Source organism: Lagenorhynchus albirostris, chromosome 9 (genome assembly GCF_949774975.1).
Source record: "Lagenorhynchus albirostris chromosome 9, mLagAlb1.1, whole genome shotgun sequence".
Lineage (NCBI taxonomy): Eukaryota > Metazoa > Chordata > Mammalia > Artiodactyla > Delphinidae > Lagenorhynchus > Lagenorhynchus albirostris.
The window spans coordinates 51,825,299-51,969,477 of record NC_083103.1 but is presented as its reverse complement, the minus strand read 5'-3'; the positions used below and the strand labels follow the sequence as shown (position 1 = coordinate 51,969,477).

Genomic DNA, 144,179 nt, shown 5'->3' with positions numbered 1-144,179 from the left:
GTTTTGCCAGCTGAGAGGCACTGAGCCCCTTCTCTTAATTCCAATTTGCAAAATATCCCTTTGTCCTGGCTTGAGTGACATATCCAACTCCGTGCCAAGGGTGGGGGACACTGTGATTTCTAGCCCTCCCTGGAACCACATGACTACAGTGGGGCAATCAGTGTTCAAACAGAAGGGAGGTTACTGTTCCAAGAAGAAAGGGTGGGTGCCAGGCAGACAAAACAATACTGTAAATGTGGTCCATCACCGTTTTCTAAAGACAATTCCCACACTGAGACCTGAAGTGCCACCATTTGCAATTAATTAGCTTTGGTTTGGGTTCTGCTCCCCTAGGCTCATTTTATCATATACCTTCTCTGAGTTCCCTGTAACAGAAGGAGAGCAGAAGGGTGACACGAGCAGGGAGTAGGATGGGCAACAAAGTAAAATCACAGTCCACTTTCCTCTGCAAACCTTCAGTAAATAATCAGAGGGGCCAACCACAAACCTAGAAAGGTTAGCTCTCTTTCTAGAACTGGTAGCTTCCTTTCTAGAACTGGTAGCTACCGACTTAACCTGCTCAACATTCAATCCTAAAATCCTCTGGGCTTTGGCCTGGTTGTGGCTCAAGTGACAATGTTACCGAAACAAAATACTACTCAGCTAGTCTGACCACTTTCACTTTCTTTTTTGTAACAGACCAGAGACAAGGCCACTCTCTTGAGATGGTCACAGATGAAGAAATCAGTCTCCGAGACGGAATACTTCTTATCCAACATCATATTAAAAGGGAGTTAATGGCCATACCAACAGCAGACTCCATGTCATCTGACACTTGTTTTCCCATTGTGGCACCCTTTGTTTTTCTGCACACTTATGACCTAAAAGATGAGCTACCCCTTCATCTCACCTTCTTCCCATTCTTTTGTATCTCTGGGTCACCTATTGAGATACCTTCTCTAGGTCAGTTTTACTATATTACTGTTTAGTCACCTCCAGGTCCCAGTCAACTAGCTGTTGTCTTATTCTCTGCTGTCAGGAATGAGAGATTCCCCCACCAATTATGCAATATTCTCTTCATTACTCTTCAACATGAACCCACTATTTAAGCAAACTAGTCTTGACTTGCGGCAGAATTTCAGGCATCAACTTGCTAGCTCCAACTTATCTCTCCATTTAGATCACTTCATTTTGGGAAGTGAAATATATTTTATTTGGTCTGTTTCCCCTGGCTGGGTCAGGAATACCTCCTATAAGCACAATTAGTACCCCATACTTCCTCCAACAAAATATTTATCACCCTGGACAGTAATTGCCTGCTTACTTTATCTCTATTCTCTACTATAACTTCTGTGAGCACAGAGACTATTCATTTTTGTTTCCCTGTACCATTGTTTCCCCCAGGACCCAGCAAAAAGCCCAGCACATGGCAAATGCTGCATAAATATCTATTGAATGAATGACCAGAACTCTGACTCCATGGTTCCTAATTATTTGCATAGTAGTGATCAAATAACAAAAGGATGTGAATACTTTATAGCTGAACACATTATGTGAAGGACTTATTATGTCAACTCATTAAATCGGCTATTACTATAAAAAAAAAAACCTCTGCTTCTGATACGGAGATACCAAAAAAAAAAAAAATTCAGCATTCCATCCACAAAAGTTTCCAAGACTCTTAAATGTTTAGAAGGGCCCTGCTACTGCCATCAGCAAACATCATCACCAGAGTCAAGCACTGCCTTTATGACATTATCCTCACCTCAAGGGCAGGCTGGACTCCCTGCCTCTGGTATCTTCCTCAATCTATTGTACTTGGTGTCCCTGCATTGAGTGCCCACTGCGAGTCAGTTCCTGTTCTAAGTTTTCACATGATTTATCTCATTTAATACTTACAACAACAGCTCTAGGAAGAAGGTTCTATTTTTATTTCCTTTTAACGATGGGAATACCAAGACACAGGGAGGTTATAAGACTTGGGCGAAGTCACAGAGCTATCAGCTGATGGAGCTAGGATTCAAACCCAGCTCTTGCTCTTAATCACTATGCTATAAGACCCTTCTTTCTACTACTTCATGGACAACAACTTTCCACCTTACTTAGAATGGCCTCCTCCTGTTATCCAAACACATCTTGGACTTTTCCAACTCTGTGCATCTAGAATATAATTCTCTTAATAATTCGAAGGAGCCTGATAATCTTCCTGAATAATCCTATGTTATCACTGACAAAGAGTAGTATGTGTCATGGAAAGAATACCAGCTTTGCAACAAGGAAGACCTAAAGTCAAAACTTGGCTGTTTTTGTTACCTATGGCTGTGGAACAAACCACTCCATAACTTAGCAGTTAGAACAACAGCAATTTATTATTTCTCACAATTATGTGAATCAGCTGGGCCATTCCTCTGCTGGTTTCACTTGAGCTCACTCATGGGGTGGCAATTACTGGGATGGTCTGCAGGCTGGAAGGTTCATCGTGGCCTCACTTACATGTCTGGCTTTGCTGGGGTGCCTTCCATGTGGCTATTCATCCTCCAGAAGGCTAAACCAGGTTCCTTACATGGTGGTGCTGGTGAGAAGAGCTGAAAAGAATTTGTGGCCATATGTAATCTACCTCAATTCCTAGCTGGTTGACCTTGGGAAATTTATTTCTCCTGAGATCAGTTTCCTTATCTGGGAAATTGTGAAAGTAATCCCAATTGTCTTGGGTTCTTGTAAATATTAAATAAGATAATATATAAGTACCTAACAAACTCCCTACCATATAACGACCATTTATGCCATGTTATTTTCACTTGCTGTAAGTCTTACAGTTACTCGACACTTTTAGGGTCTGGAGTGAATCCTTCCTCCCACTCCCCATCGTCTCTCTGCAATCTGCTTAAATCCTATACTTCAATCAAAATGCAGTTCTAGGGCTTCCCTGGTGGCGCAGTTTGAGAGTCCGCCTGCCGATGCAGCAGACGTGGGTTCGTGCCCCAGTCCGGGAGGATCCCACATGCCGCGGAGCGGCTGGGCCCGTGAGCCATGGCCCCTGAGCCTGCGCGTCCGGAGCCTGTGCTCTGCAACGGGAGAGGCCACAACAGTGAGAGGCCCGCGTACCGCAAAAAAAAAAAAAAAAAAAAAAAATGCAGTTCTAGTCTCATCTTCTTTACAAAAATTTCCAAAATCACTAGCCTTCAATAATTGGCTATATTAGGGAATTCCAAAGTTCTATGTATAAATTAACTGTTTTCAGCCTTTTCCCCATCCCTACAGAAAAACTTAATAGATTAAGTTACATGTGAAATGATTTATTGTTATGAACAATTTGTAACTTCTGGCTAGTTGGATATAATTCAACCCCTTTCTCCCCAGTTTAAGAAAGTATACTGAAATGTAAATAAAAATGTCTTTATTTTCCTAATTTATTTTATAAAGGTAAATCATTTGCAAAATTTGCTTCATTATCAGCAATAAATTATTTGTGATGTTTCACTGGTCTCAATCACTCATTTGGCAGGACTTCCCTGGTGGTCCAGTGGTAAAGAATCCGCTTCCCATTGCAGGGGATGTGGGTTGGATCCCTGGTCAGGGAACTAAGATCCCACGTGCCACGGGGCAACTAAGCCTGCGCGCCACAGCTACTGAGCTCACGCACCTCAACGAGAGAGCCCACGTGCCACAACTGGAGAGAGAAAACCCACATGCCACAACTAGAGAGAAGCCCACGTGCCCCAACGAAGAGCCCGTGCCACAACGAAAGATCCTGCATGCCTGAAAGAAGATCACGCACGCCACACCTGAGACCCGACGCAGCCGAAAATAAAATTTTTAAAAATTTTTTTAAAAATCACTCATTTGGCACTAAGCACACACCCCTCTTTTAAAAATCCTTTAAAGGATATGTCCTATGTTCCTAACTAGGTTAAAAACACTAATAAAAGCAAAAACCTTGATATATATACATATGCATATAAAAATATGTGCATATATATATTTACCTTGTAGTTCTATCAAAGTGCACTAAACATACTAGAAGGGCAATACATATCTCCCAAAACCTCCCTGTTGAGGATTGTGTTGACAATGAGCATGAAGCAGCTTGGAACAGTGGGAAAGAAAATTGGATTTAGAAGCACAGGCTCCAAGCTTATGTGCTGGCTCTGGGATTCTGGACCAAGAAGTACTTATTTATCCCTTAAATCTATGGTACAATGGGAGAAAATATTGGATGAAGACAGCAGGAGCCCTTGGGTACTCAAAGCTCATTATCTTAGGCCAATGGGTCTCAAAGATTGGGGTGGGGTGGTCACTTTTTATCACAATACACAGACTTGATCCTTCCCTTCTCTTGCTCATTGATGTACTCTAGGATGGGAAGGCAACAGAGAGAGATGTATTTGAGAAATGTTCTCCTACTGAGAACCACTACAGTATTAGACTCTGAGATTATTCAGTGTAGTTACTTCTAACAGCTTTGTGCAGTTGCAGGGAGAAAGCATCTTTCTCCATATCTCATGATTATTCTGATTACTGAGAGCTATTTTTATTCAATAGAACCCAGTAACTGTTTTCTCAAAGTAGAGTTATCAACTCCAGGGGACTGAAGAGATTCATAAGTGTCCCAAGCTCTCTACAGTCTACTTACAAAACCCACCTGGCCAAATTCTAACCATATAGTCATTACCGTCAATGCTTTCCTCCTTATTACAGTCAAATCCTAAAAGTCCTTACATTGACAGGAGTTTGCATAATGCCTAGAAGATAGCACAGTAAACGTTTTCTGCTTCTCCAGTTGTGTAGGGGACTGCTCTCTCTGTGATAACTCACGCTAACAATTTGTTATGGTTCTATTTATATCTAGCACAGTAGGAGATACCAGAAGGTGCTTAATAAATGTTTTTGGATTGACTAGAATGACTTGTACATCTTGGTTCTTTTCCAGAACAGGGGAGAAAACCTTCTAATTTAATCCAACTCTGGCTCTTAGTAGCTCAGAGAAAAGTCTCTAATGAAAAGGGAAGAAGATAAAACCTTAGTGAGGTTGTTAACAATTTAGCATTACTGAGTCAGGTGGGAACTTTTAATTTGCTCACTAAAGAGAGCAACATGATCTCCAGGGTATGGAAGAACAAAGCTACTGCTAATAAAAAGCCCTCACGTTTGTTTAGCCCTTTATAGGTTACAGAGTGCTTTCATATCTCTCATCTCACTTGAGCCCCCAGCAACCTTGTCAGGCAGATGTAATTTATCTTAAGTTTTTAGAAGCAGAAACTAAGGCTTCGATGGCTTATACAACATGCCCCAAGTCACACAACTAGGAAATGGCAGAGCTAAGACTAATACCAAGGTATTCCTTGTGGAATTAATTAGGGCTTTTTCAAGATAAGAAAGAAACTTAACATACAATAGTTTAAGCAGGAAACAAACTTCTGGCTTAGGTAGCTGGCAAGGTATAAAAGATATTGTGGTTATCTCCTCAATATCTGTTCTCTTTTCTCTTGGAATCTCCCCTATTTGTTGTTCATTCTCTTCTCTCCCCTTCCATCCCTACTGTGAAGCCCATGTATTTTGGGGAAAACTGACCCACCCCTGTTTCAAGAAGAAGGGCTTAGGCTCAAGCTTAAACTAATCAGCATAATCCCACCTCCTGGCCACAGTTATTGGTTCAAGGACAGGCATGTGACAATATATGGACCAATGAGAGGCAAGGAGAGGTTTGCTAAGAGTTTCAGGGAAAGAATTTCCTGAATTTAATAAGAAAGTATCTGGAAAGAAATGTCTCCCACCAGATGTGAGGGGAATGGATACAACTTCCTTTTTACAACTATGTAGCAAACCAGCCTTAGAACAAAGATGACAAAGTGGATGGCAAACACGGTCTTTGGTAACATTACTAAAGTACTAGATCAACTATTTCTGAAGCCCAACACACCTCTAGACTTTGCAGTTTCATAAGCCATGAGCTATCTTGGTATACTTCATGGCAAGTAATAGAAAACAACTCAAATTAGCATAGACATTAAAAGGCTTCCTGTTACTTGCCTGTTTGCCATGGAGTCTACTAAGGTAACTGAAGGAATGGAAGGAAGAGCTGTAGAAACAAGGACTTCAGGGACTGGAATTCAGATCTCTGCGGCATCAGGACTTTCCCTCTGCATCTTGTACTTTAATTGTCTCATTCTTTTCTGCTGAAGACATGCCTGTTCCACTATGTGGCAAGTAAATGATCACCTGCCACCTCAGGGTATCAGAGAGAATGCTGACAGGAAAGAGAGGCCTTTCAGACTGAGTAATCTGAGGAGTACAAAGAGATTACGTACAAAGATATGGGTAGAAATACCACAAAGGATAATGTAATGCCCCAGGGCTAGAAACAGCCTGGTGGAGATCTCTTACCTCTCCAAAGCCTGAAGGGATGAGGGGAGGTAGCAGTTACTGGAATCAGAGACCAAAAAGCTGTGTGAAGAGGGTCATCTGACAGCAGTTGTGCCAAAGGATAAGTCAGATTGCGTCCCAACCTAAATCTCCTCCTTCCTCTAGTTATCTGCTGGTGTTCTCCATTGGCCGAACAGACTGGAAACAGACAAGAGGGAAGCCTGTGGATGAACTCCATACAGGTCAACCCCCTGAGGCAGAGTGGGCTGTAGAAGGGTGGAGGATAGATTTAGAGGGGCATATGGAAGACATCCAGTACACTAACGACAGCAGCCTCTGCAGAATGAGAGCATTTCTTTTTCACGTCATCTGAACGTCAACATATAAGTAATCCCTTACTCCCAAGAAATACTCTATAAAGAGTATACTGGGGAGAGGTTTATTATAAAACATAAGTATCACCGTGAGTGGGCAGAGTATTTAGATCCTACTTGGTTTTCCACTGACCTGTTTAATTTATGACATTAAATACAAGGCTAGGGCTATCATAAAGCAACTCAGATCAATGTAACAGTGTTATGATGGCAATCACATTACTTAGTAGTAGTACTACTAGATTAGAGCATTATTTTTATTACTGTTAAAACCATGTATTACTATTACTAAATTATAGCTTAATGGTTAGAAGTAGGACCTTTGCTCATAACAGCAAAACTGAAAACTGTAAGGTCGGATCTTAACAAACGGCACCACGAAACAGTGGAAAGCTTCAAGTGAGCTTTATTAGGGAGCGCTCCCGGGAGAGGTTCACTGGTCCGAGAGAAAGGGGGCCAGAGAAGTCGCGCCCCGGCGAGGGTTGGGCAACATTTTATAGGGGAAGAAGGGAAAGGGGTGTGGTGAATCTGGGAGGGCTCAGGGTATTCCTTATTTGGTGGTCTTTTCGGGTATCCTGGGGGACCGTTAGTCCCGCCCCTCGAAAGGCAGAAAGGCTGGGCTAGTTTCAAAGTCCCCAGGTCGGTTCCTGGAACTGGGTGGTCTGAAATGTCTCCAGGGCAGTTTCTGGAACTGGGTGGTCTGGAATGTCGCCAGGGCAGTTTCTGGAACTGGGTGGTCCGGAGAATTTCGTTCTGATGCAACCTGTGAATCTGATTGTGTTCCCCTGCCTCGGGCCAGTTGGCCTTACAAAAAGAACCTAAATTTTCTTGTTATGTTCTCACAGTGGAGTATTAATCAGGAATGAAAATAAAGTGACAACAAAACTTTAGTAACACAGAAAATCCTAGAAGATAACATAGATTATTAAAATCTTTTTATAAGAATAAAAAATAAGTAAAACAAACAATGTATGTGATGAAACACTCCTTCCCCTAAAGTAATGATAGAAACAAAATTCAAGAGGGTGGGTGTCTAAGGGGGAAGAAAGGGGATGGGATAGGAATGGAGAACACAGGAAGATGTAAGTTATTTGTTGTTAGCTTAGGTGGTAGATTCACGGATTTATTTTATTATTTTATTATTATTTTATTAGTACAGATAAATAAATGAAAATAAATAAATGAATAATAGGGCTCTGCACTGGACCAGTGATGACATACTGGGGATCATGTTTAATCCAATACTCTCTTCACCAAGAATAATGTTCATAACAGCTTTATTTGTAATAAAGAAAACCTGAAAATAAACCAAACTTCCAACCCAAATAACACCAAGTAAAGTGGTGAGTGACGGGGACTTCCCTGGTGGTGCAGTGTTTGGGAGTCTGCCTGCCAATGCAGGGGACACAGGTTCGAGCCCTGGTCCGGGAGGATCCCACATGCCATGGAGCAACTAAGCCCGTGCGCCACAACTACTGAGCCTGTGCTCTAGGGCCCGCGAGCCACAACTACTGAGACCGTGTGCCACAACTACTGAAGCCCAAGTGCCTAGAGCCCATGGTCCTCAAAAAGAGAAGAAGCCACCATGATGAGAAGCCCACTTGCCACAATGAAGAGTAGCCCCCACTCACTGCAACTAGAGAAAGCCTGTGCGCAGCAACAAAGACCAAACGCAGCCAAAAAAAAAAAAAAGAACAAAAAGTGGTGAATGGTTAAATAAAATCTGGTACATCCACACACTGGAATACTACTCAGCAAAAAAAGGGGCAAAAACTAGTGGTAAACACAATAACCTGGATGGATATCAAGGGCATTGTGCTTAGTGATAAAAGTTAATTTCAAAAGGCTACTTACTGCATGACTCCATTTAATAACATTCTCGAAATGACAAAATTATAGACATGGAGAACAAAGTGGTTGCCAGAAGCATGACAAGGTGGGGATAGGAATATTAATGGGTAGCATTAGGGAGTTTCTTTGTAGTCATGAACAGTTCTGTATCTTGAATGTGATGATGGTTACACAAATATACATATGGGATAAAATTGCACAGAACTACACACACACACAAATGGCATATTATAAAGATAAAGTATTCCAAGCATGTTGGTACAGACACATGAATGGAAAAAAAGATCAATGGAATGGAAAAGAGAGATCAGTTATGGATCCAAAATATAGAAATATATGTTTTCTATAGATATTTCAAATCAGTAACAAAAAAGATGGATTATTTAATAAAAATTGTCCTAAACAGATCAAAGATATATATAAGTAGGAAAAAAAAAGCAAAATAATTGAATTGCAAGGAGGAAGTATGAGATAATTTTTCTTTTCTTTTTTTTTTTAATTAATAAATTTATTTATTTTTGGCTATGTTGGGTCTTCATTGTGGTGTGCGGGCTTCTCATTGCAGTAGCTTCTCTGGTTGCGGAGCACCAGCTTTAGGCACGTGGGCTTCAGTAGTTGTGGCACACGGGCTCAGTAGTTGTGGCTTGTGGGCTCTAGAGCACAAGCTCAGTAGTTGTGGCTCATGGGCTTAGTTGCTCCGTGGCATGTGGGATCTTCCTGGACCAGGGCTCGAACCTGTGTCCCCTGCATTGGCAGGCGGATTCTTAACCTCTGCACCACCAGGGAAGTCCCAGTATGAGATAATTTTTCTTAAATAATCAAGGAGAAACTCCAAAAATATGAAGTAAAATACTTACATAGATGACTACATAAAAATTAAAAATAACACACAGTAAATAATACAATAAACAAAGTCAAAAGATAAATGACAAGCTGGAAAAAATGTTTGTAAGACATATGACAAACAGAAAATTGATTTTCTTGATATATAAAAAGAGCTCTTGCAATAAGAGACAACCAATATAAAAACGGGAAAAGACAAACAGAAGTTAACGACAATAAGCTAAAAAATGTCTGCAGTATATACATAATATGATGTGTAATCTCATTCATAATTTTAAAGATATAAAATAAAAGACTTTTAAAAAGTTTGATAATAAATTGTATTGGCCAAGGTTTAAGGAGAGAAAAGTGAACTGACATCTTGAAGGCCAGAAACCCTAAACCTTACAGGTAATTATCATTTCATTCATATGTTTATTCATTCAACAACTCACAATACTTAGCATCTACATGTGCCAGACATTTCTTGTACTGAATATGCAGCAGTGAATAAAATAGATAAAACCCGCTGCCCTGATGAAGCTCACATTCATTTTGGGAAGGAATGAACAGGCATGCTGGGAGCAAGTTTTGTGGAAAGAGAGGAGGCAAGATGGGAGAGACATGGGTAAACTTTACCTATTTTTACATCTCTATATATGACTCTCTTCTCTCTCAATTGTCTGGCAATATCCCACGTATCAACTTCAGGGTTCATCTCTAATGAATCTTACTGCCTTCCTGACTACTTCCCACCCACCCCACATTGTAAAAAAATATTTTTTTAAATTATAAAACAGTATATAATATACTGTTATTTTTTACATTTCCTGCAATGTGTACAATTGTGCCATGGACATATCAGATGTTGGGTAAATGAATAAATGAATTTTTGTCAGAGCCAGCATGTGGAATAGGTAAGCAGTAGAGCTGTTATGAGAGAAAGCAGATGGCTTGCAGAGAGGGGGCAGGAGAACAGATGACCAGGTTGCTGCTCCTAGATGCAAAATACACCTCATATTAACTGTGTAATAAATGTGAATCATCAGTACTGTGTCAGCAAATATGACATCATTTTTAGTAGGTCATAGTGTAGATAAAAGAAGTAATTAAATACAGTAAAGGCAGTCTAACATGCACATGCATTTATTTTTCTTTTTTCACTATATTTCTTTTTTCTTTTTTTTTTTAATTGAAGTATAGTTGATTTACAATGTTGTGTTAGTTTCAGGTGTACGGCAAAGGGATTCAGTTATGCGTATATCTATCTACCTATTCTTTTTCAGATTCTTTTCCATTATATGTTATTACAAGATATTGAATATAGTTCCCTGTGCTATACAGTAGGCCCTTGTGTTTTATCTATTTTATATACAGTAGTTTGTATCTGTTAATCCCAAACTCCTAATTTATCCCTCTGCCCCTTCCCCTTTGGTAACCATAAATTTGTCTTCTATGTCTGTGAGTCTATTTCTGTTTTGTAAATCAGTTCATTTGTATCATTTTTTATTTCTTATTTTTTCCTTTTTTAAGTTGAAGTATAGTTTGTATCATTTTTTCAGATTCCACATATAAGTGTTATCATATGATATGTGTCTTTTTCTATCTGACTTAGTTCACTTAGTGTGATAATCTCTAGGTCCACCCATGTTGCTGCAAATGGCATTATTTCATTCTTTTTTATGGCTGAGTAATATTCCATTTCATATATATATATATATATATATATATATATATATATATATATATACATCTTCTTTATCCATTCATCTGTCAATGAACATTTAGGTTGCTTCCATGTCTTGGCTATTGTAAATAGTCTGCTATGAACACTGAGGTGCATGTATCTTTTCAAATCAGAGTTTTCATCTTTTCCAGATATATGCCCAAGAGTGGGATTGCTGGACCATACAGTTTTTTAAGGAACATCCATACTGTTCTCCATAGTGGCTTTACCAATTTACATTCCCATCAACAGTGTAGGAGGGTTCCCTTTTCTCCACACCCTCTCCAGCATTTATTTGTATACTTCTTTATAATGACCATTCTGACCAGTGTGAGGTGATACCTCACTGAAGTTTCAATATGCATTTCTCCAATAATTAGTGATGCTAACATCTTTTCAGCACATGCATTTTTGTTTGTCTATTTGCAAACAAAAGTACTAATAGGTAAGGCTATAAACACAATGAAAATATATTTAATTAATAGCTAAATTAAACTAGTATTGGGTCAAAGAGTTACTTTTTAGGCTCTTCACCACCCTAACTTTAATTAACTAAAAGTTTTTTGAAGTAGAGCCTATTCAGTCTTTAGCATGTCATAAAACACAACATCCTTGTCTTAGCATGTCATAAAAGCCTTTTTTGTGTGTATACTTATAATTCAACATGCAGTAAAGAGAGATTGCAGAACATTCAGGAGTAAAAACTGAGAACAAGTGGAAAAAAAACATAATAAAAAGCCAGGATTGTAATGCTCAAATGACATGGTACTGGGAGCCTTAATGAATGCACTTTTCAAAGGTTAGACACCACCAAACTCCCTCTTCATCAACAGGAGGTCAGGGAAATAGAGGAAGTAACATAAAAGGCAGACTTTAGAATAAAGACGTGATATAATTCAAGTCAGTGATTCATTATGGAAGAATTCCTGAGGGTCAAATGACTCATCATCGGTTTTAAGCAGTAAAATATTCCAATTCTTATTTTGGGCAACAAGTGCTTGCTCTACCCCTACTTGGAATCAGTACTGTAACAAAAAGTAGTAAGTAAAAAAATATTTTTAAAATATAAAAAGTTTTAAAATAAAACATGAGGGAGGGATTCTGCATCTGTGATGGGTAGAAACCAGAATCAATTCTGAAACTGTCCCCATCGCCGCTGAAGCCCAAGAGGTGGCTGTGCCCACGGCCGAAATGGACAGAATGCACTGCCAAGAATGGCATCCTGTGTGAGGACCAGCCTTTACCAATGTGTACCAAATTAGGCCAGATCCAACTTGGGAACAACAGCCCTCTTCTAAGTTAGTCTCATCTTGTCTGTTGCCGGTACCTATTCCCAGGGTCGCAGAAGGGGACAATGTTCCCCAACACACCTTGGCTGCTCCATGAGTTGGGGACTTGCTAGTTTCCACACTTTGGAGAGGATCTGTCAAGGCCTGCTGTTGCTGCTCTGTCATCAAGTCCCTTCCCCTGAGGGCACCTCAGCAAGATAGCATCAAGCTGGTTGTATTCTTCTACTCAAGATATCTTGATAACAGGGAGTGGAGTTGGGGGAAAGGATTTTTACTTAGCTATTAAATGGATATATTTTCTTTGTGTTAGTTGCCTGGCTGATGGACTGGGTGGATCAGGCATTCATACTCTCGGGTGGATTAAGGCACAAAATCTGTGGCAGGAGACAGCAGGGGACACTGTGGCTACACAAAACTTTTCTGCCCCACTGGCCTCTAGGTTTTCCATGTCTTACTCAAGTACTCTGCATTGTAATATTACTCAGCGTCATGCCTGTCTGCCCTATAATATAAAATGCTCAGCAGAGTCACATCCACATAGCCCCCAGCTCTTATTGTTCCCTGATCTAAATCCACGTTTCTACACCTATCCCAACTCTTCCTCCCACTCAGTCCAACAGTCAAAACAATCTTTCTTCCCCCTGAGCTCTCCAGTTGTCATGGTAACCAAAAGACAAGTGCAAAGAAAGAATCATGTAGCAAGGCTAGATGCAAAATTTGAGCTATTCTGAGGTGACTTGCTAAGACCACTTCATTTCTTTTCATCTTGAATGCATGTAATAAAGAAACTACAGTCTGTGTGGTTAGTTTTAACTGTTTAACTTGATTAGTTAAAGAAAGGAGGTGGGGGGGACTGGTTCAACTTGTTTTAAAGAGGCATGTTGCCAACCTTTAAGGCAACTTGCTTTAATTGCTTCAGGTTTTTAAGGACCTCATGAAAAAAAACTTCAAATGGGACTCACCAATGAAATTAATGAAATTCCAGTCCAGACAAATAATATTCCATCTCTTGATGATAAAGACTGATTTAAGTAAAAGCAGGTAGTCCACAGCACTCCATTCTTGCTTACTTTGCTTTGATTAAGATCAAACATAGAAACAATTTCTCCAAGTATTCCATAACTACATATCATAGGGAGAAAGGACTGCTCTTGGGACAGAACTTATGCCAAATATTTGAAAAAGTATTTCATGAGGTCAATTATTATTTCCTCTAATGTAAAAGTCCATACACTAAAAAATAAGAATTGAGCACATGCTAATCTCTGCATTAACTTGTCTCTCTCTCTTGAGGTCCCTGTGGAAGATGTATGATGTTTTGATGCCCTCCCCGGGAAATTTTTTTTTTTTTTTTTTTTTTTTTTTTTTTTTTTTGCGGTACACGGGCCTCTCACTGTTGTGGCCTCTCCCGTTGCGGAGCACGGGCTCCAGACGCGCAGGCTCAGCGGCCATGGCTCACGGGCCTAGCCGCTCCGCGGCATGTGGGATCCTCCCGGACCGGGGCACGAACCCGCGTCCCCTGCATCGGCAGGACGACTCTCAACCACTGCGCCACCAGGGAAGCCCTCCCTGGGAAATTTTGATGCTACTGTGCATTCAAGAGCTTAGGATAGTGTGGCCTCTGTCTCTTGCTCTCTCTTTTGGTGTCTCTGTTTCTGTCTCTCTCTCCTTGTTGTTACTTTTCCTGTCTTTAGCAGATATTGTTGGAGCCACTTCTTCCTTTTCTCATGCTGGCAGACCTCCACTTTTGAGTAGATTCCACCTTTCTGCCCAAGACTCTTCAGCTCCTGCACACTCCAGGAGGGAATGATGGCTGATCTAAAACACTCATGTGGTCTCATTCTCCTTGCCAGGGATTGATTAGGCATGTATCTAATTTGGGCAATTAGATATGAGTAGAAAGCTGCCAAGGACCTCTGGAAAAGGTTTCTCAGGCTAATAAAAAGAGATACACAGTCCTTAACTGCTCTCAGACATTATTGGATCCAGATGTGATGACTGGAAATGAAGCAGTCCCTTACAACTATGAGGACAGGAGTGACATACTGAGGATGGCACAGTTCTGAGCCACTGAATGAATAAACCCTGCTGTGGTCCCAATGTAGAACTTCTAGTTATGGGGAACAGTACATTCCCCTAAGGTCATAACCAGTTGAGTTAAGGTTTCTTATTACTTGCAGCTGAAACATTCTAACAAAATTTCTCACAAGTTTCTCATGGATAGCTAAGAAATGAACACACACTATCAAATTCTATCCAATTTGTAATAACCATTAGTATTAGAAATAATTGGGAGGGAGACATAAGAGGGAGTAGATATGGGGATATATGTACATGTATAGCTGATTCACTTTGTTATAAAGCAGAAACTAACACACCATTGTAAAGCAATTATACTCCAATAAAGATGTTAAAAAAATAATTAACACCAGAATAAAACTGACAATGGCTAAAATTACATACAGTAAAATTTGTTGTTTTCAGAGAATCAAATCTTCAAAGGATTTATCTATTCCCATTTTTAATTGTGGAAAAATTCAGATAATTCAAAAGAATAGAAACTAGTATAATGAAGTCCCATGTACCTATCACTTAGCTTCAACAACTGTCAACTCAAGGTCAATTCTGTTTCATCTATACTCCCACCTACTCTCTCCATTTCTAGAATATTTTGAAGCAAATCTGGAGACCTCATATTATTTCATCAGGAAATACCTCTAGGATTAGCAAGTATCTCCAAGATATAAGGACTTGTAAATATATAACTAAAATAGCATTATCATACCTAAAATGAATAACTCATTATTAACATTAAATACCTGTCAATATTCAAATCTCCCAAGCTGCTTCATAATTTTGATGGTCAATTTGTTCAAATCAGATCAAACAAGGTGTGCAGATTAAATGTGATTCACATGTTTCTTAAGTCTGTTTTAATCTACAGTTTTCCCTCTCTCTATTTTTCCTTATAATTTATTTGTTTCTCAAAAAATACATTTAAAATAGCTACTCCAGAAAAATTAGATTTTGTGGAAATAATGGCCACAAAAGAAAATTCAAAAAGGCAGAGGTTATGGAAACATTTGATATGGATGAAAACTGATCAATGAATCAAATCTTTGCTGTAAAATGTAAAGGAAGAAGAATTTATTTAAAAACGATTTTAGGAAAAATAAAAATGAGAGGAAAACTGGGAAGAAATAGTATAAAATATAAAATTTATCATGGCATTAAACCAGTGTGGTATAATTTACCCCATAAAATAGTTTCTTAATGAAAATTCATCAATATTGACTTAATTCTGATGAGATTCTTTACTCTCAAAATGTCCTCATGGTTGAAATAGTGGTGTTAAAATAGTATTAAAATAATGGAATCAGAATACTTAATACTTGTCTATGAGATATCCAAGTGGAAATATTTGATGCGGTTGGGAGGCCAGAAGAGAGACAAAGGCTGCTGTCATTGATTTGAGAAACATGATAAATTAATTCATGACTGAAGCCACAGGAACACACAAAAAAATCATCCAGGAAAAATGTGAAAATTAAGAAAAGGGCTTCAAAAAGAACCCCAAAGAATATGCATTTAAATAATGGGCTATTAAAAGCCAGCAATGAAGATAGCAAAGAATGCCATAAATTATGGTGTTTCGAATGCTGTGGCAGCCTAGAGAATGCACCTCCATACTTCAAACTATAGGGAAGGTAACTGACCGGGGCTCCCATTACTGGACTCTGAAATCTGCTGCTGTGTTTGCCACAGAACCATGCTAAGCATTGATCTAGATGTTGTATAAATGATGCTGATATGCTCATTAACTTTCCAGGAAACATGTTATAGTTTCTAAAGAGGTTAAGATGTACCCAGATCTTGAGCCATACCTTCTTTCCTCTATTTGTCACTTGTGGCAGCACTGCTAAATACCTACTGAATCTCATTTTTCTTTTTCCTTACCATTAGAAATTTGATTCCTAGGAGTGGCTGTATAACATACTTCTAGCCAATGAGATGTAAGGGAAAGTCTACTGAAAGGAGCTCATGGGAAAGCAATTGCTTTTCCTGTATTAAAAAAAGATGGGTGGGCAAACTTCTCTAACAAATATCTTTAGTCCTTCACTTTTCACTCTTCTTCTTATCTAGAATTCAGATACAATGATAAGGTGGTTTAGTGATCTTTTAAAAATAGTCTTTTTTTTTTAAGAGCAATTTTAGGTTCACAGTAAAATTCAGTGGAAGGTACGGAGATTCCCCAAATACCCCTGCCTCCACACATGCATAGCCGGCCTCTCTTACTATCAACATCCCCCACCAGAGTAGTAATTTGTTACAATTGATGAACTTAATTGCCCAAAGTCCATAGTTTACATTACCTTTCACTCTTGGTGTTGTACGTTCTATGAGTTTGGACAAACGTATAATGACATGTATCCATGGTTACAGTATTTTATGCAAGAGTTTCACTGCACTATAAACCCTTGTGCTCTCATCCTTCTCTCCCCACTAACTCCTAGCAAACCACAGTCTCTTTACTGTCTCCATAGTTTTGCCTTTTCCAGAATGTCATACAGTTGGAATCATACTGGCTTTTCAGACTGGCTTCTTTTCAGACTGGCTTCTCTTACTTAGTAATATGCACTTAAGTTTCCTCCATGTCTTTTCATGGCTTGATAGCTCATTTTTTAGCAGTGAATAATAGAGTTGACCCTTGGACAACACAGATTTGAATTGTGAGGGTACATTTATACATGGATTTTTTTCCAGAAAATACACACAGTACTATATGATACATGGTTAAATCTGGGATGTGGAACCACAGATACACAGGGCCAACTATGGGGCTCAAGCATCTGTGGATTTTAGTAACTGGGGCAAGTCCTGGAACCAATCCCCTGTGGATATCATGGGACAACTGTACTACATGGTCTGGATGTACCACAGTGTTTTTATCCATTCACCTACTGAAGGACATCTTGGTTGCTTCCAAGGTCTGGCAATTATGAATAAAGCTGCTACAAATATCCATGTGCAGGTTTTTGTGTGGGCATTAGTTTTCACCTCCTTTGGGTAAATACCAAGGAGCATGATTGCTGGATTTGATAGTAAGCATATGTTTAGTTTCATAAGAAACTGCCAAACTAGGGCCTTCCCTGGTGGCGCAGTGGTTACGAATCTGCCTGCCAATGCAAGGGACATGGGTTCGAGCCCTGGCTCCGGGAAGATCCCACGTGCCACAGAGCAACTAAGCCCTTGCGCCACAACTACTGAGCCTGAGCTCTAGAGCCCGCAAGCCACAACTACTGAGCCCACGTGCCACAACTACTGAAGCCTGCACGCCTAGAGCCTGTGCTCCACAACAGAAGCCACTGCAATGAGAAGCCCGCGCACCGCAACGAAGAGTAGCCCACGCTCACCGCAACTACAGAAAGCCCGTACACAGCAACGAAGACCCAACACAGCCAAAAATTAATTAATTAAAAAATAGAAACTGCCAAACTATCTTCCAAAGCAGCTGTACTATTTTGCATTCCTACCAGCAATGAATGAGAGTTCCTGTTGCTCCACATCCTTGTCAGAATTTGGTATTGTCAGTGTTCTGAATTTTGGCCACTCTACTATGTATGTAGTGGTATCTCATTGTATTTTAATTTGCATTTTCATGATGACATATTATGTGGAGCACCTTTTCATATGCTTGTGTATCTTCTTTGGTGAGGTGTCTTTTAAGGTCTTTGGTCCATTTTTTAAAACAGGTCGTTCATTTTCTTATTGTTGAGTTTTAAGAATGTGTTGTATATTTTGGATAACAGTCCTTTATCAGTATGTCTTTTGCAATATTTTCTCCCAGTCTGTGTGTCGTCTTTTTATTCTCTTAACAGTGTCTTTCACAGAGTAGAAATTTTTAATTTTAATGAAGTCCAGCTTACCAATTCTTTCCTTCATGGATTGTGCCTTTGGTGTTGTATCTAAAAAGTTATCACCAAACTAAGGTCATTTGTGGTGGTAAGGTGTCGGGGCAGAGGAAGTGCCTGTAGTCCTTAGATTAGGTATCAGTCTTTTAATGTGCCTGTGCCTCTGGAGTCTGAACTTGACAAGTACTTCTTAGTCCTCCCCCAACCCTTAGGTGGGACAGGATGGCTAGAGTAGGCTGGAGTTGGGTATTTCCCTTTCCCCAGGTCAGTTAGGCTCTGATAAAAGCCCAGCAGATTAGACTCTGGTTAAATAGTTTCTCCTGAGGGCAGACCTTGTTAAGAAGAGATGCTCTGGCATATTCAAAATGGTTACTTTCCCCCTTGCCCTGCCAGAAGCACAAGGGTTTTTCTCCAGTATTCACTGTGAGAACCTGGTCAAGCGCCTGGAGGTGAAACTGACAAAAGTGTAGGACCCTGCCCCCAACATATAACTGGGTCCCCCTTGAAGTTTTTGACTCACAAACTTGTCCACAGTAAGCCTCTCTCCAGCAATTCATCAATTACAGTTTAGGTTTTCCGACCCTTGCACTGGCTCCTGAGGTTTCTGCTTGTGGGTTTCTGCTCCAGTAAGTTTGTGATTCTTTTCATAGGCCTGTGTCTTCGGGCAGCAGTTTGCACTGTGACTTCACTTCTCTGATGGATCCAAGAAGAGTTGTTGACCTTTTTTCAATTTGTTCAGCTTTTTACTTGTTATTAGGATACAGTGGTGATTTCCAAGCTCCTTACATGCCAGACCAGAAACTGGAAGTCAATAGTCATCTTTTGACCATGAAAATGTGGGCCACATGTTATGCATGACAGAGAAGGAGATAAAAGGAGGCTGGTCATTAACGATGTCTTTGACTTACTGCACTTGGATTTCCTTCCTAGGTGCTTCTTGTTATTTGGAAAATAAAAGTACACCTCTCTTTGGTTAAGCCACTGTAGTGTGGTTTTCATTACAGGTAGCTGAATACAATCATAACTGATACATTTTTTGGCCATTTCACTCCTCACTGATATTCCTAACTAAAGAGTGGGCAGAAAAATTAAATATCATATATGATATATAACTTGTTCCAACTTGTAACTCATATAGAATTTTTTAAAACAATGAACTCCACAGAAAATAATATCTTTTAGTCTTCCCTTTACCAAACAATTGGGTTTTTTTCCCCTCTGTTGCTCTGAGTCCAGAATGTGTCATTTTCTTCTAATCCTAGAAATTTCTAGGATATTTCAGGCTGAGGACATCACATCATCATAAAATCATAGCTTCTCTTCCAGAGTCCAGAGCTGACTACAATTAATTCAATTTCCCTTTGTCTACAATATACCATACTGTCTGCATATCACAATATAAGGTAGATCTTGGATTTCATCAGGAAATGAAACAAAGTTAAGTATAGAAAATTGACTACTGGCTACCAGTTCTTTCACTGAATAAACAGAACACCAAAAAAATATATTTATAGGAAAACAAGTTACCATACATTTTATAATCATCTACATGCACTTTATAGCATCCACAGCACACTTTTTATAAAATAGAAAACAACATATTATTTCAAAATGAGCTATTGGGTATGCAGAAAATGAAATGAACACAAACTGGGGAAATAAAGGTTTAGAACTGAAATAAATATAAGATACTTCATAATTTTTGAAGCTTAGAATGACACATTAAGTGGCTCTAGGTAAAGAATACTACAACATCACTAAAAGTGGAAGGTTATTTTTGACCTTTCAAAATGTTAACATGCTTCTTTCAAGAGGAAAAAAAAATTTCTTTCCTGTTGGTCTTTGGATATGCCGCAATGTGAAGCTGGCAAATACTTGCTTATAAAAGAGGAAGTCATTCATGTCACAGGAGTACAGGGACTTAGACTTGTTCGCCACACTCTCTCTCCAATGCCTGGAAGAGTGCATGGCACAATAGAGGTGCACGATATAACACTGCTGAATAAATAAATCAAAATTAGGATATTTCAGAAAGAACTGAGAAAGGTGAATGACAGATGGTAAAGAACTTGTTTAAAAAAAGGAAGAGAAAATGAATCAATTTGAAGGCTTTTTTGTTGTTGTTCTGTTTAGGTTCTCCTTTCCCCTTCTTCCAGTAACAGAACCCTGCCCTTCCTTCAAGGAACTGTTCCTCCTTCATTATCCATTTTATGTGATTCTTCGGGAGTGATCAATCATATTACCCTATGGCCATAGGGGTGGTGGGCGCAGAACACAATCTGGGCCAATTTTTTCCAGAAACTTATATCTACTGAAGCAGAGAAATAAATCCTCTCTTTCCTTTTGCGGTTGCTAGCTGGGATGACATTTGCCAGAAGCTGTGTGTAGCCATACTGTCTTCTTCTGAAGCGTTAAGTAGGAGAGCCTGGGGTACGGGTCAGGGGGCAGAGGGTAAAGCTGAAAAATGGAGACAGAGTCTTCGTGTCAGGATCCAGGGGTGCTTGAAACTAGCTCCACTTCTGCCTTTCTCAGGTACATAAGCTGATAAGTTCCATTTTTTTTCATTGTGGTAAAATATAAATAACATAAAATTTACTATTTTAACCATATTTAGGTATACAGTTCAGTGGCATTATGTACTTTCACACTGTTGTGCAAAAATTGTTTTCTACTTAAACTATATTAAGGTTGTTTTTGTCCTCTGTAATCAAAAGACATGGTTTTTCCCCCTCTTTTTATTATTCTATTTTAAGAGTTCTCTATATAGTCTCGATATCAGTTCTTTATCAGATACATATTTTGAGAACATTTTCTCCCAGTCTGTAGCTTACCTAATTATTTTCTTAAGGCTGTCTTTGGATAAGCAGATGTTTTCATTTTGATGACAACTAATTTATCAATTTTATCTTCTTATGATTAATGCTTTCTCTATCCTAAGAAACCTTTTCCCATTCCCAAGTTGCAAAGATATTCTACTTTGTTTTCTTCTAGAAGCTTTATAGCTTTAGCTTTTTGTTTAGGTCTATAATCTATCTAAAATTAATTTGGTGTGAGATAGGGGTCGAGGTTGACTTTTTTTTTTTCCAGATGGATATTTAGTTGTTTCAACATAATATTTTGAAGAAACTTTTTTTGCTCATTTGCTTATTTTAGTGCTTTTGTTGAAAATCAAGTGACTCAGAGTCTGTTTCTGGTCTCTTGAGTCAGTTACATTGATGTATTTGTCTCTCAGAATGCTGGTACCACACACTCTTTTGGTTGCTATAGCTTTATAGTAAGTCTTGAAAGCAGAAAGTGTAAGTTCTCCAAATTATTCCTTCTCCAAAAGAGTTTAAACTAACTCTTCAACTTATTAGATATTATTTTTCTATTGTTAGATAATAATTTCCACCTAATAAACATTATTAGATATTATTATTAGGTATATAGCTGCAGACCCTGGAATTCAAAAAGAATATGTCTTCTTTGTTGTGCTTGTTACTTACTTCAGAGATATTTATTCCATGTCAGTATGATAAAAGAGGCTTGATATTTGTCATTTTGAGCTTTCAACATCCAAATATTCTTCTTACTTTGTTAATTTTGCCTAAAATGTCATATCCCCTTTCCCTAACTCCTATTTATTCTTCAGTTCCAAGCTATGCTATAAAATGAAACCATTTACACTTGCTTAAAAAATAAAATATTTAGGAATATATTTAAGACTTATAAGACCTCTACACTGAAAACTATATAACATTGCTGAGAGGAATTAAAGAAACCCTTAAAAATAAAGAGATACACCATTTTCATGGATTGGAAAACTCAATATTGTTAAAATGTCAGTTATCCCCAAACTGATGTAGAGATTTAACACAATTCCAATCAGAGTCTCAGTAGGCTTTTTTTTTTTTCTTGGTAGAAATTCACAAGCTTATTCTAAAATTTACATGGAAATGCAAGGGAAAATTCAATGAACATTGAAAAATAAGGACAAAGTTGGAGAATTTAGGCTACCTGATTTCAAGACTTACTATGCATAGCTATTCCTTCCCCTAGGATACCTTCCATGGCCCTTCCAGTCTGGGTTAAGTGCCTCTCTTCTGCACTCCCTCAGTATTCTGAACTACAGTCATCAAAGCACTTACCACAGTGCATTTCAATGATGTGTTAGTCTGTGCTCCCCACCTTAGATTTCATAAGGGCATGGACGAAGATCTATCTGGTTTACCACTGAATCTGCACCACCGAGAAGGGTGCCCGCACACTACAGACATGCAAGTATTTGCTGCATTAAGTTGAACTTCAATAATTTTTGTAAAAAAAGTTAATATTTTAAAAGAAAATTCATAAAAGTCATCTTTTGCCTGAGAACTATTTACACAGGTGGCCAGGACTTGTTTACCTGACTTGGTTTTAAAAGATATTAATATCACCATGACAAAATTAAATAGATTAAGATCATGCAATTCAATTCATAAAAAATTCAATCAACCCTTTGGAAATCAAATGTCCTAAACATTTATAGTATATTGCCCAGTAATTGTACTCCCAAGAAGTTAGATGTATGGAATAATGCAGAAGGCAAAAACAGCTTTATGCACAAAAATGTTCATTGTTATTGTTATTTATTAAAGAAAAATGGAGATAAGCTAAGAGTCATACAAAATGAGATTCATTTAAAAAATAACATGGTATGGGCTTCCCTGGTGGCTCAGTGGTTGAGAGTCCGCCTGCCGATGCAGGGGACACGGGTTCGTGCCCCGGTCCGGGAAGATCCCACATGCCGCGGAGCAGCTGGGCCCGTGAGCCATGGCCGCTGAGTCTACGCGTCTGGAGCCTGTGCTCCGCAACGGGAGAGGCCACAACAGTGAGAGGCCCACATACCGCAAAAAAAATAAAGAAATAAATAAAGAAATAAAAAATAACATGGTAGATCAACTTGATGTAATATTTTACAGCCAAAAGATGATTATCAAAATAATATAATATTTCTTAAAATGGCAGACTAGGGTTTTTTTTTAAATTAATCTTCCTGCTATAACTAAATAACAAAGCTCAGTTAATAGTTTTTCACCTTCTTTTAAATCACGGAAGAAACGTGACAAGCCAACAAGAAATTACTAGGCCAAAAGTGAAGGGAAAAGGTCATCCCAGAGAGGTAACTGGAAATGTGGTTTTTTCCCTGAAAGCATTTGTCAATCCTTAAAATTTTGTACCTTAAATTAAAAACTCTTTCGGGCAAGAAAGGCAGAAAGTAAAGCCCAGGGTCTGCAAAAGATTGAGTCTCATAGAAGAAACTTCTCACAATATGTTGGAACTTTACACCCAGAGTGAGGATAAACTAGGAGAGAAATATCTTATACAGAATTACACTTTATGTAGGGTCATAAGAGCGCCAGAGAATTATAAGCCTTAAAGTAGCTGAACTCCAAGGAACTTAGCAGAAGCAAGTGCAAATCCTTTCTAGATAAAAGTACTTTCCTTGCAAGTCTAAATTTATTCTCACAAATAATTGATCAAATATAATGTCCAACACAAACACAAGGCTCACAAAGAAACTAGAGTCTATGAGCAAGAACTAGCAAAAACAATAGACAAGAGAAACAGATCCACAAAGATTTCAGATATTGAAAAACTATGCTGATTATAGATAAGGAAAAAACAAGTTTGAAGATCTCTATAGAGAATAGAAACCATAAAAAGTGCTATAATAAAGTTGCAAAAGAATCTAAAAGAATTCTAGAAATAAAAAATACAGTAACTGAAATTAAAACCCCGAAGGTGTTGGTGAACACATCCAGGTACTAGGATGGTGATGGTGGCACACCCTGGGAGGGAATGGAAGCTCCACGCCACCCCCTCTCCCCATACTTTGGCTGTTCTTGAGCTGGAGGAAGAGAAGGCCATGTGAAGACAGGTGCAGAGGTTGGAGTAATTCAGCCATAAGCTAAGGAACACTTAGCGCCACCAGAAGCTGAAAGTGGCAAGGAAGCATTCTCCCCTAGAGCCTTCAGAGACAGCATCGCCTTACTGACACTTCAGTTTGGACTTCTGGCTTTCAAACTCTAATAAATTTCTGTTGTTTCAAGTCAAACACACACACACACACACACACACACACACACACACACACACACACACACACACACACACACACACACACACACACACACACACACACACACACACACACACACACACACACACACACACACACACACACACACACACCCCCCAAAAGGTCAAATCCCTGCTCTGAAAAGATCGCTCTTGGCCTTGGCTACACATTTGAAACACCTGGGAGAGCTTAAAACAAAAAACAAGCAAGCAAAAAACCACTAATTGGGCTTCCCTGGTGGCGCAGTGGTTGAGGGTCCGCCTGCCGATGCGGGGGGACGCGGGTTCGTGCCCCGGTCCGGGCGGATCCCGCATGCCGCAGAGCGGCTGGGCCTGTGAGCCATGGCCGCTGGGCCTGCACGTCTGGAGCCTGTGCTGCGCAATGGGAGGGGCCGCAGCAGTGAGAGGCCCGCGTACCGAAAAAAAAAACAAAAACAAAACAAAACAAAAAAACCCCACTAATTACCATGCTCCAACCCAGATCAGTTGAATTAGAATCTTAGGGAGTAAGACACAGGAGTCGGTTCCTTAAAATGCTATACATCCAGGGTTTGGATCCATTACTCTGGATCAGGAATGGACAAACGGTGGCTCAGAGGCCAAATCTGGTCTGCCACATGTTTTTGTAAATAAAGTTTTATTGGAATACATGCATATACACAAAACCCAAGGCCCATCCAGTTTAGAAGATTGCATTCTGATGAAAAGAAAATTAGGAAATTAGAAAAAGAAAAATAATAAAGATTAGAGTGGAAATTAATGAAATAATGAATAGAAGAGCAATAGAGAAAATCAACGAAACTAGAAGTTAGTTCTTTGAAAACAGCAACAAAATTGACAAACCTTTAGTTAGACGGACCGGGGCGGCGGGGGGGGGGGGTTGTGGGGGGGTGGCGGGGAAACAGACTTTAAGTAGTAGAATCAGAAATAAAAGAAGGGACATTAGCACTGACTTTACAGAAAATAAATAAACAGGATTATAAAGGAGTACTATAAACAATTTTATGCCTACAAATTAGATAACCTTGGTAAAATGGACAAATTCCTACAATGACACAAACTACTGAAATAGACTCAAGAAGAAATAGAGAAATGAATAGACCTATAACAAGTGGAGAGATTGAGTCAATAATTAAAGTACCCACAAACTCCAGACCCAGATGGCTTCACCACTGAATTCTACTAAAAGTTTAAAGAATTAATGCCAATTCTTCACAAACTCTTCCAAAAATTAGAAGAGGACAGAACACTTCTCATTTCATTTTACTACGCCAGTATTACTCTGATACCAAAACCAGAAAAACACATCACGAGAAAACTATAGACCAATATCTATTATGAATATGGTCAAATTAATCCTCAACAAATACTAGCAAACCAAATGCAGCAACATATAAAAACAATGATATACCGTGACCAAGCAAGATGCAAGTTTGGTCCAACTTCCCAAAATCAATTAATGTAATACTTCATATCAATATAATAAAAAACCAAAACTTACATGAACATCTCAATAGATACAGAAGAGTGACAAAATCCAACGCTCTTTCATGATAAAAACACTCAACAAACTAGAAACAGAAGGGAACTTCGCCAATATAATAAAGAATATCCACACAATAAAACTCCAGAGTTAACATTATACTTACTGATGAGAGGCTGAATGTTTTCCCCCTAAGGTCAGGAATGAGACAAGGATGTCTGCTCTTGCCACTTCTATTCAGCCTTGTACTGGAGGTTCTAGGCAGGGCAAATAGGCAAGAAAAAGAAATAAAAGTCATTCAGATTGGAAAGGAAGAAGTAAAATTATCTATTCACAGATGACATGCTAGTGTATATGGAAAATCCTAGGAAATTCACTAAAAAATGATTAGAACTAATAAAAAGTTCAGCAAGTTTTCAAGATACAATAAGTATACAAAAACCAATTGTATTTCTATACATTTGCATGAACTACTGAAAAATGAAATTAAGAAAACAATTCCATTTACAATTGCATCCAAAAGAATAAAGTATTTAAGAATAAATTTAATGAAAAAAGTGCAAAAATTATACTCTGAAAGCCACAAAACACTGTTGAAAGATATTAGAGAAGATCTATAATTGGAAAAATACCACATGTTCATGGATCAGAAGACTTAACCTTGTTAAGACAAGGATACTCCCCAGTCTGATCTACAGATTCAACGCAATCCCAATCCCAATTCCAGCTGGCTTCTTTGTAGAAATTGACAAAATTCTTGTAAAATTTATATAGAATTGTAAGGGACCTAGAATAGCCAAAATAGTCTTGAGAAAGAAGAACAAAGTGGGAGTCATACTTCCTGATTTCAAATCTTTTTTCTTTTTTAATATTGGAGCATAGTTGATTTACAATGTTGTGTTAGTTTCAGGTGTACAGCAAATTGATTCAGCTATACATATACATGTATCTATTCTTTTTCAGATTCTTTTCCCATGTAAGTTATTACAGAATATTGACCAGAGTTCCCTGTGCTATACAGTAGGTCCTTGTTGATTATCTATTTTATATATAGTAGTGTCTATGTGTTAATCCCAACCTCCTAATTTATCCCTCCTGATTTCAAATCTTGATACAAAGTAACAGTAATCTAGGGACTTCCCTGGTGGTCCAGTGATTAAGACTCCGAGCTTCCAATGCAGGGGGTGCGGGTTCAATCCCTGGTCGGGGAACTAAGATCCCAGATGCCACATTGTGTGGTCAAAAAAAAAAAGTAATAGTAATCTAGACAATGTGGTACTAGCACAAGGATAGACATATAGATCAATGGACTAGAATTGAGAGTCCAGAAATAAACCCATATGTCTATAGCCAACTAATTTTCAACAAGAATGCCAAAACCATCCAATAAGGAAAGAATAGAACAAATGGTCCTGGGACAATTGAATAGCCATATGCAGAAGAATGAGGTTAGATCCCTTCCTAACACCATATATAAAAATTAACTCAAAAGGTATCAAGAACCTAAATGTAAGAGCTAGAACTATAAAAACTCTTAGAAGAAAATAAAGGGAAAATCTCTACAACCTAAGATTTGGCAGAGGATTCTTAGATATGACACCAAAATTATCAGCAACAACAACAAAAATAAACCAGACTTCCTCAAAACAAAAAACGTTTGTTCTTCAAAGGACACTGAAAAGAATATGGGGAATTCCCTGGCAGTTCAGTGGTTAGGACTCAGCACTCTCACTGCTGAAGGCCCAGGCTCAATCCCTGTCAGGGAACTAAGATCCCACAATCCACATGGCCAAAAAAAAAAACCCCAGAGAAATAGAGATACTTAAAAAAAAAAAAAAAAGAATATGAAAAGACAACCCATAGAATGAAGGGGTATATTTGTAAATCATATATCTGAATTGTTTCAGGGCTTATGTCCAGAAATATAAAGAAATCTTACAATTCAATAACTTAAAAACATTTTTTTAAATGGGCAAAGGATCTGAATAGACATTTCTCCCAAGAAGATGTACAAATGACCAATAAGTACATGAAAAGATTCTCAACATTATTAGTCTTTAGGGAAATGCAAATCAAAACCACAATGAGATACCACTTCACACTCACTAAAATGGCTAGAATCAAACAGTGAGATAATAACAAGTGTTGGAAAATCTGTGGAGAAATTGGAACCTGGATACACTGCTGGTGTGAATGTAAATGGTGCAGCTGCTGTGGAAAATAGTCTGGCTGTTTCTCAAATGATTAAACATAGAAGTTACCACATGATCCAGGAAATCCACTCTTAGGTATATAAGTAAGGGAAACGAAAACATATTCTACACAAAACTGTACGTGAATGTTTGTAGCAGCATTATTCATAATAGCCAAAGGCAGAAACAACCCAAATTTCCACCAGTGGACAAACAGATCAACAAAATGTTGTAAACCTACATATTGGAATATTATTTAATTATAGAAAGGAATGAAAGACTGATACATCTACAACATGAATGAACTTTGAAAACACTATGATAAGTGAAAGAAGTTAGTCACAAAAGACCCCATATTATTTGATTCTATTTATATGAAATGTTCAGAACAGGGAAATCTATAGAGATAGAAAGTAGATTAGTGATTGCTTAGGCCTGGGAGTGGGAGATAGGGCGACAGGGGTCTGATAGCTAAAGGGCGTAAGATTTCTTTTTGAGGTGATGAAAATGTTCTAAAATTGACTGTGGTGATGTTTGTACATATCTGTGAACATAACAAAAAAACAGTAAATTGTATACATTAAACGGGTAAATTGTTTGGTATGTGAATTATATCTCAATAAAGCTGTTTTTACCTTGCTTCACCCTAATCCCAGGTGTGCTCTGCATCTTTTCCCTCTTACACAAAGAAAACCACTTTTTATTTGTTGCTGTTGTATCCCCTGCCTCAGCAGAGGGTTTTTGTTGTTGTTTTTTTAAAATTCATTAATTTACTTATTTGGCCACACCAGGTCTTAGTTGCTGCACACGGGATCTTTGTTGCCACGTGCAGGATCTTTAGTTGTGGCATGCGGGCTCTAGTTCCCTGACTAGGGAACGAACCCAGGCCCCCTGCACTGGGAACGTGGAGTCTCAACCACGGGACCACCAGGGAAGTCCCTCAGTGGATATTTTAAGTAAGGGAGCTAAAAGTAGAAAGTTGCTTGCAAGATACTCATTTCCTTTCCTGACCTTTTTTTTTTTTTTTTAAATACAGCATTCATTAGAGTTTATGACAAGCATCTTTGGGAACAACAAGAAGAGAAAATACGTCTCTTTTCAGAGTGATCATAAGCAAAATGATAGAATGACAGATTTCCTCAAATTTTAAAGTTTTAAAATAGGAAGGTGATGAGACCTGAGCTCTGCTTGGTGCAGCATTTCAAGGAACTGGCAGGATTTTAGAGGAGATGGCCATGTGCCTAGACAGAGGCTTTGGAGTTCATAGCCTCAGCCAACTTTCCCGGCCATACCTGAATGGTATGCAAGGAGAAAGCTGTCAGAGTTCCAGAGACCACTATGACCCTGGACAATACAGATGTTAGCAGAAACCTTGATGAACTAGAGCTATCTGCTCTCTTTCCCCAGTATCGTTTAAAGCCTGGGCTGGAGATGAGAATCCCTGATATTGATGAAAATTTAATTTCTTGCTACCTTAACAGAATGAGAAGTTTGAGTATCTTAATTCAATTTTTTTTTTTTTTTTTTTTTTTTTTTTTGGTACGCGTGCCTCTCACTGTTGTGGCCTTTCCCGTTGCGGAGCACAGGCTCCGGACGCGCAGGCTCAGCGGCCATAGCTCACGGGCCCAGCCGCTTTGCGGCATGTGGGATCTTCCCGGACCAGGGTACGAACCCACGTCCCCTGCATCGGCAGGCGGACTCTCAACCACTGCACCACCAGGGAAGCCCCTTAATTCAATTTTTAAAGACAATAAATAAAAGGTATATATTAGGATCAAGAGAGCTATTCTCTTTCATAACCGCAGTTAGGGTTGCCAGATTTAGCAAATAAAAATGCAGGACACCCTGGGCAAATTCCAACAGAAATGAAAGCTTCTGAGCTTCCCTGACTAGGAAAACTATTATACTCCCTCTTCTGGACATACTTAGATACCATTCTTGTATTTGATGAGTTCTGGGTCCTCTTGGTTACCCTTCAATTCCTAAGCAACAAGCTGGAGATGCTGGGCAGTTTCTGGTAACCAGTTTATGTCTGTCATGATCTTGCTGATAAAACTGAAGGCTGGTTGACTCTGGTATTGAATTAGAACTTGTATTTCTCCCATCTTTTATACTTGCCCTATACAGTTATATCTCTTGAAAGTTCTGTTGACTTAGTAATGTTTCTCAGAATAGAAATAGAATTGTCTTATAAAAACCACTGCTTAATCAAATTTAATATGTATATAAATCATCACTGGATCTTGTTAAAATTCAGATTCTGATTCAGTAGATTGGGATGGGGCCTGAAATTTTATATTTCTAAATAAGCTCCCAGAGGATTAATAGACTGGTCCTCCTATCACACTTTGATTAGCCACCTATGTCACAATCAATAGATATCTGTTAAATATGTACGTACCTAGGCCCTATCCCCATCCCAATGCACTGATTCAGAATTTCTGGGGCAGTGTCCAGGAATATATATATATATATTTTTGTTTGTTTGTTTGTTTGTTTTTTTTGCGGTATGTGGGCCTCTCACTGTTGTGGCCTCTCCCGTTGCGGAGCACAGGCTCGGGACGCGCAGGCTCAGCAGCCATGGCTCACGGGCCTAGCCACTCCGCGGCATGTGGGATCTTCCCAGACTGGGGCACGAACCCGTGTCCCCTGCATCGGCAGGCGGACTCTCAACCACTGCGCCACCAGGGAAGCCCCCAGGGATATATATTTTAAACAAACTCCTAGGGAGACCAATGGTCTATGGGTTTAAAATGCCCTCTACCTTTTTCTCTAGTTATTAATTTTTTATCCCTCAAAGCTCATTGCTGGTCCCTTCTGTCACTTGTTGCTCTTATCGACTATCTCACACTCTAAATCCTTAACAGTTGTCTGCAACAAGCACTTGCTGTTTATCATGGGCTATCTTTTCTTGCATACATCCTGTCTGCCCAGACAGATTTTATTTCTTGAAATGAACAATTGCATACTTTCTTGTAGCCTCAGCCCCTGGCATAACACTTAGCATAGAGTACATGTTTAATTAACGTTCATCGCAGACAATAATGCTGATGATAGTGAATGATGAATTTCTCTCCAGGACTCATGGCTATTTCCCAGGACTTGTGTGATTAAAACAACCCACTGACTCCATAAAGCAAACACCCAACTGATTAGCAAAAACTGTAATTCCCAACCACAGCACGTTATTTTTCAGGGATTGGTGCTACAATCCCTTTGTACCCTGGTAGCTGGGATTTTATTATGGTAAGTGGCATTTTTAAAGGAAAGAAAGTAATACTTTGAATTTATTATGTCTTTTATCTGTGAACCTCAAAGCATTTTAAAGCCATTCATTAAGTTTCTGTAGCCAAGGTGTAAATATTATTACACTCTCCTTGCAAAAATGCTGACCAGAGAAAGAGTTACAAGATACTCGATCAAAATCATGGAGCCATTGTAAGGCTACACCAAGAAACTCAGGAGCAGCTGTGTCTGACAGGTAAGCACTTCTCAGCATCTCCCACACCTAAAGTCGTGTGACTTGAAAGGTGAGCATTCTTGTAGAAGAGAGGAGGCCAAAATAAGGAGAAATTTAAGACTATTTCAATAATCTTTCTTCTTCCTCTGTATTCCTACTGCCATTGATTTTTGCACTCTCTTATTCATTCTTACTTATGTTATGGTTAAATGCTGACACATCTTCTCTCTTTCACAACTTGATTTTTGTTTTTCCCCAGTCAGCTTGTTCTTCCAGCCTCCCAGTCCACTGTAGCAGCAGAGCAAAAAGAACTGCCATCTGAGATCTGAAATGAGGTTGGAACCCTTGTTCCATCACGAATTCCGCCTCTTTGAAAAAGTCGGTTCACTCAGAGGCAGTTTCCTCTTTGTGTGTAAAATGGGGATGGATCACGTCCATTTACTCTGTCACACGACGGTTGAAACGACAAAACGCGATTCGTAAACTGTAAAGCACTTAATGGGCATCAGCTGTCCCCTTACTGTACCAGTCCTTGTTTAATTTAATTGAAGCCCAGAGCCACAAACCGCAGCGAACCTAACACGGACAGGGCGTGTCTGTAGGGAACAGCCTAGAGGTAGATCTTTTTTCCTTTGAGAAAACGCAGGGCGCGGAGCTGCCGGGAGTTGTAGTCTTTGCGGCGGCCTCCACATACCTCGAGGAAAGAAAAGAACTACAACTCCCGTGACGCCGTGCGGGGACAGCCCCGCGCACCCTCCCGCCGGCGGGCGCCCCAAGACCAAACGGGAGGGGGCCTACGCGCGCGACGGAGATTCACAAAGCGAGCCCTGAGGCGGAGCGCGTTGTGGTGGCCGTAGCGGCTGATCCAGAAAATGAGACGCGTGGGAGTGTGTGGGGGTTGTAACAAGGATAAAACACGTGGAAAAAGGCAAATTAAAAAATAAAAAGGGCTGTGCCCCGATTCCTCACCACCCCGCGGGTCCTAACTTGCGCATTCCCGGCTCGCGCCTCCGGTCTCGGAAGCTTAAGTCAGCGGGGTTGGGAAGGGGCGGGGCCAGCGGCGCGGGGGGCGGGGCCTAGAGTGGCGAGTGCGGCGGCCGCGGCGGGGCCACGACCCAGACATCTAGGACTGTTGTTGTTCTCTCGCGGTGGGACCGCCTCAGTCTGGTCGCCCAGAGAGACCAGGAGCTGGTCTAGTTGGGAGCGGGGCGGCCGCGTCCCCCCTCTCTCCTGCTTCCCCAAAGCTGCGGCAGGAGCTGGCACAAACATCCTGCGGTTGGTCTCCGATGCCCTTCAGTGAGGAGGGGGCGTCGGGATCCTGGTGAGCGCACGTCAAGCCCCTCCAGCTACGTGTCTTTGCCGGCCCCCCAGGCCCGCACACCCAAGTCTGGCTGCCATGGCTGAAAACGCAGAGGGGGACCTGAACTCCAACCTACTCCACGCCCCCTATCACACCGGGGACCCTCAGCTAGACACGGCCATCGGGCAGTGGCTCCGTTGGGATAAGGTGGGTATCTGGTCAGCCCGGCATCCGCCCCCTATCACTCCGGGGACCCTCAGCTACACACGGCCATTGGGAGTGGCTCCCTTGGGGTAAGGTGGGTACCTGGTCAGCCCGGCATCCGCCCCCTACCCAGTGTACGCCCTTTCCCGTCCCCACCCGGCGCTCGGCAGGCTGTGGGGGAGATGGCTCAGGCCATGCGGCAGCGGCTAGCGGAGCCGGGCGTTGCCACCCACCTATGCCTGGGCTGCCTCCCTGGGACCGTCTGAGCTGGGTAAGAATGCCTGTAGTCCCTTCCTTTTGCAGTGCGCGAAAGTGCAACCTCCCTTCCTCCCATCTCCCCCCCCTTCAAGTGTATGTCATCCCTCTTAATCCAAAAAATAATAATAAATAATAATTATCATCGTAAGCTATACCCTTAATACAAATGTTTCCTTTCCTCTTTCTTCTCTCTTGACTTCCTTCTCTGCAAATCTGAAAGTGGTTTTTTGCTCTGTTCTTGGACGCTATGTAACCGCTATCCTCTTTAGTTCTGGTCTGGTGTGTTTCCACCTTGCGTCGCTAGGTAGTCGCTGGTCTTTAATCGCTCCCTTGTATTCTCTAATATCACCTTTTGCTCTTGAGAAAGATAAGCGTTCTCTTTCTTTTTCTGGCCGGGAGTTATTTTATGGAAGTATCCTATTCCAAAAATCATGTTTTCCAGATTTCATGTGATGCTCCTGATACAGAATTGTTTTTGCTTTACCCATTCCTCCTCTATTCCGCCCCCACCCCCTCCAAATTGTTGCGATGATTTCATCTTGTGCAGGCATATAGAATGGATATGTGAGAGCTAAAATTAAAATGCAGTTATTTCACTTGTAAGAGGTCCTTGGCTTCAACAGAGGAAGATAATCCAGGCTTTTGCTTTGTCGAATGCATTAAATGAATTTGTTGAAATAGAGAAGTCAACATATTTTAAATGGAATTAATAATACTGAATTAAAGTATTAGTGTGGTAATATGTGAAATCATGTTATTCAATTTCCTAAAGGATTATTAGCTTTCTTAAAAAGTTTTATTTTCACTTTGTTCAGTCATTCATGCATTGAGCAAAAAATATCCATTGAGCACTGGGTAGTGCTTCAGGGGCTTTTAGGTCCAGCGTATGCTGGTGGTGAGGAAGCTAGAAAGGGTTCCTGCCCTCGAAAAGCCTTCAGTCAGCAGATGAGGAAGACCAACAAATAAGCAATTATGAGTTATTTAGTATTACTTGATCATATGTATCTTGGACATTCTAATTCCTTCTCTGGAGTCTGGACAAGTGCGGCTCAAACTTTGCAGTGCTTACAGATCACCTGGAGATCTTAAAATACAGGTTGTGATTTAGGACACCTGGGGTGGGGCCTGAGCTTCTGCCTCATAATGAGCTCCCAAGTGATACCAATGCTGCTGGGCTGTGGACCACACTTTGAGTAGCAAGGCTCTAGAGTGTTCTGACTGAGATACTAGAGAGCTAACACCCTTTTTGTAGGATTTGACCATATATATAAAAAATACGTATGTATATACATATATATTTTTTTCAATCAAGTGTGAAATATCTGTGGTATCCCATTAATTATCATAAGGATGTGCAAAATGCAAATAACTTTAAATCCATTAGGTTACCTGGTGAGCTTATGCCACCCAACCCAAAAGCTATGTGACAGCAGGAGCTGAATAGCAAATTATTAGGTAGTGGAAAAACAATGATTAAAACCTAAAGCTGGCCTCCTTACATCCATAATTATTTTTATTCGCATTTGGAAGTGAAACCACATTTTTCCCCTGCCTTTTTCATGCTCTCTTTTTCCTTTTGAGCTATTGATGTATTATTTTATTTCATCTACTTATTAACAGTGTGGAAACTCAGTAAGAAAAGCTGAACTTTTTATTTATTAATTGCCTGCTGTGAATATAGTTCCTTGTTGTGAAAGGATACAAAAGAAGTGAAGATTCAGAGATTGCTCTTCTACTTTTGGTTCATTAGGGAGGAGGAAGCCTAATAGAAATAAAAGAGCTAAGGCTTAGCATACTGTGAAATGATATATACTACAAACTGCCTGTATAAATATCTTCAGCAGGGATATCTAACTAAATTACAAGTGAAAGTTATCCTTATATGTTTAATATAGTTAATTGCTGTTGTTTAAAGCCATCTGCTGTCAGTAAATGGATGTGGTTGCACTTGTGTCTCCCTAAAGTGATTTATGAACTTCAAAGACACTTGTAGAATTCCAACACAATTTAATTTACTAGTAACTATTATGTATGTCATAGCCTTTGGCCCTTCAACAATAGGAGTTTGTTTTTCATTGCCATGGGTGAAATCTTTTGTTCTCTTTAGGTGCCAGTTTTTTTTGTTTTTTTTGCGGTACGTGGGCCTCTCACTGTTGTGGCCTCTCCCGTTATGGAGCACAAGCTGCAGACGCGCAGGCTCAGTGGCCGTGGCTCACGGGCCCAGCCACTCCGTGGCATGTGGGATCTTCCCAGACCGGGTCACGAACCCGTGTCCCCTGCATCGGCAGGCAGACTCTCAACCACTGCGCCACCAGGGAAGCCCTAGGTGCCAGTTTTGACTACACTTTTCCTAATGGGTCTGTTGATTTGATTTTTTAAAAAATATTACCTGAATGAATTAATATTCGTTAATTGTCCATGCTGTACCTAGATATTGTTGGGGTATACTAAAATGTAAAAAGACTATGAAATACATATACATGTAAAAAGATAACGCAAGGGTGGTATTGGTGGCAATTAAATGGTGTATAGGCAGTCAGTTTTTATAGTAGTTTAAAAGTAAGTGACCTGTGGACTGGGTAGTCAAGGAAGACAATAAGAAGATGGGATGCATCTAAAAAGAATGAGGAGAGCCTTCACTGTAAGTGGAAGAGAAATTAATTTATATTTAAAGTGCCCTCTACATACAAGGCACTGGCTGAAAATCTGTGGGAGACACAAAGATGAACTAGATATGGATTGTATCTTCAAAGAAAATAGAAGGGAAAATAAAACAAAAGCTCACATATATAATACAGGGAGCAAGTAACAAGTGCCTTTAACAGATAAATAGATTTAAATAAGTTTAATAATTATTTAATAAAAATAATATTTACTTAATTGATCCCTCCCTTAATGAGAAAAATACTTTTAATTAGTAAGCAAAGGTGTATCTACTGTAGATAGATAGTGTAGGTAAGCTAGGCTATGATGTCCCAGGGCACTGAAATGTAGAGTGTAGAAATGTAAAATAATAGATCAGACCAACAGCATTTATTGCATTACACGTGGATGGCATATGTGGTCTTCCAGCACAGAGAAACTGAGTTTAATACCTGATTAATACCTATTTATTTTTTTTATAGTGAAAAAAAGAACCTACCAAATGCCCTGATTCTTGATGACTCTGGTGAGGCACATAGTACTAAGACATAAGTTGATCTAAAGGCAATTGGCTACTTGCCTAGGTCACCAGTATTGCTAGTTTTAGCCTTGGTGTGTGGTGTTCTTTGAAATCTCTTCATGAAAAAGGTGTTATCTGTGCTGAACCTTCAGGATTAATTAAAATTTAGACTTGTCAACATTGAGAGGAGGAATATTCCAAGTAGAGATAAAAACATTAACGTGTATACTTAGAATATTTGTTTCTGCTGTAGTTTAGGGTATATAGAGAGAAATTGTTGGAAAGGCATGTAGGCCAGGTCATAGAAACGCATTAGTATGTCGTTAGTGGCCTTGAATAAATAAAGGTGTATGTAAGTGTTAAAAAGAAATTAGTGCAACAAGACAGGGTGTTTATTGGGGAGGTCCCATGTACCCCTTCCTGTTTCTATTGAGTGGCATTCTGTTGTGCCGTTTAGTATAGTCCAGGATCTGACCCTTGGTTCCTATACCTTCAGACTAATTTGTTAGTCTGTCTTGTCTCAGGGTGGACTCACCCGGCTCAAGGTTACAGAAGCTGATGTCTGAATTCAGAATGCTGTTTTATTAATTTATGGTACAGTTGTAATATAAATAGATTTGTCTCAGTCAAGCCATTTTCTAGATGCACCATAAGGGAAGTCAAAGAATCAGAATATTTTTAGTGATTGTGAAATCAAATCACAGGGAGTCAGATATATGGCATAAATGTTTAACAGCATTAGCCTGTAATAAGTAAATGCATCAATCTCTGTGATGGGACTGTCCTACCACTGGAATCCAACAAGTCTGTGGATCAAGGTGTTCTTCCTCCAGGCAATGCGCAGATGACTCTTCTACAGTGCTCTCCCCTTCTATCTTTTAGAGCTGACTAAGGCCCCCAGTTCCTTCCTACTTCTTTCTTTCACAGCTTTCATACATTCTATCAAATTACAGACAAGTCTTGCTGGCCTAGACGCCAGGTTCTCTTTAACATGACAACTCTCTCCTGTTTTTGATATGCTGTAAATTTTAACTTTTCGAAAACAGTCGTATCAAAGATATTAAGCACTGGCCAAATTTGGGTGTGTGAATGTATGGGTGGGGAGTGGGATGGGACCCAGGGCAGAGCTGCTCAGCCAGATGTAGCAGCAACAGCTACATACATATTGAAAACAATATGGAGGCAGGAATTGGCTTGGCGTTTTGAGAAATAATGAGTAGAGTACTATGGTCTCAGAATGTAGGTCTATGTTGAGAAAGAGTAGAAGGTAAAGGTAAAGGTAAGTTAGTTAGGTTAGGGTTATGAAATGCCTGAAAATAGAAATAAAAGACTTCATTCTAAAGTCAGTGATTTTCAAACATCTAGCAGTGAAAGTTTTTCAAGCAAAATATAGCCCAAATTGTTTTAAAAGTGGTGAATGAATTTCCTTTTAAATCATCATCATGTGATGGAAAACACACCCATGAAGCACCTCTACAAAGGTTGTCTAGTCCAGTTTCATTGTGCAGAGACCCAAAGAAGTTGTGGAAATTATCAGTTGTGGTGGGTAGAGCCTGGACCAGAACTTGGATCTGCCACCTAGTTCAATCCAATTTTTACAATACTGGTCTATATTACATTTTTTGTTCACATTTTTCTAATACTTTACATAATTTGGCATTTAATCAATGAAGAACACTTATCACCTTATTAATTTTGGAAAATATTAGTGCTTATTACTTGAATTTATTTGTGTAGTGTTTCAAACCTTGATGATCTGAATCATTTGATATTCACAGCAACCGTGTATGGTAGGCAGGCTAGGTAGTAGTTATCCCTATTTTTATAAGTAAAGAAATTTAGTTTCAGACAAGGAAAACGACTTGCTCAAGGACATATGGCTTTTAAGTGGTACACTTGGTACTAAACCTAGGATATCTGACCTTTACTCTAGTTTTCTTATCACTGTACTAGACTCTAACCTGAATATTTAGTAAATGTTAGTGACATAATAAACCAAGTTTCAAGGACCTCATTAAAACCATTTTACTGACTTTTGCGAAAGCTGTGGTAGGCTGTAATATTCTGCAGAATAAATTGCCATGAAATATTTTTTAAAAGAGCTGAATTTGCTGCTCAACAGTTGCTTAGGTTTCCTTGGCAACAACATTCTCCCTCTGTCCAAGAGATTTAGTACATATAAATAAGGGTTTGGAGATACACACACACACACGCACACACACACACATTTTTTTTCTTTCCAAATTTCTTACATTTGCTCTTCAGTTTCTACCATTTTATTTTTTAAATTATTTTTATTTCAAAGAAATACGTGTTTATGATTTTTAAAAATTAGTACAAAGGTATTATAATAGAAAGTGGCGTTCCTAATTGCCTCTTCTCATCCTCAGTTTGCTCCTTAAAAACCATTTTTAACTGTTTGTCTTTAGTTATTCTCATGACTACCATCAAAAGACTAAATAATATGCTAGTACCACTATTCCTTGATTTGTTTTGGATATTATCTGTCAAATACATACTATGAAAAATGAGAGCTCACTCACACTGTTCTCCACCCTACCTAAACTTTTTTTTTTTAAGAGTTTTTTTCTTTGATGTGGACCATTTTTAAAGTCTGTATTGAATTTGTTACAATATTGCTTCTGTTTTATGTTTTGGTTTTTTGGCCACAAGGCATGTGGGATCTTAGCTACCTGACCAGGGATCAAACCCGCACCCCCTGCACTGGAAGGCGAAGTCTTAACCACTGGACTGCCAGGGAAGTCCCCACCCTGCCTAAATTTCATTATGCCATTAGTTTTAGTTATTCTTTTGAAAGCTTAAATAATGTAATCAGTGCTAACAAAGTCTCCAGAACAGTAAGCTTAGCTCACAAATACAGAGCTCCCAATTGGCCATTTTATTTGAGAAGAGATTGGCAGAAAACATACCTATGTATACAAAACCAGAGAAAACCCATACCAGCTTCCCAGAAAAATCTGTGGATATCAATGACTAACCAAGGATCAAGTTATGTAAAGAAAACAAGCAGCATGAAAAATAAAAACAAAGCAATGGACCCAGAAAGGAACTGAGGTAAATAAGGGAACATAAGAACTTAAAATCTTAAAATTAAGTTTAAAAGGATAATTATTCCATCAAACAAGGAAAGATGCTATGAAAAAGGAAGAGGAAAGAAGAATGAGCTCTTGGGAGTTAAGGAAAAAAAAAAACTGTATCCCTCCACCCCCTGCCAAATGCAGTAGAAAATATAAAAGCATAAGTTGAAGAAACCTATAGCAAAAGGAAATAGGAAATATGAGGGAAGCTGACATGAAGGAACTACCCCAGGAGTCCAGTGTAAAGAAATCCCAGGTGACAACTGTGTACTAGTTTGACATTGGGCTTCAAAGAAATGTGTCGTGAAAAAGAATGCAATGTCTATGCCATAAGCAATAAAAAGCTGGAAGATGTTAATGATAATGTTGAAGATGGCATGTTATTTCTGGCAACAGCAACATCAAAAAAAGAAAAGCAGTTATCCACAGATGGAAGAAAGGGAGGAAGGGGAGGAGGGAGGGAGGGGAGGAAGGAAGGAAAACAGACCTGGATAAGCAAGTTATGGTTCAAAACTGAAGAAAACTAAAACAGGGCATGATTTTGAACAATCAGTTGATGGAGCTTAAGGAAAAAAAAATCCATTTGATCTCAATACCTTCAGAAGACACAAGGTGGGCCTGGTGAGAAGGAAATTTTATCCAAGCCCACTACTAGGGTCTGTAGTGAACAATATATAGACAATCTTAACCTGGTACTTATTATTTTCAATGTTGAGGATCAATCTGAAGACAAAACAGAAAATTTTAATTTTTCATTGAGGTAAAAAACATAAAATTTACCATCTTAACCCTTTTTTTTTTTTTTTTTTTTTTTTGCGGTATGTGGGCCTCTCATGTTGTGGCCTCTCCCGTTGCAGAGCACAGGCTTCCAGACGCGCCGGCTCAGCGGCCATGGCTCACGGGCCCAGCTGCTCCACGGCATGTGGTATCTTCCCGGACTGGGGCACAAACCTGTGTCCCCTGCATTGGCAGGCGGACTCTCAACCACTGCGCCACCAGGGAAGCCCTCATATTCACATTTTTATGAAACAGATCTCCAGAACTTTTTTATCTTGCAAATCTGAAACTCTATACCCATTAAAGAAGTCCCCTTACCTCCCCTCTTTCCAGCCCCAGTACGAGATGTTAACAACAGGGGAAACAAACAGGTTGGGTGGGAGGATTTATGGGAACTACCTGTATTATCTGTTCAATTTTCTGTAAACCTAAAACTGTTCTAAAAATTAAAGTCCGTGAATTTAAAAAGTACTTATACTTGAAAGGGAAAGGATTCTTATTTGAAAGCACTTTCTTTTTTCCCACCTGAAAATTTCAAAATAGGTAGACTGGCTACTTCTGCTTTTTATTTGGGGGTCTTCTTTGCCCTGTTTTTTCTTTCATAAAGGTTTTTTGTTTAGTTCCTTTAAGTTTTCTACAAGGCCATTAGAAGTCTATTTGGATATATCTTTAATCTGGAATTATTTTTTCCCCATCTCTTCCTTTCCTCCTCTTTGAAAAAGCTAATGAAAAGGAATTTATCTTTATTTGGTTCTTCCGAATTGTACTTATAAGATACATTAAATTAACCTTAGAATGTAAATGTTATATTCCACTAGCTCGGATTTTCATGGTCCCTCCCCGGATAATCTAAATTTGATTTCTTTTATCTATCTTTGTGGAAAGACAGTATGTTTTGCTTATTTGGTTGTTTTTACCTATTTCATATTTCATATGTTTAGAAACACTTTTCCCCCAAATAAAAGGTTGGTTAGTAATTTAGTGTAGATTTTACTAAAGGAGTATTTTTTTCATAAGTCACTTACTCTCTACATTATTGCTAATTAGTACTGAGGCTGCTGCCCTCTGGTGTTGGGAGTTAATGGAGCAAATGATTAATGCTGGTGGAAAGAATAAACAGACAGGTAGTGTATCCAATCCTGCATGGGATCTTTTACACCAAATAATTTAATGAGCACTATACCTTACCAACAAAACTATGAAAATGGTCTTACTGAATGCCCAAAAGAATATGAAAATTATAATGTAAATGAAAAATACTATGCTTCTCAGATACAAAGTCATCTTAGCTTTCGGCTCACCAGACTTAACCTTGTTAGAAAATCTCTTCAGTGTAAGTGGTAGTTTTGTTTTGTGGTTTCTGCTTCAGAATTTTCTCATGTCATTTTCCCTCTGAAATATTTCATTATTCATGTAGGTAAAAACTATAAAAAAAACCTAAATGCCCACCAATAGGGGAAAGGATAAATAAATAAGCTAGAACACTGCGACATTTGAAAAGAATACACATATCTACATGTATTGAGAGGACCTCCAAGATTTATTGAATGAAATGAGCAAGTTCCAGAGCATCGTGTACAATTTGATACCATATATGTAAAATAAAAAGATAAAGCAAAACTACATTTCTGTAAGTATGTAGATGTAGGTAAAGGTCTGCAAAGATACATCACATACAGTATTGGCTTCCCTAAAAGAGGGGTCTGGGAATGATAATAGTCAAAGATCTCTGTAGCTTTATTTGTGTTATTAGTATTTTTTAAAACAGGAAAGTGTATTGATGTACTTATAATTAATAATTAAAAGTAAAAATTCAAACATGAACAAAGAACAATTAAGTGGTCAACTGTCTGGTACTGGTTTCTAAGAGCAATAGGAGTTCAAAGTCAGGAAGACTTTATGTAAGAAGTAGAATTTGAGCTGGGCCTTGAAGGTTAAGTAGGATAGGAATAGATGGTGGATACGGGGGCAGAAAATTTAGAGTGGGAGAAATAGAGTAATAAAATAGAATGAAACTGATTACGGAAATGAAACTGAACAGGGGACATGCAAGAACAATGAAGAGATTTTTTTTTTAATTGAGGTATAGTTGATTTATAGTATTATATTAGTTTCAGGTGTGAAACAGTGATTCAAAATTTTTATAGATTATACTCCATTTAAAGTTATTATAAAACAGGGCTTCCCTGGTGGCACAGTGGTTGAGAGTCCACCTGCCGATGCAGGGGACACGGGTTTGTGCCCCGGTCCGGGAAGATCCCACATGCCGCGGAGTGGCTAGGCCCATGAGCCGTGGCCGCTGAGCCTGTGCGTCCAGAGCCTGTGCTCCGCAACGGGAGAGGCCACAACAGTGAGAGGCCCGCGTACCGCAAAAAAAAAAAAAAAAAAGTTATTATAAAACATTGGCTATATTCCATGTGCTGTACAATATATCCTTGAAGCTTATTTATTTTACACATAGTAGTTTGTACCTCTTAATCCCCTGCTTCTGTTTTGTCTCTCCTCCCTTTCCTCTCCCCATAGTTTTTTCTCTATATCTGTGAGTCTGTTTCTGTTTTCTTATATTCATTAGTTTGTTTTATTTTTTTGTATTCCACATATAAGTGATTACATACAGTATTTGTCTTTCTCTGTCTGACTTACTTCACTAAGCACAGTACCCTCCAGGTCCATCCATGTTGTTGCAAATGGCAAAATTTCATTATTTTGGGGACTTTCCTGGTGCAGGAGAGTTAAGAATCCACCTGCCAATGCAGGGAACATGGGTTCGAGCCCTGGTCTGGGGCGATCCCACATGCTGTGGAGCAGCTAAGCCCATGCACCACAACTACTGAGCCTGTACTCTAGAGCCCACGAGCCACAATTACTGAGCCCACCTGCCACAACTACTGAAGCCTGCGCACCTAGAGCCCGTGCTCTGTAACTAGAGAAAGCCCGTGCTCAGCAACAAAGACCCAACGCAGCCATAAATAAATAAATAAATTTATTTTTAAAATTTCATCATTGTGTGTGTGTATTGCATCTTCTTTATCCATCCGTTGATGGACACTTGGGTTGTTTCCATAGCTTGGCTATTGTAAATAATTCTGCTATGAACATTGGGATGCATGTATCTTTTTGAATTAGTGTTTTCGTTTTTTTCAGACATGTACCCAGGAGTGGAATTGCGGGATCATATAGTAGCTCTTTTTTTTTTTCTTTTGAGGAACCTCCTTAATGTTTTCCCTAAGTGGCTGTACCAATTTACATTCCCACTAGCAGTGTAGGAAGGTTCCCTTTTCTCCATACCCTATCCAGCTTTTATTGTTTGTGGACTTTTAAATGATGGCCATTCTGACTGATGTGAGATGATACCTGATTGTAGTTTGGGTTTGCATTTCTCTAATAATTAGCAATGTTGAGTATCTCTTCATGTGCCTGTTGGTCATCTGTATGTTTTCTTTTTTTTTTTAATTCATAATTTTTGTCTGCATTGGGTCTTCATTGCTGTGCGTGGGCTTTCTCTAGTTGGGGTGAGCAGGGGCTACTCTTCGTTGTGGTGCGCGGGCTTCTCATTGCCGTGGCTTCTCTCATTGTGGAGCACGGGCTCTAGGTGTGCCGCCTTCAGTAGTTGTGGCACGCAGGCTCAGTAGTTGTGGCACGCAGGCTCAGTAGTTGTGGCTTGCAGGCTGTAGAGCGCAGGTTCAGTAGTTGCGGCGCCCAGGCTTAGTGGCTCCACAGCATGTGGATCTTCCCTGAATAGGGCTCGAACCCATGTTCCCTGCATTGGCAGGCAGATTCTTAACCACTGCACCACCAGGGAAGTCCCTGTATGTTTTCTTTGGAAAAATAACTATTCAGGTTTTCTGCCCATTTTTTTAATGGGTTTTGTTTTTTTTATATTGAGTTGTATGAGCTGATTATATATTTGGGATAGTAACCCCTTAATGATCATATCATTTGCAAATATTTTCTCTCATTCAGTAGGTTGTTTTTTCATTTTGTTGATGGCTTCCTTTGCTGTGCAAAAGCTTTTAAGTTTAATTAGGTCCCATTTGTTTATTTTTGCTTTTGTTTCCTTTGCCATAAGAGACAGATCCAAAAAAATATTTCTACGATTATGTCAAAGAGTGTTTTGTGTTTTCTTCTAGGAGTTTTATGGTTTCCAGTCTTACATTTAGGTCTGTAGTCCATTTTAGCTTATTTTTGTATATGGTGTAAGAAAATGTTCTAATTTCATTCTTTTACATGTAGCTTTCCAGTTTTCCCAGCACACTGATTGAATAGACTGTCCTTTCCCCATTGTATATTCTTGCCTTCTTTTTCATAGGTTAACTGACCATATATGAAGAGATTTTTTAAAAACTCAGGTAGAGCACATGTGTTAGACCCTTGTGGCGATTAAGAATAGGTGAAGGAAAACTAGTATTTATTGAATGCCAATATGCCAAACATGGTACTAGATGCTTTCATATAAAAAGTCTTTTTAAATCCTTCCAAAGATTGTATGAGGTAGTAATTACCTTTTATTTTTAACCTACACACAAACTCAGAGAAATGGAGAGAGTATTTGAATCTAAAAAGGTTTTAAACTCCTCTGCCCTTTGAGATCTGATCCCACCCTTCCTAACCTTTACATTTGATATAATCAGAATTGGACTTTATTGTTGGTTCTTGGTTGATTAATCTGGCTGCAGTATGTAATCAGGATGAGATAGTTTAGAGTAGCAGAGGGTAGCTTGGAGACTCTTCTAGAAATATAGATATAAAAGTTTTATATTAGGATGCTCATAGAATCTTATAAGAAACTTAAGGAAGAAATAATGAGACTTATTAATAAATTGATTTCTGTCTTTTTTAAAAACACAGAGAATGGTAAACAGTTCCCATTTTGTTAAATCACAGCATTTTGCTAACTTTGAATCAGCTCTCCTTTTTAAAGAAATAAATTATACCATCAGTTTAAATTTCTGTGTCTACTTCCCTGATCCCATTCTCCTCTCTTCCTCCTTTCCCCAAAGTAACTAAGGCATATTTAGGACTACTAGGGTTTTGTTTAAATTTCCTGTTTCTTTAAAAAATAGTTTTGTTTTTCTTTTCTCTTTTTTAAAATTATTTATTTGCTTACTTATTTATTTATTTTGGCTGTGCAGGGTCTTAGTTGCAGCATGCAGGCTCTTAGTTTGCAGCATGCAGACTTCTTAGTTGTGGCATGTGGACTCTTAGTTGAGGCATGCAGACTCTTAGTTGCGGCATGCAGACTCTTATTTGCAGCATGCATGTGGGATCTAGTTCCCCAACAAGGGATCAAACCCGGGCCCCCTGCACTGGGAGCTTGGAGTCTTACCCACTGGACCACCAGGGAAGTCCCTGTTTTTCAATTAAATAAAGATAACCCTGGAGGTTAAACAGCTTTAAAAAAAAAAAATCCTTAGTCAAAACTATTTCAATGCCTGAAAACACTCAAATCAAAATTGAAGTATTACATTTCTTATAATATATGCTTAGTATATAACTTTTGAAAATATGGATACTATTAACTTATCCCTAAATAGTACACTGTAAGATTTTGAGAAGCTATAGTTCTTTAAAAAGAAAAGTCAGCAATAACATATGTCAAGTACAGCCTAAGATGTTCTCTAAATAGAAATGTCACATTTTACAAAGATAGTAATCAATTGTATTTGTGGTTTCTGTAAAATTAGATTCATACTTACATAAAATAAATGACTTAAACGTCCTCTCCTCCAAATATCAAGGAACTTTTACATAATTATGAAGGAAAACTTAACAGTAAAAGAGTTGACATTATATCACAACTCACACTGACATGAATTTATTTTTTGTAATTTGCATATCCTTTTTTAAAACTCTGTTTTATAAAGCCACTGAGAATTCAAGCATTTTTCAAGTATTGTATTCTTTTTCTTTTTTTGGGGGGGTGGGGGGGCGTGCTGCGTGGCATGTGGGATCCTAGTTCCCCCACCAGGGATCAAACCTGTGCCCCCTGCAGTGGAAGCGCAGAGTCCTAACCACTGGACCACCAGGGAAGTCCCCCAAGTATTGTATTTTTAACATTAAATTACATTTTCCATATGTTTCATAAAGGGAAAGGAAAAAACCATCCAATATTGTTTGTCATTAATTCATGCTTTATAAGGTAAAACACTATGCATCTGTACTTATCCATTTTCCTCTGCTCCAACATCAGTTTTAGAGCTTTTCTATATACTTTTTAAAAAATCAGGCTTATTGAAGTATAATTTACATTTACGTAATTGACAGTAAATTTCATCCATTTAAGTGTTCAATTTAAAGAGTTTTGACAAGTGTAAATAGTTGCATAACCAACACCACAATCAAGATATAGAGCATTTCTATCCTGCAGAAAGTTGCCTCATGTCCTTTTGTAGTGAATCCCATCACTCCAGCCCCTGGCAACCACTGATCTAATTTAAGTCCAGTAGTTGTTTTTAATTGGAATGTAATTCACATAACATAAAATTATAAAATTCACCACTTTAAAAGTATCTAATTCAAGGGGTTCTAGTATATTCAAAAAGTTATGCAATCATGGGCTTCCCTGGTGGCGCAGTGGTTGAGAGTCCGCCTGCCGATGCAGGGGACACGGGTTCATGCCCCGGGCCAGGAGGATCCCACATGCCACGGAGCGGCTGGGCCCGTGAGCCATGGCCACTGAGCCTGCGCGTCCGGAGCCTGTGCTCCGCAACGGGAGAGGCCACAACAGTGAGAGGCCCGCGTACTGTAAAAAAAAAAAAAAAAAAATAGTTATGCAATCACCACTAATTTCAGAACATTTTAATCACCTTAAAAAGAAACTCTATACCCATAATTAATAGTCACTCCTTTCTCCTCCTAACTCCTGACAACCACTAATCTGCTTTCTGTCTCCATGGATTTGCCTGTTCTGCACCTATTATATAAATGGAACCACACAATATATGGCCTTTTATGTCCCTGTTCTTTCAACTTGGCATGTTTTCAGTTTTCATCTGTGTTGTAGCATAAATCAGTAGTTATAGCTCATTAGCCATTTGTGCATCTTCTTTAGCAAAATGTCTGCTTAAATCCTTTGTCCAATTTTTTTGGGGGTGGTCTTTTTATCGTTGAGTCATCATATTTCTCCACTGTTCCAATAGTTTGCCTTACAGAAATCATACAGTATATAGACTTTTTGGGTTTAGCTTCCTTCACTTAACAATGCTTGTGAGATTTATTCATTTTGTTGTCCATATTGGTAGTTTATTCTTTTTATTGCTGAGTAGGATTCCATTGTATGGATGTACAACAATTTATTCATTCACCAATTGAGAAACATCAGGTTTCAACTATTCTGAATAAATCTGCCATTAAAATTCATGTACAGGTCATAGTGTGAACATGTTTCATTTCTCTTGGGTAGATACCTAGGAATGGAATTACTATTCAGAATTTACTGAGAAATTTTAAAATAATTATTGGGTATTGAATTTGCGTCAAATGCTTTTTCTGCATCTACTGAGAAGATCATGTTTTGTTTTGTTTTTAATTAAAACTTTATTTTTTAAGCAGTTTTAGGTTCACAGCACAATTGAAGTGAAAGTACAGAGGTTTCTCATACTCCCCCTGCCCTTACTCATGCACAGCCTCCCTCATTATCAGCATCCACCACCAGTGTGGTACACTTGTTAGAACTGATAAATCTACATTGACACATATTAATCACCCAAAGTCCATCATTTATATTATGTTGTTGGGCTGCACCCCGCAGACCTGCAAGCCTTATACTTGCCCAGCCTCAAGACCGAAGAAAGAGCCCAGAGTCAGCAACAGAGACATCAGTGATTTAATGGACATGGGGATCTTACGTGGCTGAAGCAAGGTCCTGGAGCAACACCTCGCCATGTGTGGGAGATGGCAGGCAGGACATGGCAGTAGTCTTTGCTATTGTGGAAGGGAGGGGGCAATTTACCAGTTATAGAGGGAACTGATGTCAGGTTGGCTCATCAGTTACCAGGGAAACCAGCAGAGTAGCATGCCCCTCACTGCCCCTTTGTTAAGCTATCATAGCCGAGATGTTCTAATCTGAAGATTAGAACAATCACTAGCTGGGGCTGGGGGCAAGTATGTCTCTATGATTAGGAGGGAAGGTTAGTCATGTGAGTACGGTGTAGGTGAAGCAGGCACTGGTCGAATAGGGGATGTTCAGAGACCAAGAGAACAGCCATCTTGGGTGGCCTGGTCATACATATGTTTTAATCTTGGTGGTGTACATTCTGTGGGTTTGGACAAATGTGTAATGACATGTATCTACCATTATATTGTCATACAGAATAATTTCACTGCCTTAAAATTCCTCTATGTTCCACCTATTCATCCCTTCCTCAACCCTCAACCCCTGGAAACCACTGATCTTTTTACTATCTCTGTACTTTTGCCTTTTACAGAATGTCATATAGCTGGGCGCATACAGTATGTAGCCTTTTCATATTGGCTTCTTTCACTTAGTAATATGCATTTAAGTTTCTTCCATGTCTTTTCATGGCTTGAGATCTCATTTCTTTTTATCACTAAATAATAGTCCATTGTCTGGGTGTACCATAGCATTAAACAATTTTTTTACTTTGAGGTATAATGAATTACATTGATTTTTAGATGTTGATTCAACTGACATTCCTCAGAAAAATACCACTTGTTATTCTTTTTATATATTTTGGTAAGAATCGTTTTATATATCTGTTAGATTTTTATATTAGGATTATTCTGGCCTTGTAAAATTACTTGAAGTGTTCCCTGCTCTATTTTCTGAAAGTGTTTTTGTATGATGGTATTTATTTCTTTAAATATTTGATAGAATTTGCCACCCAAACCATCTGGGCCTGAAGTTTTCTTCATGGAAAGCTTTCTGAGAACAAGTACAATCTCTGTAACAGATAAAGAGTTTTGGGGATTTTGTTTCATTAGTTTCAATTTTGGAAAATTAACTTTTCTTAGTGTATTGAGAGTTAATATTATACCACTCCTTGTAAATTCTTGCAACAATGTTGGCCCATGTTTTATCATCAATACCACCTCCATCCTTTATCATTTGTATCACTTTTTATAAAAGTGTTTTAATTTTTGCTTTAATCAGTCCTATGCATTTTAAACATAAAGAAGGAAAAATAGTCTTTTTATATTTATCCAGCTGTCTACCATATCCAGTGCTCTTCTTTCTTTCCTAAAAATTCAAGTTTCCAAGTGGTATCACTTCCCTTCAACTTGAAGAATTTCCTTTAACATTTACTGTAATACAGATTCACTGGCAATGAATTCTCTTAGTTTTCTTTATACATATGTTAGATCTCTTGGTATTGTCTTTTAGATCTCAGAGGCTCTGTTAAATTTATTTTTAACCTTTTTCTCTCTGTATTTCAGAATAGATCATGTCTATTGATCTGTCTTCTAGTTCATGGACCCTTTTCTCTTTCATCTCCATTCTGCTATTAAGACCATTTAGTGAATTTCTAATCTCAGATATTGTATTTTTCAGTTCAGAAATTTCCATCTGGTTCTTTTGTATAGTTTCTGTTTCTTTTCTGAGATGTCTCATCTTTTCCTCCATTGCAAGAACATTTTTCTTTAAGTCACTGATAATAGCTGTGTTAAAATCCTTGTCTGCTAATTCTAACCTCTGGGTATCTTAGAGTTGATCACCACTAATTATCTTTGCTCTTGAGAATGGGTCACATTTCTCTAGTTCTTCATTTGTCTAGTAATTATGGATTGCATCGTGGACATTATGAGTGTTATATTATGGAGAGCCTGGAATCCATTATTCCTCAAGAGAGTGTTTATTTTGTTTATTTTAGCATGTAATTAACTTGGTTCAACTCAAACTGCAAACTGTTTCCTGGAAGGCTGCTCAAATCTCAGTTTCTTCTTTTATCCTTAGCTGATGTCTGTCCCACACATGTAGTACAGGAGTCAGCTAGAGTTTTGGACAGCGTTTATGCACAGAATGTGGGGTTCTTCCTCTCTAACTCTCTCCTTTCTGGACATATACTCCAGTGGCTGTGGTTACCCTGAATTTTGTGCTCTGGTTCTTCAGGCCACAAGGACCGTGGGATTTCCGTTGGTGTTTCAGCCACTGTTCAGGGCTCTGACTACTGTCTGCTCTCAAAAGCCATAAAAACAGGAAACATCCCATGCTGGTTCCTTCTCCCAAGTGTTAACTCCCTTTTAGAATCAAATCTGCATTTGTTCACTCTCCAGGACCTTAAGGTCTTTGTGGATTTTGGTTTTCTTTCTTTTTTTTCAAATTTGGTCTAGAAGTTATAGTTATTACCTGTGGGAAGGTCAGATATGGTTGGAGTTTACTTGGCTATACAGGGAACAGGTGGTACATGATATTTTTTTGCGCCATTTAAAATTATTTCTTTTCCTGTTTGCTGGTACAGAGAAATGCAATTGACTTTTGTATATTGACCTCGTATCCAAAAACTCTACTATATTCTAACATTAATTCTAAAAATTATTTACTCTTTTAGATTTTTTTAATGTGTTCAGTCATTTCATCTGCAAATTATGTGAGTTTTGTTTCTTTTTTTTCAATTCTTGTACTTTTTGTCTCTTTTTCTTTTGGCTGGGACTGTAGGATTTTCTCCCGCACCCCCACCCCCCGCCTTCCTCCTCCTCATAGCTAGCCATTATCAGATTCAGGAAGTTCCTTTCTATTCCTCATGTGCTAAAAGTTGAAAGTTTAAACACTTTTACTTATATGTATTTTAGGTTGAGTTCCCTTGAAGCAAAGATAGGAATTTCTGTGCAAATGATTTATAAAAGGAATGCTCTCAGGAGAAACCTGTAAAGGAGTGAGGGAATCAAGTTAGGGAAAGGAAAGAACTAAGCAATGATATAGTTTCAGGTGAAGTTTAATCTCAGCTCGATTCTATGCTCTCTGGAGTATTAATTGCATAACAGAGTTATACTCCTGCAGCAGACAGTCATTGGCTATTGGCTGTAGGGGAAAGGTGTGTATAACCCTCAGGTCCTCTGCATAAGATACCTTTGATCATCCCAAGGCAGTTCTCCAGAGAAGGTTGCATGTGTGAACTCATAGCAATAGTACCTATAGCAGCTAGAGAGGGACACAACCATCCAGTTAAAACGATCTCTGGAGGATCTTAACAGGATCTTAGCACACGCATCCTGAGTTTGTATATATTCCTTGTTTGCTAAGGTTTTATCATGTGTAATAAATGTTTAACTTTATCAGTTACTTTATCTGTTCAGATTGTCATTTGATTTTTTTTTTAAACCTGTCAATGTTGTAGATAACCTTGACTGATTTTTAAATATTACACCAACGTTATATTCTGGTGTAAATTCACCTTTGTCATGATTTATTATCCTTTTTATATATTGCTGGATTTGATTTGATAAATTTTATTTAGGATTTTTGCACCTGTGTTCATTAGTGAGGTCGGACTATGATTTTTCTTTCTTATGATATCTTTGGTTGTTATATCAAGGTTATATCAAGCTAAACAGAGGAAAAGAGTTGATGGGTGTCCCCTCTTTTTATCTTCCCTGGAAGAGTTCTTTTAAGATTTGAATGATTTATTTCTTAAATATACTTTTCAACTTGCCATTAAAGTCAGCTGGGGCTGGAACTGTCTTTGCAGGAACATTTTATTATTTAATCTCTTTCACGTTTATAATTCTAATCAGGTTTTTTTTTTCCTTGAGTAAAATTGTCCATTTTGTCTAAATTTTCAAATTTATTGGTACAAAATTGTTCTTAATATCCTTTTATCATTTTAATATCTGTGGTATCTCTAGCACTGACCTGTTTTTCTTTCATGATGTTATTTATTTGTGCCTTCTCTTTTTTCTTTCAGAACAAATTTTTTGCTTTGTATATACTCTTTTGTTTATTTATTTTAAATTATTTTTTTAATTTTTAAATATTTTCTTGGCTGCACTGCACGGCATGTGGGATCTTAGTTCCCTGACCAGGGATCAAACCCGCACCCCTTGCATTGGAAGTGCAGAGTCTTAACCACTGGACTGCCAGGGAAGTCCCTGTATATACTCTCTTTCGATGCTTATTTTCTTTTCTTTTTTTTTTTTTTTTTTTTTTTGCAGTACGCGGGCCTCTAACTGTTGTGGCCTCTCCCATTGCGGAGCGCAGGCTCCGGACGCGCAGGCTCAGTGGCCATGGCTCACGGGCCCAGCCGCTCCGCGGCATGTGGGATCCTCCCGGACCAGGGCACGAAGCCGTGTCCCCTGCATCGGCAGGAGGACTTTCTACCACTGCGCCACCAGGGAAGCCCCTGATGTTTATTTTCTAGTTCATTAATTTATGCTCTTCTAGTTTAGGGGGTTTTGTTCATTGTCAATTTTATTATTCATTTCATTCTTTTTTCTTTTATTAGTGGTAAGAACACTTAATATGAGATCTACCCTCTTTACATATTTTTAAGTACACAATACAGTATTGTTAACTATAGACACAGTGTTGTACAGCGGATCTCTAGAATTTATTCATTTTGCATAACTGAAACTTTATACCCTTCGAACGGCAACAACCTATGTTCTCCTCCCCCCAGCCCCTGGCAACCATCATTCTACTCTGTTTCTATGCGTTTAACTAATTTAGATACCTCATATAAGTGGAACTATGCAGTATTTGTCCTTCTGTGACTGGCTTATTTCACTTAGCATAATGTCCTCTTGGTCCTTCCATTGTTCATATCATTCCTTTTTTTTTTTCTTTTTTAATTAATTTATTTTTTTGACTGCGTTGGGTCTTCATTACTGTGCGCAGGCTTTCTCTGGTTGCGGCCAGTGGGGGCTACTCTTCATTGCGGTGTACAAGCTTCTCATTGCGGTGGCTTCTGCGGAGCATGGGCTCTAGGTACGTGGGCTTCAGTATTTGCAGCACATGGGCTCAGTAGTTGTGGCTCACGGGCTCTAGAGCACAGGCTTAATAGTTGTGGTGCATGGGCTTAGTTGCTCCGTGGCGTGTGGAATCTTCCTGGACCAGGGCTCGAACCACCCATGTCCCCTGCATTGGCAGGTGGATTCTTAACCACTGTGCCACCAGGGAAGTCCTAATTTCATTCTTAAAATGCATGTTTATATCATTAATGTTAAGCCTTTTCTGTTATGTACACTTTTCTCCCTCAAACTACTACTTAGTTGTACCCATACATTTTTCATATGTAGTATTTTCATTACCATTTGATTCAAAATATTCCTAATTGCTGTTTTCTTTTTTGACCATTGTGTTATTTAGATGTTAATCAATACCTTTATCTAACTCTCAGATAACACAAGGATTTTAGAACACTAACTATATTTATTTTTATTAGTCTATATTTTAAAAGCCCTACCATATGTTCTTTTTATAGTCAATATTTATGTAAAGTAATCTATATATCCTTTTTTCTTCATTTCTCAACTCAAACCTTCCATTTGGGATCATTTTACTTCCGTCTGACATTGAGCTCTTAGTTTTTATCTGAAAATGTCTTTATTTTACAATGTTTCTTCAAAGATATTTTTGCTGGGTGAAATTAACATTGGCAGTTTTTTCTTTCAGTGCATTAAAGATATAATCCCATTGCCTACCAGTTTACATTGTTACTGTTGAAAAGTCAACCTAGAATGACTATCATTTCTTTGAAGGTAATTTTTTTCTACCTACTTTTATAATTTTCTTTTTGTCTTGATTTCAAAAGATTAGCTATAATGTTTCTAGGTGTTAATCTCTAGAAAACATAGACAAAGAGAAAATTGTGAGAGTAGGTAGAAGAGGAGAACGATTTTGCTGTGTTCTCTATCTTTCTCCTCCTTCAGGGAATCTTCTTAAATGTGTTAAACCTTCACCCTGTATCTTCTTTGTCTCTCAGACTCTTATCTTTCCATGCTTTACTCTTGGGTAAATACCTTGGGTTTTGGGTATGTATCTTGCCCTGTTCATTTCTTCCCTTTGGCTCTTCCTGAGTTGTGTCCTTTATAATGAACTGGGAAGTAAAGTGTCTTCCCGAGTTCTGCGAGCTATTCTAGCAAATTATTGAACCTGAGGAGGGGATCATGGGAACCCCTGATTTATAGCCAATCTGTAAGAAGTAAGGGTGGCCTGGGACTTGGGACTAATGTCTGAAGTGGGGGCAGTCTTGTGGAAAATCATATAACTAGGTCTTTTTCCTTCATCAGTATTTTATATATAAATAATTTTAATATATTAATATAAATTAAGCTATAATATGGCATCTTTTTTTTTACATTTTTCTCTTTCCCACTTAGTCTTTTTTTTAAAAAATTAATTTATTTATTTATTTTTGGCTGTGTTGGGTCTTCATTGCTGTACGCAGGCTTTCTCTAGTTGCAGAGAGCGGGGGCTACTCTTCGTTGCGGTGCACGGGCTTCTCATTGCAGTGGCTTCTCACTGTGGAGCACAGGCTCTAGGCCCACAGGCTTCAGTAGTTGTGGCATGCAGGCTCAGTAGTTGTGGCTCGCGGGCTCTAGAGCGCAGGCTCAGTAATTGTGGTGCGTGGGCTTAGTTGCTCCATGGCGTGTAGGATCTTCCTGGGCTCAAACCCGTGTCCCCTGCATTGGCAGGTGGGTTCTTAACCACTGAGCCACCAGGAATGTCCCTCCCACTTAGTCTTTGTCTGTAAGTGTATCTAGTTTTTCTTTGCCTGTTAGCACAGTGTGCTTAAATTTTCGTTTCTTTTTCTATTTACCACAACATTTCCATGCTCATAGCATGCAATTCTATCCTATGTAATTTTATATAGTTAAACAAATAGGCCATACATACACAAATTCAAAAGGTACTTGACTAAATACCCTCTCAATTTTTTTCCCATATCCATCTAAGTGTTCCTACCCAGAGACACTACTATTAGCTTTTTGTACATATTTTCACAGATATTTAACCTGTCCCTTAATATAAATACTAGTATAATATCCTCCCAGTGTCCTGCCCTTTGCTTTTTTCCCCCACTTTAAATATTTTTGTCTGTGTATATATAGAACTGCTCCATTCTTTATAAGAGCTAGATAGTATTTCATTAAATTGATATCCAAACTAATTAACCAGTGTCTTACTAATGGGCATTTATGGTTTGGTTTTGTTATTTGCTATTGCAGTCAGGGTAATGCTTGTAGCACACACATAATTAGACGTGTGTTTCTCAGTATCTCTGTGACATCAATTCCTAGAAACAGAATATTGAGTCAGGTTATGTGCCTTTAAATTTTGATAGATATTACCAAATTGCCCTCCAGAGAGGGTGTACCAATTTATTCTTCTACCAGAAATATATAAAAGTGCCTGCTTTCCCAAATTCTTGCACCACAGTGTAGTATCAAATATTTTTCTTTGCCAATGTAAAAAATGAAAGCTATATTTTTATTTTAATTTTTCTTAAAAATGAGGCTGAGTATATTTTCATATATTTAAAAGACATCTCTCTGTGTTTCCTTTTTTATGAACTGTCTTCATATCTTTTGTCTATTTTTCTATTGAGTCATTGATCTTTTCTCTTCTTTATTTATTTTAAAGAAATAAACCTTTGGTTAACTTACATATTACAGATGGTTTTATCTTATTTTATTTTTTATTCTTATTGAAGTAGTGTTGATTTACAGTGTTGTGTTAACTTTCTGGTGTACAGCATGGTGATTCAGTTATACACATATATGTATTATTTCTTAGATTCTTTTCCATTATAGGTTATTATAAGATATTGAATATAGTTCCCTATGCTATACAGTTAGGACCTTGTTGTTTATCTATTTTATATATAGTAGTGTGTATCTGTTAATCCCAAACCCCTAATTTATCCCTCCCCCCTTTCCCCTTTGGCAACCATAAGTTTGTTCTCTATGCCTGTGCATCAATTTCTGTCTTGTAAATAAGTTCATTCGTATCATTTGTTTTAGATTCCATATAAAAGTGACATCTATGACATTTGTCTTTGTCTGACTTCACTTATGATAATCTCTAGGTCCATCCATGTTGCTGTAAATGGCATTATTTCATTCTATTTATGGTTCAGTAATATTCCCTTGTGTGTATATATGTATACATCACATCTTTATCCATTCATCTGTTGATGGACATTGGTGGCTTCCATGTCTTGGCTACTGTAAATAGTGCTTCTGTGAACGTTGGAGTGTGTGTATATTTTCAACTTAGAGTTTTCGTCTTTTCCAGAAAAGTGGGATTTTATATGCCTGAGAGTGGGATTGCTGGATTGTATGGTAACTATTTCTAGTGTTTTAAGGAACCTCCATACTGTTCTCCATAGTGGCTGCACCAATTTACATTCCCACCAACAGTGTAGGAGGGTTCCTCTTTCTCCACACCCTCTCCAGCGTTTATTATTCGGGGGCTTTTGGATGATGGCCATTCTGACCAGTGTGAAGTGATACTTCATCGTGTCAGTAGTTTTGATTTGCATTTCTCTAATATTAGCGATGTTGAGCATCTTTTCATATGCCTGTTGGCCACCTGTAGGTCTTCTTTGGAGAAATGTCTGTTTAGGTCCTCTGTCCATTTTTTTAATTGCGTTGTTAGTTGTTTTGATTACAAATGTTTTTTTTTTTCAGTTTGTCTTTATTTATGTAATTTTTATCATGCAGAACATAATTATAATTTTATTGACAGATAATACTTGGTAGATATGTCATACTTAACATTTTCTGTTTGTTGAACATCTTAAAGTGTTTCTGATTTTTTTCCAGTTTTATTGAGAAATAATTGACATACATCACTGTATAAGTTTAAGGTATACAGGACTTCCCTGGGGTCCAGTGGTTAAGACTCCATGCTTCCACTGCAGGGGGCACAGGTTTGATCCTTGGTTGGGGAACTAAGACCCCATATGCTGCATGTTGCAGCCAGAAAAAAAAAAGTTTAAGGTATATGGCATGATGGTTTGATTTACATATATTGTGAAATGATTACCACAGTAGGTTTAGTAAACATCCATCATCTCATATAGATACAATAAGGTGTTTCTGATTTTTTAATAGCTATTTTCAAGAATGCTGAGAGCATTATTTTGCATGCAGCCTTTTTTTTCTTTTGGATTATTTCTGTAGCATATGTAAAGATGACATATATATGAGATAGAGATATTTAATTTCTGAGAAATGCAGTCAGACCATAATTGTAGCATGAGTTTGGAAGCATATGAAAATTGGGCCTTATTAAAAAATAAATAAAACCCGTCTTATTGTTTCCTTCATTGATAGTTTTCATGCTGATGGGAAAGTTTCTCCTGATTGTTAGTATTTTCACCACTCCAAAATACGTATTAAACATCAGGCCATGAATCTTTTTCTGGTACAAATTAAATTAAGTATAGAATTACAGAATCTCAGTTGACAGGGACCTAGATGTCATCTTGTTTAAGCTCCTACTCAGAATTAAAATGTCTAAAGTATCCCTAATAGATAACTTCAGTGTCAGAATATCCCTGATATAGTAGACTCTTGTCTTGCTTGGGAGTTAGATTTTAAGGTCAATAAATAACAAAAATTTCATAAAGTAAAAAATTACACTTGGGAAATCTTAAATTGCCTATGAACTACAGAATATGTGACTTCAAGTATCTATCTTGGTACAGTTACATTACTGTATAATAATGTATATAGTAATTCACCATATATAATGGAGCACATGCACAAAATGTAATCTTTAGCAGTGCTTTGGGAAGTAGGGCTAAGTACATATAGTTGAATATGTGTAAGTTAAATGTATATAAAACTATACTATATAGAACAGTATTGTATAGTAGAAGGACTTCTGGTTCTAGTAATGACAGATGAGGTAGTTTGGACAACTTTCCTCTAACAGCTAGAAAAGATAGACAAAGTATAGATTTATAGGTGTTAATGACTCAGCAGGTTAGTCAGGAATTTCCTGTTCAAGATCTGGAAGAAGACAGAAATTCAGAGAGGTTGAGTTTAGCATTTAGGGCCACCTTTGACCTGTACTCATTTTCTGATCCAGGATGGGCAGCCAAGAGGTTTAGCAGTCTTTTTGTTAGCCTTGCTAGGATAGAGGGACAAATATTGGAATTGAGGGCCTACCATAGGTGGGAACCCTGAAAATACTTCCACGTGAATACTGTAAATACTTCCCTGTGAATACTGGTGAACTTGAACTAAACATCCTGCACACAGACTGCATCCGGCCCTGAGTCATTTGGAGCCTGAAAAGTGAATTAAGGGAAACCCAGATTACTAGTGTCTTCAGGTGCTTGGAAGAAGCAAAAAAAAAAATCTTCCCTAGAGGAAAGTACCTTCATCCCAGGTTTCAAATTATTCCTACTAATAATGTTTCAAATATAATATTCAATACAGAGTTAAAGATAACCAGACATGCAAGGAAACAAGTCAACATGAACAAGAACCTGAAGAACCAACAGATAATAGAAACTCCTGAAGGGGCTCTTTATACTGCAGTTATCAAATGCAGCCTTTAGTATTATTTTTTTAAATATTTATTTATTTATTTGGCTGCGCCAGGTCTTAGTTGCAGCACACGGGATCTTCGTTGCCACATGTGAGACCTTTGTTGCAGCATGCAGGATCTTAAGTTGCAGCATGCAGGCTCTTAGTTGTGGCATGCAGGATCTAGTTCCCTGACCAGGACTCGAACCCGGGTTCCCTGCACTGGGAGAATGGAGTTTTAACCACTGGACCACCAGGGAAGTCCCAAATGCAGACTTTAAAATAACTATGCTTGTCAACTTCCCAATTAAAAATTGGGCAGAGAAATGAAAATGATACAAAAAAGACATAGTAGATTTTAATAGAAATTATGGATCTGAAAAAGTGCAATAACTAAAATCAAGAATTCAGTGAATGAATTTATAACATTTCAAACAGAGTTGAAGAGAGAATTAGTAAACTAGAAGATAGGTCATGGAAAATTGAAGGATGGAATGACAAAAGGATGAAGAAGAAAATAAAGAAGACGGCATAAGACATAAGATGATACAGTGAAAAAGTTCCAACATACATTTAATTGAAATCTCTTAAGGAGAGGAAAGAAAATGAACTAGAAACAACATTTGAAGAGACAACAGCTGTGAAATTTCCTAAACTGGTGAATGACATCAATCCACAGGTAAAAGAGTTTGGGGTTAATTTGTACTTTCTAAACTTTTCTCCCTGATTATATCATCCTTCCATATAAGGAAATAAAGGAATAAAAAGTTTAATGACCACTAATAAAGAACAGTGTGTTTCCTTTTAGTTTTATTTTTCTGTGCATTTGTATGTATCCATTTTATAAATTTGAAATCATATTGCACATATGGTGTATATACTTTCCCCCTTAATATATCAAGAATTTTTTCCCATATCATAGAATTCTAAAGTTATTTTTAATATACTATTCTAATGCACTATTACATCATACTTTTTATTTAACTGGTTTTCTATTGGATATGTAGTTTGCTTATATATATTTTTTACTATTACAGACATAATACAATAACAAATTTTATATACTTATGACTAAATTTTAACATGCATCTATGATTATTTCCTCGGGATAAGTTTCTAAAAATAGAATTGCTGGATCAAAGGCTATTAATATTTAAGTTATTTATAACATTGGCAAATTGTCATCTGAGATATTGTATCAGTTTATACTCCCTCTATGATAGATTGTATTTTTCAAAGATGGCTGCACCCATATATATTATATATATGCATATATATTATATCGTTATATATCATTTTTTGGTATCATATGCATTTATCTTTTTTGTATCATATATACATATCCCATCTCACATGCTATAACTTTGGCACACCTCAGCTGAAAGGTAGGATCTATATCTCCTCCCCTGACACCTGGGTAGATCTTTGTAACTGTCTCCAGAAATGTAGTATAGTGGAAGTGAAGCTTCCTGACTTCCAAGGCTAGGTCATAAAAGGTAATGTGGCTTCCACCTGGCTTGCTTGCTCTTGAGATACTTGCCCTTGGAACCATGTCACAGGTAGTGTCCACTATAAGTATTCCTGTTGAAAGCCCCAGCTAGCCCCATCCTGGCTGTGCTCTTTCTGAATTCATGACCCACAGAAACTGTGAGAGATAAATGATTATTGATTTAAACCACTAAGTTTGGAGTGGTTTGTTGCCCCTGCCATGGTAATTTATATACCCTCCATTTCCAGCATTGGGCTTATAATTTTGAAAACTCTTAATAAAGTTTCTAAGTGAAAATGGTAATTTTTATTTCCTTGGTTACAAGGAAGAGGCTATTGGGTAGGGAAGTTAATAGTTGGCATGCTGACTATAGATATCATTTCAAATTTAATAAATAAGTCTAATGCTGAACTCACTATCACTCTACCCTCAACTTGTTCCTCACCCTCTACCCTCCAATTTCTACTCATTTTTCACTTCAGATATTACTTCCTCCAGTTAAGTTTCCCTGACTCTGCTCTCTATCTTTCAACCCATTATGGGTTAGAGACTTATCTTGTGTGCTCCTATAGAACCCTATTACTCCTATTTTAATATTTTTTATATTCAATGTGGTAATTACCCTTTTACTTATCTTTATGCCTCAGTAGATCTTGAGCTTTGTGAGAGCAAAGACAGTGTCTTCTTCTTCCCTATAGTGTTTCCTGTACCTATCACATAGTGTGTGCTTAATAAGTAGATATTTTTGATTAATTCAACAAATATTTGTTGAGTGCCTACTGGGTACCAGGTTCTGTTCTCGGTACTGAAAATATGGTAATAATTAAAACAAAGTAATATTTTTGAGTGATCACGTGAAGTATATATTTGTGATTTAATTTAGCCTCAAAGAAAAACATGAAATTATTTTTCCAAAGGCCTTTATCTTAAAAAATATATCCACTTAATTAGAAAATTCATTTCAATTGGGTGTTCTTATGTTTGATTGCATGATAACTTAAACCTGTTCTGATATTTTCTTTCCCTAATATTTATGTTTCCTGAAAGAACATGGCTATTTTGTCACCATTAATGACTCATAGTCAACACATCTTCTGTGTACAAAGTACAGGTTATGTACTGTGGGGAATACAAAGTTGTTTAAAGTATGGTCACTACTATCAACTGAAGGTACCCCACCCCCATTATGTAATTGATTACCCTTTTTAAGGAAATGCCCACTATCATCTGTTAACTTTTTTCCTAATACTTATTTTTGAGTGACATTTCACTTAGAGTTATAGGAAAAATACAGAATAGCAAAAATGTATAGTTATTTCCCTCAAAATATTTGCCAAATAAGGACTTTGATGAATGCTGCTTTAATGTATGAATGGCAAGAAGAATGCTTGGATAGGTAGGAGAAGGAGGAATGATAGGGGATGGAATTCAGTGTTTTGAAGAAGTATTATATTGGGCGTCAAGAAGGCTCAACCTTATTTCCCATTGGGACACAAACATCACTTACTGTATTAGGGTACAGTTTAAGCTGTTATACCAAGGGCTATAAAATGTAATGGCTTAAAGCAGAGAGAAGATAATTTCTCTCATAACACTCAGAGGTCAGTGGCAGTCCAGGGTTGGTATGGGGTACCTGTGCCATCCTCAAAATGTGACTTCCACTATTGATCCAAGATGTCTTCAGCCCATGGGAAGAGGAATAAGACTCAGGAGAGTGTACACTTAATCCTTTTCAGGGAAAGACCTGAAAGTGGAACATGTCATTCCCATTTTCATTCCATTGGCCAGAACTTAGTCACATGGTCACATCTAACTATAAGGTAGACTGAAGTATAGCCCTTAGCTGGGCTGCCATGTATGTACCCAACTGTATGATTAAAGGAGAGAGAAATATTGGGAGACATATAGCAGTTGGGTGCTATTACCAATCTGGGGTCCTCAGATTCCTGACTTATTGTCAAACTTTTAAAACACCTTAGGAAACTTATATATGTGTCTGTTTATAATCCAATTAAAATTCTAAGTTTTTTGCTTTTGATTGGAATTAGGAATGTGTATGGTAGTACTCAAGATATACTCAGTTCTTAGCAATTGGCAGTTTCCTTGATTGAAAAAAATTTAATCAATTGATGTATTTTATTGGACAAAAAAAAGTTCCAAGTATGAACTTTATTGGAGAAAAAGTTAAATAGAGAGAGACAAGGAGTTTGAACTGTTGACTAGATTGCAAAGTGAGTCTAACAATCAAAATGTTAGGGTTTGAAGAGATCTTTTCTTTCTTCTTCTTTTTTAAAAAAAATGCACATAGAAAAGCTATATACTAGAATGAGATCTTTTCAGATTAAATTCCAACCCCTAAATTGTACTGATGAGCCTCAGAGAGAAGTGACCTGTCCAAGGGCTCATAGTTTACTTGATAGAATAGACTGGGTAAAGAACTCAAGTCTTCTACGTCTTAGTCTATTAAAGAAACTAACAACATTATGGAAAGAGTAAGCCCAACCAGGATACTGCATAAGCCCTGAAGATACAAACATAGAAAGTGAAGTGATTTCTTTCAATCTACCATTAAAAAAAAAAGTTTTGAGGAGTATGCGAGTATTCCTCTCTGAATACTAATTTTATTAAACAGGTCAGGTTAACTGTGGTAACAAATCCTCCAAAATTTGTTGGACTATTTGTGAGGTAGGAGGTAGAGGGGAATTTTGCTCTGTGAATCATTTGTTCCATCTTGATGCTACATACTCCTGGAAGTCCTTGGAGCCCTCTCTCTTTCATGGGTAGATAGGGAAAGAGAGGATTGCGGGGGTAAGGGAGTGTTCAATGGGCTAGGCCTGGAATGCCACACATCTCTTCTACTCAGATCCATTGACCAGAACTCTGGCGCATGATCTCATCTAGCTCTAAGGGAGGCCGGAAAAAATATTCTAGCTGTGTGCCCAAGAAGAAGAGTTGAATATAGTAGACTCAGTAGACTGTGCTTTGTTAGAAAAAAATCTGTAAGTTAAAAAAAAGACTTTATGTAATCTTAAGTTTTAAAATAAAATGATTAATCTTTTTATGTTTCACACTAATATTGGCATAATCAATATTATACTTAAATGATAACAGTGTATTTTATTTTTTTGAATTTTTGAATTTAATTTTATTTATTTTTTATACAGCAGGTTCTTATTAGTTATCCATTTTATACACATCAGTGTATACATGTCAATCCAAATCTCCCACTTCACCACCCCACCCCACCCCCTACCCCACCGCTTTCCCCCCTTGGTGTCCATACGTTTGTTCTCTACATCTGTGTCTCAATTTCTGCCCTATAAATTGGTTCATCTGTACCATTTTTCTAGGTTCCACATATATGTGTTAAGATACGATATTTGTTTTTCTCTTTCTGATTTACTTCACTCTGTTTGACAGTCTCTAGATTCATCGACGTCTCTACAAATGACCCAATTTCTTTCCTTTTTATGGCTGAGTAATATTCCATTGTATATATGTACCACATCTTCTTTATCCATTCGTCTGTCGATGGGCATTTAGGTTGATTCCATGACCTGGCTATTGTAAATAGTGCTGCAATGAACACTGGGGTGCATGTGTATTTTTGAATTATGGTTTTCTCTGGGTATATGCCGAGCAGGGGGATTGCTGAGTCATATGGTAATTCTGTTTTTAGTTTTCTAAGGAACCTCCATACTGTTCTCCATAGTGGCTGTATCAATTTACATTCCTACCAACAGTGCAAGAGGGTTCCCTTTTCTCCACACCCTCTCCAGCATTTGTTGTTTGTAGATTTTCTGATGATGCCCATTCTAACTGGTGTGAGATGATACCTCATTGTAGTTTTGATTTGCATTTCTCTAATAATTAGTGATGTTGAGCAGCTTTTCATGTGCTTCCTGGCCACCTGTATGTCTTCTTTGGAGAAATGTCTATTTAGGTCTTCTTCCCATTTTTGGATTGGGTTGTTTGTTTTTTTAATATTGAGCTGCATGAACTGTTTATATATTTTGGACATTAATCCTTTGTCCACTGATTCAATTGCAAATATTTTCTTCCACTCTGAGGATTGTCTTTTCGTCTTGTTTGTAGTTTCCTTTGCTTTGCAAAAGCTTTGAAGTTTCATTAGGTCCCATTTGTTTATTTTTGTTTTTATTTCCATTACTCTAGGTGGTGGATCAAAAAGATCTTGCTGTGATTTATGTCAAAGAGTGTTCTTCCTATGTTTTCCTATAACAGTTTTATAGTGTCCGGTGTTACATTAATCCTTTTTTTTTTTTTTTTTTTTTTTTGCGGTATGCGGGCCTCTCACTGTTGTGGCCTCTCCCGCTGCGGAGCACAGGCCTCCGGACTTGCAGGCTCAGCAGCCATGGCTCATGGGCCCAGCCGCTCTGCAGCATGTGGGATCTTCCCGGACCGGGGCACAAACCTACGTCCTCTGCATCAGCAGGCAGACTCTCAACCACTGCGCCACCAGGGAAGCCCTCTAATCCATTTTGAGTTTATTTTTGTTTATGGTGTTAGGGAGTGTTGTAATTTCATTCTTTTACATGTAGCTGTCCAGTTTTCCCAGCACCACTTATTGAAGAGACTGTCTTTTCTCCATTGTATATCCTTGCCTCCTTTGTCATAGATTAATTGACCATAGCTGTGTGGGTTTATCTCTGGGCTTCTATCTTGTTCCATTGATCTGTATTTCTGTTTTTGTTCCAGTACCATACTGTCTTGATGACTGTAGCTTTGTAGTATAGGTTGAAGTAAGGGAGTCTGATTCCTCCAGCTCTGCTTTTTTCCCTCAAGACTGCTTTGGCTATTTGGGGTCTTTTGTGTCGCCATACAAATTTTAAGATTTTTTGTTCTAGTTCCGTAAAAAATGCTTTTGGTAATTTGATAGGGATTGCACTGAATCTGTAGATTACTTTGGGTAGTATAGTTATTTTCACAGTATTGATTCTTCCAATCCAAGAACATGGTATATCTCTCCATCTGTTTGTATCATCTTTAATTTCTTTCATCAGTGTCTTAGAGTTTTCTGCATACAGGTCTTTTGTCTCCCTAGGTAGGTTTATTCCTAAGTATTTTATTCTTTTTGTTGCAATGGTAAATGGGAGTGTTTCCTTAATTTCTCTTTCAGATTTTTCATCACTAGTGTATAGGAATGCAAGAGATTTCTGTGCATTAATTTTGTATCCTGCAACTTTACCAAATTCATTGATTAGCTCTAGTAGTTTTCTGCTGGCATCTTTAGGGTTCATCTTTAGGTATCATGTCATCTGCAAACAGTGACAGTTTTACTTCTTCTTTTCCAATTTGTATTCCTTTTATTTCTTTTTCTTCTCTGATTGCCATGGCTAGGACTTCCAAAACTATGTTGAATAATAGTGGTGAGAGTAGACATCCTTGTCTTGTTCCTGATCTTAGAGGAAATGCTTTCAGTTTTTCACCATTGAGAATGATGTTTGCTGTGGGTTTGTCGTATATGGCCTTTATTATGTTGAGGTAGGTTCCCTCTATGCCCACTTTCTGGAGAGTTTTTATCCTAAATGGGTATTGAATTTTGTCAAAAGCTTTTTCTGCATCTATTGAGATGATCATATGGTTTTTATTCTTCAACTTGGTAATATGGTGTATCACATTGATTGATTTGCTTATATTGAAGAATTCTTGCATCCCTGGGATAAATCCCACTTGATCATGGTGTATGATCCTTTTAATGTGTTGCTGGATTCTGTTTGCTATTTTGTTGAGGATTTTTGCATCTATATTCATCACAGATATTGGTCTGTAATTTTCTATTTTTGTAGTCTTTTTGTCTGGTTTTGGTATCAGGGTGATCGTGGCCTCATAGAATGAGTTTGGGAGTGTTCCTTCCTCTGCAATTTTTTGGAAGAGTTTGAGAAGGATGGGTGTTAGCTCTTCTCTGAATGTTTGATAGAATTCACCTGTGAAGCCATCTTGTCCTGGACTTTTGCTTGTTGGAAGATTTTAAATCACAGTTTCAATTTCATTATTTGTGATTGGTCTGTTCATATTTTCTATTTCTTCCTGGTTCACTCTTGGAAGATTATACCTTTCTAAGAATTTGCCATTTCTTCCAGGTTGTCCATTTTATTGGCATAGGGTTGCTTGTAGTAGTCTCTTAGGATGCTTTGTATTTCTGTGGTGTCTGTGGTAACTTCTCCTTTTTCATTTCTAATTTTATTGATTTGAGTCCTCTCCCTCTTTTTCTTGATGAGTCTGGCTAATGGTTTATCAATTTTGTTTATCTTCTCAAAGAACCAGCTTTTAGTTTTATTGATCTTTGCTATTGTTTTCTTTGTTTCTATTTCATTTATTTCTGCTCCGCTCTTTATGATTTCTTTCCTTCTGCTAACTTTGGGTTTTGTTTGTTCTTCTTTCTCTAGTTCCTTTAGGTGTAAGCTTAGATTGTTTAGTTGAGATTTTTCTTGTTTCTTGAGGTAGGCTTGTATTGCTGTAAACTTCCCTCTTAGAACTGCTTTTGCTGCATCCCATAGGTTTTGGATCGTCGTGTTTTCATTGTCATTTGTCTCTAGGTATTTTTTGATTTCCTCTTTGACTTCTTCAGTGATCTCTTGGTTATTTAGTAACATATTGTTTGGCCTCCATGTGTTTGTGTTTTTTACGTTTTGTTCCCTGTAATTGATTTCTAATCTCATAGCGTTGTGGTCAGAAAAGATACTTGATATGATTTCAGTTTTCTTAAGTTTACTGAGGCTTGATTTGGGACCCAAGATGTGATCTATCCTGGAGAATGTTCCATGCGCACTTGAGAAGAAAGTGTAATCTGCTGTTGTTGGATGGAATGTCCTATAAATATCAATTAAATCTATCTGGCCTATTGTGTCATTTAAAGTTTGTGTTTCCTTATTAATTTTCTGTTTGGATGATCTGTCCATTGGTGTAAGTGAGGTGTTAAAGTCCCCCACTAATATTGTATTACTGTCGATTTCCTCTTTTATAGCTGTTAGCAGTTGCCTTATGTATTGAGGTGCTCCTATGTTGGGTGCATATGTATTTATAATTGTTATATCTTCTTGGATTGATCCCTTGATCATTATGTAGTGTCCTCCCGTGTCTCTTGTAACATTCTTTATTTTAAAGTCTATTTTATCTGATATGAGTATTGCTACTCCAACTTTCCTTTGATTTCCATTTGCATGGAATATCTTTTTCCATCCCCTCACTTTCAGTCTGTATGTGTCCCTAGGTCTGAAGTGGGTCTCTTGTAGACAGCATATAGATGGGTCTTGTTTTTGTATCCATTCAGTGAGCCTGTGTCTTTTGGTTGGAGCATTTAATCCATTCACATTTAAGGTAATTATCAATACGTATGTTCCTATGACCATTTTCTTAATTGTTTTGGGTTTGTTTTTGTAGGTCCTTTTCTTCTCTTGTGTTTCCCACTTAGAGAAGTTCCTCTAGCATTTGTTGTAAAGCTCGTTTGGTGGTGCTGAATTCTCTTAGCTTTTGCTTGTCTGTAAAGCTTTTGATTTCTCCATCGAATCTGAATGAGATCCTTGCCGAGTAGAGTAATCTTGGTTGTAGGTTCTTCCCTTTCATCATTTTAAGTATATCATGCCACTCCCTTCTGGCTTGTAGAGTTTCTGCTGAGAATTCAGCTGTTAACCTTATGGGAGTTCCCTTGTATGTTATTTGTCGTTTTTCCCTTGCTGCTTTCAATAATTTTTCTTTGTCTTTAATTTTTTCCAATTTGATTACTTTGTGTCTCAGTGTGTTTCTCCTTGGGTTTATCCTGTATGGGACTCTCTGTGCTTCCTGGACTTGGGTGGCTATTTCCTTTCCCATGTTAGGGAAGTTTTCGACTATAATCTCTTCAAATATTTTCTCGGGTCCTTTCTCTCTCTCTTCTCCTTCTGGGACCCCTATAATGCGAATGTTGTTGTGTTTAATGTTGTCCCAGAGGTCTCTTAGGCTGTCTTCATTTCTTTTCATTCTTTTTCTTTATTCTGTTCCGCAGCAGTGAATTCCACCATTCTGTCTTCCAGGTCACTTATCCATCTTCTGCCTCAGTTATTCTGCTATTGATTCCTTCTAGTATAGTTTTCATTTCAGTTATTGTATTGTTCATCTCTGTTTGTTTGTTCTTTAATTCTTCTAGGTCTTTGTTAAACATTTCTTGCATCTTCTTGATCTTTGCCTCCCTTGTTTTTCCGAGGTCCTCGATTATCTTCACTATCATTATTCTGAATTCTTCTTCTGGAAGGTTGCCTATCTCCACTTCATTTAGTTGTTTTTCTGGGGTTTTATCTTGTTCCTTCATCTGGTACATAGCCCTCTGCCTTTTTATCTTGTCTATCTTTCTGTGAATGTGGTTTTTGTTCCACAGGCTGCAGGATTGTAGTTCTTCTTGCTTCTGCTCTCTGCCCTCAATGTATTTTATTTTAAAGCTTATTTTCTACTTTTGGAGTAGTTAGCATCTTTATTTCCTGGATATGATTTTTATATTCACTCAGTGATTATTATTCAACTTTTATTAAACCAATTATTATTAAGTAAATCTCACTTTATATGACAAGTATAGTCATTCAAGTGTTTTATCTAAGCCAATTTAGCTTATGCTAATTTCTACAATTTTTTTAAAGATGGAGAAATTAAATTTAGAATTACACCAAAATCCTTTTAAAGGGAAAAAATTATTGGTTTTAAGAGAGTGTATTTTGGACTCAGGAAGCATCTGGTTTGGAAAACATGTTTTGCTTCAGGACTCTAGACTTGGATCTCCAAGCTGGCTGACCCTCAGAAGTAAATGTCAGCTGCATTCACCCTTCAGATTTTCAGATTGCAGTTTCCTATTTTAACTTCTGTCTAGAAATAAACTTAAATTTTTTTCTCTGTAGTTAATATAAAACTGATATTTATTATTTAGACACCCATCTCTGTCAGAAGCATTTAAAAGTGTTACAGATTTATAATTTTAGATATATTTGAGTTACTAAAAAATCAATTTTATATGTTGTCTCCTCTTTAGATGTTTAACAATATTAAGATTTGGAATTGTTAATATATGTTATGTTCTTTTAGATCTGTTCTAATCTTCTAAACAATGAGATTCATATTTTAGATTGCTTTTAAGCTGTTAGGTTTAGTAGTAGAATATTAATAGAGATTCAACTGTATAAGAATTATAAAAATACTAGGTTTATAAAAGTAGTAGGAAAGAAGATTTACAGGTGAATTCCTCATTGGCAAACTTGATTTGTTTTATTTAATGACGATTACGTACTTTTTTATATACTTTTATACACATTTATATTTGTTATGCATAAATAATACAGAAGCCCCCTAATTATTAACAGAATAGGTTCAGAAAAGCTTGGGTGAGTCCAAAATGAGCCTTCATAAGTAAACGCTAATACTTTCATTTCATGGCAGGCAGAGTTGGTGTGATTTGAGGCTGATGTGAGCTTTCTTCACAGTTATGAAAGTCTTTAAGAAGTTAAGTTTGTTAGAAGAGGCACTTCTATATATTTAAAGTGTTGCCTTTTTTGTAAATCAGTTCTTTCATGTTTTCTTTGAAGTTGGGCCTTATGGACCTACAATATGGAAAAAAAAAAAAAAAACCTCCACACAGTATTATGTAAGAAGACACTTTCTTGTCTTCAGTTCAGCCGTATAAAGTTTCAGCAATCCATATGATTAGAACCAAAGGAAAATTTTTGGTATACAGGTAAAATTTGAAAATAATGCATGGCTTTAATTCTGTATTCTTTAGCTTACTGATTCATACTAAACAACCAGCTTCATTTCCGATGAAGTATAGAACATGCTAGTAGTCACTAAAATCTCTTTGGATTTTCTTCAGGGTTACTTTTTTAGGGTACTAAAATTATTAGGATTCTAAAATATGCTAGTTAAGAGCAAATTTAGTTCAGATTGGTTACATTTACTTTCTAAATAATTAATTTTCATTTTATATAGTAGGTCAATAAGTACATTTCTAAGAAGTATGTAAATCAACTTTCCTACTGACTTACATTTTAATTTTAGAGGTGCTTTTTTTTTTTTTAACAGTTGAACAATTTTCTTTTTTTGCTGATAGGGCTTCTCCTATTCTCAAGTAATGAGTGAATTGTAAATAAGAGCGCACACTTAGAAAGAAAACAATAATTTGTATTTGAGAAAGCGCCAATATATGTTTTATAGATTCAGATCTTCTTAATAGCTTTCTGTGCGTAGGAAAAAGAGGGTAGTTTGTGAGGTAAAAAGTATTCATGTAGATACACAAGTAGTAGTTTTTCTCAGCCCCCATGGATATCTATATAATTTTTACCATAAAATAAGTAATACGTACATAAAATAGCCCATCAGAACCAAGACTGTACAATAAAAATAATCCTTTCTACCTCAGCATTTTCCCCTGATTTTCCCATCATAGATAATCACTATTTGTAGTGTCTTATATTTGCATGGAGTATTTCTAGAATTATACATAAGTATACATATACATCTTTTTATACAAATTTAAACACCTTATATACTCTTCTGCTTTTCCTTCCTTTTCATTTAATATATCTTAGTTCCTTGTGGAAATAGTATTTTTTTAAAATAAATTTATTTAGTTAGTTAGTTTTGGCTGTGTTGGGTCTTTGTTGCTGCGTGCAGGCTTTTTCTAGTTGCGGCGAGCAGGGGCTGCTCTTCATTGCAGTGCACGGGCTTCTTATTGTGGTGGCTTCTCTTATTGCGGAGCACGGGCTCTAGGCGCACATACTTCAGTAGTTGTGGCACGTGGGCTCCGTAGTTATGGCTCGTGGGCTCTAGAGCTCAGGCTCAGTAGCTGTGGCGCACGGGCTTAGTTGCTCCGCGGCAAGTGGGATCTTCCCGGAACAGGGCTCGAACCCGTGTCCCCTGCATTGGCAGGCAGATTCTTAACCACTGCACCACCGGGGAAGCCCGGAAATAGTATTTTTAAAATAATTTTGTAATTCTTGAGAATCTTCATATATTATAGTTTATAAAAATCATGGTTATTTGAAGATTTTAACAGCAAAATACAAATGTAATTTCATCACCCAAATGGAAAATATATGATAATCATGGCTACATAGATAGACTTTTAATTACATTTTAAAATGTTTGGAACATCAACATCTAATTTAATGTCTAGCTATGAAATAGTAGAGAAATCTGACTTTAAAGTAGATTTCAAATGACTGTCACCTAGTCACTTAGCTCTTTTTACCATAAAGATTTGCTTATTTCTAATGCATCATGATTCTTTACCCATTTTTATTTTTCTCCAATTTACAGGCTTTTTCAGAACCAGGAATTAGGTTAGAACTGGTTGTGATGTATAACAGAAAATAGAATTTTTAGGCCCTACTCTAATAGCTGTGCAATAAATATTAGGAAGTATACTCAGTAACCTAATAGCGTTCATGTCTGGTGGATCATTTTTATATTTATATAGCTGTAATAAAAAGGAATCTTTTTTACTTTGTAGCTGGAGTTAAATTATTATTAGAAGCATTATTAACCTGCCCTACATAATTATTTTGTTTATAGTGAGATGGTATAGGCTTTAGAGCCAGACCAACCTGGATTCAAATCCTGTCTAGACCTCCAATATTAGCTCAGTGTTACAAGGCTCCTTCTCTAAATCTTAATCTCTTATCTCTTAATCTCTTAATCTCAATACGGTGGTAATAATACTACTACCAGTAAGATACTGCAGTGAATATTCTTGTATGAATGAATCTTGTTCATGTGAAGGTATTACTGTGGACAGAGAAATCTATGGGCCAAAAGGCATATGCAGTTTAAATATTGATAATTGCTGAAAAATCACTCTGAAAAGACTCCCAATTTCAATGTAACTAACTGTATGACACTGCCTTGTACCCTCTATAGTACTGAAGTTTTTCAGTCTTTTCAATTTTTGTCTTTCTTATAACCTATTTTTAAATGTTAACTCTCTTCAAGTCTTTGACCTCTGTATCAAATCTGGCGATATCTTAGACATTGGAATAATATATAGTAGCCCAGATAATCTTATTGTTTAGATTTTTCTCTTAATAGCTATTCATATTTTAATGTAGGCTTTATATTTGTTAGTTTGTGCCATTTATGAAATAGACTCCTTGAGTCAAGGTGCGCGCTCTCTCTCTCTCTCTCTCTGTGTGTGTGTGTGTGTGTGTGTGTATGTGTGTGTGTGTGTGTGTGTGTGTATACACATTTTTTTAACATCCATCTAGTTTAAGCAGATTACAATTTCAGTTGATCAAAATTTCCATGGCTTCTCATTAGTTTATGGCATGTCCTCTGGTTACTTTAGTTTCCACTATCCCCAGAATACCTTTTTGTTTAAATTATATATTAATATGATTTTATTTCTTTACAAGTACAAATATACTCTAATATTTAGTGTCTTTCAAGTACCTTGGTTTATCATTCTGAATATTCATTGTCATTATATGGACTGTAGATGTAGACAATCTATGCAGTTAGTATGGACTAAATCCATATTACATATGGTATGGAAGAGAGAAGTTATGCTTTACCTTATTTTCTTATTATTTGACTCTTTCTCCTAAAAAAGAAAGTACTGGAAAATTCCGTTTAAGTTTTATTCTCATTGTAATTGCATTTCTATTCAAAACTTGTTACTCATTTGTGAAGCACTGTTTTCAGTTATAGGCACCCTGAGCTTTATGAAAATAAGTTGAAGTATGTGCTAATGAAATACGAACCCTAAAATAAAAATGTTGGCATGTCTTGCTTCACAAGCCAAATTTGGACTGAATTTTCATTCTCACTCTTAACCAAGTCCACATTTAACACTTAAGACCTTTTCATGGTCAACTTTTGCTGTAGATAAATTGAACGGTTTTCTGTGACTTTAAAGAGCAGTAAGGCTTATCTGGCCATTTTGAATTACAGATGTTTAGGAAGTATTTAGTAGGCATGTTTTGATGACATTTATCTAATAGCTTCCATATTTCTTTTAAAACTTAACATAGACTTTAATTGATATCATTTTTGACTAAGAGGTTTATTTTGGATCCATAGCTCTTGTCAATTTGTTAAAAAAATTCTTGAATATATTATTTTAAAAATATGACAATTAGAGATATGTAAATCACACTCAATAGGGTCTGGCCTCTTTGGGGACTCAATAAATGGCAGGTGTTTTTTTATTATACATACTAATATTAATAAGTAGCACGTGGAATTCGTAGTCGCCAACGTAGAACCTTGTTATGTATGAATAATACTTATTGCTTCCTCAGAAGGGCTTCATATTAGGACTCCACTTGTGATCCTGATTAAGTTTTAATATATCTTTTTTATAGAATCCCAAGACAAAAGAGCAAATTGAAAATCTGTTAAGGAATGGGATGAACAAGGAGCTGCGAGATAGACTTTGTTGCCGAATGACTTTCGGGACTGCAGGACTTCGTTCTGCTATGGGGGCAGGATTTTGCTATATTAATGATCTTACAGTAATACAATCAACACAGGTAAGTATTATAAATTATAATATGTGTACTTTTATCACTCTATTTTTTGCTTTATAAATTAGTTTCTTTTCTTAAAAAAAAAAAAGAACAAAAACAAAAAAAGCTTTATATCCAGCAAGATGCTCTCTTGTAAATAAAAAATGTAGAATAAATTCTGACCTTTGGTCTTGCACAAGACTGATCTTAGAGGTCATTTATGTATCTTTAGAGTCACAGACTGACTTTCTTATTGAGTTATTTTGGTTGCCATTGTCAACTTCTTGACAATGTTACTTTGCATTTGAAACCAGGAAATGGATATTGACATTTCCATTTAATACAAAGAAACAAATTTAGATAGAAAGAAGGTGATTGCTCATTTTGGCGTATGGCCATTGGTAAAGATTAACCAGAGTATTTGGAAAATTTAGTTGAAAATATTTCCTTTTAACATGGTTTTCCATATATTCTGAGAGTTAAGACAGTGTTGATATGATACAATTTGTTTTATTTCTCCCCATTTTTATGCAACTTATTCTAGAAACAGATTACTTTTCTTTCCAGTGAATCATCCTTAGTGTTTCAAGGAGCTCCACTTTTGAGGCCAAAATGCATTTAGCATATACTAAAAATAGTTCTGAACTAGAGAATTGCTCAGTAGATATAATTCTAATTGATACTGCCGAACAGTAAATCACCTTTACCCTTATTCTGAGGGAATTCTCTAAATCCAGGGGCTAATGCAGGGGATCAGGAACAAAGGATGACAAGATGACTGAATATGTAGGATACTTGCCTCCTCCTGCCCCCATCCCCTTTTCTTTGTCCAGAAACGCTTCAGTTCGATCTTTTTTGTATGTTGGGTTTCCTTATAAGCCTTCATTTTAACTGAAGATTCCTTGACTTCAGAAAAAGGAGTGGAGGAGGTGTTTGAAAATCAATTTCTACAGAAGTGCAAATTTTTACAGGAGTTGAGATTCCATTATTTGAAGTGGAAAAGCCAGATGGAATCTAATTCTTAAACCCTAGTTTTTTTCAGAACCTATGTATGGATACGAGAAGATGGATTTTTACACCAGAGAATGAGATTCTGTGAGGTTTTAGGATAGTATCATCATTAGAAATAAATAAGTTGGTGAAACTAGTCAATTTGGGCTATATTGCATGCATGCTTGGGCGCACACACACACGTAGGGAGTAGGTTAGGAAGAATAATTATACTTGAAAGAACCATGAAAGAAGCGTCCAGAAGTCACTGGGGTCTCCTCTGGTGCTGCCACATAGTTACTTAGCAGTCCCTGCCACATAGTAGGTCTTCAATAAATCAGTATAACATAGTTTTGGTTGAATGAATGGCTTTGGGTAAGTCATTAAATGGAGCTTCAATCTTATTTTGTTTCCTTTTTTTTGGAAGAAATGTTGAAAGACAGAGACAAAAATAGAACTGGTATCTTCATTTCTTTCTTTTGGGGGTTGTTGTGAGGATTAAATTTGGCAACATCCGAGAAAGTAGTTTTAAAAGGACTGTAGCAATATGAAGTGTTATTTTTAAGGACGGAAGTGTTTATTAGAGTTAGCAAATCATTCATAAAATAGTTAAATGGTGTTTTGGCTTATTATTGTGATATTTTCAATATTAAGTACTTCATTTCATTTTTTTTGTCACCCTTGACTGCAAATTTTCCTCCTTTATGAGATTTTCTTTCTGTGAGATTTTAAAACTAAAGAATGGGATCAGCCACCTTAAGAAATGTTCTAATGAAGGTTTATGTTGCTGCTTTTAAATATTTGTGTCATAAGTTAGATCAAATCTTCTGGTTAGCTTCAATCTTATGATTTAGCAAGGCCTAACGTGGTCAAAATTTTGTTCTCTAGAGCCTTAAGGCAAGAAACAATTTCTTTTGGCTCTTCTAACAAGTTTTTTTTTTTTCTTTTTTAGCATTCTGACTCTCATGTCCCATCTTTTTTTCCCCTAATGTTTTATGTATCGTATTGGATTTAAGTTACTTAATTGATATTTCTGTGGTATTAAACGTGTCTGAAACTCCAGGAAGTAGGTGTTTATCATCTCACATTCGAGGACTGAACATTGTTCTTCTCACATTGGTAACCATGGGCAAAAGGAGGAAGCCAGTTCCCTGAGAGCCAATAAGCTACACACCACACATAAAAAGAATAGCCCTTAAGTCGTAGAAAATGCAGGCATTAGTCAGGAACTAATTTTCTGTGTTTATCTGCTTCAGGGGATGTACAAATACCTTGAGAGATGTTTCTCAAACTTCAAGCAAAGAGGTTTTGTCGTGGGGTATGACACCCGGGGTCAAGTAACCAGCAGCTGCAGCAGCCAGAGGTACAGTGTTAATTGTTTCAGAGATTAAGCTGGATTGGAATAAAACCTTGAAAAAAATGTTATGCCCAGTTGTAGGATTTCTGAAACAGGAAGCTGTCCAAAAAAAATGTGATCACATGCTAATGTTTATTTTAGAGGTGAAATAGAAGCATTTCAAAGATAACCTTTGGTTTTTACAGAAAGGAGTAAATTTCTAAATGTTTAGAGTTAGTGTCTAGAATGACATAGACTATGTGATGATTTTAATATTTTGGCAGAGGCACTGGGTAGGAGGATTATGTAACTTGCTCTCTCTCATTATAGTCCTATTTGATTAGTTTTAGGGTATTTTCACACATAGATAATCATGATATAGTGATACTTTTCTTCACGGGGTAAATAGGCATATTGTGTTTATCAAAGTCTCTGGTTTCACTTTCTTCCATGTTTTTTGCCTTTTGCGTGTTTTATTTCTTATTAAAAGAGCCATCAGAAGATGAATGAGAAAAAAGGAAGAAATTTAAATGTCAATTCTGTTCCTTGTTACTCCTTTTCAAAAAAATCTCATTTAACATTTTAAAGTTGGAGCATGAATCTTAAATAACTAGTGATTATAAGAATCGGTTGTATTATGCTACTGTATATTCAGAATAATTGTAATGCATTTATTTTATGGGAGGTTGGTTTTCAAAAAGTGTGTAAAGCTAAGGACCAAATGAAATCTCTTTTTTTTAGGCTTGCTAAACTCACTGCTGCAGTCTTACTGGCCAAAGATGTTCCTGTGTACCTTTTTTCAAGATATGTTCCTACGCCTTTTGTAGTAAGTGTGTTGTATCACTGATTGTACAGAAAAGATTGAAAAGATTGCTCTTGAAAAGATTTCTTAAATCAAGCAGGATTTAAATCTTTGTCATGCATATAGCTCTGTATTAAGTGATACGAAGGACCTAAAGAAAACCAATTTTGCGCTGAATTTATTTTCATTCAACAAGCATGTGTCGAACCACCTAAGAATTTGATCTATAACAAGGTGACAAATCCACAGTCATGGTGGGATATTTTAATACTCTTCTTTCAGAAACTGATTTATCAGGCCTGCAAAAATTATTACAGATAGATTTAAACACACAATTAGCGTGCTTAATCGTGTGTGTGTGTGTGTGTGTGTCTGTGTGTAAGCCCTGTATTCAATGATGGTAGGATACTCATTCTTACCAAATAGGGTCACAAAGGAAATCTCACAAATACAAGATAATTGCTTATTAAGCCATAGCCCTGGACCCCAATGCAATAAGATTTAAAATAAAGAAACCCACAAATCCCCATATGTTTGGAATTTTAAAAACACATTCGTAAGTAATTTATTGATTAAGGAAGATATAATGAAGATTAGAAACTATAGCCATCCTTGCTTTGCATGGTAGTGCAGGACTGTAAAGATAACTGTGTAAGCTAAAACCATGCAAAGCAATGTTAGTTATCAATGGGGGAAATTACGATTGTTCTGTGACCTTTAAAATTTTTTTGTCAAAACCTTAAATATACCTTTTCTCTTGATTAAAAATGTACAGAGAAAAGAAAAAAGTACTAAACTAATATTTATTTGCTACTCTGTAATTTAAAACATTAGAAGTGGTAAAACACTTTAGTGTTTTATTTCTTTGTAATACAATGTATCAGGACTGTGACCAGTGCTTGCTTCTTGTCATATGACTTAACAATATGAGTAAGCATCTTCTCTATGCCTTGCTGAATTATCACACTTCTTTCTAAGTCTGGATCAGCTTCCCACATTTTATCTTTTGTACTTTCTTTCTTTCTTTTTTTGGCTGTGCTGTGCGGCTTGTGGTATCTTAGCTCCCCAACCAGGGATTGAACCCAGGTCCTCGGTAGTGAAAGCGTGGAGTCCTAACCACTGGACCGTCAGGGAATTCCCTATCGTTTGTACTTTCAGTATCATAAAATGTCTCTGAGAATTCCTTTTTTGACCAGTATCACTCCCTCTGGGACAGCTTCATCCCTTTCATCACAACCACATCCTTCATTTATATCCATACATACATTCACCTTCACTAAGCTCACCTGGTTGCACATCTAGAGTCTCTTGAATGACAGCAGTGTCAACGTTCCTGGTTATTTCTTCTATAACTCCATTTATGGTCGATTCAAATGTCACTTTCACTGTTATCACTTTTGTTTCTTTGCTGCACTTTCATCTTTGTTGGCCAGTTCCTTCTTTCAGTTGTCCATTTTTGCAAAATTGTCACATGGGTATATCACTGGGAGATGACGCAACACAGCTACATGCTTTGCTGTCTGTGAGAGAGCTGACTAACAGATGCACAGTGACCAATCACTGACAGACTTGATGACATGATTGGTTATTAATCATGATGGATCTCTTATATACATAGTTATTTCAGACTGAAGAGCTAGCAGCCAGGTTTGTACTTGATGCAGTTACTCACAGTATAGCATGGTAACTAAAATTTGAGCATGTTGTTGGGAGACTGGTATTATTTAACTAAAATATGGTATCAGAAATTCATGTATACTGGAACTTTGCAAAGCAAGGACTGTCTGTATTTAAAACTGAGCAACAATGAAAACAATAAATAGCAAAAACTATGGGATATAGCTAAAGCCCTACTTAAGGGGAAATTTATAGTCTTAATGAATATATTAGGAAAAAAAATTTTTAGAATAACGAGCTAAGACTTTAACTTACTATGTTAGAACCAAAACAGAATAAATCCAAATAAAATAAAAGTAATAAAGATATGAGGAAAAATCAATTAAATAGAAAATAAAGAAAAGATTGTATCAACAAAAGCAAGAGTTGGCTCTCTGAAGAGACAATTAATAAAATAGACAAAGCCTTTTGGCAAGGGTGCTGAAGAAAAAAAAGACAAAGAAAGTAAAAGAGTGAATAATAAATACATAGCTATTAAGAAAATCACAATATTCTGAATAACAGTGCAAATAAATGTGAAACTTAGGAGAATTGGCCAATTTTCTAGAATAACTAATACATCAAAACTGATAAGAAATAGAAAACCTGAATAGACCTATAACCACTAAAGAAATTGAACTGGTTTTTATTTATCTTCTCAAAATAAAAATGCCAGGTTCACATGATTTTGTGGACAAGTTTTACCAAATGTTCGACCATTAGATAATGTCTCTATAAACTGTTACTAGTGATTTATTGGAAATATACGGAGTGGCTCAAAGAATTGAAGGAATTTCTAAACAATTAGCTCTAACAGAAACCAGGGAGGGCCCAGAAATGTAGAACATTTATGTAGGAGTCTGCCACTGGGTTACCATTTCCAGCTGTAACTATGTGTTGGCCTTCCTATGTTATTGCAGGTAGATTTGCTCTAGCTGCTAGGGAAGTTATTTTTAGCACCCTTTATCACCATGTCTTTGAGTCAAAAGGCAATCTTCCTTGACTACCTATAGCAGAGACATCTTAGAGAAAGACTCTGACCAGGCTTGGGTTGTGAGCCAGTCTCTGAGTTAAATCATCAAGGGAATAGGTTACTCTAGTCAGATCAGGGTCACGTGTCCACCCGCCCATGGCCAGGAGGAGAGAAGTTAGATGTGATGGTAGAAGGAATATGGGGAACATCTTAGGCAAATAAATGATAACTGCAAAGAAAAAGGGAAATTCAACCTGGGAATTAACTTTGGGAGAGATGGTAAATTGACCTTTATATGCTATAGAGGCCACAGAGTATATGTAAAGATCTTCCAATTGGAGGGCAAGAGACCTAAGTTCTTCTCTTATATATTCTCCCTTATGATTATATAATGTTAGATAAACAGTATACAGTGTGTAAAATATGATACATTAGATGATTTCTTAAATTTACTTCCAGGTCTAATATTTTATGATTATATTCCCCTCTCATATCTCCAGAGTCTTGTGGAGTATCTGGCATATAATAGGTGTTTGTTATATATTTGTTAAATGAAAAAAATAATTATAGGACTAAGTTAAATGAGACTAGAGGGGGAACAAAACCATTCAGTCTAACAGTTAGGTGGTTATTGATGACCTAATATTTAGGTGGCTTTAGTTATATCCCACCCAAGGAACCTGGAGTTGATTATTGAGGTTTTAGGCTATTTATATCTTAATGTCTTTTCCAGTTATTTAATCAAAGTTATTCTTATGTCAAATGTATGAGTAGCTAAGAAACAAATATTTATTGTTATTGTTTTTTTAGCCATATGCAGTCCAGGAGCTCAAAGCAGTTGCAGGTGTGATGATTACTGCATCTCACAACCGCAAAGAAGACAATGGATACAAGGTAAACCTTGGACTCCTTATCTTTGGTCATTTCAGAGTTCTTATTTTATTTAAATAATATGTGCTGAGTATATTTTCTACAGTGAGGAGCAGGGTTAGACATTGGGAACAGAAAGATAAAAACATTGAGGCTACCCCTCAGAGAAAGTGTATCCCTAATGGCCCTTATTACGTTTCAATATGTACTATTACAAAAGTCTCTTCAATGGTCTTTTTACTTCTGATATCTTACTGCCTTTGATTTCCCCAACCCATCGCAAATCCACCCTCTCTACCATTTCAGAAATAAAGGCATTTTGTACCAAGAACTTAAAGAATAAATGGGAGTTTGATGGAAGAGAGCCGGAGGAATAGTATCTTGACCTCATTCTCCTCTCCCTCCAACCTTCTGCTGGGACTCCCTATTGGCCACAGGATCTATTTGATGTGTCAGGCTTCATGGCAGAAAGCAGGGTGGGGAAGGGTGAAGAGTGGCTCTGGAGGGGCAAACAGAAGATATGGCACAGTATTGAACCAGTGTTTGGGGCTCCTAGCTGACGAGTCCATGATCTTATATTCTTTTTTCATCTTGTGTAGGGAGATTCCAGGCACGCTAAGCTCTGTCTTACTGGGGAAAAGAATATTTAACCCTAATCTAAGATTTTGGCCCTGGCCAGCTAAATGGGTAGTGTTACCATTTATAGAGGCAGGGAAGAATCATAATTAATTAGTTTTGGACATAATTAAGTCTGACGGATTTGTGGGTCAAACAGGCAGCAATGACCTGTAGGCAGTTGAATAAGTAGATCTGTTGCTCAGGGGAGAAATCTGCGCTGAAGTTACAGATTTGGGGATCACCGTACATATTGTATTAGAGCATATAAGAATATTTGGAAATTCTTTATTTGGATGAGCAGCCCAGAGACAGTGTAGGTTAGAAAAAGAGGTCAAGAATGGAACCCTAGGGAATATCAACTTCAAGTGAAGGGAGAAAGAAGAGGAGCTGGAGATAGGACAAAGACCGGAAGAGGCTGGTATGATAAAAGCGAAAGAGGTAAGGGAGTTGCAAGGAGGGAGAGGTCAACTGTCAAAAGAGAGCTAAGAACCCAGATCTCTCCTCTGAGCATAAGACTCCTGAATCCAGCTGCCAACTTAATATCTGTTGGGATGCCTGATGGACATCTCAAAATTAGTGTCTCTGAAACAGTGGTCTTGATTCCCCCCAGACCTGCCACATATACACCCAAATGTGTTCCTCCCCCAGTCTTACCCATCTCTGTAAATTCACACTACCACCCACCTAAACAAAAACCAAAAGTCATTCTTGATTACTCCTGACATTAATTTACTAACAGGTTCTACAAATTGTACATATACATCCAAATGTATATGTATGTATAATTTGAGATACATATGTATCTACATATACATCCACATATATGTAGAATATGTTTACTTCTGCCAGTACCTTCTACCTTCACTGTTCTAAACCACTGTTGTCTTTGCCTGAACTACAGCATCTTAGCTGGTCTCTTCCCTGCTTCCATTTTTCTCCCCTGCAGTCCATTCTTCACCAAGCAGCCAGATGATCTTTTAAAATATAAACAGGCCATGTTAACTTTCCTACTAAACCCAAACTGCTTACCCTGGGGCTTACAGGACTGTCTCCTGCCTGCCTCTTCCACCTTGTTTCATTCATTCTCCTCCTGTGCTCAGTACATCCCAGTCACACTGCAGCTCCTTTCCATTCCTCCAGCTCCTTCAGTATACCAAGCCCTTTTCCCACTCTGAGCCTTTTGTTTGTTCCTCTGCTTGGATTTCTCTTCCCCAAATCTTGCAGATTTGCTTATTTTCATCCTTCAAGGCTCCTGCCCAGATGTTGTTTCCGTGAAAAGACCTTCCCTGGCCACCTTATCTGAAATGGCTTCCCTCAGTGACCTTCTCTTCATCTTATTTCCTTCACAAAACTTATCACTATCTGTAATTACCTGCTTTCTTTACGATGAATTATCTTGTTTGTTTATTGACTTGTTTGTTTGACTGTCCCCACCCCATTCCCCAATATAAGCTCATGGGTGGAGGGACTTTGTTTTGATATTTACTGCTATTGAACATACTTGTCACATAGTAGACCCTCAAAGATTTGTTTTCTTAAAGTATTCAATATAAGCACAAGGTAAAAAGTATGAAAGTTAAACCAGTGTAAAAAGTTAAACAATAAGGAATATTTCTCCCACCCTCTTCCCCTAGTATCCCTTTTCAGAAGCAAATACTGTTTCTGGTTTTGGTTTCCTTCCAGAGAGTCTATGCACGTGTAATCATGACCAATCACGTATTGGTCACTCCTCTTTTTTTTTTCCCCATAAATGGCAGGGCACTATATATAGTGTTCTGCACCTTGGTTTTTTCACACAACAGTGTGAAACAGCCTTAGAGATCATTTTCTACATCAGTCCATCTATAGATAGATAGGTTTGCCTCATTCATCTTTAAAAACCTATATAGATGAGTCGTAATTTATTTAACCAGTCCTCTGTTGATGAATATTTCATTTGTTTCTGATCTGCTGCCTACAAGCAGTGCTACAGTGAATGTTATTCTACATACATCTGTGTTCATATGTACAAGTAGACTTACAGAGTCAATATGGAATAGCAGTTAAGAGAATTATGGGGTGGGGCTTCCCTGGTGGCGCAGTGGTTGAGAGTCCGCCTGCCGATGCAGGGGACACGGGTTCATGCCCCGGTCTGGGAAGATCCCACATGCCGCCGAGCGGCTAGGCCCGTGAAACAGCAAAAAAAAAAAAAAAAAAAGAATTATGGGGGTGGGTTTGAAACCTATCTCTGTCCTCTGCCACTCAGAAGCTTTGTAACCTAAGGCAAGTTACTTAATTTCTCTGTGCTTTAGTTTCTCCATCTACAAACTGAGAATAATAATAGAACCAGCATCATAGGGTGAGAGTAAGGATTAAGGGAGATAGTGCATGAAAAATGCTTGGTATTGTGTCTGGCTCCAGTAAATAATAAATGTTACCTATTGTTTTTATTCTTATCTATAGCTGCACTGTCCAAGCTGATAGCCACCAGCTACCTATGGCTATCGAACACTTAAAATATGACTAGTCTGAATTGAGATGTGCTGTAAGTGTAAAATACACACCAGATTTCGGACAGTTAATACAATAAAAGAATGTAATGTAAATATGACTTGCGTTGTGGCTCACATTATATTTCTGTGGCCCTGCTGAGCTATAAAATAAATTTCTAGATGTGAAACTTCTGAGTCAAAGGGACTATGAAATAAAATTTGTCACTCTCTATTCAAGGTAATGGTTCTAGTTGATACTCTCACCACCAATATGAAGGTCTTTATCCCCCACGGTACATTATTGTATTATCAAACTTTTTCATCTTTGCCAATCAGATATGTGGAAATGTTATGTTTAATCTGTACCTGTCTTATGAGTAAGGTTGAGCTTCTTTTCATGCATTTATATGATACTTGTGTTCCCTTTCCTGAAAAGTCTGTTTAAGGTTTTGCCCATTTTTTTCTTGGGTAGTTGCTCTTTTCCTTGTTGATTTGTAGGAACTCCAAAGTAGCTCTTGGTCATCTGTTTTTCAGATATTTTTCCCCCATATTATCATTTGCCTTTTGACTTTATTTATGATATTTTTCCATGCATGGTGGTATGGTATTTTTTTTCCATCTGGAAAAATTATTTTGACATTTTTATTGCTATCATATTTCACTTGTACATTAATTTAGGGAGATTCAATATTTTTGTCATATTATTGAGTCTCTTTATTCAAGAACAGAATGTATCTTTCTATTCTTCCAAGACTTCTTTTAGACCCTTCAGTAACATTTTATTTATTTATTTATTTATTTATTTATTTATTTAGTTTTGGCTGTGTTGGGTCTTCGTTTCTGTGCGAGGGCTTCCTCTAGTTGTGGCAAGCGGGGGCCACTCTTCATCGCAGTGCGCTGGCCTCTCACTATCGCAGCCTCTCTTGTTGTGGAGCACAGGCTCCAGATGCGCAGGCTCAGTAGTTGTGGCTCATGGGCCTAGTCGCTCCGCGGCATGTGGGATCTTCCCAGACCAGGGCTCAAACCTGTGTCCCCTGCATTAGTAGGCAGATTCTCAACCACTGCGCCACCAGGGAAGCCCCTTCAGTAACATTTTAAAGATTTTTTATCTTTTACATTTCTTTTTAAGTTTATTCCTGGGTATATTTTGTGGCATGGATTTTTCTGTTACTAAATCAGGTAGGGATACTTTCTGCTGCAGGTTCAGAAAACCCACAAAAGTGGCTTAAGCTGATAGGAATTTATTTTTCTCACATAACAAAAAATCCAGAAGTATGTGGCTGCTGGCATGGTTCTGTAGCTCAGCGTTGTCGGGTCTGGCACCTCTGCAGTTTTTTTGGCCTTTTCTTCAAGCATGGCCATTATATGTGTTGCTGTTCCTCTAGGCATCACATTCACATACAAGGCAGGGAGAAAGGCCAAGATGTTTTTTTCTCGTGTTATATAAATTTTCATAAAGAGCTTTCAGGGCCTATGGACAGAATCTTGTTGGTTGTTTGGAATGTGGGAGCATCCCTTAAGAGCAATTTTTGGTTTTGTTTTTTAAATTTCTGCAGGAAACACAGGAGTTTCACTGACTGGGAGCAATTTCTGTGTCAATTTAGATCTCAGATTTGAAATTTTTTCATCACCCAGAACTTAGGAAGAAACAGACATGCTTCCTCATCATCTTTCAATAATAGTGGGCAGAACTTTTTCTATTCTACATTTCCACTAAGAGGGGCATCTCAGTTCCAATTCCCTACCTTCCACACGCGCATTAAAACTCAGGAGCCGATATAAAAAAAAAAAAAAAAAAAACTCAGGAGCCAGATAAATGAACAGTTCCCAAACCCCAGGTGGCCACAGCGTCAGCCCGCAGCTTTATCACTCTGGTTTTCCATTCTTTCCTTTTTTCCCACTGCCTGGAGTTTTCCCTTTCCTTCTTATGAACCAAGCTGTACATTTTAGATAATACTTTTTCTACTTTAGCATTTTGAGGTGTTTACAGAGTGAGAATTTTTAGGTCATGCAGTCTACCATATTGCTTGGTACAGAGTTTTGTACATAGCATATATTCAAAAGTATTCTTCTTTCCTTCATTCAGGATGCAGTAGAAGGGATTCATGTCAAATACATGGGAGAAGTTGGTATAGATATTTTCTAAGCAGAGTCCCTTCTAACCTTGAGAGCCTGTGAATTATAGAAATACATTTTCTTGCTTTTCTGTTAACTGTTCCTACTGTCTTGTTGATCAGGCTACTTGACAAACTGACAACTTAATGAAATGTATTTTCATTAAATACTGAAAATACATATACTGAAATGCGTATGGAATAATTAGCATGTTAACTGTCTTTCCTGGAATAGACTTTATTTAGTGTGACATAAATTCTACTTTAATTTATAGCTGAAAAATAATTTCTTCTTTATCATATAACAGGACCATTTTATAATGTTAAAATTTCATAGTATCAAGTTTCATGGATACTCCATGGTTTCTTAGATCTTCATAGTATATATTTACCTATAGATCTAAGATTATGATTGTACATTATGGTATATGCATATTTTAGCATTGTCATAACGATGCCCCGATTATATTTTACTTGTATTGTTATTATTAGTATACTTATAAATGAGAAAATAATACCAGATCATTTTATTGAAAAGACCCTGTGGAATCATTACTATCAATCTCCTTAGGTATTTATTAAGTTAATCCAGTGTTGACATTTTCTACTTGATTAATTTGGTATGCTTCTTTTTTTAATAAATTTATTTATTTTTGGCTGCATTGAGTCTTCGTTGCCGCGCGCAGGCTTCTCACTGCGGTGGCCTCACTTGTTGCAGAACATGGGCTCTAGGTGTGCAGGCTTCAGTGGTTGTGGCACGCGGGCTCAGTAGTTGTGGCTTGCGGGCTCTAGAGCACAGGCTCAGTAGTTGTTGTGCATGGGCTTAGTTGCTCCGCGGCACGTGGGATCTTCCCGGACCAGGGCTTGAACCCATGTCCCCTGCATTGGCAGGCGGATTCTTAACCACTGCACCACCAGGGAAGTCCAGGTATGCTTCTTTTTAAAGTCAAATATCTCTACTGTAGCTAAGAAAACATATGGCCAACATTTCAAGTAATTATAGCTGTGTTTACCTATCATCTAGGTTTATTGGGAAAACGGTGCTCAGATCACATCTCCTCATGATAAAGAAATTCTGAAATGTATAGAAGAATGTGTGGAACCCTGGAATGGTTCCTGGAATGATAATTTAGTGGATACCAGCCCACTGAAGAGAGATCCTCTGCAGGACATTTGTAGGAGATACATGGAAGATCTGAAAAAGATCTGTTTTTACAGGTATCCAAGTGGGAATATAGGATAATATTACCTTAGCATAAGATTAACAAATAAGAGAAAGCAATGGGGATAAAAATGTGTTGACTATTCCTTATATTAAAATTATCGCTAAATACTACTATTCATAATAGTTAAAAAGTAGAAATAACACAAACATTCAAATACTCATTAACTGATGAATGGATAAATAAAATGTAGTGTATCCATACCATGAAATATTATTCAGCAGTGAAAAGAAATGAAGTACCGTTGCGTACTACAACATGGATAAACTTTAAAAACAGGCTAAGTGAAGTAAGCCAGTCACAAAGGACCACATGTTGTATGGTTACATTGGTATGAAATGTCCAGTGTAGGCAAATCTGTAGAGATAGAAAGAGAAAGTGTATTTAGCGCTACCTATGGCTGGGAAAAGTGGGAGGATTAGGGTGTGGTGGCTATGGGGTAGGGAGTTTTTTGGTGGGTAATGAGAATGTTCTAAAATTGATTACGGTAATGGTTGAACAACTCTGTGAATATAGTGAAAGCCATTCAATTGTATACTATAGATGGATGAATTTATAGTATATTAATTACCTCTCAATAAAGCTGTTAAAAATTATAGCTGAATAGATGTATTCATTCTATATAAGGTAAGGAAATTTCCTCTAAAATTTGATTTTTCCTTACCTATTTCTATATTTCTGTAACTATTCCATAAATAGCTAACACTATTTTTAGAAAATATCATGGCTTGTTGAGTATATTTTCCTTATTCTAGCAAAATAAATTTTAGCTTTTTCTCTAGATTATTTTAATTATACCACAAGTAGTGAGTTTTATGATACGGACTGAATGATATTTTCCTTTACAGGGAATTAAACTCAAAAACCACCTTGAAATTTGTACATACATCTTTTCATGGAGTTGGACATGACTATGTGCAGTTGGCTTTTCAAGTATTTGGTTTTCAGCCTCCAATTCCAGTACCAGAACAAAAAGATCCTGATCCAGACTTTTCTACTGTTAAATGCCCAAATCCTGAAGAAGGGGAATCTGTGCTGGTATATTTTTTCTATATTTAAATTATTATTAGTGTATTAAACTTTATCATATAGCCAGAACTCTTTGACAATTCAAAGATTACTTACAAAAGCAAAAACCACTTTAGTTTACATCTTTTAAATTATATTAGAGCCATATATTCTGTTTTGTTTGAAATCTCTATGGTGGATATCCCTACTTCTAGGCTTATTTTAAATTTAGCCAAACTAGATTAGCAGATGCAGACTATTATATATAGACTGGATAAACAACAAGGTCCTATTGTATAGCACAGGGGACTATATTCAATATCCTGTGATAAACCATAATGGAAAAGAATATGAAAAGTATAACTGAATCACTTTGCTGTACAGCAGAAATCAATGCAGCATTGTAAATCAACTATACTTCAGTAAAATAAAGTAAAAAAAACAATTTAGCCAAACTATGTTCCTTCTAGAATTCATATCACTAACATAGTGCCCACATTTAGGAATATTACATTGAATTTAACATCTTCAATGCAATCCAGCTTTTTGGGTCACCATTTCAGGAACTTTCTTTGAGACTGGCAGAGAAAGAAAATGCCCGGATAGTGCTAGCCACAGATCCTGATGCAGACCGACTGGCAGTGGCAGAACTTCAGGAGAAGTAAGTAGAACCTCTTATTTGATTAAAAGCTTAAACTTTGAAAAATAGTTTTTGATTTTAAGTCTTATAGGCTCATTGGAAATAATAAAAAAAAAATAAGAAAACAAATCTCCCGTAAGCCTACTATCCAGAGATAACCACCTAGGTTGATATTTTGACATTTCCTCCCTATGTTTTCTCTATTCAAATATTTAAGATATATTTGTTTTTTATAAAATTGTAATCATACTATATATAGTTTTGTATCTTGATTATTTCCACTTAATATTGTACTGTGAGCATTTTTCTCTGTCCTTAAATATTGTTTAAAATATTCATTTTTAAACTGGCATAGTATCCCAACAGATTGCTTTATTAGTGTAATCATTTCCTAATCATGGTGCTTTTGGTTGCTGTGTATTTTTGCCATTATAATGTGGTGACAAATGTCTTTCCATAAAGAGGACATCATATTATAACATATTTCTCATTAAGTAAGAAAAGAAACATAACAGCATAATAATTTTTCAAAGTACTTTGCTGCCATTCCTACCCTAAGCTCTCCCTGGTCAGTTAGAGACGTAGTAGTAAATGTTTTCTCAAAAATCCCATACAGTAGTTTTTGGGTTTTCTTGTGTGAATGATGGTAATTTGTAGGTCCTGGGGTCAAGGAGTTTTAATGAGAAGTTATAAAGGTCTTGACTTGAATTTTCATTCTCTCTACAGTGGTGATTGGAAAGTTTTCACAGGGAATGAGTTGGCAGCTTTGTTTGGGTGGTGGATGTTTGATTGCTGGAAGAAAAATAAATCAAGAAATGCTGATGTGAAGAACATTTATATGTTAGCCACCACAGTCTCTTCCAAAATTTTGAAGGCAATTGCACTAAAAGAAGGATTTCACTTTGAAGTAAGAATAGATAATATCTCTGTGCTCCTTTTCTAAACCTATCTCTATAAATTAAAGCCATCTTCCCACCAAAACTGACTTTTATTGATTTCATTTCTAATCCCCGCTTTTTTTCTAATCCTGTTAACACTTTCTTAATCTTTTTGATTGTTTAGTAACCTTGAGCCAAATTCATCCTGTATGTGAGTTTCTGAAACTAAGATAGGACGTTCTTTAAAAATTGCTTTAATGTTTACTATTCCATACAACAGTATCTGGCTTTCATACTGAGAAAATCTGGCTCCGAGTGACCTCATCAATCACATAAACTTCACTCCAAAAAATTGTAGATGTCATTGACTGCATGTTTAGGCTCTTCAAGTTCAGTCTTAAGAAACTTTAAATAGTCTCCTAGATTGCAAATTAAGACCCAGTGATTCTACATCCAAAAAACAAATGACTCTCTCTCAGCACAGATCATTAACCTTTGTGAGCCTCGGGCAGTTAAACTGACCACTTTTATAGCTACTGGGACTGATGCCAATTAAGTTACTTTTCCTCTGCCAACTTTGCCAAATATCAGTGAAAAAGTCACCGCTGGGCACTTTTCTTGAGCCACAATCAAGCTACAGGTCTTAACACTAATTGGCTAACTAAAAGAAAATTGAACCTTCCTTAATGAAATAGAACTTCCAGTCTCTGGCTTTCTAAAGTACAAATAGCAAAACAGAAGAAATTGAAAATTTATTCAAACCTAAAATTCTGAATTACTCTAATGTTAACCTTTTCCTTGTAGGAAGAAAAATGTATAATGAACACAAAAGAGAAAAAAGAACATGATTCTAAAGACCTATTTATAAATGTGCCTCCTTGTTTTTGTTGGGGATGGGGTGCTGCAGAGATTTTTGGCTTTTTTTTTTTTCCCAGTGAGGAGGTAGAGAGGTGAATGAGAAATCTTAAATTAGTAATGGAGAGCTCCAGAGTCACTGTGTATTACATGCTCTTTCTATTGACTCTAAAAGAGTTCATGTCTTTAAAATGAACAGTAGCTCATCAGATGAAAAGTCCTCAAATCTAATTTCCAAAGAAGGACTTAGTCACTTTTTGATGGTTTTATTTGGGCCATGCTGTTATGGTAAAAGTACACTTGGTTCAAGTATATGTTGTGATAATGTTTAAAGTGTATCATTAAAAAGCTTTAATGCCTTTGATTAATCAGATGGACTAAATTACAACCTTCATAGGCACTTTTATATTAGTGATTATAATACAGCTTAAAGGACAATTTCTAAGAAGCCGTGTAATTGAATCCTGCCTCGATCTCTTATATGCAGTGTAATCTTGGGCAAATTTACTGAACCTCTGAGCCTCTGTTTCAGCAACAGAGTTTTTGTGAGCATTAAAAAAGATAATAATGTAAAGCACCTGTTACAGTGCTTGATAAATAGCAGATGATCATAATATATGTGTGTATTTATGTTACTTTGTGACTGTATGCATCACCACTTATTGGATTATATTTGGTGGATTACATCACCTATTTCTGTGCTTGATAAAATGGTAGGTCATCAGTCACAACAGTGTGTGTATCCATGCCCTTTATGACTATATGTTTACCACTATATAAATCTTTGTGGTGAAGACCATAACAGAAGATCACTATGGAAGTGTTATGTGCATTTAGTGACAGGCTTTTCTCTAATATGTATTTTTATGAGAGAGTCACTTAACTAGAATAGCCTCCTCTGCATTTCAGGAAACGTTACCAGGTTTTAAATGGATTGGAAGTAGGATAAAAGACCTCCTGGAAAATGGGAAAGAAGTCCTTTTTGCATTTGAAGAGTCTATTGGTATGTAGTAAATATTAAAATATTTGAAATTTGAATGAGAGCATTTTTTAAAATATAGTTAATTATGTACAGAGGAGTTTTTGTCATCTGGTTTTGCATTTTGAGTTAAAAAGAAACCACCGTGAACTCTGAAATGTGTAGATACATTTCTCATCGGGGGAAAAAAAAAAAAAAAGGACCTTAAAGGTCCCCTAAATACCTTCAGTATAGGTGGGTTTCATTTATTACTAGGCTTTTAAATTCATTCGTCCTTCTGAAGAAATGTAAAACTATTAAATTATATATAAGCTTATGTTTTCCTTCTTTTTAAAGATGTTTTTAATTCTTAGGTTTTCTGTGTGGAACTTCAGTTTTGGATAAGGATGGGGTGAGTGCAGCCGTTGTTGTTGCTGAGATGGCATCTTACCTGGAAACCATGAATATAACATTGAAACAACAACTGATTAAGGTTTATGAAAAGTAAGTTCTACTATTAGGAATTTGGCATTCTAATTTTTTTATTTTTTTGGTGCTACTTTTAACCTTCTAAATTTATTTTTGAGGAATAGTCATTCCTTTTTAAAAAGTACTAAAATTGTCTGCATTAAGGACTGCCACTTTCTACATAACACTGTAATAGGCTTATCTTTAATACATACTTTTCGAAAGAGTGAGTTGAAATCTGATTTTAACACTTTAAATCTCTGTGCAGATATGGTTATCATATTTCAAAAACTTCGTATTTCTTGTGTTATGATCCAACTACCATCAAAAGTATATTTGAAAGGCTTCGCAATTTTGATTCTCCAAAAGAATACCCAAAGTTTTGTGGGACATTTGCTATATTGCATATACGAGATGTTACCACTGGATATGATAGCAGCCAGCCTAATAAGAAATCAGTAAGTACCTATTTTTTTTTAATTTTCAACAATTTGTAATAATTCATACTATGTAAAATAGTTGAAGGTCAAGCCTGTGAGTTTCTTGAAACTAGGGTCCATTGTTTTTCTCCAGAGCAGTTGTAAGTTCACCAACTGGCTCTGACGCCCATCCTGTCCTCATCACTCCCCCAAGTGTATGCTACCCTTGTGGGTGGGGAGTGGGAAGGAGAATGAGAGAGACAGAAAGAGAAAGGGAGGGAGGGGAAAGGTGTGGTGCTGCTAAATAATGTTGAAAATAAAGTCTAAAAGCTCATAATTTTATCATATGATATCACTTACATGTGGAATCTAAAAAAATTATGCAAATGAGCATATTACAAAACAGAAGCAGACTCACAGACATAGAAAACAAACTTTTGGTTATGAAGGGGGAAGTGGGGGAGGGATTAATTAGGAGTTTGGAATTAAAATATATACACTACTATATATAAAATAGATCACCAAAAGGGACCTACTGTATAGCACAGGGAACTATACTCAATATCTTGTAATAACGTATAATGGAAAAGAATCTAATAAAAAAAATTTTAATTAAAATTTAAAAAAATTTTAATGTTTTACCTAATCATCTTAGCACCTAAAAATAAATAAATAAATAAATGCTTATAATTTCAAAGCTATTCATCTTTCTAGTTTTAACTTCCTTTTTCAACTTTATTCCCTATACCTCCAGCCAGATGGAATAATTTATAGTTTCTTACATATATACATTAAAAATTTTTTTTCTATTTTTGCTCAGGCTTTTTCCTCAGTCTACCTTTTCTTCCTACTGCTGCATATCCACACTTTAGCCATTTTAAGACTTCATGCAGATGTCACCTCCTCCACATACCCTCCAGGTCCCATAATCCGATATCGTCCTCCTGAGGTTTCATTATATATTGTGCCTTCCTCTTGTCATTTATCACTTTCTATCTTATGTTATCATTGTCTTGTTCATGGCAGATCCATTTCTAACATAGCTTTATGCCTGTCAAAGCTCCTGCCTACATAGTGGGTGCTCAACTAATATTTAAAAGCCCTATAGATTGCTGATTATATTTATTTTGTTATTGTTATGATTACAATTATTAGCCTAAATTTCTATTTATAATTTCTGATGTTGTCTCAAGCTTCTAGGCGCATAATATATTTTGGGAAATCTGCAAGCCTTTTATGTAGAATACTACCCATATTCCCTTTGTGTATTTTCATCCAGTCAACAAAAATTGGTTCTCAGTTGTCATTCTGTGTGCACATATGTGTGTATCTATTTTTCTGTCTTCGTAAACTAATTGAAAAGAACCAAATTTTTTGCTTCTTTTTATTTCTCTAATGTTGCTGTGGTTAGAATAGTTCTTGGTGTGTTGCTTTTTTCCTCTTGAATCCCTTTAAAGTTTATATTTGTTATTCAAAGTGCTTTCCTATCTATTCTCCACTGATGCTTACAACAGTTTTGTAAGACTCATAGTGTAGATATTTGTTAATCCCCTAAGGTCACACACAGTGACTGTCAAAGACTTCCTGAGTTCGTTCTTCTCCAACTTCAGATTGGCATTAACTGTGTGTTCAACAGGCATTTGTTAAAACCCTTCTTTGCTACAGGCACAGGCACACTGGCAATACAATAATGACAAAGACACTGTTTCTACACTCAGGAGTCTAGTGGGGAAATGGTCAAGTAAACAGTGGTTACTTTACAAAATGATAAGGGCTACTGGGGGTACATAAGGGTGCCATGGAAGAGCATAGGAAAGACCCTTACTCAGATTTGAGGGGCTTACAGAAGGCTTTGCAGAGGACTTCTGTGAGCTGAGTCCTAGAGTCTCGGTAGGAGTTATCCAGATGTGGGAGGAACAGAGGATGTTTCAGGCAAAGGGAGCAGCAAGTGCTATGTCTGGAGGTGAGAAGGCATGTTTTCTTTCAAAGAACCACAAGGAATTCTCTACAGCTGTAGTGTGGAGTGCAAAGAAGAATGGCCTGTGCAGTGAGTGGGTTAGAGAGGGGCAGACTTCCAGGCAGGGAGATCAGTTAGTACGCTGTTTCAGTAATCCAGATGAGAGATGATGGGAGCCTGAATGGTAGTAGTAGTGATGGAGAGAGCCAGACAAAATTGAGTTAAATAAAGGATAGAATCGACAGGACTTGCTAGTTGATGGCCTGTGAGTGGAAAAGAGGGAAGGAAGGTCTCTGTCTTAAGCAACTAGTAGTACCACTGACTGAGAGAGGGGTCTCACGGAGAGGACCAGGCTCGCTAGAGGGAAGGCACCACTGTCAACCCTTCTGCCCTAGTACAACCGCCATGGGTCCCTTGAGATACCTTCACAGACTGATTTGTGATCCAGGAAGAGTACCAGTGTTAATCCATATATTTAATGTCAGTAAAGCTTCACTTCTTTTTTTTTTTTTTTTTTTTGCGGTACACGGGCCTCTCACTGTTGTGGCCTCTCCCGTTATGGAGCACAGGCTCCGGACGCACAGGCTCAGCAGCCATGGCTCACTGGCCCAGCCGCTCCGCGGCATGTGGGATCTTCCCTGACCGGGGCACAAACCCGTGTCCCCTGCATCGGCAGGTGGACTCGCAACCACTGCGCCACCAGGGAAACCCCAATAAAGCTTCATTTCATGTATTAACTTTTAGATTAAAAAAAATAGATATATATTTTGCACTCCAGTGGGTTATTTTGCCTGTCCTCTAGGATATGTGCACTCTGCTTTGGAGACTACTGATAAACTATCTGTGAAAGTGCTTTGAAATTCTAAAGCACTTTGCAAACGTAGAGGCAGTTTGGACTTTTAATGTTTGGACAAATAGACCTGGCTTAAACTTCTTGCTCTGCCACTTAGCTGATTACCTTGAACAGGTCGTTTATTCTCCTTGAGCCTTGTCTGTAAATTGGCAGTAATATTTACTTTGCAGGATTATTGTTGAGGCCTGGAGATCATGTGTGTAAGGTATATAATCCAGTGCCTGTATAATTATAAATGTTTAGTAAATGGTACAGCTGTGAATTATTATGCATGTAATCTTTTGTATTTTACAGTTCTTTTAAAAATATTTTTAAATTTTTAATTGCAGCTAAAAAAACACATAAAATTTACCATCTTAACCATTTTTAAATTTTTAAATTTTTGGCTGTGTTGGGTCTTCGTTTCTGTGCGTGGGCTTTCTCTAGTTGCGGCGAGCGGGGGCCACTCTTCATCGCGGTGCACGGGCCTCTCACTGTCGCGGCCTCTCTTGTTGCGGAGCACAAGCTCCAGACGTGCAGGCTCAGTAGTTGTGGCTCACGGGCCTAGTTGCTCCGCGGCATGTGGGATCTTCCCAGACCAGGGCTCAAACCTGCGTCCCCTGCATTGGCAGGCAGATTCTCAACCACTGCGCCACCAGGGAAGCCCCATCTTAACCATTTTTAAGAGTACAGTTCAGTAGTGTTAACCATATTCACATTGTTGTGCAACTGATCTCCAGAACTTTTTCATCTTGCTAAACTGAAACTCTATACCCATTAAACAAGTCTCCATTTCCCCCTCCTGCTAGCCCTTGGCAACCACGCTCCTACTTTCTCTTTCTATGAATTTTGCTACTTTACACACCTCATATAAGTGGAATGTACTTTACAACTCTTGAAAACAAGAAAGGTACCAAGTGTAATTGAGCTGTTGTTGCATTTGTGCATAGGTGCTGCCTGTGAGTAAAAACAGCCAAATGATTACGTTTTCTTTTCAAAATGGCTGTGTTGCTACTCTTCGGACAAGTGGGACAGAACCAAAGATAAAGTATTATGCAGAGATGTGTGCGTCACCTGACCAGAGGTGAGAATTGACTTTTTAAATATTATATATATATAAAAGCTTTACTGAGGTGTAATTTACATTCAGCCATTTGAAGTATACAACAGTGTTTCTTAATATATTCAGAGTTGTGGAAACATCACTATAATCAAGCTTAGAACATTTTCATCACCTCAGAAAGAAACCCCATACCTGTTCGCAGTCACTCTCCACTCCCCTCCTTCCCAGCCCTAGGCAACCACCGATCTACTATTTGTCATTACACGTTTGCTTCTTCTGGACATTTCATATAAATGGAATCATGCAATATGTGGTCCTTAGTGACTGACATCTTTACTTAGCATAATGTTTTCAAGGTTCATCCATGTTAGCATGAATCAGTACTTTATTCCTTTTTTAAAAAATTTGTTATCATGGCTCAATGATATTCCACTGTATGGATATACCATATTTTTTTATCCGTTCATCAGAGGATGGACATTTGGGTTATTTCCACATTTTGGCTATTATGAATAATGGTGCTCTAAATGTTTGTGTTCAAGTTTTTATGTGGACGTATATTTTCATTTCACTTAGGTATATATCATATATATATATATATATATATATATATATATATATATATAAGGAGTAGAATTGCTGGGTCATATGGTAGTTCTATGTTTAGGTTTTTGAGGAACTGCCAGACTGTTTTCCAAAGAGGCTGCATTATTTGGGAACTGAATTTTAATTTTTTAGTGAATTTATATTCTTGGGAAGGCTCTCTGAGCTTTAAGTCTTTTTTTTTTTTTTTTTTTTTTGCGGCATGCGGCCCTCTCACTGTTGTGGCCTCTCCCGTTGCAGAGCGCAGGCTCCGGACGCGCAGTCTCCGGACGCGCAGGCTCAGCGGCCATGGCTCACAGGCCCAGCTGCTTTGCGGCATGTGGGATCTTCCCAGACCGGGGCACGAACCCACGTCCCCTGAATCGGCAGGCGGACTCTCAACCGCTGCACCACCAGGGAAGCCCTGAGCTTTAACTCTTGATGAACATAAAGAATTGATCAACAAGTAGTTTGTTTATTGCCAAATTCTTATTTTCTACATGTAACATGATTTGACTTAATCTGGCCAATTAATATCCTTTTAGGAGTGTAAATTGTGACTAAATTAACTTGACTTTAATAATATATTCAGAGGGTATTTAAACTTTTTAAACTTTCATAAGTAGTATCTCCTATAAGGTTGTCATTGATCAATATGTATTTGGGAAGGAGATTTTTTTTGGAATTGCCTTCAGAGCCCAAGTTACATTATTTACTGTTTCCCTAATCTTTGTGTTTAGGAGCAGATTTTATTTCCTTTGGGGGAAAAAATGACCTCCTGAAGTCATTCAGAGCAGAGTGTGAAGTAAAACATATTGAATAATGCTATCTTTGGTTAAGAATGAAGGTTGATTATTAAAGTAAAAAAAATTGATTTGTTGTGTAGCTTGTAAAATGACTGTGAAGGCAGTTTTAAAGAGGCATTCCTAGAAATGTTCTGGGCAGTGGCACCTCTTCAGGTGATAACTTTGAAGGGAATACTTGCTATTTTATAAACATCTTTTTTTTTTTTTTTTAACATCTCATTTTTTTAGTCACATCTCAGGAAGCCATTTTATCTTAATACCTGATATTGGTGTTCTAAGCCATTAAGTTATCTGATTCAGGAGAAATCTTTAGATATACTATAACTCATCCATGTTTCATGTACCAAGGAACTCCTTTTAATGCAGTTCAATTTCAGTTTGTGATAATGGTGTTTTCTGTGTGTGTGATTCCCCTTTTCCCACCTTTGGTCTCGATTTGTTTTGTTTTGTTTTAACTGAGGGAATTTCTCTTTCGTTTACCAGTTGTTTTAAGGCTATGAAAATAAAGAACTTCAAAACTCTTAACCTTTTTCCTCAGTGACACTGCCTTACTAGAAGAGGAATTGAAGAAACTCATTGAAGCTTTGATTGAGAATTTTCTTGAGCCCAGGAAAAATGGACTGACCTGGCGTTCTGTGTAGTGTTCACCAGTACGTCATTGCTTTGCACTGGCCCATGGAACAGAACAACCAAGAACTTCATGCATTGAACTCGAGTTAGCATTCTCTCTCTGTCTCATCTGGCCGAGTTATCTTTTTCCTTTTACTTTCTTTCTTTTTGGTTGGCTGACTAAACAAACTGTATACATTTGAAATGAAATGGTCTGGAGAGAAATGATTCAAATTTTTTCATAATCTTGAACAAAAGTCATTACATTAAAAGTATTATGGTAACACGTCGTTCTTCCTTCAACAGAAACAAAACAATACAAATGAGTTTTCTTAGTAAAGTGTGATTAAGCTTAGTTCCATATTCTTGTAATTGTGTATAGCACGTTTTTTTTTAAGGCAGATAAATGCTATATAATTGTAGAATTAGTTAAGGAAATTAATCCATAGAATTGGCAAGAAAATGGCACTGTTCCCGGTATACTGTGGAAAAGTGTCATTGTTACATCACAGGTATTAACTTACAAATTAGAGTATTTGAAATGAGGTATTTAGCATTTCTAGCTTAGAACAGATGTTACAATATGTGGTTTCAGCACCTTTGTTTCAGGTGCTCTTGGTGCAGTGTAAATTTATTGTATGTATTTAAAATTCTGACATTTACCGAACATAAAACAGTAGTGGCAACATTCCTAGTGGCTTGGTTCTTGTCAAATTTCTCAGTGCCTTCTCAGGGCATGGTTTGAATTGAAATAGTGTTCTTGCATTGAATATAATTTAATCAGTTAATTTGCAGACAGTTTAAGAAAATATTCCAAACTATATAGGTGCTTCCCCTCTATATCAAATAGGTTTGTTGATTTAAAAGTGTTATGAATGTAGGTAAAAATCTCAATAAAAGCAGGCTCAGTGTAACTGTAGTTAAGGATCTTCATGTTAGAATTATGTCAGTTATCACAACCTCTAAGTAAAGAAAAATATCCAAACTAAGAAAGGAGCTGTGAATTTATTTAAAAGCCTAACCTTTAAATTACATTTTTACAAGTATATTTATTTCTTTATCACATGAAGTGATGCTCATTTTACTAAGAAATAAAACATCCAGATTTTAGATCTTATGAAACACTAAAATTACATGTTTTAAAACTAAAGTCCAGGACTTCCCTGGTGGCGCAGTGGCTAAGAATCCGCCTGCCAATGCAGGGGACACGGGTTTGAGCCCTGGTCCGGGAAGATCCCACATGCCGCAGAGCAACTAAGCCCGTGTGTCACAACTACTGAGCCTGTGCTCTAGAGCACACGAGGCACAACTAATGAAGCCCGCATGCCTAGAGCCCGTGCTCCACAACAAGAGAAGCCACCACAATGGGAAGCCCACGCACCACAACGAAGAGTAGCCCCCACTCACCACAACTACAGAAAGCCTGTGCGCAGCAACAAAGACCCAACACAGCCATAAATAAATAAATAAATAAATAAATAAAACTAAAGTCCAATTTATCCTAACATCTTGCTGACTTCTGTAGAATTTCTGATCGCAAGAATACTATTTATCTTTTTTAGTGTGGAAAAAAAAATTTTTTGGAAGGTCATTTTTAGTTGATTCTGCATCTTCTAAAAGAGTTAATAGAGAAGTGTTGTTTAATCTTCTTAAAGTGTATCCTATCCTATATAGCTCACAGAGTACTTAGTACATGTGGTATAGTTAAGAGGTAACAATAATGAGGCCTTGGATGTACGTAATTATACTAAACAAATTGCCTATGGGCGATAACTAGTATGAGAGAATTTATTTCCTAAATAATAATAATAATATAAAATTTGAACTGACTAGAATATTTATTAAATCATGGTTTGGTTTATTGCAGCTAACATTTGGTTGAATCCAGATAATCCAGACGTGAGTTTCAAATTATTGTATTGGCACTATTGTTAATTTGTTCCTTCCTTACTTTCTTGTAGCTGAGTCTTGTGTGACTGTAGATAATAGAGCTAAATGTAGAGCACTATTTCTGAATGAGTTTGTTTTCAAAGGCTTTGCACTAAAGACGAAATGTGTAGAATTTTTTGCTTTATTTGCTTTTGGGAATGTAGACTGTAATTTAGGAAATGGCCTATAATCTACAAAGTGGTATGAACAATGCTACATATATATATATATATATATGAAAAATATGTATATTGGGTTTTAGTATCTGTGTTTCAGTGACTGAAGAACAAAGTTGAGCTAAAATGATACAATAGCTCATTCATAATCACTAAAGTCGTGTCATACTGTCATTCTATTATAAATAGAACAGTTTTGAGTGCTTTAATATAATGCAACACTTGAGTCATCTTAATCAAGGTGAAAAGTCATTAAGGCTTGGATTCTTATCTCAAAAATTTAAAAATCCAAAGTTAAAATTAACAAAATTTTACAAATGTTCCTGAAGTGTATAGATTGAGGGAATTATTTGATTCTAGCCAAGCTCTCGAGTCTGTCTAAGCATATTTAACAAGAACTTGACATAGTGGGTGTACACTTGCCTAACAGAATAAATTCAGTAGCCCCAGCCAACCAAGGGAAACAGAAGTACTGGCCGGTAGGTCTCAGCCTTAGGATCTACATTGTTTATCTTTTTGTTTATGAATAATATCATGGAAATGAATGCATTCTCATTGAGTGTATAAATCAAAACTGGTATTTTCTAGAGCTTTGGGGAAAAGGAAAGAATTAATGGGGCAAGATCAAAGCACTGGAAATAAACAGTAGAAATAACAATAGAAAGGTCAGTAAGGTGGCACAGGAAATGCTTCGTGTGAAGGGCAAACTTATCACCCAAAAAGTGGGGAGTGAACTGGCTGTGGGCAAGTTGTTTACTTGTGTTTACTTGTTATTATGATGAGCAGATAGTGATGCTTTTGTTTTCCTCTATTAGTGACCACTAAAAAGAGACCAGGGAGGCCTTTGAGGAGGTGAGGAAAAGTACCTCTCTCACTGATTCAGTTCCTGCTAGGATGTTGTATTTTAGGATCATATGGGAACTGGGGAGGGGAGGATATAGCAGAAATAAAAAGGAATGAAATATAGACTGGGAAATAAGATCCATGAGAAAAAGTTCAAAGGATTAAGATCATTTAACTATGGAGGGGAGAGAGCTGTTGAGATAGTTTAATAACTCTTGAATTATTAATTGAATCGTTTATTGAAGAACTCAAAGTAGGAAGTTTGATAATATGACAAACTGTTCTCCATCTCCATCAAGGACAGAATAATAGGGAATAAGGTTTTTTTTTAATAAAATTAAACATTTTAAAATTAAAGGGGTATACTAAATGCCTTTTTAAGGTTCCTTCCAATACTGTTTTTTTTTTAAATCTCAGGTTGGAACAAAGATGATGTCATAAAGAGCACTGAAAATAACATTTCAGTTTCACTCCATACCTAGAAGAATTTAGCTCACAAGATAGTTTTTGTGTATGTTGAATAGTAGATGCATGAGTGCAGTCTTTATTCATTGTATAAAGACCTGCTTAATTTAACCTGCAAATTAGGTGAGACGTGAACACAATTTTGTTCATCTTGAAGAATGTATAGCATTATAGGATAGTTGAGAGGTTTGTTTTAAATATAAATTATTGTTATTTGGATGTTGTAACTTCAGCAGACAGAAGGTTCTAAGAGGTTGGATGCTTTGGAATATCTTTATATAGGGAATAGACCTCCAATTTCTTAAGCAAGTTGCTTCTGGAATTGATGCAACAAAGATATTAGCTGGAGTTTAATGGAGAAATGTTCTACGAACTGCTGCTATTGGTATTTCTCTTAGATGTTTTCCACTGATGTTTGTGATGCTTGAAAAATCCAAATTCTGCTTGGATAAATTTGTTTTATGCTTTTTTCTCTCTACCTCCCTCTTTCCCTAGGTGCCCTCCCACATTTTGTTACTGTGAAAAGCTGTTGTCCTATTACCTCACTGATAAGTGATCTTAACTGTATTCATTCAGAATGCTTTAAACTTATTCCTAAGCTGTTTCTGTTTATGGACTTTGGGTTATTTTGTTATTATTGTGAAAATATTTAAGACATTGTAAGAAGTAATTTTAAATCTATTGCATAACCTTTTTTGGTTTTCTGGATACTACTATATATTAATTTATAATGGCCTTTTACAATTCACTTGTTTTCTGAAATTGCTCTAGAAACTGAGGAAGAAAGAGTCATACTAACCTAAATGAATGGTCAATTGATCTAGCATTCTATTTCAGGTTTCCTTGTACTTTGGGCATCCAAAGCACAAGATCTGAGATAATCTTTTTTCACATTTGTCCCTCAAAGCATCTTACCCTAAGCCATAAGAAGACTAAGTGGAAAGAAGAGAGTCTCTCATTGTCTGACTCTTTACACAGCCTGATTTTACTCCCAGTTTGAAACAAAGTTAGTGTTTACCATTGGTTACTTTAAATATTCACCATACTGTTATATTCATTAAGACATCTGTTCGTTAATTCACGATTGTGTACTTAAAAAAGAGAACATAGAAGAATGAGTAAAGTGACCAAGATAAGGGCAAAGTGACATATCTAAAGTTTGCTTCTCAAATTTTTCCACCAGCATAATCCTCAAGCAGAGGAGCATGAATGTGTAGGGGAAGGGGCCTGAGAGCAAAATCAGAAGCAGCCTGCCACTCATGAAATTTCGTGTTCTCTCTTAAAAATGTAAGTGAATTTTGCATTCTCCATAATAAAACTGTTTTAGTATAAAAATGATTCCCTCAGTCTTCATGGAAACTGGTGCTGCCAGAAAGAGGCACCGTGTTTATCACATGGGCTCTCAGTTTTCTCCCCCGCCCCCCGCCCTCAGTTGCTGCATATCCCTGGGGGTACCGCACTGACTCTAGTGTGAGAAATATAAACATAACACATACCAAGGATATTCCCTTTAGAAGCTGACTTTTGAAAGTATTAATGCCAAATTGAAGTGACCTGAAACAGTTATGTTACCACTGAACCTTGTAATATAGCCAGAGGTGTTGGCCAGTTTGTTCTGTTTAATTCTTTGGCATTCCTTGACTAAGAAGGGGCACCTGACTATCAGCTCCCTGAGAGCAAGCGTCATGGTTTATTATTTTTTCATCTCCACACCACCTAGTACTCTACCTGTTGTAGAGTACTTAATGGGTGACAATAGGAATTATGGGATTTTATTTTAAAGAAACAAATAGTTTAGGAAACAATCGAAAATGTTCATTTTCTGATTCAGCTTTTAAAACAGTTCTCAGTACTGAAGTTTGTTAAGCACGCACACCCTTAAATACCCTGTTTCTTCGGAGAGAGAAGAGCATATTCCTATTTCGAAATTGTATGTAAGGCCTAGTATTTTACACTCAAAGCAAGATGTTGGCCAAGAAGGCTAAGAAAGTGTCTGTGTAGACTTAATTAATATCATTAGTATTAGTGCCATTATGAGCCTGCTAGGGCTGCTTTCCAAGTGAGTCACAACTAATTTGATACTGTTTGGTATATTTTTGTTCAGTGTTATGATTCATCATATATCTTACAAGAACCACTCAAACAAGAGTTGCATCTGTATATGATGAGGCCTTGTGTTATAGGCTAAAACAAACTCTTTGTATACATCATTGAATATGCCAGATAAAATATATGCAGTTAAGAATTATTTATTTTTTTGTGTAGCAGTAGTTCAAAATTGTGCCCTTGTTTTAATAGTTTCTGTCAACATCTTCTCGTTTTTCCTTGCAAAAACACCAGGGTGTATCATAAGTACTGCCTATGAGAATTTGCATTTAAGTATTTGTGTGTGTGGTTTTCGTGTGGTTTTAGCCAAATGAAGTGTTATCAGTAATAAACAGGTCTCTTCATAGGCATGAGTTTCTGTGTAATTTTTATTATCTTAGATACTGTGTAGTTTATAAAGTTGGCTATCCAAACTGAACACATTCTTGATATATATACATGGCATACCCTAGAAGCAACTTTGACCCTAAATGAATATTACAGCTCATTACTCAGTAAATATTTCTTGATTGGTTCATCAGCAGTCCCAGAAGAAAGGACTAACATTAAAGTTCTTTCCACCTTATTTTTCTCCATCTCTCCTTCAGTTGACCTAATTTTTCTGCCCATGTTAGCATCAGCTAACATAATAAAAAGTTAAAGGTTTGGAAATCTCTCAAAGAAGTAACTATATAGCTGTGATAAAGTGGTGGTCATGGGATTAGTTTCCAGGGTTGTTAGGACCCTGTAGTCCTGGTCTCCACTGCCTGCCTTCCTCTGATCAGGCTTAAAGGTAAGATGAGTGAGAGTAACATTCTACAAGGTCATTTTATCACCTTCTGCATGGAATGTTCTGGGAACCATGCTAATCCCATCCCTCCCACTTCTTCCATTTTATTGTTGTTCATAGCACATAAACAGTATAACAAATAAATTTAAGTAGTAGTATTACCTGACTCCATAGTCTCCATGAGTGTAGCTTTTTCACTACTTTACCACTGCCTAGAACAGTGCATGGCACCATAGTAGGTTCTCAGTAAATGTTTATTGAATGGATGAACCCATCTCATGTTTCTGCCTACAGCAGAAAAGCACTAAATTCTGCACTGATTCTGCATATGCACAGAGTTGCACATGATGAGAAATATGCAGCAGTGATACCACCGGCTTTAGAGATTTATAAACCCATTAATCAACATCTCATTCAGGCAACACCTACTTCTTGCTGCCTCTGGGTCATCTCTACCCATGTCCTCCTGAGATCTCGAGCTCAGCATTTTCTTCCTGCTTTCCTGGCCCCGTATCTTCCTGGTTTGAAATCTCCAAGTCATCTTTGATTTCTCCTGCCACTGGATATGTGCTATTTGACAAGTTCTTTAAATTTAACAGTCTCTGAAGGTAAGGGCAAGGCCATTGATCTGAGACCCACCTAAAACAGGGACCAAGAAGCTAATCCCACCTAAAATAATAATAGAAATGTTATCCCCAAGGGAGAAGAGTTCATGTGTATATAAATGGAGATGTCTTGGAGGAGGGATTATAATAAAAATGTTTATTCCCCATTCTACCTCCCTGTCTTCCCCAAACTAGCACTTCCTCATTCCTATAGTGATGTGACCATTCTCCTGTTTATTTCCCTCTCTTTACCTCTGGTTCTAATCATTAAATGGTCCAGTATTGCATGTAATTTGCTTAAATTAATTCTTTGACCTTTACCCCTCTGCTTCATTCATTCATTTTATAAATATTTATTGACCTGGAAATATGTAGGAACCAAGAGCACTGCAGAAGGCTAAGAAATAGGAAAAAGGACACAGCAACCAGGTTACTGCTGGAACAGCCTGTTCGGGACACTGTTCCCACCGCCCTCACACCACCAGATCACCTTTATCTTTTCCTGATGTCTTTGGATTCAAAGTACCTGGAGAGAAGGCCCAGCGGGCTGGACTTTTGTCACATGCCTGCCTCCTAGCTGAAACTAGAGCCTGATAAGGGAAAGATTTGACCCCCTCACCTTCCTTCTGAATGGTAGCAGAAGACAGGGCACTGCAGTTACCCTTCCATCAAGACAGTGAGAGGAAGTTAATTGACCAATTGGAAATTGTGGTGCAGACAAAAGGTGACAAACATCCGCTACAGTGCCAGAGGGAGTGCTGGAGAAGAAGCAAAAGCTCGGCAAAGGAAGAGGGGGGACATCTTAAGCGCAGAAGACAGCACAAGTGTGCAGAGAACCATGAGTAGTTCGGTCTGGCGACACTGGGAGTAGGGATGAGAGTGGAGAGGTGGGAGAGGGCCCTGTGTGCTGCGCTGCTGCGGAGCTTGGACTTCAATCAGCAGGTAATGAGTCACAGGAAGGTTTAAGCAGAAAGTCTCCAAGAGAGGATGGTGGGGATGGGGGAGGTATGAGAGAATCCACCACTGGAAAGAATCTTAAAGGTCATCTTATCCAATCTCATCATTTTCTGCAATATGGCTACCAAATGAGGATATATATTTGAACCTCTCCAGTGACAACTTGGCAAGACAAGTTGTTCCCTTTGAAAGAAAGGCCAGTAGAGAGTTCTTTATTGTGTTCAGCTGAAATCTGCCTCCTGAAGCTTCTACTCTTTGGCTGCACTTGGAAACTCAATGTTATACAAAAATCCATTTCCTTGTCACTCAAAGACTTTTCCCCTCAGTCTAAATATGCATAATTCAGCAACCGTTCCTTGTGTTACCTGTTTTTTTTTTTAACATCTTTATTGGAGTATAATTGCTTTACACTGGTGTGTTAGTTTCTGCTTTATAACAAAGTGAATCATTTATACATATACATACATCCCCATATCTCTTCCCTCTTGCGTCTCCCTCCCTCCCACCCTCCCTATCCCACCCCTCTAGGTGGTCACAAACCACCGAGCTGATCTCCCTGTGCCATGCGGCTGCTTCCCACTACCTATTTTATGTTTGGTGTGTATATATGTCCATGCCACTCTCTCACTTTCTCACAGCTTACCCTTCCCCCTCCCCATATCCTCAAGTCCATTCTCTAGTAGGTCTGTGTCTTTATTCCTGTCTTACCCCTAGGTTCTTCATGACATTTTTTTCCTTAAATTCCATATATATGTGTTAGCATACGGTGTTTGTCTTTCTCTTTCTGACTTATTTCACTCTGTATGACAGACTCTAGGTCCATCCACCTCACTACAAATAACTCAATTTCATTTCCTTTTATGGCTGAGTAATATTCCATTGTATATATGTGCCACATCTTCTTTATCCATTCATCTGTTGATGGACACTTAGGTTGCTTCCATGTCCTGGCTATTGTAAATAGAGCTGCAATGAACATTGTGGTACATGTCTCTTTTTGAATTATGGTTTTCTCAGGGTATATGCCCGGTAGTGGCATTGCTGGGTCATATGGTAGTTTTATTTTTAGTTTTTTAAGGAACCTCCATACTATTCTCCATAGTGGCTGTATCAATTAACATTCCCACCAACAGTGCAAGAGGGTTCCCTTTTCTCTACACCCTCTCCAGCATTTATTGTTTGTAGATTTTTTGATGATGGCCATTCTGACCGGTGTGTGACCTATTTTTTAGATCCTACTCACCTTCCTGATCACCCCATGGACAATTTTCAAAGAGCTGGGTCCAAAATTAATATAATACCAGGAGAGGTGGGGTGGAAACCAACCTGAGGCTAAATCAGGAAAGCTGGATTGGGGCAGGGGTGGAAGAGATTTATTCTCAGGTGAGCAGGGAGCAAGGGCAGAAAAAAATAAAACAGTAACTGGATCAGAGTTTTTTCCAATTGTTTCCCATTCCCACATATGCATGCTTCCCCTGGTGGATAGGGATCCGTGTCCCGTGAAACAAACTCACAACCTCTGCCCTGGAAGGAACCCAAATTCAATGCAAGCATCTCTCTTTACAGTGAGGAAAGCCTGAGGGTCAGGTTGGAGATCCACTTTGAGTCCACAGAGTGGATTTCTGCAGAACCCAACTCATCTTCTTCCCAATCTGCTGCTTTCTCCCCCATGACCTGGTTAAAATTCATTCAGTGAAATTGAACTATTTGTAATGAGGTGGATAGACCTAGAGTCTGTCATACAGAGTGAAGTAAGTCGGAAAGAGAAAGACAAATACCGTATGCTAACATATATATGGAATTTAAGGGGAAAAAATGTCATGGAGAACCTAGGGGTAAGACAGGAATAAAGACACAGACCTACTAGAGAATGGACTTGAGGATATGGGGAGGGGGAAAGGTAAGCTCTGACAAAGAGAGGCATGGACATATATACACTACCACACATAAGGTAGATAGCAGCCGCATAGCACAGGGAGATCAGCTCCGTGCTTTGTGACCACCTGGAGGGGTGGGATAGGGAGGGTGGGAGGGAGGGAGACGCAAGAGGGAGGAGATACGTGAACATATGTATATGTATAACTGATTCACTTCGTTATAAAGCAGAAACTAACACACCATTGTAAAGCAATTATACTCCAATAAAGATGTAAAAAAAAAAAAATTCATTCAGTGAATCTTAGTCTTCAGCCATAAGGAGTCCTCCCTCCTTGTAATCAGGAGTAAACTAAGGTCCAGAGAAGAGAAGTGATCCCCTGAGTCACAAAGCAGTTCAGGGGCAAACCTGGGACTAATACTCAGGTCTCCTGACTGGTAGTCCCTTTCTCCTTCTGTACAAATATTTAGTAACCTACCAGGAGCAGGACAGTGAATAAAAAGTTGGTAAGGTGTAACCCACATCTTTAAGAAGAAAAAAACAATTAGGATGCAATAGAAGTGCAGTAGTAGAGGTAAACATAGAAGGGTGCAGGAATAGAGGGGCATCTGTGCTGGATCCAGGAAGGGCTCTAAAGAGTCGCTGGGACTAGAGTGGAGCCTTGAAGGAAGAGCAGGAGCTTGTCAGGTAGAGAAAAGAGAACAGACCTTGCAGACACAGGAGACAGCAAAAAGAACGCAGGAAGAAGCATCCTGCGGAGGCTAGATAATAGGTTTCTGATCTCAGCCAATGGCACTTCCGATTTTATGCACTTTTTTGGGGTGAAATGCCCGAAGTTCCAACTATCACTCTGAAGCTGACGACTACAGGTCTATGTTTTTAGGCCAGACCTTCCTTCCAAGCTTCAGAGCCACACAACAGTTTTCAAGTCATCTCTACCTGGATGTCCCACAGCACTTCCAACTTAAGTTGTCCAGGCCTAAGCTTTTTTTCTCACACCTGACTACCCACCCCCCAACCCACCCCCGGTGCCAGTAAGCTCGCTCCTTCTCCTCTATGGACTGTGTCAATGCGTCGTCGTTCATTATTTCTTCTCCCTCCCCACCCCTCCCCCACACTGAAATAAGCACCTGGAGCTGCCAATCTTACTTCCTAATGCATGAAAACCCCTTACTGTAACAGGATGGAGGTGAGGATTTTTTTTTCAATTGAAACTGAATAAAATATGGAGTCATATGATTACTAGGGTAATGGAGCCAGCCTGAAGTTCTGGAAGTTTGGTTGTACCATCCAGATCCATCTAGCCTTTCTAAGCCAGCCTAAGATATGGCTTAGAAACAATTCCTGGTTCTAAGGCTGTTTGGGACTTAGGAATGGCAGCAAGAATTCTGGAACTTGCCTGGTTAGTTGACATGCATTCAGTCAGCTTATGTGGGGAGATTGGCTCAGTAGGAAACTGGGAACCCTGGGACCCCTTTCTCTACTTTCCAGTTTCCAGAGTTGGGGCTGTCTTGTCGTTTACCCACTGAGCCTCGCCTTCACTTCCAATAACTCTAGCCCAGCCAGGATTTGAGATCCAGCTGTAGTTGTCAACTGAATTCAGTTATTGTGGAGTCTTGTTGTACAGTATCTATAAGACTCCCCCTTTCTCTTCTTTACCTTGTAGTAGTTAAGAACACACGTTCTAATTTCAGAGCGCCCAGTTTCAAAAACCCCCTTTCTATCAGTTACTAGCTATGAGACCTTGAGCAATGTGAAAGCCAGCCTCCAAGAGGGCCCCCAATAATCCCTGCCTGGCAGAAGTCATGGCATCCTACTTCCAAGATTAGGTTATAAAAGCCTCTTTCTCTTACATCTCGGTACTCTTTCTTGGATCATTTGCTCTGGGTGAAGCCAGCTGCCATGTCATGAGCAGCCCTATGGAGAGGCACACGTGTGAGCTTGGAAGCCCTGACCATTCCTGTGGAATAGGAGTATGGGTGCTGCTTAACTGGTGGCTCTGGCTCCGTGTCTCAGTGAGATTGCAATCAAGATGTCAGCTGTGGTTGCAGTCATGCGAGGTTTAGGATCAGCTGGGGCTGGAGGATCCGCTTCCCAGATAGTCAACTCACATGGCAGGAAGCCTCAGTGCCTCACCACATGGGCCTCTCCATAGGGTTGCTTGAGGGTCCTCACCACAAAGCAGCTGGCTTCCTCCAGAGTGAGTGATCCAAAGAGAGAGCAAGGCACAAGCCATAGTGTCTTTTATGACTTAGCCTCGGAAGTGACACACTGTCATTTCTGCAAAATTCTGTGGTCATACAGATCAATCCTGATACAGTTTGTGAGGGACTACACAGGAGGTGGGGATCATGAGGGCCGTCTTAGAGACTGGCTATCACAGACAGAAAGATGAAATGACCAATTTTGAACATGCTATGTTTGAGACACCTGAGAGACATCCAAGTGTAGATGACAAATAGGCAATTGGAAATATGAGTCTGGAGCTCAGAAGAGAGGTCTAAGCTAGAGATCTAAATTTAGAAATTTTCAACATATTTAAAGCCACGGACACGAATATGATCACCTAATGACAGTATGGAGAGGAGAGCCTTTGCCTTTTGGAACTTCCACATTTACTCTTTTTATATTAAATTTAAAGTTATAATTTAATCTAATTTTGCATGATAAAGTCTTTAAAATAAATAAAATTAGAAAGATAACAGCAAATACCCATTTACCCACCACCTAGAACAATAAATGTCAATACTCTTTCTCATTTGTCTCATATATTTTCCTTTCCTATAAAACCCCTGCCCAATCCAATTCCCTGCCTTGACTCCTATATTGGTTAGATGTCTTTCAATTGGTTAGTTTTGCTGAATAATAAACTACACCCCCAAAGGACTTGGTAGTTTAAACCAGTATTTATATAGCTCACAATTCTGCAAATCAAGAATCTGTGCTGAGCTCAGCTGAGTTGTTCTTTTGGTCTAAGCTAGGTTCATTTCATGGGTTGAAGTCAGCTACCAAGTTGTCTGGGAGCTGGATGGCCTCTGCGGGGATGGCTCCTCTCTGCTCCATGTGGTCTCTTGTCTTCCAGCAGGCTAGGTCAGGTCTGTTCACGTGCGCGGCAGGACAGGATTTCAAGAAAAAGAACTGAAACATGCTTTTGAGGCATCTTGAGACTTAAGCATGCCTCTGCTTCATTCCATTGGCCAAAAATGTCACAAGGCCACTTCAGATTTAAGGGATGGAGAAATAGTCTCCATCTTTCGATGAGAGGAACTGCAGTGTCACAACTCAAAGGGTATGGATTCAGGGAGGACTGAAGGATTGTGACTGTTTTTATAATCTACCACAGTATATATACTCTCTAATTATTCACATTCCTCCCACAGGCAAAATGTGCTTACCTCCATTCCAGAACCCCCAAAAGTCTCTTGCAATTATGTCATCAGGCTCAAAGTCTAGGATCTTATCATCTATATCAGGTTTGTAAATGACTTGATAAATGTTGTTCTTTCTGACTTTGATATCTATGAATTTAAAAGATAAGTTATTTGCCTCCCATACACATAGTATGCAATGAGGCAGACAGGATAACATCAATAGACATGACATTTCCATTCAAGAAGGAGAAGCATGAAAGGTACATAGACATCCTTAAACAGAGCAATCTTGGACTCCAGGTAGATGAAGGTTGTCAGGTCCCCTATCCTGGGAGAGGGAATATTCCTTGCTCAGGCCTAAATTCTACTCCCTGGGAGTAGTCCTCTAGTCTATTGATCTCTGCTTCTTTGCTCTGCTCTCTGAACTATCCTTTCTCTATCAGCTTCCTTGGCTACTTCTGACAAAGTGGCTCATATTGGCAGCTGAGTGGCAATTTGAATTATTTCAGTCCCTTTTAGTCCTGGCTGGTGACACTTTCACATGTGTGACTCATTTAAAAATTTTGTGGGTTTTCTATGTATCTGATTATAGTCTACCCCATACTCCAAATGACACATACACAATCATTTTGTTTGTTTGTTTGTTTTTTTCACAATCGTTTTTGAGACATCTCTCTCAATTTTATCAGTGCTATTTTGGAATTAGATATCTGTGGATATTGCTCTTAAGATTCCAAGAAGTCTTTTTGTCTAGGAGTCTACTAGACATCACTTTAATTCTCTCAAAGTTCTTTATAAAGTGTGTTACAGCCACACCTTAGATGTGATTCACATCTCCAGGCTATAGTTCCTTGTAAAAATTCTTTGCTGGCTAGAGAGCCTCAAGATGAAGAAAGTTTTATTTTTTAACATAGTAAGTCCTGCCCCTCTCTATTCTCTCTAAATTCATGTTTCAAGCAGGCCAGTCTTTTCTTTAGCTCATACCTCTCTTCCTGTTATAAAGTTCTCATACCCAGCTGGAAGAACCCAACTGACACTTTCAACATTCTGCTTAGAAATCTCCTTAGTCAAACCAAAAATTTTTGAGTATTTTTCCTCCACATTCCAAGTTACCATAGGCAACAGTTTTGCCAATTGTTTTGCCACTGTAAGACACAGATTACCATTTTTCCAGCTTCCGGTCACAATTTCCTCACCATTTTCCGAGACTTCACTGTTTGCTTGCCATTTTTCCAGTCTCCACCCATCCCTGATCCCAAAGCCAATGCCATGAATTTGGGGTTTTTTGTTAAAGGTAGCATTTCAGACACCAATTTCTGTAACAACTTTTACTGCAAAACAAACTACACACAACTTAGTGGCTTAAAACAGCAAGTATTTATATATATCACAGTTCTGCAGTTTGGCAATTTGGACTGAGGTCAGTAGGCTGGTTCTTCTGGTCTTAGCTGGGTTCACGTATAGGTGGAGGCCAGCTGCCAAGTCGCCTGGGTGCTGGCTAGTTCAGGATGGCCTCGGCTGGGTCGGCCGAGCTCTGCCTCACGTAGCTCCCATGTTCCCGCAGGCGAGCCCAGGCTTGCTCACATGGGTGCCCGTGCAGGGTTCCCAAAGAGTGGGCCAAAGCATGCAAGTGTCCTTGTGCTCAAAACTGGCACACTGTCCCTTTTGTTGCATTTTATTGGCTAAAGAACGGAATAAGGCCTTCCCAGATTCAAGGGGAGGGGAAATTGACTCCACTTTTTTGTGTGTGTGTGTGGCTGTTTTGGGTCTTTGCTGCTGCGTGCGGGTTTTCTCTAGTTGCGGGGAGCAGGGCCTACTCTTCGTTGTGGTGCGGGGGCTTCTCATTGTGGTTGCTTCTCTTGTTGCGGAGCACGGGCTCTGGCATGTGGGCTTCAGTAATTGTGGCACGTGGGATCAGTAGTTGTGGCTCACAGGCTCTAGAGCACAAGCTCAATAGTTGTGGTGCACCGGCTTAGTTGCTCTGCGGCATATGGTATCGTCCCGGACTGGGCTATATACATTGTTGCTAAGTAAACAGCGTTTGACGAGAATTGTGGATTTGAGTTAGCTTCTAAGTTCCACCAGGTGGCGCGATAGGAATGCCTCAGGTTTCTAAAAAAAAAGCAAGTAGTCTTTCCAAGGAAATATGATTTTCAAAGGTGGTGGTTGCTGTTTTATGTTTTAATAAACTACCTATTCTTTCCATTTGAAAGAGCTGTAACTGAGCCATCTGTGAGTTTGAGGACTGAAGTAACACGTGTTGGTGTCCATTTTATACCTGTAGTGGTTCCTCAACTTGGAATCACAAGAGCTTTCAAAAACATGATTTAATTTATCTCCCACACCAACTGTTGGAAGCCAGGATAGGGGTTGTTATTATTAATTCCATCTTAAAAGATGATAACTCTAACAGTCAAGAGGTGAAGTAATTTTCCCAAGGAATCACAGCTGGTAAATACCTAAGAATCTGTCTTCCAAATTCAAATGTATTCATTCACTAGAAATAGTGTATATTGAGTTCACAGCTCTGTAAAAGATGATAGAGATACAAAGGCATGCCCTCCAAATTTAATGTCTTAGAAGAAAAGACTGTCAAAGCTGGAGGGAACTTTGGAAATCACCAAATTAAATTAAATGTGCATAAGCATCTCCTCAAGAGCCTGTTAAAAATGCAGATTCCTGGACTTTGCCTCCTTGTCCCCTACATTTTGATTCAGTGAGTCTAGTAGGGCTATGGACACTGAATTTTTCATAAGCACATCCACTCTTCCCCCTATAATTCTGATGCAGGTGTACTGTGGACCACAGTTTTAGAAACATCAATCCATTTGTTTAATCCTTTCATAATACAGAGGAGAATAAAACTGAGAAGTGAGAAGTGAGTATCCCAGAAACTCTTCTTGGGTATTGGAAGGAGGCTGAGCCAGGAGCTGGTGATGAGCAACACCAAGTAATGATGCAGTGGAAAGAGTACTCAGCCGAGAGCTGGTTTCAATTTCAGGCTTTACCATCTTGCTGTTGAATCACTAACTTCAATGAGCTATAGTTTTCCCAACCATAAAATGCAAAACAATACATACCTTATAGGCTTATTGTGAGAATAAAGGAGATAAATATTAGAAAAGACTTGGCAGAGGACTGGCACATAGAGGACCCTCAATAAAGAGATTGATGAGTGGGATTATTTTGAACGTTCCTTTTGCTCTATTTATTCTCTTTAAATGAGTACCTACTATTGCCTGACACTCTGCTAAGCTCAGTCCAGCCTATATGAAACTTATGATCTGGTAGAGCAGATTGACATGAATTATAGAAATAAGGAATTATAATTGTAATAAATCCTACCAAGGGAAAATATAGGGGGTGTTTTGAATATTATGGGGATTTGAACCTAATCTGCAGACAAATAAAAGATCCTTGAGGAAATGACTCAAAGGGTGAGTAGGGCTGAGTCAGAAATTACTCATGAATCAGGAAAGAGCTTGGCAGGAGCAAGAAATGAAAAGGCCAAAGGCCAGTGTGGCTGGTGTGGAGTGAGCAGGGAAGAGGGGCATGACATGAAGCTGCTGCTGTTGATTATTTATGGAAAAGCCTTTCTCTCCTCTGCCTTGATATTTATTTGAAAATCGTGATCTTTTCCTTGACCCTTTTATTTCTACTTCAATTTTCTATTTTTGCACTAAAAAACCTAATAGTAACATTTCTTCAAAGCTAACATGCATTTTTTAGTTTTTAACATTCAGAAATAGAAATTGTCTAATAACACAGGTCAAAAAATAAACAAACAAGAAAACCTTGCTGAGTACCAAACAGGAACATAAGTTGAGCCTCACAAACTTAGCTTTCTTGGAAAATATCTATTCTATTGTCACACAATTATTTGTACTTGTAGCATAATTTAGTTTGGTTTTGGCTGAACTTGGAACTCTGTTGTTAGAGTGACTTCAAAAATTCCTCTCTGATGCAGAATTAAAACACAATATAAAAGTGTAGGAAATTCTGGTTGTGGGATGATGTCTTGCCCCCTGAATGCATCTATAAAACCTAGACAGAATCCATGGAACAGGCAATTGAGGACTCTGAAAAGTAAATGATAGCAGTTAGATTGAGGGGAAAGGCCAGAATTTGAAGCACCACTGAACTGGCAGTGAGTTTCCTCTTTTTGATCCTCAGCAGCCTTAAACCTGTAAGTGGGCTCCGGGTTGAGTACTGAGAAAACAGCAGGGGAAGCCCTCTAACTCTGGCTCAAGAAGAGGGAAAGAGGACTCTCACATTGAGGTTTGGGGATGGGGGGGTAACATCCAACCTTTTTTGTCTTTTGTTCTCTGTCCTCCTGCACCCCTCCCTCCAGGCAATCCCGCAGTGGTGGCCACAATGGCAGTGGTGGCAGTGAGTGCCTATGGCCACCTAAAACTTCAATTTATCTTACGTATTACATCTACGTACACTGAAACTGTATCAAATAATGCTGTAATTTTTGCTTTCAACAATCCCAGTAGTAGGGAAAACCCCCACTGATTTTTTTTTCTACCTCTATCCTCCTGCCACTTGGCCCAAGATACATGCAATCATGAAAAGGACACAGCAGAGAGGAGTAACTGAACCCCCAGGTTTTTGGCCAAAGGACTGAAAAGTGGGTTCAGAAGACTGGAAAGTATCAGAGAAATCACAGAGAGGGAGGAGTTCAGGAGAGCAACCCCATAATTTTTGACCTCACCCCTGAACTGTGCAGGCATGGATCTGATGCTAAATAGCATACCATACACCTGAGTACTGAGGTATACAATAGACCACTGTCCAGATCTAGGACTGGCCATTGGGTGGCATACAACTGGGACAGATCTGAATAGCATTGCACAAGCTTTGAAAACTGAACTGACATTGGAACCACAACCACAGAGGCAGGTCAGTACTTCTGACTCACTGGATGAGCTGTATGCTAAAACGAAAAATATTACTATTATCCATAAGATTTAAACAAGATCTAGACATTTAAAACATAACATTCAAAAAGTCCAGTATTTAGTCCTACTCAGCATACAAAGAATCAGGAAAATCTCAATTAGTATGAGAAAAGGCAATCAACAAATGTCAAGGAGAAGATGATGTAAATGTTGAAATTGTTGAAGATTATTATAAAATGCTCCAAGAAGTAAGGGTGAATACTCTTGAAGTGAATGGAAAGGTAGAAAGTATCAAGAAAGAAGAGATATAAAGAGAAATCTAATGAAAGTATAATAACCAAACTAAAAAACTCACTGATGAACTCAATAGCAGAATAGACATGACAGAGGAAAGAGTCAGTGAACTTGAAGATAAATTCATTAAAATTATCTAATCTGAACAACAGAGAAAAAAAGATTTAAAAAAAAATGCCCACAGCCAACATCGTTCTCAGGGGTGAACAACTGAAACTATTTCCTCTAAGATCAGGAATGAGACAAGGTTGTCCACTCTCACCACTGTTATTCAACATAGTTTTTGAATTTATAGCCACAGCAATCAGAGAAGAAAAAGAAATAAAAGGAATCCAGATTGGAAAAGAAGAAGTAAAGTTGTCACTGTTTGCAGATGACATGATGCTATACATAGGGAATCCTAAAGATGCTACCAGAAAACTACTAGAGCTAATCAACAGATCTGGTAAAGTAACAGGATACAAAACTAATGCACAGAAATCTCTTGCATTCCTATACACTAATGATGAAAAATCTGAAAGAGAAATTAAGGAAACACTCCCGTTTACCATTGCAACAAAAAGAATAAAATACCTAGGAATAAACCTACCTAAGGAGACAAAAGACCTCTATGCAGAAAACTCTAAGACACTGATGAAAGAAATTAAAGATGATACAAACAGATGGAGAGATATACCATGTTCTTGGATTGGAAGAATCAACATTGTGAAAATGACTATACTACCCAAAGAAATCTACAGATTCAGTGCAATCCCTATCAAACTACGAATGGCATTTTCCACAGAACTAGAACAAAAAATTTCACAATTTGTATGGAGACACAAAAGACCCTGAATAGACAAAGCAATCTTGAGAAAGAAAAACAGAGCTGGAGGAATCAGGCTCCCAGACTATACTACAAAGCTACAGTCATCAAGACAGTATGGTACTGGCACAAAAACAGAAATATAGATCAATGGAACAGGATAGAAAGCCCAGAGATAAACCCACGCACATATGGTCACCTCATCTTTGATAAAGGAGGCAAGAATATACAATGGAGAAAAGACAGCCTCTTCAATAAGTGTGCTGGGAAAACTGGACAACTACATGTAAAAGAATGAAATTAGAACACTCCCTAACACCATACACAAAAATAAACTTAAAATGGATTAAATGTAAGGCCAGACACTATAAAACTCTTAGAGGAAAACAGAGGCAGAACTCTATGACATAAATCACAGCAAGATCCTTTTTGACCCACCTCCTAGAGAAATGGAAATAAAAACACAAATAAACACATGGGACCTAATGAAACTTCAAAGCTTTTGCACAGCAAAGGAAACCATAAACAAGACCAAAAGACAACCCTCAGAATGGGAGAAAATATTTGCAAATGAAGCAACTGACAAATTAATCTCCAAAATTTACATGCAGCTCAATATCAAAAAATCAAACAACCCAATCCAAAAATGGGCAGAAGACCTAAATAGACATTTCTCCAAAGAAGATATACAGATTGCCAACAAACACATGAAAGGATGCCCAACATCACTAATCATTAGAGAAATGCAAATCAAAACTACAATGAGGTATCACCTCACACCAGTCAGAATGGCCATCATCAAAAAATCTACAAACAATAAATGCTGGAGAGGGTGTAGAGAAAAGCGAACCCTCTTGCACTGTTGGTGGGAATGTAACTTGATACAGCCACTATGAAGAACAGTATGGAGTTTCCTTAAAAAACTAAAACTAGAACTACCATACGACCCAGCAATCCCACTGCTCGGCATATACCCTGAGAAAACCATAATTCAAAAAGAGTCATGTACCACAATGTTCATTGCAGCTCTATTTACAATAGCCAGGACATGGAAGCAACCTAAGTGTCCATCGACAGATGAGTGGTTAAAGAAGATGTGGCACATATATACAATGGAATATTACTCAGCCATAAAAAGAAATGAAATTGAACTATCTGTAATGAGGTGGATGGACCTAGAGTCTATCATATAGAGTGAAGTTAAATCAGAAAGAGAAAAACAAATACTGTATGCTAACACATATATATGGGATCTCAAAAAAAAAAAAATGGTTCTGAAGAACCTAGGGGCAGAACAGGAATAAAGACGTAGATGTAGAGAATGGACTTGAGGACACTGGGAAGGGGAAGGGGAAGCTGGGACAAAGTGAGAGAGTGGCATGGACATATATACACTACCAAATGTAAAATAGATAGCTAGTGGGAAGCAGCTGCATAGCACAGGGAGATCAGCTCCGTGCTTTGTGACCACCTAGAGGGGTGGGATAGGGAGGATGGGAGTGAGACACAAGAGGGAGGAGATATGGGGATATATATATGTATAGCTGATTCACTTTGTTTATAAAGCAGAAACTAACACACCATTGTAAAGCAATTATACTCCAATAAAGATGTTTAAAAAATTCAAAAATAAAATAAAAATAACAACAAAAAAAGTGAACAGAGCCTTAATGATCTGTGAGCCAGTACCTAATTTATCTCATCAGAATTCCAGAAGAGTTTCAAAAAGAAATATTTGAAGAAATAATATATGAATATTTCCCAGATTTGAAAAGACATAAACCAAGAACCAAGAAGAAGTTCAGTGAAGCACAAATAGCAAGGTGAACCCAGCAACACATGAACAAGATTTAACCCAGAATCCAAGGTTGGTTTAACAAAGAAAAATCAATCATTATGGGACTTCCCTGGCAGTGCAGTGGCTAAGACTCCACACTCCCAATGCAGGGGGCCTGGGTTCGATCCCTGATCCAGGAACTAGATCCCACATGCATGCCGCAACTAAGAGTTCACTTGCCACAACTAAGGAGCCTGCTTGCCGCAACTAAGGAGCCCGCCTGACGCAACTAAGACCCAATGCAACCAAATAAATAAGTAAATAAATATTAAAAATCAGGGCTTCCCTGGTGGCGCAGTGGTTGGGATTCTGCCTGCCGACGCAGGGGACGCGGGTTCGTGCCCCGGTCTGGGAGGATCCCATATGCCGCGGAGCGGCTGGGCCCGTGAGCCATGGCCGCTGAGCCTGCGCGTCTGGATGACTGTGCTCTGCAACTGGAGAGGCCACAACCGTGAAAGGCCCACATACCGCAAAAAAAAAAAAAAAAAAAAAAAAAAAAAAATCAATCATTATAACACATAATATTAAGACAAAAAAGGATAAAAACCACATGATCATCTCAATAGACGCAGAAAATGTACTTGACAGATAAAAACACTTAAAAAATTAGGAACAGAAGAGATCTTCCTCAACCTAGTTAAAGCATTGACAAACGCACAGCTAACATCATACTTAATGGTGAAAGACTGAAAGCTTTCCACCCAGGATCTGGAACAAGACAATGATATCCTCTCTTGTCACTTCAATATTACACTGGAAGTTCTAGCAAAGTAAATTAGGGAAAAAAAAAAGAAAGAAAAAACATCCAGATTCAAATGGAGGAAGTAAACTCTCTCCATTTTCCAATGTTTTAATCTTCTATATATAACATTATAAGGAATAAACAAAAAACACGATTAGACATAATAAGCAATTTCAGTAAGGTTACAGGACACAAGATCAATATACAAAAATCAACTGAATTTCTATATACTAACAATGAACAATCTAAAAATGAAATTAAGAAAATTCCATTTATTATAGTATCAAAAGTGAAACCATTTATATGAATTGCCCATAACAGGTAAATCCATATAGATGGAAAATAGATTGGTGGTTGTCACATGGGAGGGGGATGGAGAGTGGCAGCTAATGGGCATAGGGTTTTTTTTGGGGGGGGGGTGCAAGAAAATATTAGTGGTGATGGTTGCACAACCTTGTGAACATAGTAAAAATGAATGAATCGTACACTTTAAAAATGTGGATTTTATAGTTTGTAAATTATATCTCATTTTTTAAAAGAAAAAATACTTAAGAAAAGTTTAGCAGAGTTATATATAATTACGTAGTTCTGTCTGCTGAAAGGACCTGAGAGCAGAGACACTACAGTTGCAATGAGCATACTTAGCACCCAGATCTTAGTTTCTGAATGCAAGGAACCAGGGCTCATGGGGGAAATGCTTGATTCCAGGACAGGAGCAGGGAAAGTACATGGCGATTTGGAATACCTTGGAAGTAACAAATTATGGAAGTGCTCAAGGAATGAAGGGGACATATCAAAAGGACACAGGAGCCAGATTGAAGAGGCTACCATTGACCAACTCTAGGGCAATATGAGGTTCAAAATAAGCAAAGTAATGAATTATAATTCATTCAGTAAAATTCATGAGCCCATACTGATGTAAAATAAATGAATAAGTAAATAAATGGGGCATCTCAGGATCCTTAATCACACCTGCAAAATTCCCTTTGCTATGTGAGGCAACATAGTCACAGGCTGTGGGAATTAGGACATGGGCATCTTTGGGGGGCCATTATTCTTCATACTACAACCCTCAACCTTCTATGGGCAGAAAGCAGGCTAAGATGACTACTCAGTTGTAAATACAGACCCTTGGCCATTCCAACATGCCCACAATAAGGGGAAGTGTAATGGAGAGGAAGTCAGAGTGGAAAGAGAAAATTGTCATTAAAATAGCTTTATTTTGCAAATTTTACAAGTACATATAACCATGTGAACATATTGTTAGGTTCTGCCACCCCTCAATCCTGAGGGTGTTGGAAAGGGTTTGTGCAAGTTAAGGGCCTTGAGGCTTAAGCTTCAAAGGCTTCATGGTAAATCTGCCTCTGGTAGCAATTAAGAATATGGCCCCTGGATCCACACCACCTGGGTTCAGGTTCCTGCTCTACACTTACCAGCTGTGTATGTTGATTGCATTGGTGTTACAGATCGGGTTCTCCAGAAGCAGATGCTGAGATGAACTTTGAAGTGCAAGATATTTGTTAGGGATCAACATCTGTGAAAGGGACAGGAAGCAGGAAAGGGCAGAGGAAGAGGTCAAAGAGGCTTGACAAAGCGTTGATTAATGTGGCAGGAGGGCTAGAGCTAGTATTGCCTCTCAGAGCTGTCTCATGTTGGGCCTAAATGGCTGGGCCTTTATTCCCTCACCTTGCTCAGTCACTGGATGGCTATTAACACCACCTTAAGAACTTCCACTGGGGGATTTCCCTGGTGGTCCAGTGGTAAAGAATCCACCTTCCAATGCAGGGGACATGGGTTTGATCCCTGGCAGCTAAGCCTGTGCGCCACACTACTGAGCTCGTGTGCCTCAACTAGAGAGCCTGCGTGCTGCAAACTACAGAGCCCATGCGCTCTCGACCCCAGGCACCACAACTACAGAGTCCACATGCCCTGGAGCCTGCGTGTGCCACAACTAGAGAGAGAAAAACCCACACGCCACAACTAGAGAGAAGCCCGCGTGCCGCAACAAAAGATCTGCATGCCTCAACGAAGATCCCGTGTGCCGCAACTGAGACCCGATGCAGCCGTATAAATAATTTTTTTTCAATTAAAAAAAAAACTTCCATTGGATTTTCATAACAGGCTAAATTTCTTCGTATGACATGCAAAAACACTTCACAATCTGACAGGCCCAACCACAAGGAACTTTTCATCATTTCTGCAACTCAAACTATTTTCCATCTCCGAACCTTGGCATACATAGTACCTTCTCCAGGAAAGCCCATCCCTCCCTTGCCCGACATCTTCCAGACAATTCCTTTTCATCCTTTTGGACCTGCACACATTGCCCCCTCTGTGAAGCCCTCTCCACGGTCTATGCATGGGGATGGGCTCCCTCCTCAGAGTTGCCCGTGCTCACTGCACAACCCTCGGTTACCCTGACAGCACTTTGTGGTTATTTGTTTACATCTCTGTCTCCCCTTGTGAGTCTAGGGTTGGATCTGCTATTTCTTTGTCCTCAGCACAGTGGAACAGGTGCTAAATATTTGTTAAATGAATGAATGAGTGAATAACATTGCCTGGGAAAGAGGGGGAAAGAATAAGTAGTAGGATACAATAATAATATTTTTGTTTGCTTCAGTGATCATGGGTATGTCATGTAGAGCAGTGACCCAGGACCCCAGAGTTTTGGGTTGTATAGGTCCTAGATTTGTCATGCGCTGACCCTAATGGCCTTCACCCTCTACCTCCGGTCAAAATTCTACTCATCCTTCAAGATGGTTCAGACGTCAAGTCCTGTGTGAAGTGTTTTCTTCCCCTCTGGTCTGTCACAGCTCTTTACCCGCACCGCTGTTACCATACCATGTCATTTACTCTCCCGATTTCTGCATCAGAATCCAGTGATGTTTCTGCATTTCCACCCCTTGATCCAGAGGGGTGAATATTTTTGGATGGCGTTGTACAGCCATAGACTGGTGAATTCATGCCTCACCACACCCGCTGCCTCAATTTCCCCAAGTGTGAAATAGACACAGTGGAAATGTTTTCCCAGGGCTGTGATTTAGTCCACATGCAGTCTAGGGAGCTAGGGGGCAAGAAGGTGGGAGGTGGAGAGCGAGGGGAGGGGTCAGAGCGAGGAGGAGCCGGGGGCGGGCCGGGGCGGAGCGTCGGGCGCAGGGCCGGACTGGAAGGCCTGAGAGGACGCGCGCCAGCGCCGGCGATGGGTCCCGCTGCGCGGCTGGCAGCGCTGCTGGCGGTGCTGGCGCTCCAGGCAGGGGACCTGGCCGGGGTCGCGACGCGCGGGGACACGTTCTCGGCGCTGACCAGTGTGGCGCGCGCCCTGGCGCCCGAGCGCCGGCTGCTGGGACTGCTGCGGCGCTACCTGCGCGGGGAGGAGGCGCGGCTGCGGGATCTGACCAGGTGAGGGCACGAGGGCGGGGTCTGAGTAGGGGAGACCGAGTCAGAGGACGAGGCCAAGACACTGTGCCACGGCGGGGGGGTGGGGGGGGAGGGGTAACTCTTAGGTTCATCGTCACCCTGCCGGGACCTCACACGCGGTGTCTCACCGTGAGACTGCGATACCATGGTGGCCCAGTGTGACTCCCCAGATACACCGTCATCCTGTGTGGGACCTCAAGACACTGTGTCACACTGTGTAGGACCTTTGACTCTGTCCCTCACACACACACACAGTGGCACCCCAATCCAACATCACACCGCCAAGTTGATACACTGTGGAGAAGTGTGGAGCAGCGACTCCGAGGAGGAGTAGGGCCGCCCAAGGTGTTGGGGTCAAGCTGTGTGGGCCCCCAGGCTGTGTGTCACAGAGACACAACGACATTGCAAGAGTGAAATGGAGAGAAGAGTGACACTGTAGCCACACGTGTGTTGACCGTGTGACCCAGGGAACAGATGTTTAGTATGGGGTGACATTCTGTGACCATGTATGAGATTTACGTGTCACTGAGACTGGGTAGGCATGACACTATGGATATCATAGTCTGCATGTGAAGGATGTCGAGTAATTGTCCAGGTCACTGTATGAATAATGCTTTGTGTTCATCAGTTTATTCAAGACATATGTTTGAGTGCTTACCATGAGCCAAGCCCTGTTCCAGGCACTAGGAAGAGAATGGTGAACAAGACCAAACCCTGCTCTCTAGGAGCTCGGAGTCTGTAACATCATGATTGTTAATCTGAGACGTCCGTCCTTCCCCTTGCTTTCTGCTCTCCCTTCTCTTTACACACGTAACAGCTCTAAATACTATAACTGAGATGTTATATGAATATGAAAGTATTTGACACCAAGAAAACACTGGGCAAAACCATAGTTGATGGTAGGGGATGCTGAGTGTAGCACACACCGGCAGATGCTCAGCCAATGTTGTTTTGCTCTACAGTCAACAAACGACTGTAAGACTTGGAACACTGAGGCACTGTCATCATGTATTGACTCTGCAGTGTCAAACAATGAAAGATGGATGATTGGATATGATACCATGTCTATGAATATGTGCTGTGCACCTTCTCCTGGGACACTGAGAAGCTCACAATATGAGAAGCAGAGGTGTAACCACATAGTTATCTGAATATATTAATACTGTATTTATGTCTTGTGACGCTCAGCTGAGCTGAGACCACAGAGGGCTATCTCACGATGTGCCGCTGATAAAACTGTGAGTGAGTGTATGCGGTAGTAACACTGTTTCCAGGCCATATGGGAAGAAGGTGTGAGGGCCACTATGGCTGTGTGGGAGAACCCATGTAGAAGAGAATCAGTTTGTGCGAGGAAGTGTATGTGAGAGATCTTGTTTGTTACTTAATGGTGACTGAATTATGATGTAATTTGGTACATGGTCTTAAGTATGTAGTTTGCTTATAAGTGGTTGTATGCATGTTTAAATTTACTGTTAGTTTGAAATAGCATGATGATACACACACATGTAGAGTATACGTAAGTGTGTATTAATTATAACAGTAAATGATAATTTCAATAATTCTTGTCACTTTTTGGAGTAGCATAGTCGCCTAGTGTTCTGTGGGCCCATGCTTACAGAGCAAAATGATATAATTTTGTTCATTGGTGGAAGTAGAACAGACTCTTCTCTTCGATTCAAGATGCCATCCTGCTCCCTGCTACTCATGTGCTTGTTCTCATACCACTAATCTCTTTATTTGAGTGGCTTAGGTGGAGATGGGTGTCAGAATCCTGATGCCGGGCCTCTTGGGGAACAGGTTCAGAAGAGAGAGCTTGCAGTGTTGATCACTTCTTCTTTGAATTTCTAAATTCAGAAATTAAATATTTTTGGTGTTGAAACTACCACTCCCTACCCCAAGTTAATGAATAAAAATTATACTAGTTATATTGGGTTGGCCAAAACGTTCATTTGGGTTTTTCTGTAACATCTTCCAAAAACTTGAACGAACTTTTTGGCCAGCCCAATAACATATACAGTTGTATACTAGTATAGTATTACGAATACTAGTTATATAATATTTAGCTAACCCGTACCTTTTTTTGTTGTTGCAGTTTAAAAAAACCACCAAGATTTAAAAAGTAGTATCAGCAGCAATTACTTCTGTGCTAGGAATTAAGCATTCAGAATATCTCAGAAGAACCGAGACAAAGCCATTTCTGAATTCCAAAGGAGAAACATATTGAATGAAAATAGCCCATGTATTGTGGTTGGGTAACCTGTCCAGGCTATGTTTAATGCAGGGATTGGGTTGCAAATTTTATGTGCAGATTCTTGAAGGAAAGGATCTGATTTTCCATTCTCAGCATTTGTTAAAGCAAAATTCCGTTTAGGAAACCCTGAGGTTTGAATTCAGCATCCAGTAACTCGCTCTCTGAAAACCAGCTATTGGCTCAGAGGCTGAGCAAAAGGCCAACGTTTAGATTCCAAACCAGCCTCAGATAGCAGTTGATAGGTCTTTTTTTCTTTGTGTGACAGAAAGATGACATACCTGAACACTGAATTGAATTATGTGCTGCAGTAGAGATCAAACCCCTGCCCTAAATAAATTGACACCATAATACAAAGTGGGATGTGAAGAGAACAAGGAGATGTTGCTTTTGATCTGATGGGTGACTTGGAACAGATCTTCACCTCTCTGTCTTGCTTTCTCTTTGTGCCTCAGTTTCCTCTGATGCCTGTTATACATTAGTTCTCAAGCACCAGATGAGGAATCTGTTTATTCAGTTGTGGAAAAGGTGATGGAAAGAAATAATAGAATGGTTGTGCCAAAAGGATTCATAGAGTTATTCTAGACTAGACCAGTTGTGCCATTTTATAGAGGAGGAAACTGAGGGATAGTTGGAGGCTGGGTCAGGATACCTCTCAGGTCTCCTTCCAGCTCCTCCGCATTCAACTGTCTTATAAAATCCCTGCCCACTCAGCCTCAGTTGTCCCTGGACACTTACCCTTCAGGCTGAACTCAAGCCCAAGTCTCTGCTTGTGAGTGTTTTTGTCTAGCAGTGGAATATCTTTCACTAAGTAGTTCCATATGGAGCTGAAGCAGGAAATAATGGGTAGTAAAAAAAAAAATCCCACACCCTGGAGGCTGGTTTAGTTTCAAAACCCTAGAGTAGCTGCTCTCAGATACCCCTGTCTTGGGGATCAGAGACGTCCTGGGACTAGACAGTCTTCCTATTTCCTCCCTGGGGCACCCAGGTGCAGATCCTTTTTCCTTAGTTTATGCTTGAATTGAACGTTTGGCTCGCTAGAAGCACCTCTACCCGAAGCAAGTATTCTGTTTCAGGCTCTGTTTATAGTTGAGGCCCCCTTGAGAAATCCTTAGTTCTGACTGTTTCACGGGATTGAAATCCACCACCACCCTGCCACTCCCTCCATTCGTCACTTCCATCCCTTTCCACTCACTGAAGTCCTCCACTCTGGCCAAAGGACTCTTCTGTTCTCACGTGCTCTTGCATACATTCATATAAATCCATATCCTTTTCACTTTGCTCACACTTCCTTTTCTTAAAAATATTTATTTATTTTTGGCTGCGTTGGGTCTTCATTGCTGCGCACGGGCTTTCTCTAGTTGCAGCGAGCGGGGGCTACTCTTTGTTGCAGTGCGTGGGCTTCTCATTGTGGTGGCTTCTCTTGTTGCGGAGCACGGGTTTTAGGCATGCGGGCTTCAGTAGTTGCTGCATGTGGGCTCAGTAGTTGTGGCTCGCGGGCTCTAGAGCACAGGCTCAGTAGTTGTAGCGCATGGGCTTAGTTGCTCCGTGGCATGTGGGATCTTCCCGGACCAGGGCTTGAATCCGTGTCACCTGCATTGGCAGGCGGATTCTTTTCTTTTCTTTTCTTTTCTTTATTTATTTTTGGCTGCATTGGGTCTTCGTTGCTGCACGCGCGCTTTCTCTACTTGTGGCGAGCAGGGGCTACTCTTCGTTGAGGTGCATGGGCTTCTCATTGCGGTGGCTTCTCTTGTTGCGGAGCACAGGCTCTAGGCACGTGGGCTTCAGTAGTTGTGGCGCACGGGCTTCGTTGCTCCACGGCATGTGGGAACTTCCTGACCAGGGCTCGACCCGTGTCCCCTGCATTGGCAGGTGGATTCTTAACCACTGCACCACCAGGGAAGTCCCCACACTTTTTTCTTTTACTTCCATTGTTGTTATTGTATTGTTTTCAAAATTAATAATTTTAAAACAAAGGGAAAAAAGTCTTAAAGGGCAGGACTAGAACTCTTAAGTCTGCCTTACTATAACTAATAACTTTCAACAATATAAATCCTGTTAGAGGGTTAGCAATGGAATAACCATAGTATGCCAGGAAAGGAAACAGCATCTTTTGCTTGTATGAACACTCTTGTAGGACATCGAGGAGGAGAGAAATTAATGAGAAAGATGATCACTTCTGGCCCCAACATTTCTGGCCATTTTCTGCAAATGTTGGCAAACCAGAAAGGTTGGAAGCATGCTGGATAACCCACCTGTTCATTCCCCATTACAACCATCACCAGTTTCTATATGATCTGCTTCCTAAATATCTCTCCTGAAACCATCCCATTCTCTGCTCCCACTGTCACTGTTATGGCCTTTCTGCCTCTGGTCACTTCCACTTCTAACCCCTCCTCCCCACCCTCTCACAGATTTATATATGTAACGTATCATAGTGCGTTCCACTCTCACTTAAAACCTTTTGCTGCTCCTAATTGCACACAGGGTAAAAATCAAATTTTTCAGCAAGGTCTATGAGGCGCTCCTCACTTCTCCAGTCTAGTTTCCCCATTCTCCCAATATACCCCATGCTCCAGCAGTACTAAACGGCTTGTAATTTCCCTGTTTCTCTCTGTACCTTTGCATATGTTGAACTGTCTCTGCCTGCCTTGGAAGGAGGCCTCCTTCTCCCTTCCTCGTTATTTGCATTTACCCATCAAGCCAGTTTATTATCTCCTCTGTGAAACCTTCTCTCACCTGCTCTGGCCAAGTTAATCACCCCCACTGTGTACTCTCCACTAAGCCTTGTTCTTAAATCTGGTGTTGCACCTGTAATGTAATTATTTGTGATCTCAAAGGCTGCAAGTCTTTAAGATCAAGGTTATTGTCTTATTCAAAATTTTGTTCCTAGCTCCTAGAAGAATGTATTTCATTTATTCTTTCATAGAAATATATATTGAACTTAGGAAAAGAATGCGAAATCAGCTATTTTCTTGTCCATGAAACCCTTGATTGGACTTCCCTGGTAGCACAGTGGTTAAGAATCCGCCTGCCAGTGCAGGGGATACGGGTTCAATCCCTGGTCCAGGAAGATCCCACATGCTGTGGAGCAACTAAGCCCGTGTACCACAACTACTGAGCCTGCGCTCTAGAGCCCGTGCGCCACAACTACTGAGCCTGTGTGCCACAACTACTGAAGCCTGAGAGCCTAGAGCCGTGCTCTGCAACAAGAGAAGCCACTGCAATGAGAAGCCCGCGCACCACAATGAAGAGTAGCTGCCGATCGCCGCAACTAGAGAAAGCCTGCGCGCAGCAACGAAGACCAACACAGCCAAAAATAAATTAAAAAATAGTAATAATAGATAAATTCTCCTTCTCTTCTCCTTCTTCCTCTCCCTCACCCTTTCCCTCCTCTTCCCCTCCCCTTCCCTTTCACCATCCTTTCCCCCTCCTCCTTATTAAAAAAAAAAAAAATCCTTGATCATTGGACCCTGTCTTGCCTGTTTATCCTCAGCTTCCAGCATGGAGACTGACATCTAGCAAGTGACTTACTGAATGATCAAATATATGTCAAGCCTCTGTGCCTTTGGACACATTGGTCCCTCTTGGCTCAAAAAAACTACTCTCCTCCCTTCTTTGCTCTAGCTGCATGGGAAACAGTGTGGCAAAATCAGCCAAGAACCCCAGCTTCAGAGTCAGGCAGGCTTGGGTTCATTCCTGGCTTTGCTGTTTACCAACAGCGTAGCCTTGTTGCAGTTTCCCCTCCTGTAAAAAGTGCATGATAAAATCTATTCTAAGCATCGCTGCGGGGATTAAATGAGACAATATGTTTAAACCACTTAACAGGATGCCTAATACATGGTAAGTGCTCGATAGTAGCTATTGATATTTTAACTAATCCTTCGGAACACAGATCAGGTGCCATATCCTCTGGAAAGTCTTCCCTTACACCTTCTAACTCCCACCTGGGTTAGGTGCCCTACCTACAAATCGCCAGAGCATTTTACAGCATTATATGCTCTCTTCTCTCATAGCACATAGCACGGTTTTCATAATTAATTCAACAATGTGTTTGAGCTTCTACCAGACTCTAAGTTTTGATTATAGAGTGATAAGAGGAAAAAGGATTTTCTTATTTGTGACCTCCTTGAGAGCTCCACTGTCTCTTGCCTTTGGGTCTCGAGCATCTAGCATGATAGCTGACGTACAAAACTTGACCAGTGGAGACTGACTCGCTGAATGAACAAATGAATGGACCTACTTTTGTTGTGTTGGTAGTTTTCATATTCTTTGTGCTTATTGCTTGGAATATTACATGAGTCTCAAGGGGTTCAGCATTTCATTTTTAACTACTCTAAATGTGCATACACCATGCCAGCCTTCACTCGGTAGAGTGGTTGTATCAGTAGGTGAGATCATTCTACTCCTCTCTTTCAGATTCTATGACAAGGTGCTATCTTTGCATGAAGATTCAGCAACCCCTGTGTCTAACCCTCTGCTTGCATTTACTCTCATCAAACGCCTACAGTCCGACTGGAAGAATGTGGTACATAGTCTGGAGGCCAGTGAGAACATCCGAGGTAATGAGGAGGAGGGCTGGAGGGTGAGAGAAGATTCTATCTCCTGACTTAGTGGAAAGGAGAGAGGTTCTGAAGGGATGTGATGAAGGATAATGAAGTGGGTAGGTATTACTTGATCTCCTTAGCTCTAACTATTACAAAGAACTAGGTCCCTTTGTTAATATGTTTATATAATTATAATTAGAAAGCACTTTTTTCTTTTTTTTTCCAGTAAGTTTTTAGTTTAGTTTTTTTTTTTTTTTTGGCTGCACCACACAGCATGAGGAACTTCCCTGACCAGAGATTGAACCTGTGCCCCCTGCAGTGGAAGCGTGGGTTCTTAACCACTGGACCACCAGGGAAGTCCTAGAAAGCACTTTCATATCCATTATCTCATTTGATCTTCACTCCAATCCTGTGAAGAACTATAGGTTATATCATCCCATTTACATACATGTAAAAGTGATATCTTTTGTTTTTTAGATTTTTTTTTGATGTTGACCATTTTAAAGTCTTTATTGAATTTGTTACAATATTGCTTCCATTTTATGTTTTGGTGTTTTGGCTGCGAGGCATGTGGGATCTTAGCTCCCTGACCAGGAATCGAACCCACACCCCCTGCTTTCTTAACCACGGGACCGCCAGGGAAGTCCCTAAAAGTGATGTCTTCTAATAATTTCTATTTTATTAAGTTGCCACTACAGTGTGATCTGTAGTAAGATCACTTTCCTAATTTACTGTACTTTGTACTGAAGAAGTTTGTTGACTTTGGGGAAGTTAAGAGGAAGAAGAGTTTGTCCCCCAAAAGGCAAGACTCTCGGAGACAGGTAGAATGGAACGACATGATAAAGGTGCTTAGTTTTTACTCTAGAGTGTCTGTTCCTCATTCAGAAGATTTTGTTACCCTGGGAACAAAAGCAGATAAAACATTATCTTTGCTCATGTAATATTATGAGCCTGATGATTATGGTGATTAAGGTGATGATGCCTTGCTGTATTAAATGCTCACCGCCTGTTTTTTGAATGGTAGATTGATGCTTTCATGACCTTTACAGCTCTGAAGGATGGTTATGAGAAGGTGGAACAGGACCTGCCAGCCTTTGAGGACCTTGAGGGAGCAGCAAGGGCCCTGATGCGGCTGCAGGACGTGTACATGCTCAGTGTGAAGGGACTTGCCCGAGGCGTCTTCCAGAGAGTCACCGGCTGTGCTGTCACTGACCTGTACAGTCCCAGACGGCTTTTTTCCCTCACGGGGGATGACTGCTTCCAAGTTGGCAAGGTAATGATATTCAGAGAGAGGGCAAATTGCTCAGCTCTCTTTCTGGGGGATGAAATCACTATATCCCGATTCCTTTTACATATTTCTAATTCTGACAGCAAACTTGGAAATTTGGTATTATTCCCCGTTTTCAGATGAAGAAACTGAGGTTCAGAGAGGGTAAATAACTTGCCTAAGGTTACACAGTTTTAAGTATCAGAACTAAAATTTGAACCTGCATCTTTTAACTCTGAATCCCATGCTCTTTCCATGATAAGGAAATCACATACTTAGGACACTCTTGAGAGTGAAGGAGGTGTTATTAGCCAGGATGACAGACATAAAATGGGACTGTCCTGGGAAAAATGACCCTATGGTCACCCTAAGTAGAGCACCCCACCAGTAGATGAACAGCCAGGTGGAAAGGAGAAGCAGGGTCAAAGGGTGGGGGAAAGGAAAGGAAATGGTGATGTGAAGGTTGATCACGGAAACTCAGCCTCCTGAGACTTTGTGAAATCCCTTGCAACATTTCCTAGGCATTTATAAATACTAAATTAAAGTAGTGCCAAAACACAGGCCATTTGGGAATTCCCTGGTGGTCCAGTGGTTAGGACTCTGCACTTCCACTGCAAGGGTCACAGTTTCGATCCCTGGTCGGGGAACTAAGACCCTGCAAGCCGCGTGCTGCGGCCAAAGGAAAAAAACATCGTTTTAACATTGCTTGAGAAAACAGACTTCAAGAACCTTCCTTATGAGATATTTAACTGATCTTTGATCACAAGTTTTAAACACTCTTGAGGTTATTTTACAATATATTCTTTGTTAGCCTTTGCCCAAGAAGTAATGGAGTAAATCCTTTTTAATTTTAAAGATGCATATTGCAGGAAAGTGAATTTTTCCCAGCCCCTGCAATATTCATTAGCCGATATAAGAGGGGGCCTCATGTGTCCTGAATCCAAGTTTTGAGAATCAGTCTTCCAAATTAATGTGGAGAGGGTTGCCCTAAGCCTCTCTGTGTGCCATTTTTCCTTTTCTGAAATCCTGAATAGAATCAGAGCTGAATCATCCTGTTCATGGCTAATTTAAATTGAAGCCAGTTAAAACAGCTCCATGTATGGTACCAATATATGCTTCCTTAGTGAGGTTTTTCTGAGACTAAAACCATATGTTGAAAATTCAGTAAGTCGCTTCCTAAAAGTCTCACTGGCAATCCTTATTTCTGTATTTATTTACTTATTTTGAAAGATAAAACATTTCAAATATAAGAAAAGTACACATAAAATAAGAAGCAATTATATCTATAATTGAGATGAAATATATGTTCAAATTTTGCTATATTTGTTTCAGATTTTTTTTCAGATTTTCTAAAAAGAATTTACAGATAGCTAAATACAGCCCTACTTCCTTTTCCTTCTCACCACTCCCACCCTTTCTACTCTAACCTTGCCCAGGTACCAGGTGACCACTGTCCTAAACCATACCGTAAGTGCTCTTGAGTCACTCAGCATGTTGTATCTGTGAAATTCATACATGTTGTGGCATTTATCAGCAGTTCGTTCCTTTCTATTGCTGACTAGTATTCCATTGTTTGAATATACCACAAACTGTTTATCTAATCTCATGTTGATGGATACTTGATGTGTTTCCAGCATCAGCTAGAATAAAGCTGCTATTAACATTCTTATGTACGTGTTTCTGTGGACATTTGTTTTCATTTCTCTTGGTTAAATACTTGGGAGTGGTATTGCTGGGTCGAAGAATAAACTTTGATAATTATTAACATGTAGACAAATCTGTTTCATCTGTACCCTCCTCCATGGATTATTTTAAAGCAGATCAATCTATTTTCTGAAATTCTTAATTGTCTAGTTTTACTACCCTCCTGTTGGTTGACTCTTGTTCATTGTCAGTTGTTTCCTGATATAGTTTATCATTTTTGATTGTGAGCTTATTTTTAGCAGGACTTTTTCCCCCCTAAGAGCCTTTTTCTGCCCAGAGTTGTAGGAATGTCCCTTCATAGTGTTTTGGGTTTTCTTCTTCCAGGTACTCTGGTGGTATCACTAGCCTTAGATACTTATTTTTTTTCCCCTGTACATTACATCCCCATGACTTATTTATTTTATAACTGGAAGTTTATAACTTTTGACCCCTTTCACCCACTTCGCCTCCCCCCTACCCCTGGCCTCTGGCAACCAATCTGCTCCCTCTATTTATGGGATTGGGGTTTTTATTTTTTTTTTGGTTTTGTTTCTGTTTTTGTTTCCACATGTAAGTGAGAGCATATGGTATTTGTCTTTCTCTGTCGGACTTATTTCACTTAGCATAATGCCCTCGAGGTCCATCCATGTTGTCACAAATGGCAAGATTTCATTCTTTTTAATGGCTGAATTATATAGATCACATTTTCTTTATTCATTCATCCATTGATGGACACTTAGGTTGTTTCCATATCTATTTCTCTGAATAGAGGCCAGACAGAAACAAACCAACTTTCTTGTCTCCTTATGACAGTGGGTAGATTTTTTTCTGGTCTACTCTTTCCCTTATAGTGTAGTTTTTCATGGGTTTCAGTTTTATGAGTGTGTCTTAATTCCAATTCCTAGGTTTGGGAGGTCTACAGAAGGCTCACATACTGTCCTCATGCAGGTATTATAACCTAAGGTTACTAAGTACCAAGGTTACTAGAACCAACCCCCACCCCATCCTAGGCAGCTTCAGCATCTGCTCATAAGCTTATTACTTGGATTTTCAACTCCTTTTTTACTTCTGGTACTTGGGTATTTTCCAGTCTTTCTTGAAAATATATAATTAAATGCTTTTTATATTTTATTCAAAATTTCTAAGTCTTTGTGGTTGGAAGGATTCCAGTTATCTCAATCTGCTGTATTGCTGAGACTTAAAGTTCCTCATGGAAATCTTAATTAAATAAATTGTTAACAGGAAAAGTTCAGTCATTCTTTATTGTTATTCTTCAACTCAACGTTTTTACAAATAGAAAACTTAAGGACCAGAAAGATAACACAGCAGGCTAATGGCAGATGGGGGATAGGAATGGACTTAACTGTTTAGGCGGCAGAGTTGCAGTATCTCTAGGTTCTGCCCTATTTTTCTGCCTGCTGGAAATTATACCTGAATTAGAAAGAGGCCTTCCAAATCTGTGACTTTATAATTCCCTGCTGTCTCCAACATCAACTTGCAGGAAATTCCGCCTGCAGTTCTGGTATTCTAGTTAACTGTAAGCTATTAGGAGACGGGAGCTATGTCTAGTGCGTGTTGCCATATTCCCCACATTCAGACATTTAATATAGGACAGGTCCACTGAGCTCTCATAACGTTCCAATGTCTACCTTCATTAAGATGTCTAATGCATTATGTCACAATTATTGGTTTACTTATGTGCCCCTTGATTGATTGTAAGCTCTTTAAAGGCAGGGACCACCAGGTACATTGTAAATACTCAGTAAATATTGAACAAATAAATGAATGCTTTTAATCCATTCCTCACATTGCTACCAACAGCATCTTCCTGAAAACATGACAGTCACACTCTAATTAGCTTAGCCCCTATTGCCTTTTTTTTTTGCGGTACGCGGGCCTCTCACTGTTGTGGCCCCTCCCATTGCGGAGCACAGGCTCCGGACGCGCAGGCTCAGCGGCCATGGTTCATGGGCCCAGCCGCTCCGCGGCATGTGGGATCTTCCCGGACCGGGGCACAAACCCGTGTCCCCTGCATCGGCAGGCGGACTCTCAACCACTGCGCCACCAGGGAAGGCCCCCTATTGCCTTTTTATGTTTATTTCCTGCTTCTCTTCGCCTTAGACTATAGCCACAATATACTGCTTGAACACATTCTTGCTGTTGGTTTCTGTTTCTACCATTCCCTCACCATAAAATGACCTTCATTCCAATCTCTGCTCATGGAAATTCTTTTCCTTCTTCAACAAAGGCTCATCTCAGATGGCACTTCTTCCGTGAAGCTTTCTGAGATTCTCAAGCATTCATGCCATTCTGCCCAGTGTTATAATTACTTGAGTTCATATCTCACATCTCCCCAGATTATAAATTCTTTAAATGCAAGAATGCTTTATATTCTCCATGCCTAGTACATTCTCTTGTATATAATAGATGCTTAATCTATTTAATTTAAATGAATTAAAGAGAAAACTTGCCTTCTTGGGTTCCAAAGGCCCTCCACTCTTTGCAGTATCATTTCCTTTCTCTACCCATGGACTAAGGCTTTAGTGACGGTACTTATGCTCCCTGCAGGTGGCCTATGACATGGGAGATTACTACCATGCCATTCCATGGCTGGAGGAGGCTGTCAGTCTCTTCCGAGGCTCTTATGGAGAATGGAAGACAGAGGATGAGGCAAGTCTAGAGGATGCCTTGGATCACTTGGCCTTCGCCTATTTCCAGGTAGGGGAGGTAGCAGGGGGCTCACTGCTTTCATCACAGTAAGCGTAATGCTTTATATCTGCTTTACAATTTTCTAAGCATTTTCATGTCTCTTAATTTATTTCGTCTTCCCAACAGGACCAAATGTGAGTCAAGCAGTGCAGTTGTTTTGTTATTTCCCTATTTCTCATGTGAGTAAACTGAATCTCCAAAGAATTCCTAGCTTGTCACAGAGTTCACAGAGCTGGGATTAGAGCCCGAGTCTGTCTGATTCTTCGTTAGTACTCTTTCCAATGTACTGACTACTTTAAAGTCATCGTCTCCCATGTAGGAGGCGGTCTCTTACCTGTAGCAGCAGTAGCTGCATCCACAAATGTTTAATAGCTTCATAGCCAATGCAGATCGCTCTTTTGCCCTCTCAACATTTCATAACTCATGCCAGATATTATGCCATGATACTGCCAATGTCAAGGAAGAAGTTTGATTGTTAGCCTCTCCCGTCTGCAGTCAAGTCCAGCTGTGACATGAATAGTGTCTGGATACACAGCTGGTGCCATTGGTCCAGAGCATCAGCTCAGTACCTCCTCCAGCTGTTGTTTTTCTTTGGCACTGTTGATCTATAACCTGTTGTGCCCCTCTTGAAAGCTCGTTTCCCTACATGTGGGAGCTGCCATCCTTTGTGTAGCTAATCCCATTTCCCACCAGAGTTGTACAGTCTTCAAGAATAGGCTGGAAAAATCACTACAGAGCCAATTCCCTAGAGTTTCCAAAACTAATAAACCATTTCTGCTCCATACATTCCTTTTCCTTTATCCCTTTTCCTGAGAAAAGGGAGGAGGACGTGCGTGGTCCAAACCCATGTGTTGCTGCCAAAACAGCAGTGCAGCAAATAGACCTGTTCCTCTCATGCAAATTCCTGGTAAGTGGCTCTTTGTTGTAAAACTTTCCAAGGTGCTCTTCCTAACTCTGCTGCTTAATTGCTACGTACTAAAGCTGAAACAGAATCCCTGTGATGCAACAAATGGCGAGAAGTTATTGAATTTTAATAGAAGAAGAAAATGGAGAATTGATGTGGAGACTCAGAGAAGATAAACTAAAGCAGCTCACCCTGAAAGACAGAGTTTTAAATACAGTGTCTGACTAATTGTTTTGGTTTTTTTCCCCTATGACGACTTAGATTTCTCCTCTTCTCACTTGTAGACTCTCCCTTTCCACAATCGTGCTTTGGTACATTTTATTCATCTTACTAGGCGTAGCTCAAATGTCATCTATTTTGTGAAGTCTTCCTTAATTCTCCTCAGACTCTCCTTCTTTGTGCTCTCATGGTACATTTTTTTTTTTATCCCACAGTAATAGAACACATTGGCATTGTCTTATGGACAATTTCTGGTCCCCCTTTTTTTTTTTTTTTTTTTTTGCGGTACGTGGGCCTCTCACTGCTGTGGCCTCTCCCGCTGTGGAGCACAGGCTCCGGAAGCACAGGCTCAGCGGCCACGGCTCACGGGCCCAGCCGCTCCGCGGCATGTGGGATCTTCCCGGACCGGGGCACGAACCCGTGTCCCCTGCATCGGCAGGTGGACTCTCAACTGTTGCGCCACCAGGGAAGCCCTCTGGTCCCCTTTTTACCCTTAGTAAATTAGGGGTAAATGTCCCTCCATGGACCTTACATTATCATATAAAATTATATATCTATGTATACCATGAAAAGTATAATATATATGATATTATATATAGTACTATTATTATTTCTTTTTCATGATAAATTTTAGTGAAAAATCATTTCAGTAACTACTAATAATGAGAGACAGTAGAGTGTAGTAATTAAACCATAGGCTCTGAAGTCAGGCAGACCTATGTTCAAATTCTGTGAAAACTTGGGCAACGCACTTAACCTCCCTGGACCTTAATTTTCTTATCTTTAAAGGGAGATAATAATGATGCTGTAAGAGTGTGGAAATAATTTTCCGAATAACCTTCTGAGTTTTTGTCTGAGACCTCCCTGTAATGTAAGACAGATTAACAAAAGGAACAATAAACATAAGTTAACTAACATGTATACCTCCTGTAGACATGGGAGCTATTGGGGCTGGGAGGGAGGTTGAGTAACTCTCTGAGGGGATCTACACCTCCACCTTAAATACTGTATCCAGCTAAAGATAAAAGAAAGAAGGTGTGGGGAGAGCCAGTTCTGGGAGGTGACCAGGCATAGCAAGCAAGGGTAAGATTGTTATGTAGATTTAAGTGGGTGCCTTCTCCATTGATAAGATTCTCCTCTGATGTAGAGTCATCCTTTTCTTCCAGGTACACAGGGGGAGACACCCTCACAAATGGAGATTTCCTTTATAAATGTAAATTTGCCTTACAAAAGGGCAACTTCTACTCTGCTTTGAAAAACTTCTCCTGTATCTGTTGTTTCTCAGAATAATTAGCTTAAAATAATCTTTATGCCAAAGAGGTATATTTTAGGGTGGCGTATTCTGCTACCCTTCAATGCTTACCTCAAAGCGTTGTCATGAGGATTAAATGAGCTAATACATGTAAAGCCCTTAACACAATTTATGACACATATGCACTCAATAAATGTAATCTATTTTTATATTATACACAGTATATATTCTCTTTTTTCATTTAACATTATTTAGTGTACACATTTCCAAAGGAATTTAACTGGGACATCAAAAGTAACTCTAACTTTGTTCTTGATAAAATATTTTACCTTGTGATAAAGCCCTTGAGTTTCAAAAATATGTAAAATTGTATTTTAGTTCTCTTCATCTCAAAAGGGTTTGAAAATCTATAACCCTGAGTTAATATCTGACATTACAAGATATTAGTAGATTACTTAACTATCTCTATGTTAAGTACAGAACAGAATAATTCATGATATTAAATAATTAGAAACAATCTATATGTCCAAACAATAGCAGAATGGTTAGATTGTCTGTGATGGAGCTTCTAAATGGAATAAAATGCAGCCATTAAAAATGCTGTCTTGGGGCTTCCCTGGTCGCGCAGTGGTTGGGACTTGAGCTCCCAATGCAGGGGGCCTGGGTTCGATCCCTGTTTGGGGAACTGGATCCCACATGCATGCTGCAACTGAGAGATCGCATACCACAACTAAGGAGCCTGCGTGCTGCACCTAAGGAGCCCACCTGCCGAGGCTAAGACCCGGTGCAACCAAATAAAAAAATGGGGCTTCCCTGGTGGCGCACTGGTTGAGAGTCTGCCTGCCGATGCAGGGGACACGGGTTTGTGCCCCAGTCTGGGAAGATCCCACATGCCGCGAAGCGGCTGGGCCTGTGAGCCATGGCCGCTGAACCTGCACGTCCGGAGCCTGTGCTCCGCAATGGGAGAGGCCACAACAGTGAGAGGCCCGCGTACCGCAAAAAAAAAAAAAAAAAAAAAAAAAAAAAAAAAAAAAAGGTTAGGAATGTAAATTAAAAAAAAAAAATGTGTCTCTCTTGTACACCCATGTTCATAGCAGCACTATTCACAACAGCCAATAGGTGGGAAGCTATCCAAGTATCCATCAACGGATGAAGGGATAAGCAAAATGTAGTGTATACATACAATGGAATAATACTGAGTCTTTAAAAAGAAGGAAATTCTAACACATGCTACAACATAGATGAACCTTGAGGACATTATGCTAAGTGAAATAAGCCAGTCACAAAAAGACAAATACTGTTTGATTCCATTTATATGAGGTATCTAGAATAGTCAAATTTACAGAGACAGAAAGTAGAATGATGGTTACCAGGAGCTGAGGGGAGGGGAGAATTGGCAGTTGTTTTTTAATGATTAGAGTTTCAATTTTGCAAGATGAAAAAACTCTGGAGATTGGTTGCACAACAATGTGAATATATTTATTTATTTATTTACTTAATATTTATTTATTTATGGCTGCATTGAGTCCTTGTGCTGTGCGGGCTTTATTTAGTTGTGGCGAGTGGGGGCCACTCATTGCGGTGCTCGGGCTTCTCACTGCGATGGCCTCTCCTGCTGCGGAACACGGGCCCTAGAGTGCGCAGGCTTCAGTAGTTGCGGCACGCGGACTCAGCAGTTGTGGCTCGCAGGGTCCAGAGCACAGGCTCAGTAGTTGTGGCTCACGGGCTTAGCTGCTCCGTGGCACGCGGGATCCTTCCGGACTGGGGCTCGAACCCGTGTCCCCTGCATTGGCAGGTGGACTCCCAACCACTGCGCCTCCAGGGAAGTCCCATGAATATATTTAATATTGACACTACTGAAACTATACACTTAGAAATGGTTAAGATGGTAAATTTATGTTTGTGTTTTTTACCACAATGAAAAATAATAATTAAAAAATGCTGTGAAGACTGTAAAGATATAAAAAGTACTCCTGATTACACTGTAGAGGGAAACAATCAGGATATGAAAATGTATAAGAAATATGATTGTATGTAAACACTATATATTATCCAAAGTGCTTGAAATGCCTGGCTTTCAGTGTAACATTTTCCCCCTATTTCTCATATGTTTTATAGTGTTCTTATTGTTACTTTTATCATTAAAAATGAATTTTTTCACATGCAAAAATAAAATGATCAGAGGGAAATACAGTTCTAGCAGCTCATCATCATTCCATGGCACTCAGAGCAGGATCACAGCCCACCCTGCCTGGGTTCTGTTCCCCAGGTTTGTCTGGAAATCCCCTGTTTACTTTTGACCACATGCAGCCCAAGGTTGAATGACTGCAGGGAGAGTCATTACTATGCAGTGGGAACGGTTCAGGTTTAGTTCTTCCTTTGCCTTCCTCTAACTTTGTGGACTCTCAGAAGTACTGAGCCTGGAGAGCAAATTACATTTTTAGTAGGGTTTTTATAGTTCCATATTAATTTTAATAATAAAATATACCAAAATAACAACACCCTACAATTACATGGTTTTGCATGCTTTGAAAGACTTGAGGGCATTTTAAGACAGTTTATTTTCATTTATTTTTCTCCATTCCCTGGTAAGGGTGTTTATAAGTCATTTGTAAATGAGGAAACTGAGGAGACCTGATTTGGATCAGGGCTCAAATCCTGAATTAGAACAGAGAACCTCTACATTTTAGTGGGCAGCTCATTTCAATGAGTCTTACTAGCTACTCTTGGTAAGAATATTTTATAGTTTTTTAAAAAATCCATGTAATGGTTCATCAGAGGAGATATCCTTAGTGCAGTTAACTCTTTCTTTTCCTTTTCTTTCTTTTTTATAGGTGGGAAATATTTCCTGTGCCCTCAGCCTCTCCCGAGAGTTTCTTCTGTACAGTACGTAACGATAAAAGATAACTACAGGTCTGACTTACTGGGAACTCCCTCGTGCTCTTGGCCTTTAGCCCTTGCAAATGAGACACAGCTGTCTATTTTTATTTTTCTAATTTCATAATCCAAGGCACATTTCTAATTTTTGATTAAATCTTACATATTGATCAAGAGTTTTTAAGTTAGTTAGAAAGCTAAGAAAAAGATATCAACCTGTCCCCTTCCTCCTCCACCCCCATCCAGTCATATATATTAGTGTTGCTTCAGTGGAGAACAAGTCCGAGATTGGGAGCCAGTTTCTTTAGGGACATTTGAAGATCCAGGTGTCGGGAGCAGACCTGGGAACGAGTGCAATCAATGAGAGCTGTGTGTGCAAGAAGGAGAGTGACTCAGCAGGGATGTTCACTTTGGCTGCTCATAGAAAGATAGCAATTCTTCTCTTTAAACCAGAGCTCACTTTGCTATGCAAGCATCCTGCCCAGTTGGCCACAGAGTTCAGCTTCAACCCTCTTCAGGCAGCGCCTCAACCCTCTTCAGGGAGGGAGATTTACTAGCTTAGCTCTACTTGAATATTTTTGCTTAAAATGTTGGTGGTAGATGGCTTCCCAGGTTTTCTTTTAATAAGATAGTTAGATACTAAAGTAAGATACATAATCACTATTATGTTTTAATATTTATGAAGTATTTCATGTAGGATTTCACTGTCACTTTCTAATGAATCCATTTAGTAATGTTATTCCTTTCTGATAATTTGGCAAACAGTAGGATAAGGAAGTAGCTGTATGGTCTGGAAACACGCAGACAGTTAGTGGTACAAATTGATGACCCAACCCCTCTTTATTTCTTTGTGCTTTATCTATTAAAATCTCTGCCTCTCCCAGAGAACCCAAATTGTGCACTATTATAGGTGGATAAGTAGGACACAGCAAATTGAGATTCCTGGTTCCATAAATGGTTTTGCAATATTTTTGTTGGTATTTTGGGCTCATTATTTCCATTCCCCCAAACTTCATTTATTCTCTGGTTAAAAAAGGATGGTAATTTCTGTCCCCTCCTTTGCCAGAATAATGGTGGTGGTGGCAGTGGTGGTTAGAAGGACACTGAGCTCCTCAGAGAAAGCTGCTTTGTGAGCCTTACAACAAGTCAGCACCTCCTTCTGAGATGCACTGAGAATCACACACAGAGGCTAGCAGGCCGTGGGTAGCTCCAATCCATGGGGGATCTGCAGCCAAAGCGGGCACAAACAAGACACAAGACCCCTGTAGGAACCTAGGCTAGAACCAACGTCTAGAACCCCTTTGTCCCATACTGCTCTGCTATGTCTAGGCCAGTTAGGGATTTTTTGAAGGATCTGGTAGAGCTGGGAATAAATTAGCTTCCAGTTCTCTAGGGAAGAATAGATCGGGTCTCTCTGCTATAGGCTTTGGCTCTTTGAACTTCTGTTTCATAGCACTTCCTTGTTGTGTTGTGTTGTGTTGTAAGTAGTTAATATGTCTTTTCTCCATTAGACTCTCAACTCTGGGAGGTTAGCCTCTAGCACAGTGTCTGGTACATAGTAGATGTTCACTGGAGAGTTGGTGAATGAATGAATAAAATATTGAAGCTTCTTCCCTCTACATAAAACTGACCATCACACCATCCTACAGCCACATCCTCATGATTCCTTGGTCTAAGAGTGTTCCTTCAGATCTACCAGGCCCTACTCAGTCTTTTTTTTACTGCCACGTACTCTCCTGGGAGTGAGGGCCTTACATCCTCCTGTGCATGGACACAGAGAGTTATTTAGGTGGCCAGTTGCTGGTCACGTGTGACAGTGAAGCTATAGGAAACCTTGGTGGCACTCTCTGGGACCACCGTTTGTTAACCTGTGTTATACCCTGATCCGATTTCTTCCAGGCCCAGATAATAAGAGGATGGCCAGGAATGTCTTGAAATACGAAAAGCTCTTGGCAGAAAGCCCTAACCAGGCCATAGCTGAGGCTGTCATCCAGAGGCCCAACGTACCCCACCTGCAGACCAGGGACACCTATGAGGAGTTATGTCAGACCCTGGGTTCCCAGGTAGGATTTCTCAGGGAATGAAAAACGGAACAGGCTCGGATAGAGGGAGAAAAGGTAGAATTGGGACGATGTGAGGGGAAAGGCTGATGCACTAAAAAATAAATAAATAAAGCTCACTTGGACAGCATCAGTGACTGAATGCTGAATCTCCTGCATTCCAGGTTTTTCATGCTGTAGTTCCCCTAAATCGGTTTCCGCTCCTAGACCCTTCTTCTCTTAAGCTATTCTAGTCTTTCCTTTCAGCCTACTCACTACCAGATCCCCAGTCTCTACTGCTCCTATGAGACCAGTTCCAGTCCCTACCTGCTGCTCCAGCCTGTCCGGAAAGAGGTCATCCACCTGGAACCCTATGTTGTTCTCTACCATGACTTTGTCAGTGACACTGAGGCTCAGAAAATTAGAGGCCTTGCAGAACCATGGGTGAGTGTCCCCAAGGCCTGCCAAGAACTTCCCTTTGTTTCTTTATATGACTGGTGTTCAGAAGTGTGAGAATAGGCAGCCTGAACAACTAGATACTTCATCTGTTCAGGAGTTCAAAATACCAGCCATTCCATAAAACTAATCAATGGTGAAAAAAATCACAGTAGTGGTTGCCTCTGGAGGGAGAGGACTGGCTGAGAAAGGATACAAGGGGATTTTCTGGGGTATTGGAAATGTGCTGTCAATGTCTCGTTAGGGATGTGGAGTGCATGGCTGGATGCCTTTGTCAAAACTCAGCAAATGGTACTCCTGAGATCTGTGCATATCATCGTATATAAATTTAACCTAAAAAAATTAAAGGAACCCTCCTCCCCCAGTACCCATCATTCCATATACATGGAAGAGGTCTACAACAGCAGTAGAGGTCGGCTTCATCCTCCCATTGCCTGTCTGTCTTGGGCTGGCTGCAGCTCCACCCCGTGCTGTCTTCCTCCGGGACCCAGCCCAACAGAGCAGCCTCTTTTTGGAACACTGCCGTCTCACGCGAGAGGAAAAAGGCAGAGATGGCAAACTACTAGCTGGTTCTTAAAGCTTCTGCTTGGAAGCACCAGGCATTTCTTCCATCCACGTTTCCTTGGCTAAGGCACAGCGTACAGCTAACACTGCAGTCAGCAGGGAGAGTATATCTTAGTCTCCCATGGAGAAGGCTCTGCACCAAGCTTGATGTTGATGCGGAGGGGAGTTTAGTCCGTCAGGAAGTGTGGCAAACATTTAGAAAAATCATGCAGTCGACCTCACCACTGTAAGCATGTTGCCTCTTTACAAACGGTACATTAAGATGGTCTCAGAACTACTGTGTCAAAGCAGACATTGTGGCCTTCACGGTGTGCTATTCACCCCGGCAGCCAGGCCGTCACTTACCTGCTGTGTGCCAGACGCTGTACCGGGTGCTTGGGCTGTTACGAGGAGGTTAAGTATTGCTCGCTCCCATTTAGGAGCTTCCTGCAGAAC

General features: G+C 38.7%; 2 protein-coding genes across 12 annotated transcripts in view; both read left to right on the top strand.

Moving 5' to 3' along the window:
• Window positions 1–32,656: 32,656 nt before the first annotated feature.
• On the top strand, window positions 32,657–103,738 carry PGM2L1 (phosphoglucomutase 2 like 1). Of its 2 annotated transcripts, none has more exons than XM_060160000.1 (14): window positions 32,657–33,057; window positions 73,612–73,779; window positions 76,002–76,108; window positions 76,823–76,907; window positions 80,323–80,406; window positions 86,610–86,803; window positions 87,657–87,846; window positions 88,380–88,477; window positions 89,183–89,363; window positions 91,099–91,192; window positions 91,522–91,651; window positions 91,884–92,073; window positions 95,774–95,907; window positions 102,480–103,738. In XM_060160000.1, the coding sequence occupies exons 1-14, from the start codon at window positions 32,947–32,949 to the stop codon at window positions 102,511–102,513; spliced, it is 1,800 nt and encodes a 599-aa protein (XP_060015983.1). In that variant the 5' UTR covers window positions 32,657–32,946; the 3' UTR covers window positions 102,514–103,738. The 2 variants fall into 2 exon arrangements, with proteins under 2 accessions (XP_060015983.1, XP_060015982.1); XM_060159999.1 differs by lacking the exon at window positions 102,480–103,738 and adding an exon at window positions 97,813–99,448.
• A 19,008-nt stretch (window positions 103,739–122,746) lies between these two features.
• The window catches only part of P4HA3 (prolyl 4-hydroxylase subunit alpha 3), a 119,787-nt gene continuing 98,354 nt past the window's right edge, over window positions 122,747–144,179 (top strand). For 5 of the 10 annotated variants that reach the window (XM_060159993.1, XM_060159992.1, XM_060159995.1 and 2 more), the window contains exons 1-7: window positions 122,747–122,961; window positions 129,647–129,789; window positions 130,824–131,047; window positions 135,293–135,442; window positions 140,643–140,694; window positions 142,585–142,748; window positions 142,992–143,168. In XM_060159993.1, the coding sequence (XP_060015976.1) occupies window positions 122,762–122,961; window positions 129,647–129,789; window positions 130,824–131,047; window positions 135,293–135,442; window positions 140,643–140,694; window positions 142,585–142,748; window positions 142,992–143,168 (1,110 nt within the window). In that variant the 5' untranslated portion in view covers window positions 122,747–122,761. The remainder of the gene's footprint in view (window positions 122,962–129,646; window positions 129,790–130,823; window positions 131,048–135,292; window positions 135,443–140,642; window positions 140,695–142,584; window positions 142,749–142,991; window positions 143,169–144,179) is intronic. The other 5 variants (XR_009542462.1, XR_009542463.1, XR_009542460.1 and 2 more) reach the window with 1 other exon arrangement.

Bases quoted from the DNA above. Each gene is read 5' to 3' on its own strand.
- PGM2L1 (XM_060159999.1), top strand. From the start codon at position 32,947: ATGGCTGAAAACGCAGAGGGGGACCTGAACTCCAACCTACTCCACGCC. The intron at 73,780-76,001 runs GTAAGTATTATA...TATCTGCTTCAG, and splicing joins CAGTAATACAATCAACACAG to GGGATGTACAAATACCTTGA. The intron at 76,109-76,822 runs GTACAGTGTTAA...TCTTTTTTTTAG, and splicing joins AGCAGCTGCAGCAGCCAGAG to GCTTGCTAAACTCACTGCTG.